Genomic DNA, 112,730 nt, shown 5'->3' on the forward strand with positions numbered 1-112,730 from the left:
CACGGTTTAGAGATCAAATTATTTTTCTTTAATCGCAGCCAGTGAACCGCTCTCTCATCTGCAGATGTGGGAGTGTATGAGGTGTGAAAGTAGATTCTGAGGGGGGAGCAGCGATGTTCAGTTTCTGAGCTGCCATCCATGGTGAAAATCTGGTCATACGTTCTAAACCCTTTCAAATACTAGGCTATTTCATTGGAGATTGAGGTTAGTGCGAGTGAACTCGTCTACAAAGTTGTGTAACGTAATCGGCCCTGGGTTCCAAATTTATGATGAGGTTGCGGTGGTAGAGTTGATACATGTTCAGTTTCAATATAGCATACAGCATACAAAAGCGTTGTTTGCGGTACGCCCTACGCCTATATAGGTTTAGGCTAGGATTATTTATCTTGCGGATAACAGATTTGGGTTATTATTTTATTCAGCAGCAGCTGTGGTAAACCCAAACTGGGTTTATCTTGATAACACAAGGCTACTCGGTGCGAAGGCTGTGTGTGCGAGCCTGGGATGGTACAGGCTTAGCTAAATGCGATGCAGCATCGTCACAGGATTAAGTTGTTTAAACACGTTATGTAAATTCATGCAGTTCTGCTTCTAGTCTCCAGTCCGCTTGTTTTCTTTCTAGTTTAAAAATGTGAGCTCTATGTCTGGATGATGTATCATTGACACTTCGTCTGGTTAAATTAGTAACCTATATTGCCAGGCCTAGTGTAGCCTAGTGTTTTTTCCTCATTTTATTTATTTAGTGTTTATTACAATTAAGTTATTACATCTACCAGTTCTAAGGTGTGTTATGTTTAAATGGAGGTACAGTACCTATAAAAGCCTAACTTCGCCTACCTGTTGTGAATTGCTCTAATCATCAGGCCTGTACGGTTTCTGCCCTGTCCTTCTCTTGTCCCTATGGAAACGCCTCGTGTCTTGATTTATGTTATGATCGTTTACCCGGTATGAGCAGGTAACTGTTGATTAATGGAGACAAATAGAGCACGTGGAGGACCTGAAGAGGAAGACAGAGAAATTGGAGGACAGGTGAAATCCCTTAAACTTAATTTGGCACAACGTTGGCCAAGCCAGGCGCTTCATTTCAGTGTATGCATATCTGGGTGGGATGCATATCTGGGAGGAAGCCTGGAACATAGTTGTGAATATTCTGGGTTGTGCGGACATTTTACAGATTGTTTGTAGGTTTTCAGACCACTGTTGCATGCGTGTTGCTTACAGAAGGTTTGGCTGTTTAGTCCACTGTCTATCAAAGAGACTGCTGCATGGAGCCCTCTAGAGCCATAGCCAGACTGTGAATTTTAATTTGTAATGTGTCATTGTGATCAAAGTTCACATGCATTGCGGGTTTGTGACTATGAGAGTATGGTCTTTGTGAGTCTGCATAAATAGCTTTTGTGATACCAGATATCTTCGGCCTCCTCTGCCGACTGGTCAGGTCTGAGTGGATAGAGTGTGAGAGGAATGTAGACACCAAGGTAATGAGGCGAGTCCTGTTTGTCAGGCTTCACACACACAGAGACACTGACCAATATCAAATCCAAATAAATCATCTACCGATTGAAATAATTTCCTTGTGGGCTATTGTGGGGTAGCCTACATCTGATGAATGTTTATGCATTTCCTTGTTTTGTGGCTCAGTGGTTTAGATGGTTGGCCTGACCAGATGATGAACAACATCCAGTATTACACCAACTGAACCAGGGAGTCTTTTGTGCTGTGGTCAAGTCACTACGGATGTCTGATCTAAAGAAACCTAGACACTTTGAGTTTTAAGAAGAGCTTGATCAGTCTCTGTCCCTCGCTCTAGTTCCCCCTCTCTCTTCAATCTTCCTGTCACAGTCTATTACTGCCAATTAACAATAATTATACCAGCAAAGCTATGAGAGTGAGAGGAGAGGGAAGAGAGATAACAGAGCCATAGCAACAAGACAGACAGATGAACACGCCTCTTCAATGTGCACCCTCTTCCTTCTTCCTCCCATCATCTCTCCTAAACCTCCCTCTCTTCTATAAATAGTTATCTATCTTTTATCCCTCTCTGACTCTCTCGTCTCTTTTCTCTCTGACTCTCTTTACTCTCTGACTCTCTCGTCTCTCTTGCTCTCGCTCTATCTCAATTTCTCTCTGCCAAGACCATGACACGCCCAGTCGTTTTAAACATTAAGAACCAGCTCAGGGTCTTTCCTCTGGGACTGTGACCTTTGCAGTATTTAATGAGTAGCTACATCGAGGGCAGCCCCTTTTGCCAGCAATTGGTTTGGTCAGTCTAGCGCCTTGTCTGTAATTATGTTGTCTCAAGGCACTGTGGAAGGCTGTAGTAGGTATGTCATGCATGTCAATGGGTTTGCCCCCTCTCTGATGGTACCACTACAGAGCATGAGATATACACTAGCAGAGGTAAATGAAGTTTTTCTTAATGTTTGGAGTGCCTATAAACGTTTGCTCCTCTCCATCTCATATTACGTCCTCCCTTCCCAGTGTTGATCAGTTCCCTTTCAGTGCAGATGGCAGGATTTAGATTTTGGTGCCAGCCGCCGATTATGCGCCAGCGTTGGATCGGTGCACCGCAGCAAGCAGACACTGATCATGGACCAGGCCGCATCAGCAGTAATACTTAATCAGGATATCAAGTTTCCTGTCCCAGCTGCAGCTGCCAGTGGGCCCCGTTCTCACCGACAGTGTTAATCACTTCGGATCGTAGGCTACCAAAGAAGCGGTATGCCAGGACACATCCTGCACGGTGATGGTTTCCCGCAAAATGCATCTACACTAACTGCCATAAATGTGGAAAATAAGACTGAAAAGTACAGGGTTAGTACATTTACTCAATTACACGGGTACTGATATTTTCGATATTTAAATAAATTAACCCAAATCTCACAGGTTTTTACGACACATTTCCAATTACGTTTTACTTTTATGAGGATTTAAATTCGGTCTTGGGTGGTCTGTATATCGAATACAATTTGATTTGATTTTAATGATTCAATTTAATAGGCTAGTTGTAAATGGTTGCGCCACAGAATCCTAGACATAGGCTACTTAATTGATTGATAAATCATGTGATGTAAAATAGAACAGCATGTCCACAACGTTTAATAAAATGCACAGTACTCACTTTTGTACATTTTAAGAGATATGAACTACAAGTAGCTAGCCCAGAACGTGTAAGCTTTTATGACCACCAAACCCCAAGGTTAGCGGCCCCATGCTAAATCTTTACATTTGTTTACCAGCACAATCTGCCACCAAAACCTTTTTTTCTGAAGCGCACATAAAAAAGGGGACACCAAATACTGAAAGATGACAGGTCTCAGACGGATCTGGGCCAGTGAGTAGGTTTGTTTTCGACATTCATTGTGTCACGACATGATACTTTAAACACGTCAATCGAAAACTGTCTCATAAACTGTGACAGTAGACAAACTTTGACTCTTAGTCAACCTGTCATCAAGATTGTCGCAATCTTTCGACGCGCGCTTCTCGGTGGCGCGCTTGTTTGATGGAGGGCGGCTGTGGGAGAGGGAGAAATTACGCACGGAGCCCATGGTAGACTGCTGTAACGACAGACTGAACACTGACGACAGTTTCTGTCTGTAGCTCTCCCGGAACCTCTTGGCTGACCGGTACAGGTTTCCCACGAAGCAGTAACACAGTGGGTTGAGAGCAGAGTTGGTCAGACCAAGCCACTGTGCAAAGGGTCTGCTCTGCATGATCCACTCGTGTTCGAAATGATTTCCCTCTTCTCCGCCTATGGTCTCCGGCATGTTGAAATCTATCCAGATGTCCACCACGTATAGGGGTAACCAGGACAATGTGAAAAGCAGTACCAAAGACAACACCATCTTGGCGATCCTTTGACGAACTTTTAGACGAGAGACTGATTGCGCAATACCATATTTGCTTGGTTCTTGGAGTTTGTCGTCCGTTCCCCATAGCTTCCATCCCGTAAGCAGGCAGATGACCAAGTTGAACAGCACGGGGAATCCGTAGAGCGAACAGAAGAGGAGGAAGTTGTAGCCCTGTCGCAGCTTAACTTTGCCCCAGCTCTCCACGCACACGGTGACGGTGTGCGCCCCGTCCAGGAGAGACAGGGTCCGAGTGGTGTTCATGAACACTAGCGGGAGGCAGAGAACTGACGACACAGCCCACACCACCAAGATCATGCAGAGTATCCGCCGCCCTGTAAAGAAGGACCTTGCGTGGAGTGGGTTATGTACACTGTAGTACCGGTTCAGGCTGATCACAGCCAGGCTCAGAACGCTGGCGGACACCGACACCGCCTGAACGAACGGCACCGCGCGGCACATGAAGTCTCCAAACACCCAGGCGTTATAAACCTTGTGTCCCAGGTTCACGGGCATACACACGCACACGACCATCATGTCACATACTGCCAGGTTTACCAGGAGCCGGCGCGTAGCCGATGCCCCCGCCAAACGGTTCCTCTTGCGCGTGAGCACCAGGAGAGCCATGATGTTCCCACCGAGTCCGGTAATAAAAGAAAGCGTGTACATAACCACCAGAACGATGGTGCCTGGCTCGTGTCCCGAAAATAAAACGTCCACCGCGAAGGGATTGGTATTTGCGAAAGTCCAGTTATCCGCTTCATGTTGAGGTCCACCAAGTGACACATTCGCTGACAGCAATTGTCCGAATTTAGTGTAGAGGTTAGTTAGATTCATTTCCTGCAGCTTCTCACATCGTGGCAATGTGAGAAGTGTCCGTGTCTGACGCAGACAGGTGAGAACTCAACCCCAAGGAGTGGGCTGTGGGGACGGCGCGCCCCACCGGCAGACACTGCGAGCATAACAAATAGTACATAGAATTTGTGTAAGATCTTACTATCAGAATTGTATGAGAAAGCATATATCTGTCTAACAGAGACCTCAATACCTATGCCTGTCGCACTCGCAATAGTCTTCCACACTGCCCAATGGAAGGGGCGTGCTGGACCAATCACATCTTCTCTTTAGCCAAAAGGATGGGCTCTCTTTCTGCCCACGTTCGTGCACTAACTTTCTTGTTCTTTTTAAGCCCAGCAAAGCACGCTTGTGAGGCCTGGTGGGAGGTGACACCGTTTTGGAATGGAAGACAGTGAAAGGGCAACATCAGTACCACCCCCCCCCCCCCCCCCCACCCCACATACACACACACACACACACACACACACACACACACATACACACCCACACCAATGGACCTATTAGATAATCTCTGAAATTACCTGGCAATGTCCTCATGCATCAAAAGGTGCTCACTAACCCAAAAGTTGCTTTTGTGATTTTAAAGACAAACAGAATTGTTTTGTGATAAAATATAAATCACTTATGCTGTACAAGTTGTCATTATACCAATTAATCTCTTAGTTGCTATGATGCCAGTCTAGGTGTTTAGCAGTATAGTTGTGTAGGCCTACACAACATAGTCCACCACTTTAAACAATAATATGGATACAGGTGTAGGTACTCATGTCACTGAAATTACTGAGAGATGTGTCTATGATTTTAGAGAGAAACTAGGAAATCTGTTCATTTCTGCTGATATGATTCAGTCCCTTAATTCCCATTCTCCTTGACAATTATAAACCATTAGCCTTTAAATAAAAAGATGGTATCTATATATGTAAGGAGCACCTTTAGTCTAGAAAGGTTTTCTGTTTCCTCAAATTATTTCAGTATTCTTTGAATACAACGAAAGAACCTTAGGGTCAGCTGTAGAGCTAGACCACAATTACACTATTTATAAACCACCCAGACCGTATCAGTGTACGTGTGTGCGAGTGTATAAGCGAGAGAGTGTGCGTGGGAGGGAACCAGAATAGGAGAAGCAGGGGTCACTCCCCTAGATGTTACTGCTCTCAGCACCCCCTCAACCCCGCTCCTTTCTGTTTCACCTGCCGATACCTTTTACATTTACATTCAGTCATTTAGCAGACGCTCTTATCCAGAGCGACTTACAGTAAGTACAGGGACATTCACCCTTTTCTTCCTCCACATATCTTCCTCCACACATAAACATCCTCTTCACATCTCCCCTCCCCCCATACACACACACACACACACACACACACAACTCCAACCTGAGGCAGAAGAGTGCAGATTGCATAACTAGGTGGCCGCTGGTCATTTGAACCGTTGTGACTTTGGTGAAGGAGAGAGGGAGAGACCAGTGGAGACTGCTCTAGGCTGATCACTATTTACAGTAGAGGTGGTCCTTCTTGGAAAACTACAGCTGTGATCATATTTTGCAATAGTGACTCCTGTTGGGTCCATGTAGACCAGGTTAGGAGTAACTATTTACTTTTTGGTGCAAAACAAATCTGGACCATACTCAAATGCATACAGTACAGACATTAATGGGACACACACACGCAATAACATGTACACAACCTCCAACGCCACGCCTTTTCTTTCACCGAACACACGTGATCTCAGATAGCCGGTAGGATAATTACCCCCTCCAACTTTGTGATCTCACCCCCAATTAAAGCCTTTCTACCCTATCAAGCTAATACCCACTGTAGCACAGAGAGGATGGAGAGTGGAGCTGGCAGGCCAGGGAGGACAGGGCTGGGGGGGTTGTACAGGGTGAGCTGAGGGAAAGGGGTGTGTGGAAGGGCTGGGGGCTGGGGCTGGGGCTGAGGAAGCCAGAATGGGGGGCAGGAGTTGAAGGAGGTCTGTACAGGGTGAGCTGAGGAAGGGAGGGTTTGGAAGGGCTGGGGCTGGGGAGGCCAGGATGGAGGGGCAGGGAGGTTTGTTTGGTGGAATGCAGATGGACGCTGGGGAGAGGTCCCAAGGCAGCACCATCTGGTGCAGAAGCACATCAGAGCCAAGGATGACTCTGGAGCAGGAGCCATCTGCAGGGTCCTGCAGGGTACTGCTGCTGTACAACACAGCTCAAACCTCCTCTCCACCTTCTAATTCTATAGCTCCGTTTATGTTGAATTGTGATGTTGTTACAGTCAGAATGCCAACAGCCCCCCCCCATACACACACACACACACACACACACACACACACAATGAGTTGTGTTTCTGGCATAGTCTACATACACATAGGAAGACACTCATTTCCCAGAGTTCATTTTCATCAACAGGTTAATCTGCACCTCAAGGCTTCCTGACATCTTAATTAAATCAATCCTACATTTCATTTCAGATTTGATTAGATTCAACACCACTGGCCATTTCCTGGTCGCCACTGACTTGGTTCACACATCCAGTGACCTGCCCAGGTGGCATTCATCTGCTGCCAACTCCTGGTCAACACCCTCCATGAAATAATAGCCCTTGCAAACAGAGATTTTCAGTTTGGCAAATTCTGTCAGTGTGCCAACATTTATCTAAAGCTAAATGAACACCGTTGTTATGGAGCTGAACACATTTGTCTTCTTGGACTGTTTCCATATCAACAGTGTCACAAAGTGCCACAGTGGCATCACCCAGATTCCTGTCTCTCTGGTGAGGATGCAGAACGGAGTGCAGTGTGTCTGGAGAGGGGAGGTAATGGACACAATGTCAACTAGGATGACTAACACGCCTGGCCTTTCTAAGTCCTCTCATCGCCATGGTGGCGCGCACCTTCAGAAGGCACAGCTTGGCTAATACATCAGGATTGTTTGATGATACAATATTACTCATCCCTACACTTTGTCACCGAGCAAGTGCTGATCCCGAGAGAGAGAGAGACATAGAGGGAGGAAGACAGTGAGAGGGGCAGAGGGGCAGAGGGAGAGCAACGGAGCGCGAGAGAGGAAAAGAGAGATCAGGAGAGGGGAGGGGCTAGACACCCCAGGAAGTCTTGGCCTTGTCCGACCTCTCAGGGGAGGTGTACAGCCTGGCGCTGTGACATCATCCGCTCTGTCTGACGAGGTGTGAGTAACAACACATCACATGACTTAATCCTCTGGTCACCCAAGCCCACCCACATCAGGAACGAGTAGATGACAGGATTTACACACTGATCCACACACACACAAACTTTTCATCAAAAATCTACTATATATTTTTTCAAACCTTTTTTTATTTATTTTGCCAGAGAAAACAGCTGGATACTGTGTGAATGAAATAATTCCCTCCATAACAGCCACTGTACTCTTGGATTCCAAGTGCAAGTTAGGGGTCAGATGGCTGAGCGGTTAGGGAATTGGGCAATTAATCAGAAGTTTGCCGGTTTGATTCCCGGCCATGCAAATCACTGCAAAAGGCACTTTAACCTACTTGCCTCGGGGGAATGTCCCTGTACTTACTGTAAGTCGCTCTGGATAAGAATGTCTGCTAAATGACTCAATGTAGGTGCACACGTTTGTTTTCCATTCAGAGGATCATGACAAAGAGATAAATCAAGTAAATTGTTGAGTAAACTGTAAATTCTGTATTTGGTCAATGCAATTTTGTCTTTGTGCCTTTTGAGAAACCTCTGCGACCCAGTCTCTGACAGGGTTGTGAACTAAGAACCTGGGTCTTTGTGAAAAACTCCTTCGACACTTTGTGAGGAAGAAATAAGTAACTTTCACACAAGAGAGTGAGCCTGGCCTAACTTAACCTTGTCCACAGACGCTCCAACCCCTGACTGTGACAGAAATAAGAAAACCACAAGAAGTCTGCTGGTGAATTGTAAATGAATCTCTGTCCTGGAGAAGGCTGTCTGGGACCATTGCCTCCTTGCACGGCAGCATGGTAGGAAGAGAAGGGGGAGGAAAGGAGGAGAAGGAAAATAAGGAGGAGGAAGAAGATTAACAGGAAGACTAGGAGGAGAGATAGGAGAGTATGGAAATGCTATTTGTAAACAGACAGTTTTTGACAGTTCAATAGGTTTAATAACTGCAATTTAAAAATTATAATAAAATGTTTTCTAAAAATTAAAGCAGCACTTGCAAACATGCAGGAGCACATTAAACATCACAGTAGTCCAGATAGAAAAATTAGAGCGATAGAAAGCTACAGCGAAACAAAAACAGCAGGTGGCTGTGAGAGGGAAGAGAGAGAGATGAGAAAATGAGGTGAGAGATAGGGAGGGAGGGAGGGAGGGAGAGAGGGAGAGAGAGAGAGAGAGAGAGAGAGAGGGGGAGGGTGGGAGGGAGGGAGAGAGAGAGGGAGGGAGAGAGAAAGAGAGAGAGAGGGATGGAGGGAGGGAGGGAGGGAGAGAGGGAGAGAGAGAGGGAGAGAGGGAGAGAGGGAGAGAGGGAGGGAAATAGGGAGGGAGGGAGGGAGAGATTGGGGAAAGCAGAGAGTGGCAACATAATTACTGTGTGGCAGCATCATAAACAGTCCCCCACTATGTTCAATGAATCCCTCACTCTTTCATCCTTCACTTCCTCATCCTGCTCCCTCCTCTGCACCTCCACCACCTCACCCCTCCATTCATCCATCCCTCCCCTCCATCTTCCATCCAGTTGTAGTGAGGTCCACAAGACCACACGGAGCCAACATCTTGCCACACCTGAAGAGTGATTCAATCACATCAGAATCATCCCTTGTGACACCCTCAGTATGCTGATTACCCACCAAACGCCGATGCAAAGGAACCATAGAATGGGGGGGGACCTCCCCAATCTACCAAATCAGCCCTCCTGCTAGCTTGCAAGCTTCAAAGGGCCTGATTTAGACAACACGTCTCCAGCGACCATTTGCTATCCGTTTCGGCGGCGATTTGAACAAAGAACATACCTTGATCAGAACTTTTGAGGAAAGTTCTTGAGACTTTACCACAAGAGTACAAGGTGGAGAATTATGAGAGGGATATTTGTGTTATGTTTGTTACTTTGTTTTAATGTTGTGTTCACTGAAATCTTGATTCTAGTAACAACTCCTTCTTCCTGAAAGATAACCACGTCATTCTTGGTATCTACACGAAGCTATCATAATAAAACAATCATTCAACTATATTTTGTAACTGTACCAAGATGTCCAGAACAATATTTGAACCATCGAATGATCAGCCAGAGATCAGATCACACCTTTGGTAGGTGTGAAGGAAGGAGGGGGGAGTTGAGAACCCAGCTTCCCCCAATCCACATCTGACCCCAGACGGGTCCTCCCTCGAACTGTATAAAGCCCTAAGATGACCATCAATCTCGGACTCCAGCGAAACCGACCATGGCATGAACGCCATCAGGATTGGCGTTCCAAGGACGTCGCCAAGCTTCTCCTGAGATTCAACTTTATAGTGATCGCGACACTATCTGGACGTTTCAACAGAAGAACCAAAAACGCAATTTCAAATGCGACTTCACTGAGATCCCGCAGACTCAGTCACATGACCCAGCGCAGCCGCGCTGTGACTTCAGATTCTTCAAATGGACCTTTGGCGCAAACCGCCCTCAACATCATTGATCAACCCCTGATCAAACGTAACTATGGCTAACGCTCTTTCCTCCTCGACATGGCATTGGCGTGAGCTCTGTTTATGATTTGTAAGGATGTAATCACTGACTGTACAATTTCTGCCTTTCTTTAAGTTAGACCATTTCATTCTGTTCATTGAAACCAATCTCTCATATCAAACCCATAATCCAACTTTTCATAAGATCTGTTTACCTTACTTGAATAAATTCATTGTAAAGATATTTTGACGTGCGTGTTCACTGATGTTACGATTGGCTCTACTCTTAGAACGAATTCATTCATAAAGATGAGACTGATTATTACATATAAAACATAGGAATCCCTAATGTCCTAAACCAATATTAGGGTGGTGCCCCAGACTTTATGATAAATTAAGTATTTCAATCTTAAACGAGCAAACCCCGCTACACAGTTCCACCACAGAAAGAGCTCACAGGGAACCCCTCTCATGAAGACTGTCTCCATACGGTCCATGGTCGTTCACACACTCTGAGATCTTAACATCTTTACACCACGTTCGTTTTTAAAATATTTTGTATATCTGTACCCCTTGATTGGTCTGGGCTCATCTAATAGGGAGCAGATGGAGATGGATGTGTGTGGTGATTGGTTCATTGCAGGGAAGCAGAACATGTTGTGCTAAGGCTGGAGCTATCATCATGGATCATGGGGTAGGGGAGGGAGATTGATCAGATGTGTTCTGACTGTGTAGTCACTGACTGGCACACAGGACTCAGGGATTTTGAAGCCAAAGCAATATCTAGCTCCTTTGTGTAATGTATGGTCTATGGTCTATGGTGTGTGTGTATGTGTGTGTGTGTGTGTGTGAGTGAGTGAGTGTATGTGTGTCTCAGTTTGCTTTCGGAGTTGACAAGATAAATATAATCTTGTACCTGTCAGGAAACAGGTGTTGCATTCAGTCCCTTAATAACAGAATGACGTGTGTGGGCCTGTATGTGTTAGCTGGTATTATTCCCAGTCCTTCCTGCCTGTCCTACTTTTCAGTAGGACACCCCCCCCCCCCCCCCCCGAGTTAAGTGTGACTCATTAGTCTCATTAGTGAGACTCAGACCTGGAGGTGTTCCTCAGGGCTGCATTGGCCCTGCTGCGTGTTCATCTGATTACAGGACCCACTCCTAAAGAAGTGTATGAGTGGATAAAAGCCCCAAGCAACACACGAAAAAGATCAGAGAGGGTTAGGGTTAGGTGTAGGGTTAGGTTAGGGTTAGGTTCCTCTGCTGATGGAAAGCAACCTCTCATGTCCACGTGAACACACACTTACACACCAAGCTCTGTGACACCGATGCACCGTCAACACAACACGTGCACGCCCTCTTCCACAGTTCTTGGGAAACCACTCCAACCTAACACAGCAGATGGTCTAATGTGTGTTCCCATCTCTCTGAGGATGGTTCTCCCCTCCCCTCTCCATTTCTACCCCTTCTCTTTCCCCTCCTCTTTCTTTTCCTCTTTCCATATTGAAGGACATCACGTGTTTACATCCAAGGTAGATAAGCAGGCAGGCGATAAAGCCTAACCCACTGACAAAGGAAAAGAGATAAGGAGAGAGAGAGTGCGGATGAAAGAGACGGAGAGAGGGAGGGAGAACGAAACATCTACAGAGTTGACAGGAACATTGTGTGAAAGAGAGAAAGGGAGTAAATGGAAAGAGAGAAAGGAACAGTTTTCACACATTCCCCCAGACGGCTGTGTGTGGATGCTGGAGTGTGTTTTCTCCGGGTGACTATTTGACACCTCTTAAACAGTGACACAAGGCTGGTGATTAGAGTTGGGATCGTCTGTACACCAGTCACTTAATCACACCTACACAAATACTGTCCGTATTCTGACTTCCACATCCACCTGATCAATTTGAAAGTGGTTGAAAGACTTGAGATGAGTCACATGTGCGCTCCACGCACATCTCTGCTCCCACACCAACACCAACAGAACCACAAAAAGAACAACCATCTCACATCGTGCGTGATGGCAGATGGAAGATCGGTTTACAGGTCAGACATGATAGCTCTGGACGCCGCTGAGACGAAAATTCATCAGACACGGTGGCCTTAATCCCTCTACTGATCACAGAAGCAATCAGCAAGGACCGACACGATGCACCTGGGTCTCAGCACGCCTCAAGTCTTCAGCCCTCCTCCTCAATCTCACCCCATTTAGGAGAGAGGAGAGGAAGGGAGAGAAGCAGGGGAGGGAGCGCAAAATGACCCATTTTCATAAAAAATAGACTCGCCAATATCTACTGAATTGGCAGAGTGTGATTATGCTTGTGTTTGTATGTGCGTGTGTGTGTGTGTGTGTGTGTGTGGAAACGAGAGCAATAGAGAGAGAGAAGTAGGGATTGCAGAAAATAAATGACATTCAGAGGAGCATCTGGAGTGGTCCTTCAGAAAGAAAGTTATGATCAGATCAAGGCTGAAGAACACCATGTTCCAAAATGTTTCCAGAAAACCAATACACCTACTAGGCATAATGTATTCCACCAAATTCAGATCGGAGACAGTTAACTTCTTCATGAGGTTATCTGACACACCAGCGTTTCCTTGAAGCTGGCATGAGATGGCATTGACTTGAGTTTGAAACAGTGCCCAGTATACACTCCCACAAAATCCCGCAGAATCTGATCTCTAATGTATCCATTTTAGGGGATTTGGAGGGGGGAGTGTGCGCGGAACCAGTGTGGAGTGTATTATTAACTGTCTGACAGGGGATTACTATGAAGGGTCCGGCTGCTTCCAAAAACTCTGCTGCTTTCTACATTTCCTACCTCATAAATCTTAACTGCTCCCTTATGAAATATGGACACAGCAGTACAGTGACAAGCTGACACACACACACGCACATGCACACACGCTGTGCAAGTATTTAGTGATACCCCCTCAAACCCCTGAGCAGCAGTGCCACTCTGCTGCTGATGCCAGTCTCTCACCCCATTGGCTGCTGATGCCAGTCTCTCACCCCATTGGCCCATGGCCAGAGACCAGAGAGACTTGTGCTCTGCCCAAGTACCACACACATCCCTGATCCCCCACTATGTCTCTATCTCTGGCCCTCTATTTTCCTCCCCCTCTCTCTCTCTCCCTCTCAAACCCAGAACCCCTCAGTTCTGACAGGGCTCTGAGTTATATCCACTCCCAGGGAGGGGGGCTCTAAGTCATTTTCCACTGGCTCCAAACACACACTTCCAAAGGCAATCTACCTCTCTGACATGACAACCAGTTCCTTTGGGAGGAGAGTAAAGAATGAGAGGACAGGAGGCGAGATTCAAGGAGAGAAGGAGAATGGAGGAGAGAGGGGAGATGAGTAACCAAGAGAGAAAAGTGGAGGGCAGGCAAGGAGAGGGAGAGAGACAGGGGGAAAAAGTTGTGATTGTTGTTTACCCCAGCTAATCAGACTCTGTTGGTATTCCCATGTGGATAATGATGATTGAAAGGTCGCCAGACTGGACACAAGACCCTCTGCACCAATCACTGCACTTGGATTGCTTTGTTGATTTCTCTCCCCCTATCAGAGCCATTCTCTCTACCCGACAGTGAGCTGCTCTAACTACCATCTTAAAGAAGTCAAATTTGAGTATAAGAACTTCAGAACCTTCACCTTCTGAACTTCCGATTTTTAGGAAATACCTGTCTGCATCTGAACTACATTCACATGCAAGTATGTGATGTTGTGACAGTGAGACGGTACATAGACCCGTAGATTAGAAGTTGCATGGTTGTCCTGGAAACAGCTGCCTGTCTGATAGGTAATGGCAACAGACCCTGACCTGCTGTTAGACACTGTCTCTATGGCGACAGTGACAGGCCAGGATGTGCTTAGACTTCTATAGAGACTTCTGTAACAGAAACACACATCTGTATGAAGAACCTGCGCACACACACGCACACACACACACACACACACACACACACACACACACACACACACACACACACACACACACACACACTTACACACACTTCAGCACCTTATAGCACCATTCCCCATTGTAAAATGTGACAAGCATAATTCATAACCATTTTTGTAATATGAAAACAAAGCTTATTGTCTGCTGGAGAAACAATCTCTGAATAAATTAGTTCTCTATAACTGTGTTGGAGAAAGAGAGAGTAAGAGAAGAGTGTAAATGAGAGAGGAGGGCAGTAATTATTCCAACTGCTTCATTATGGCTTGTATTTATGACGCCTGAGGCAAAGTACTTATTGAGAGAGAATGAATGTAAAAATGAATAAAGGAAATAAAGAGAGTGACGCATGGAACCCATGCTAGAAGTCCCAGTAAAAGCATGTCATTCCATTCATATCATGTCAAATAACTGCCATTCTATTCCCTGGCATTCTATTCACTGGCATTCTATTCCATCACAGGAAAGTGGGTGAAAAACCTTCAACTGACAAGTCAAAAATGTTTCTCTCAACCTGTACTTTCCTCCCTTTCAGAATCATTTTGTTTGTCTCTTATAATCTCCACATATTTCACCTCTTCTTTCTCTGTCCTTCTCTGCTCTTCCTCTCGTTCTCCATCGACTTCTTTCATTCAGTTTCCTCAGTTCTCTCTCTTCTGGTCTCTTTAACCCTCGTGCTGCCTTCGGGTCACATGACCCAAAGGTTCATAACGAACCATCGTTGTGTTTACCCAATTTTACCCAATACAAAAACAAATACAAATAATTTTCTTTTAACCATTCCAATGTGGGGGGTCTGACACAGCCCGACAGTTAAAAGAAAATGCTTCACTTTGTTTTTGTATGAGGTAAATTTGTCGCAATACGACGGTGGGTCACAATGACTGATGGGTCAGAATGACCCGAAGATAACACAAGGGTTAACTATCTCCATCCACCCCTTCAACCAGGACTGTAATGGTTTCACGTTTGTATTCCATCCATTCATGTCTTTGGCTGATGAGGCTGTTTTCTCTCATTGTAACCTGTTGATCCATCAGATCGTCTCCATCCACCTGAGTACTGAGCTCTGACCGGAGGAGACCACGGTACCATGACATCCCAGACCTGTCTCTGAGGAGACACCCCCTCCCCAGCCCCCAAACACACTCACACACACACTCACTCACACACACACACACTCACTCACTCACACACACACTCACTCACTCACACACACACACACTCACTCACTCACACACACTTTCATGGCACAATGAGGGATGAAATTGACACCACCGTTGAGTGATCAATACGTTACATTCATCATCACGGATCAGTGTGGGTGCAAACACATTTGCACGCGTGCACAGACGTGCACGTACACACGTGCGTACACACACGTCAACATGCACATGTGAACGCACACACACACAGACAGAAAATATAGATTGTTATGGAGCTGTATCAAGACACCAGAGAGACAGAATAATTAAAGGTTTCAAATGTATAGCCTGCAGAGAGAACAGAAGATTAAAAATCACATCCATACCCCTCAAATGGAGGGATGGTAATGGGCTAGATGGAGGGATGATACAGAAGGATGTGCACGCCATCTCTCATTTCATCTCTTCATCTTGGCTCTCTGACCAGTCCTATCAGTCCTGGAGATAAACTCTGGGCACTGACTTGCATCATGTTTAATGCCCTGAAATATAACTATTATGCCCCATTTTTAGCTTTCAAATGCTTTTTTTGTAACTACAAAGCTTTTAGATTCCCCAAATCCTCTTACATTTATAAACATTTCATATCGGATGACAATAATCTTTTTTCCATAGAATCACGCTCACACACTAAGGGTGTCACAAGCCACAGAGACAAGTTCTTCTTTGATGAATACTCACACATCACATCGAACTCCTCTACTGGACTTGATCACAACAGCCTTCTCCATGTCTGTTATGTGACCTGCAGGAGAGAGAGAGACATTGAGGAAGGACGGAGAGGGAGGAGTGAACGAGAGAACGGGAAGGACAGAGACAGGGAATTGAGGGATTGAGGGAGGTCATGAGAAGAGTGAATGAGGTCCGCAGTAAGTAGTCTGTGCTGTTTCAACCCAGCTACTCATCTCCGTCTGACTGACTGGATGACCCCAGCCCAAACTCACAAATGGGGAGAGTGAGATTCATAGGGTACGGCTGAGATAGGAGAAACAGAGAGAAAGAGATAGATAGAGGAAGGGAAGGAGGGAGGGAGGGAGGAGGGAAAGAGATAGAGGGAAGAAAAATAAGTTACGAAGATGAGGAGGGGGAAGAAGATTGAAATTGAGAGGGAGTTGAGAAGGGAGAAAGAAGAGGGATAGAAGAAAGAGAGAATACAAAGAGATTGAGAGGTGAAGGGAGAGTGGAGATGGGTTTTCAAGGAGGGGTGGATGAGAGTGGCCTGCAGGGGAGGGCTGATGCTGCTGTCTGTTATAATCGCCCACTTTCAGGCCGATAACATCGTAGCGCACAATCCTTACTATTCATCTTGCTTCAGAGAAATCAATAGCAATGCAACCTATGTAATGTAACAGTCTCGCTATTGTGTCCTTTCCTGAACTCAAGTGGTTAACAAACTAATGGACATCAACAAACATGTTTGATTCCACCACCCACCATGTACAGTTGCTTCAGGAATAAGATGAACACGAAATGTGGTTTATTTGATTTCTCTGAACCCCCCTTTTCCTACCTCTAAATCATGCCTGTCAAAGTCAGGATTACAGACTATTCATTGTGCCTGGCTAAGCAGACAGGAGCATGTGCGTTTCGTTGCCTCTCCCGCAGTCAGCCATGCGGCCTTTTATCATCAAAGCTATTGATCTGGGCCATCAGCTGCCTCTGAGGCTTATCTATAAGAAAAACTGTGGCTGCCTCCCTGCTGATTAGGAGTGTGTGCAGGGTCTCACCGCAGGCGCTTGACCGCCCCCTGATGTTTTTAAAGGGTAACTGCATCAGTCAGTCTGGGCACTCCTTATCTCTGACACAGCAGGGAGAGGATAGATGTGGAGAGTAGTTGTTGGTCCAAGCAGACATGAAAGTCATGATCATAAGTGTGTGAGAAGCTCACCATCAAGCTACTAAATCAAATTATTTTATGCTTGTAAACACTGCTGGAGATGTCTGTGTGCGCGCGTATGTACAGGCATGCGTGTGAGTGTATTAACAAAGTTGGCCAAACCTTTCAAAATGGTTGTTTAATTAGTGCTTCTTTTATTTTTTTCTATTACAATTATTGCTCAAACAACAGTGACACTGCAATGTTAGTGATATTTTTTTTTATTTGGACTAGTACAATAAATACATGGACATATTACACTTAGAGAGGAACATGCCATCACCTCCTCCTCACTGTAACCAATCACCACGCACCAGTCGGGTCATCTGACTCGTCATTGACCCAATCAGAGGTCTCAGAGGTCAAGCCCACCTGTTGCGATCTGTGATGGGTACCCTGCCTGTGGAGGACTGGGGTCAGGGGTCAGTAAGGGTCATGGGAGTCAGTAACAGCAGAAGGCAGAGGTCAGTTTGTAACATCTGATCTGTGACCAGGAGATGGAGCTGCTGTTTACCAGCACCCCACGCCTGTTCTAGAAGATTCTACACCTGACAATGCCCTGAGGGACATTACTATCAGCAGAACAGCAGAGATTACCTCTACCCATCTCAATACTCATGAGCTCTATCCATCCTCCATTCCTCCACATCAGTTTGCTCCAAGGAAATGATAAAGGAGGGTTTTTAGAGTATTCAAGCAAGGCCCCTGATATCCAGAGAGAGGAACCTGGCTTGGCAGGACTTCACCTCAGCAAGCACAGACACTCCATCACTGCTCAGTCTCATTGAGAAAGGTGTTTTTAGCATTTAGAAGCATTGCTTGTTGACAGCCTTGATATTATAAACAATAATCAAAACATTACAGTAACAAAATTTCCGGAATGTGGGAATGTTTTTCACATTGAAGATTTACAGAAAAACCAAATACACAACGTGATTAAAATGGTAATATTAGTCATTTATGGTGGTTATACACACACTGACATTGCAACAGCAGCCAGATATTTCCTCCACCAAGGAAGCTGACATCAGACATGTGACCTGCTGCTGACCAATCAGGTCTCCTGAAAGACAGACTCTCACAGAAACACAGTAGGTACCAGACCTGGGGAGGGCTGAAATCTACTCATTTCCCGCATCGAAAGACAGGAGTCTTAACCACCACCATCATCAGCGCGCAGTGTTACACAGACACACACACAGTTGCTCCAGCATGTGTAAGACTGGAGCCATCTAGCCGCTGTTCGCTCCATCACTCCCCAGACGGTGTCTGTATTCCTAAGCGTTTCTGCTGGGCAAGTCCGCCCGTAAAACAACCTACACAGTAACTGTACTGTATATACTACTCTACATATTTGCTTGAAAGGCAACAAAACAACAAATATATAAAAATTAACAAAAATAGGAATCATAACTTAGGACCAAATGGTAAACAAATCCGTTTTTTTTCTTTTGTAAAGCAAAAACACCCTACAATGAGATAATCATGTGATACAGGTGCTCTCCTAGCTACTGAGCTATAGGGTTTAACATAGTTTAGACTGGTGGTCTGGGCAGGTGCACAGCCACTACTGTACGAGTAAGCTGTGTGTTAGCGCGTACACAGACAGACACAGACACCATGTTGTGGGGACAGAGATGCTTCATGCACCTGCTCGGCATCATAAGGGTTCGTGGCCAGGGTTCGGCAAAGGACGGAACACACACACACACACACCTGTACTACTGTAGGTAGGTCTACTGTAGGTACAGATCCACACACACACACACACACACACACACACACACACACACACACACACACGCAGGACACTAAATCAGCCTTCATCAGAAAGACAGGTAGGGTTATATACTGTGGTAGATTGGGGCCTTGTTAGCTAATGGTTCCAGGCACTAGACAGGTTGGCATGGTAACTCAGCTCTCCTACTAGACTATGGGGTGTGAGAGGGTTTTCAGTTCAATTAGGATTAAAGGGAAAGAGAAGTTGCTTTGTGTAACACTACTCTACAAGCCTGGGATAGACGCAATAAGAATTTGAGTAAAAAAAAAAAAAAAGGTAAGAAAGAGAAAGGATTCTCAACAACTTATTGGTAAAGCACAAGCGTATACAAGTAGTTCCCATGAGTACACAGCCTGTTTAGGGCTTTGATAGGATGGTGAGTTGAGGTTTGGGGGGCAGGGAGGGACAGGAAATTGGTTGATTTGGAATGCTGGGGGGCATGGGCTACCCTAGCCCTCCCTGGCTGTGACACGGGGCTCGGCCAATGAGCTGTGGATAATGCTGCTGATCGACTCCACCCCCTCCCCCTCCAGGAAGGATCGGTGGTCGCCCTCGATGACGTGGATAGACACCTTCCCATCACACACCTGAGCAGAGAGAGAGATGGGTCAAGAGAGGAGTGTGTGTGTGCGCGCGCATGTTTATGTACGTGTGTGGATGCGTATGTGCACGTGCATGTGCGTGTCCTCACCTCGCTGAGTTTGTAGTCGGCACCCAGGTTGTCTCCGTAGTCGCTGCTGGCCTTGGCGCGCAGCAGGGTGACGTTGCCATGGTACTTGTCGGCCGGCACGTAACCGTCGGCAGCCTTGAGCTTCTGGTAGAAGGTGGCGGCGGCGAACCTCAGGGAGTCCGTGTCTACGTTCTTGTGGCTGGAGGTGATGAGGTCCACCGTGGTGCTGACCCGAGCCTGCAGGTCTGACAGGGGGAGCAGCGTCTCCAGCAGCTGGAGGGGGAGGAGGAGGAGAGAGGAGGAGACGGCAGGGGAATGAGAGAGAATGAAGAGAAAGAAGGAAATAAAACGCATGACATAAGAAATGGTGCATTTCATGCAATGATGGCATAGTCTCTTATCTAGAGTGTGCGTGTGCGTGCGTGTACCTTGTTGTACTCGATGCCGGTGAACTGCTGGATGAAGGCACACAAAGCCTCTGTCTCCGCCTCAGACTCCTTCCCTGGGGTCAGCTTGGCTCTGTAGCTCTGAAGTAACCACACACACACACACACACACACACACACACACACACACACACACACACACACACACACACACACACACACACACACACAGTTACCACAAGACACACAAAAAGCAGCACCCTGTGTTTAACTGCACACACACAACCGTTCCTCTCACCTGCGTGTATGCCGCCACGTAGGAGTGGGATCCGTCGAACAGGAAGAGGTATTCCACGGGCCGGCCCTGGGCCTGCAGCTGGGAGGCCATCTCGAAGGCCACGCACGCCCCAAACGAGTAGCCAGCGATGCGGTAGGGCCCCTCCGGCTGCTCCTGGGTGATGGACTGCACGTAGTAGGCGGCCAGGGCCTCGATGCTGTCCAGGGGGGCCGCTGGAGGAGGAGGAGGGGGCAGGGTTAAATGGTGAACACATCCAATGCTGCTTATCCTACAGAGTTGCCTTGCTTGGGGGATGGGAGTATTTGTATATTTCCATAAGTATGTCTGCAAATGTGCACGTGTACCTTTGGTGCACTGCAGACCGTAGCATGGTACGCTGAGCTTGGCGGTCAGGGTCTTGAAGGCGGCGATAGAGCCCTCTATGGGATGGACGAGGAACAGCGGCCGCTCGGCGCTCTGCACCTGGTTGAGGGGGGTGACCGTGGGGCCGTCAGGGTTGACCAGCAGCAGGTTGAGGTCGGACTCGAGCAGAGCCCGAACCCCGCCCCTTTTCACTGGAGACTGGCGAGACTCTGGGGAGAGGGGGAGAGATGCGAGTTGTACACTCCCTTTCTCTGACAGACACACACACGCACGCACAAAAAACCCCGTCTCCCTCACCCTCAGTTCCGGCTGGTTTGCTGGACAGCTCCCGGAGCTTGTTGATGGTGAGCAGTCGGATCTCCCTCATCGCCATGACAATGTCGTAGTCCCTCTCCAGCGTCTGACGCACCTCCACGCCCATCAGAGAGTCCAGACCAAGGTCAGCCAATGAGGCGTCAGCGTTCAGGGTGCTGACATCACGCACGCCTGAGAGATGGAGGGAGAGAGCGAGGAGGAACAGCAGATTTATTTGGGGTTGTGAGCTTCTGGTAGAGAGACACTGTACGTGGTTGGTACCCAGGATGTGTTAGTAGTGTATTACTGGTAGGGTTGTGTCGTACCCAGGATGTGTTAGTAGTGTATTACTGGTAGGGTTGTGTCGTACCCAGGATGTGTTAGTAGTGTATTACTGGTAGGGTTGTGTCGTACCCAGGATGTGTTAGTAGTGTATTACTGGTAGGGTTGTGTCGTACCCAGGATGTGTTAGTAGTGTATTACTGGTAGGGTTGTGTCGTACCCAGGATGTGTTAGTAGTGTATTACTGGTAGGGTTGTGTCGTACCCAGGATGTGTTAGTAGTGTATTACTGGTAGGGTTGTGTCGTACCCAGGATGTGTTAGTAGTGTATTACTGGTAGGGTTGTGTCGTACCCAGGATGTGTTAGTAGTGTATTACTGGTAGGGTTGTGTCGTACCCAGGATGTGTTAGTAGTGTATTACTGGTAGGGTTGTGTCGTACCCAGGATGTGTTAGTAGTGTATTACTGGTAGGGTTGTGTCGTACCCAGGATGTGTTAGTAGTGTATTACTGGTAGGGTTGTGTCGTACCCAGGATGTGTTAGTAGTGTATTACTGGTAGGGTTGTGTCGTACCCAGGATGTGAGCAACAGCCTCCACCAGGTCTCTCTGCCCCGCCCCCTCACTCTTCACCACGCTCCGCTCCGCCAGCACGAAGCTCGACATCACTGGGCTCTGCCTACACAGGAAGCGGTCCAGCACCTCCAGGCAGGAAGCGATGCGCTGGGGGAGGGTTCCGCCAATCACGGCGTCGTTACCGCCCATGGTCTCCAGGACCACGCCCACGTCGCCGATGGCGCCCCATTGGACGGCCAATCCCGGCAGGCCGTCGTGGTGGCGCTTCTCGCACACGCGCTCCATGGCGGAGTTGGCGTAGCCGTAGTTACTCTGGCCTGCGTTGCCGCGGCCGCAGCTGACGGAGGAGAAGGCTACGAAGTAGCTGAGGTCTGGACAGAGACGACGGGTCACCCTGGAGGAGGAGAGGGTCAGACATATATCAGGCTGTTCTGTTTCCTTCTTCAGTCCAAGCAGACTATACCACATTATGATCTGCACCATGCTCTGTGTGTGTGTGTGTGTGTGTGTGTCTTACTGGTCCAGGTGCAAGGTGCCGTTGTATTTGGGTTTGTTGACGTCCAGGAACATCTGGGGGTCGAGGTTCTCTAGCATGCCGTCCTTCAGCACCTGACACACACACACGCGTTTTACATCAACCTTTTTCCTTCACTAATGGGAATCTCTGTGTCGGAAAAATACTGTGTCAGGAGTTACCATGGCGAGGTTGAAGACTCCTCCCACCGGCCCCAGCCTGCAGGCCTCGTTGATGAGTCGCTCCGCCCCCTCCAGCGTGCTGACATCACTGGTGGAGACCAGCACCTGCACGCCCTGGCCCTGCCATTCATGCACCCGCTTGGCCTGGTAACCTAGAAACCACAAACCACAACAACAACACTGCCATCAGAAACCAGGCTCACCCGACACGACCAGACCCTGCAGAGAACACCATCTCCATCACACCCAGCCTGACATGAACCCATGTGACCCTGGGGGGCCTGTGCCTCAGTGGGGGGGGGGGAGGGGGGGGTCGAGTCGCTCGCTCACCGTTGCGGATGCCGGAGCGTGAGGTCAGCACCAGCTTGCGGGCGCCTCTCTCCGTCAGCCAATGAGCCAGCTCGAGGCCGAAGCCACCCAATCCGCCGGTGATGATGTAAGAGTGGGAAGCGGGGCAGAAGGTGCGGCAGATGGCGGGGATGGAGAGATGAGCGCTGACCGCATGGGAGCGCTCTGAACCCTGCTCCTCTGATCGCACCTGGGGGAGTAGGAGGAGGGAGCGAGAGAGAAAATAAATACATCATAAACTGCACTCTCCAGAAAGCTGTGATGGGTAATTATGCAACCTGTACTGGAAAGAAAACAAAAAGTACAAAAGGATGGAGGGAAGTAAGGAAAACAGTAAAGCAGTAATGAAGGAAGGAATAGACCTGTCCTGTGACTGACCTGCAGTAGGACCTTGCCTATGTGTTTGCCCTGGGCCATGTATCTGAAGGCCTCCTCAACCTGGCCCCTTTCAAACACCGTTGTCTTCAAAGGCTGGACTACACCACCCATGATGCCTTGCTTCAGCAGCTCAGACACCTCCTCCCACTCCCGGTTGCCCTCCTCAAACAGGGCGTCCAGCAGGATCCCGTGGAACGCCACATTCTTGAGGAAGAGAGCCATGCCTGGAGGGGACGGAAACACGCACGTCATCTCCACTGGCCACCACCTGCTGGGGTGGAGGCGTGTGTGTGTGTGTGTGTACTGACCCAGAGGAGAGTTGTTGGAAAGGTCATATTTGCCTATCTCCAGGAAGCGCCCGTGCCTGGCCAGGCAGCGCAGACTGGCCTGCAGCTTCTCCTCAGCCAGGGAGTTCAGCACCACATCAACACCTGGACACGCCACGCAGGGAGAGGGAGATCAGGGGGGTGGGAGAACTCACACGGAATGGGAATCTGGTTTGAGAGGTGTGTGTGTGCGCGCGCCTGTGTGCGTGCCTAACCTTTGCCTTGAGTGTGCAGCAGGACGTGCTGTTCGAAGGTTGTGTCTCGGGAGTTGGCGAAGGACTCTGGGGTGAGCTGAGGGAAGCGCTCCTGGAGGTAGGCTCTCTTCTCCGCCGACCCTGGAAGACACACACACACACACACACACACACACACACACACAGGTTATCACCGTCCTATATAGTATACACACACAATGGTGCTTGAGTAGTGTTCAGCATGTGACAGTGAGAATCAGTGTCTGAATGTGGCTGTGAGTGTGTGTTTGTGCACGCTCGTACTCACCGACTGTAGTGAAGACTCGACAACGCTGACTGAGCGCTATGGCGATGGCGGCCTGGCCGACGCCCCCGGATCCTGAGTGGATGAGAACGCTCTCTCCGGGGCGGAGCCGGCCCCTGACCACCAGGGAGTAGTAGGCCGTGGCGTAGACCACGGGCACGGAGGCAGCCTGTTCCAGGGTCCTAGAGACAGCCAGATGTGGTTAGTGTCTGTCAGAGCCAGCATTCCTCCAAGACAACCTCAGCTCTGCTGGGGGGGTTGGAGCTTGTGACTCACCAGCCGGTCGGCACATCCCACAGGAAGCGCTTGTCGGCGTCCACGCAGGTGGCCAGGCCCTTGGCGGGCAGCAGGCCCATCACACGACGCCCGCTGGGGTCACGACCCGAGAACTCCATACCCAGCATGCACTGCTGCAGGGCCAGATCTCCTACAGGTGAGAGAGAGGTGTGTGTATGGGAGGGGGGGGGAATCAATCGGCTGATATTTTAGTGGGTGTGTGTAATGATGTAATGATGTGTATGTTTGATAAGGTGTGTGTGTGTGTACCTGGGATAGCGTCTGGTGGTAGTTTTCCCGTAGCCAACATGATGTCCCTGAAGTTGAGGGAGCTGTAGTAGACGCCACACAGCTGCACCTGGGGGCTGCTCTGGACAAAATGGCGGAGCGGGGAGGCGATCCAGCGCAGGGACGACAGGTCACCACGGGTCAACACGTTAACGTACGCCTGCTCCGTCTGCTCCTCACTCAGGTCTGATGACACACACACACAGTTTGTAAGACTGCATGCTTTGTTTCAGGTTTGCACTTGACCATACAAACAGGAGAAGTTCAGGAATGACTAATGACTAGCCTGGTGACTACTGGGTGAAATGGAGTATAATATAACATCCCTTATAACAATATTGTGAACATGTGTATCAAACAGGCATGTTGCCATGGAAGTGCGGCCCCTTACCCTGGGAGATGAGCTGGTGTCTGAACACGCCCCAGCGACCGTCCCGGAACACGTTCATGCACAGGTCCCCCTCCAGCGCACGCCGCATGGAACTGTGGGTAGGCTGCAGTACAGGAGACTTGGAGGTCTTGCTCAGGTTGGAGACAAACGCACACCTGGAGGAGAGGAGCATGGGGACACACACGCTTCAGCAACAGGGTTGAGGGTTAGGGAGGTAAGTAGAGGGGTGAGGTGAGAGGTAAAGGAGGGAGAGGTGGGGGAGTGAGAGGTAAAGGAGGGGGGAGGTGAGAGGTCAGGGAGGGAGAGGTGGGGGAGTGAGAGGTAAAGGAGGGGGGAGGTGAGAGGTCAAGGAGGGAGAGGTGGGGGAGTGAGAGGTCAAGGAGGGGGGAGGTGAGAGGTAAAGGAGGGGGGAGGTGAGAGGTCAAGGAGGGAGAGGTGGGGGAGTGAGAGGTCAAGGAGGGGGGAGGTGAGAGGTAAAGGAGGGGGGAGGTGAGAGGTCAAGGAGGGAGAGGTGGGGGAGTGAGAGGTCAAGGAGGGGGGAGGTGAGAGGTAAAGGAGGGGGGAGGTGAGAGGTAAAGGAGGGGGGAGGTGAGAGGTCAGGGAGGGGGGAGGTGAGAGGTCAGGGAGGGGGGAGGTGAGAGGTAAAGGAGGGGGGAGGTGAGAGGTCAAGGAGGGAGAGGTGGGGGAGTGAGAGGTCAAGGAGGGGGGAGGTGAGAGGTAAAGGAGGGGGGAGGTGAGAGGTCAAGGAGGGGGGAGGTGAGAGGTCAGGGAGGGGGGAGGTGAGAGGTCAAGGAGGGGGGAGGTGAGAGGTCAGGGAGGGGAGAGGTGAGAGGTCAGGGAGGGGGGAGGTGAGAGGTAAAGGAGGGGGGAGGTGAGAGGTCAGGGAGGGGGGAGGTGAGAGGTAAAGGAGGTGGGAGGTGAGAGGTCAGGGAGGGGGGAGGTGAGAGGTCAGGGAGGGGGGAGGTGAGAGGTAAAGGAGGGGGGAGGTGAGAGGTCAGGGAGGGGGGAGGTGAGAGGTCAGGGAGGGGGGAGGTGAGAGGTCAGGGAGGGGGGAGGTGAGAGGTCAGGGAGGGGGGAGGTGAGAGGTCAGGGAGGGGTTAGAGAGTCTCACCGTATGCGGCTGCCCCCTGGTTCCTGGCGTAGACAGTTGACCATGCCCACCACCCCACAATGCCCCTGGGTTGCTGTCAGCCACACGGGGGTGTCAGAAGGCTCAGCCAGGGTTGTCTGGAGGACAACACAGTTCATTAGCCACGCTCTACAGAACCTGTTCGACAGGATTCGAAAACACGGTACCTGTTCTACAGGGTCTAACTGGACTATGACGCTGTAGAAACTGACCTTGAGTGTCTCCACCCACTTGTAGTCCATGCTGTCCACTGGCAGAAAGATGGGCTCTTTGGCGGGCAAATGCCGGCGACACAAGAAGAGGGCAGAGCCAAAGAAGGACTTCCTGACAGCTACCAGGTTCAGTGACGAATCAGAGAACACCTTCTCCCACTCAGCCTATACGAAAACACCAGAGGAGAATGACACAAATGAAACATCTAACAAACAATTCTATGGAACTTTCTACACAATAGACAGCAGAGACCAGAGACTGGCAGCCCAGAAGACTGACCTGGGTAAGCAGCCCTTGGTGGCTGTTGGAGGAGGAGGAGGAGAGGAAGGCCACAGTCTCCCCCAGGGTCTCCCCCTTCAGCAGGGTGTGGAGCAGGACGAACCCCCCCTCCTTGGCCCCAGAGGCCAGGTTGGCCACCAGGGCCCCCGCCTCGCCCGCCAACGCCCCCCAGGCGTGGTTGCAGGCCACCAGATCGGCCCCGCCCAGTGCGCCAGGCACGGGGACACTCTGGGGGTCCCAGGGAGCCGATGACGCCCCCAGCTCCTCCAGCGCCGCCTGGAGGGGGGTCAGGAGGTCAGCGGTGGTTGACGTGGCGGTGTAGTCGAGGCGGAGCATGGGCTGGATGTTGAAGAGGGGGACGGCCCGGGAGAAGAGACGTCCGTCGCTGGAGAGAGCCTGCGGAACGAGGGAGAGAAAGACAGAGATTAAACAGTTAAACGAATAACCCTCAACCAAAAAAAACACTCTTAGGCCAACGCTGAATGAGCTTGGATTACTATACTGTAGTTAACAGGATTTTGTTGTGAGGTGCTCACCTCCAGGACTTTGATCTTCCCAGGGGGGCTGTTCTCCAGGACTGTGTCCAGACAGTGTCTGAGGTGGGGGGCCTCCAGCAGGCCCATGAGGAGGGGGTCCTGGAGCAGGCAGCTCCTCTCCTGCTGCACCGTCTGCTCCACCTCAGAGCGCAGGTTCCCGTTGAGCTCCAGGCTGCACAGCAGGGCCAGCAGCCGTGGCAGGCCCACCTCAGAGGCCTCCGCACCGGTCACCAGGGGAGCTTCCGCTACCCCCTCCAGACCTGGGAGGGCCAGCTTGACGCCCTGGGGGGCCAGTTTATGTTGCAGCCTCTGGATCAGTCCTGGGGGGGAGGGAGAGAAGGATGAGGGGGAAGGACAGGCAGGCGACACAAACAAGCATGTCCCGGTGTTATGAAACCACCTGACCTACAAAAGTAGCTTAGGTTAGTTTGATGATTAATATCGTTTGGCCTGTGTGAGTGATGTGTGTATGTGTGTGTGTGTAGTGTGAGGTCTGGAGCGTCAGCTGTACCTTTGCAGTGCCTGAGCTGCTCTCCCAGCTTCTCATTGGACGCCAGACATTCCGTCTCTGTGTAGGGCACAAACACAAACTCCTCCAGAGTGGGTGGGGCCTGTTGCTGTTGGCGACGGGGTGCCACGGTGGCGTGGAGGCCGCTGATCTGGACCGCTCCTGCCACGATGTTGTCAAGGCAACGGTTGACGCGCACATCCACAGCTGAAAGAGAGGTATGTCGGAAGAGAATGATGATGGAGCAAGGAAATCCGTTTCTGAGGCACAGGCTGCCATATGTGTGTGTGTTTGTTATGCATGTTTGTGTAGGACAGAATCACCAGTACTGCGTGTGTGTACCTTTCTTCCCGTCAGCGTAGTCCAGAACCTTCTCCAGGTGCAGGGCGGGGTCCACACACACAGAGCGGATGCGCGTGGGCAGACGTAGGCTGCGTCCCGATAGGCCGACCACTATCATCTGCAACATGGTGTCCAGGAAGCTCACCCAGTTACCAGACCACTGCAGCTTCCCCACGTCTCCTGCAGCCAATCACAGACAGGGACACAGCATGTTTAGGGAGAATGAGCTAATCACAGTCGGGAATAGAGTAGATCTCCCACTTGATAATACACACACACACACACCTGCGTTGTTCGATTCGAGGATGCCCTGGAAGGTCTTGCCGTAGTCATAACCACGGAGACGGAGCTCCTTGTATATGTCTCCTGCCGTCAGCTTCAGTTTCGGGTCACTATTGTCCTTGGCAATGGGCTGGCCAATCTGTGCGTGGAATGAGTCCAGCGCCGCCTCCTCCAGAAGACTCACCTTCCCTGGGAGACAGAGGAGGAAGGGTTAGGAGACAGAATGTACCACTGACGGTCATGTTAGGGTGAGGGGACAGAATGTACCACTGACGGTCATGTTAGGGTGAGGGGACAGAACGTACCACTGACAGTCATGTTAGGGTGAGGGGACAGAACGTACCACTGACGGTCAGGTTGCCGTTCTCCGACACCTCAAACTTGTTGGTGGCGGGCATGAGACGCACCTCCAGCTGGACTGAGCCTGAGAGAGAGAGACAAATTTCACACTTTTCATTTACACATCAAGCAAGATCCCAGCGTTGTTAGAAAACAGAAACGGATGAACTCCAGCCCTCCTCTTCCTCCTCCCTTTCCTCCTCCCCCCATCTTCTTCCTCACCAGTCTTGGGCAGAATGGTGGCCCGGTGGATGGTCACATCCTCAAAGGTCACGGGGGTCGTTTCCATGACGACGCCCAGGCTTCTCACCAGGGTCCTCCAGGCCAGAAACAAGTACCCCGTTGCCGGGTACAGGACACGCCCATCGATGCAGTGACCAATCATATAGTAGTCTGGTGACTCTGGGTTCATGTCTGGATGTGAGGGAGAGAGAGAACATGTCTGAATCTGAGTTTTAATGAGAGTGTGTGAGTGTGTGTGTGTGTGAGTGTGTGTGCCAGGCCCTTACCTATGTTATACACCGTGGCGGAGGTGGAGCCTCCGGCCCCAGCAGGGAAGTCCTCAGCCTTGGGGACGTCCCAGGTTTGGGCGTGGTCCCACTGCAGCAGGGGGGAGATGAGGGGGGTGCCGGGGGGAACCGGGTACTGCACCCGCGGGTACAGCTTGTTACTGTCCACGTTGATGCTGCAGAGAAGGAGACCACTGTTAGGGCACATGGTGTGCAGTTGAGTGCAGCTAAAATGAGCTGTTGTTTTGGAGTTAGAAGACACATGAATTGCACTTTGAGATGCATTTTATGTATGAATAATGTGCTTTATAAATAAAATTTGTATCATTATTGAATATCGGTGTTGTCTCAGGTCTTATGACGCATAGCATGACTTTACAGAACGCTTTAACAATGCTTTAATCCATCACATGTTCTGAACCGTCTTCTCAAATGGATTCCCTAACACCAGGGTTCGACGGTAGGGGGAAATGAGCCAGGCACTCGATGGTGACATCACTGACCCGTTGACGTAGGCCTTGCCGATGTGTGACAGGAAGTACTCCAGGTTGTTGGCGTGGCCCCTCTTCATCAGGGGCAGGATGCAGCAGGTGGGCTTCAGGCTGCGACGCAGGATGGCCTGCAGGGGGCGACAGAGCACGCCTGCACGTTTGCATACGTCTACACGTGTCTGAACGCATGTTTGTTTGGATATCAGCATATCGACCACAACATTGTGGCGAGTCAGTCAGGGCCAGTGGGGCGCGCGTGTGTGTGTGTACCTGCAGCAGGGCGTGAGGGGCTATCTCCAGGACCACGGCGTTGTCTGGCACCAGGTTGAGGCCCTCCTGGAAGAGCACAGGGCTCACCAGGTTGTTGACGTGGTAGTCTGCTGAGGAGTAGAGGGCCAAGGGGGAGTCCCAGTCCCCCTGGGGGATACTGGTGCTCACCCAGCGGGGGGAACGCAGTTTCGGCTCCTTAATCACCTGGAGGGGACAGCGGCAGAAATATGTACCATTGCGCGGAAGAGGCTACTGGGAAATTGCTGTCGGTGTCACTGTGGTATGCTGAGTATATATTTCCCTGAGTTGGGGCTTGCCTTTTGATGGCACAGAGTGTATGAGCTTGTGTGTGAGACGTTTTTGGTTGTGTGAGATGTCCTGTGTGTGTGCGTGTGTACCTTCTTCAGGGCAGCTAGCAGGGCTGGGGCGATGGAGGCCATGTAGTAAGAGTGGAAGGCTACTCCAGCACTGCGCACCTCCTTTGCAAACACACCAGCCTCCTTCAGCTCTGCAACAAACTTTCTCACCGATTCCTGCAAACACATCAACACAAATTGATCAGTCACATGTATATAGTAAAAAAGAAAAAAAAAGAAGCGTCAACCAGTGCTGTACTGCATGACACACAAGAGACAAAGTACACACAACCTGCCTATACAACTTCCTATCTAAAAAATTGTATTAATGCTAACTAATTGACTCTAGTATCATGTAAACAAGCAGCCAATTATTCTATAGAGATGAGGGATATCATTTTGGTCTTGATTAACAGTTGGGAAAGTCCTTCTGAGTTACCTGAGGTCCTGAGATGGTGACGGTGTCCTCTGCGTTGTGACAGGCAGGCACCACCCCCTGGGGACACTGAGCCTTACACTCTGCCCACGTCAGGCCTGGGGAGGGAGAGAGAGAGGGGCGTCACACTACTGTTATCACTCACTCCATCTTTCTCTCTGTCATACTCCACTCCACCTCCAACCTTCTCCCTTCCCCCTACGCCTCCCCCCCCCCCCCCAGGTCCTTACCCACGGCGGCCATGCCCCCGGCAGGCAGGTTGGCCTCCTTGATGGAGCGACCACGCCAGTAGGCGGCCAGGACGGCCTCTGAGTGGCTGAGGGAGCCGTCGGCGTACCCGCACGCCAGCTCGCCCACCGAGTGGCCCACGATGCCGTCGGGCTGCAGGCCAAGCTGCTGGAGCAGGTCGATCTGGGCTATCTGATGGTGTGGGGGCAGAAAGAGGGGGTGGGGCTTGCTTAATATGCCGAAAAATGAGGAGTGGTAACGTGGTAGTCTGCCCCTAGTCAAGATGGCGTCCCCTGCTCTACCTGTATGGCAGCGAGGGCCACAAAGGCGTGGACCGTGTCCTCGAAGGTGCTCTCGTCGGCTTCCATGAGCAGACGGGACACGACCAGGCCTGTGTCCTTCAGCGCCGTGTCTGATCGCAGGATGGACTCCCGGAACGCAGGAAGCTGCATCATGCTCCGCCCCATGCCGCCCCACTGAGTTCCCATACCTGAGGAGCACACACATACACACCACTTGTTACTCTATGCAAAATATGATTGCTAAAAATTGATGAAAAGAATTGTAGGGGTCATATCCAAAATGTGCTTCAGTGAACAATCCAAAGAGCTAAACTCTCAGTGGGTCTTCAACCACCCTGAAAAAAGCCCTCACCTGAACAGATGTACCACAGAGGCCTGGGCGTGGCCTGTCCCTGCTGTACCTCCATGACATCAGTGGGAGAGCCAATCAGAGAGTAGCCCCTGCAGGGCATGGCGGCCGTTGGCAGCCCCGACACCTCGTTGAGAAGGGACAGGAAGTTGGCATCGCCTGCGTGTTCCTTCCCCTTGCTTAGGAGGGCGTTCACAGCCTCCTCGGTGCGCCCACATGCCTGCAACAGCCTGGGCACAGGGCTGGGGGTCAAGTTGCCAGGTTTCTCAGCCTGGTTGCCAGGTTTGGGGGTGCCGGCAGGGGGGCGGAGGATAACGTGGACGTTTGAGCCCCCGAAGCCGAAGGAGTTGATCCCCACGATGCCGCCCCGGACCGGGATTGGCTGGTCCACCACCCGCAGTCGGCCGTCAGTCAGGGCAGGGATGTCAGTGTTGGGACTGTGGAAGTGCAGGTTGGGAGCCCAAACACCGTGCTCCAGAGACAGCACCACCTGGAGACAGGAGGAGGAGAAGATGAGGAGAGAGGAGTTCCGGGAGGGAGACGATGGAGGGAGAAGTGAGAAGAGAAGCAGCAGAGAGAACGAGGGAGAAGACCACAGTGAACATGTGCACCAGCCTGTCTCACCTTAGCGAGGGCAGCCAGGCCAGAGGCGGGCTCTGGGTGGCCCATGTTGGACTTGGTGGAACCAATGAGCAGAGGCTCCCTCTTGGATTGACAGAACACACCGACAATGCCGTTCACTTCCTGTGGGTCGCCCACCTGGAGGTAAAACAGGAAGTAGCAGGTGAGACACCAGGGGGATGGAATGGGACAGAACACTGCTTGTGAAGTCTATGCACGCTAAAGCATGGACTGCACTGACTTGTGAGATCATGCCGGCTAAGTCTAATATCAGTGTGCGGGTATACGTGTAAGTGTGTGTGTGCACACACCTCTGTGTGAATGTGTGTGTCTGCTCACCTTGGTGCCGGTGCCGTGGGCCTCGATGTACTCCACCTGGTCAGGTGTGATGTTGACCTCTCTGTAGAGAGAGCTGACCAGGCGCTGCTGCATATCACCTGACGGGAAGGTCACACCTGGGCGCGCACACACACACACACAGGGAAGGTTACACACAGCTCCCCACAGACGTAGCTTCCAGTGTGTGTGTTTGTAGCCTGGTGTCCCACCCCCTGCAGCAGCACTGTGGCTTCACACCTGGGAGCCTCCGGATATGCTGTATAGGTCACCTGCTTGCACCACTGTGACTCAGTGTGTGTGCAGGGTGTGTGTGTGTGTGTGTGTGTGTGTTGGTAGTGTGTGCATTGGGGAGTGTGATATGCCTTTAGAAACAGGAGCTCAAACGGTATGCTGGGTCTAGATTACCAGCCACGTGTGTGTGTGTGTGTATGTATATGGGGGAAGAGGTCAGATTTGTGAGGGCTTTGGCATACAGGGAGGATGGGCTACATCCCAACAACAGATGACCCACAGCTGGTATTACCTTTGGCCCACTTGGACTACATAACCTTACGAGCACCTGACTGGCATGTGTGTGTGTGTGTGTGTGTGTGTGTGTGTGACAATCCAAAAATGGCATCCATCTCCAAGTCTGATTATAAATGTATTAAGTTTGATAGAAGCGACTGGAGGAAAGGTCAGTGTGTGTGTGAGAGAGGGTGTTGAAACTCCAATATACCCTCTTTAATCTGCATTTCAAAGGAGTGAGGAATGAGGCCAGATTAGGCTATACAACGTTTAGAGTGATATTAAAGAGAGGTGTCATAGAAATGGGGACATAGTTCTTCACAGCTGGGTTACAAGGAGTCAATTCGTGTATAAGGGTTAGGGTTAAAGCAACACAACCGTGTCATATCAACAACAGTAAATGTCTTAGCAGTAGATATGTCTAACGCTGCAAGAGCATGCATCGTGTGTGTTTATGTGTGTGTGTGTGTGTGTGTGTGTGTGTGTGTGAGTGAGGCGCTCCCTCACCCTGATCCTTGTATCCGTCTGTGTTGTTGCCTGCGTTGAGCACGGTGGCGTACACCCTCCTGGCCGCAGAGCGCCGAGTCAGCAGCACGGCCACCGCCGCCTCAGAGCGACAGTACCCGTTACCTGTTGGGGACAGGATGTGATGTCAGCGACCTCTGCTACAGAGCTCACTAGCTTGCATCTCTATGGGACTGCCGCTAACTTCATACCACCGCTGACCTGAGGAGTCAAAGGACTTGCAGGTCCCCTCTGGACTGAGCATGCCCAGTTTCATGAACTGCACCGAGGTGTTTGGTTTGAGCAGGAGATTGACCCCGCCCACCAGGGCAGAGTCACAGTGGCCATGGCGAATGGCGTTGAAGGCGTTCTCCAGAGCCAACAGGCTGGAGGAGCAGGCGGTGTCGATGGCTGTGCTCGGGCCTGGAGGCGGAGACAAACAGCGAGAGGGGATTGGTCAAAACCAACTTCTAGGAAGTATGACAGACTACTGTGTGATTCATCAAGGGATACTAGCAAGTTTCTCAAACTAGCAAGTTCTTGATAAGAGAGAGAGCGAGTAAATCCTTCGAGGAATTGGAAGTGATTGTAAACCGGTTCATAAATAAAGCTGATGTGTGTGGTGGGGTTGTACCATTGAAATCGAAGAAATAGGACAGCCGGTTGGCAAACATGGCGCGCTGGCAGCCTGTCATGCTGTATCCTAGCAACTCCTCTGGGTCTCGGCTGAAGGCCTCGCCAGCCTCCGAGCCACTCACACCGATGTACACACCCGTCCTGCTGCCGCGCATGTCCGTGGGGTTCAGGCCTGACACACACACACACACACACACACACACACACACACACACACACACACACACACACACACACACACACACACACACACACACACACACACACACACACACACACACACACACACACACACACACACACACACACACACACACACACACACACACACACACACACACACACACACACACACACACACACACACACACAATCAACATCTCTTCCATCTTTCCTTTTTGCATCAATTCATCCCCCCTTGCCCCTTCCCCTTTTCTCCAGCCCCATCATCATCATTCTCTCCTCCACTCCATCCCCCTCTCCTTACCCCCGTCCAGGATGGCTTCGTAGGAGATCTCCAGCAGCAGTCTCAGCTGGGGGTCCATGGTGTGGGCCTGCTTGGGATGGACTCCAAAGAAGGCAGCGTCGAAGCGGCTGATGTCCTTCAGCTTGCCGTTCCTCCGGGGAAGACCGTACAGGCCTGGGAACCACAGACACCCAGAGTTACTGACCCCAGTTACCCAGAGTTACTGACCCCAGTTACCCAGAGTTACTGACCCCCAGTTACCCAGAGTTACTGACCCCCAGTTACCCAGAGTTACTGACCCCCAGTCGCACACGCCCAGATACAGACGGTCACAGACTCATAGTTATGGGGACTTCCAAACAGGGAACAACAGAATGACCGTGACAGACTTCCTCCCTCCCTCTCATGAACAGCACAGCACTGATTGCATGTGACTCAAAACCAATAAAGTTGGGTCGATACTGTTTGAACAGCAGGTGTCTATGTTTTCCTGAAAGCTTTGTAACTTGTAACCCTGGGTCAGAACTGAACATGGGCCCTCACAGTGGACCTATACCCTCTACTCTCCACTCACCATGCAGAGGGGGGTCCCAGGAACTTCTCCCCTCCTTCCTTCCCCTCCTTCATTCCCCTCCTTCCTTCCTTCCCCTCCTGTGGTGTGTGTGTGTGTGTGTGTGTGAGATCTGAGGGTGTGGGCTAGACTAAGCTGGGCTGCCCAGGCCCATTCAGTCCAACATGAATGTGAGCTTTAGCTGGTTGCCAGGCAATGAGGGATGAGAGGTGCTATTCACACCCAGAAGAGAGAGGGAGAGAGGAATGGGAGGGACAGGAGGGAGAGGGACGAGGAGAGGGAGTTAGAAAGAAAGAAAGAAAGGGAGGGTTGCCAGAGAACGGAGGAGAGAAACGGATGAGAATGCGAAAGCAGGAGCCTAGAGAGTTAGCTCTAGGAGAGTCCAAGAGAGACCAAAGACACAAAACAAGAAAGAGATTGAAAAAGAAAGCAAGGGTAGAAAGAGAGACCAAAAGATACCGAAACAAGACACCCACAGAGAGGGAGTGATGGGAGGAGGGAAGAGAGCGAGCGAGCGAGAGAGCGAGCGAGCGAGAGATAGAAGCAGCGGCAACCTTCCACAGCCAGGTGGTCAAAAAGAAGAAAAAAGAAGCAGACTAGAGACGCCAGTCTACAAATTAGCCAGGCCTCCACTCACACCAGCTCGCTGAGGCCTGGGTTCATGTTGGGTCTCTTCACGAGGGCCCAGGCTGTCTGGACCTTTTGTCTTCACAGGTGAAATTCTACACTGGGGCTTCAATCACTAGACCTACTGCATTACCCACCACTTGCATGGGCCGTTTCAAATTCAAATATTCAGTTACAATCAGCCTGCTACAGCAAACAGTAGACTCAATCATCCCTGCCAGGTAACCCTCAAAGAACAGACCTTCACACAAAGCCCTCTCTGAATTAACTAGGTATAAGAAAGACAGTGCTAAGAGGACGAGATCTGATTAGATCATATTTAGTAGTAGACCACATCCGGGTCACAGAGAGGTCAGCTCACCTGGCTTCCACCGACGGTCATCCTCTGTTACCATGTCGACCCCATTGAAGAGGTTATCCCAGAATTCCTGCAGGTTGTCGGACTCAGGCAGCCGGCCGGATATCCCGGCTATGACAATCTCGTCCATTCTGGGGAGAGGGGAAGGGGAGAGAGGTGGAGAAAGAAATTACAATACAGCACGATACTCAATAATGACAGTCTGGTTCCATTACTTCCCAGTGGAGAATTTCTATTGAGGAGGCTTTTTGTCTGAGACGAATCGGAGGTCTGAGAAAGTGGCCCTGAGTGGGCCGGGAGAGAGGGAAGAATAGAGGGGAGAAGAAAGAGAAGGGGAGGGAGGACCAGACGATCCCCAGGGGCAGATTCCCACCAAGATGTCTCAGACCAGGTCTGGCCTTTGACAGCCTCATGTTGAACACAAAGGAGATGCACTCCTTGTATGTTTGTAAAGACAAGATATGGGTGTTTAGTCGATTCAATAAAGACTAGGGTGCGATGAAGACAAGCCTGGATGTCGAGCTCTGCATCTGCAAAGTGTGTGTGTGCACATGCATGCATGCATGAGAGAGCCTTTAAGAGACAATGTGATACTGTATTTCACATGCGTGAATGGACCCATACTTGTTTTTCCGTTCAGTCTTTGTTCCTGGTTTCTGGGCCAGGCTATCCCTGCTGCCAGCTAGTTTCACCGACCAATCACATCACCAGGGAGGGGCCAATGGCTATGCCCTCAGACTCAGTGAAGCCGAATGTATGCGCGTGTGTGTGTGTGTGTGTGTGTGTGTGTGTGTGTAGTATGTGGTACTAGCTCAACACAGTGGCCCTCTGTTAGGACCTCTCCAACAAAGAGAGGCTGAACCTAGCCCTCTGCTCTGGTGCCCCTCTTATGGAACTAGGTGCTCCTCTGACCAGACCGTCATGGCTGCCCTCCCCTCCTCTCATAATGTCATCAGGGAAATGGACTAAGTAGAAACAGCCTTGGTCCAGCAGGCCTATTTGGCCTGTTGGCTGAATCTCAGGTCACAGGGAGAAAGAAGCTACATTGACCTTGTGGACCAATTAGGGATAAATAGCCAGGCTGACCAGTCAAACAGCTGGGGCTGTAATAATAATAATAAACAGATAATACAATCTATTCTACTCCCAATAATGGCACATGACTGACTATTCTGTGTCAGCATCTCATTGGGGAATGTGCGTGTCTGTCTAAGCAGGTTCCATTCTAAGAGACAAGAGAAGCACAGAATGGGATAATAAGGAGAACGTAAAGCACGATCTGCGCGCACACACACACACACACACACACGACACGTTCTAAAACAACATCTGTGCCACGCACGGCCTCTCGCTGCTCTCAAACAAAAAAGGATGAGTCAACGCAGTCTTCACTGCCAAGATCCCACAATGTAATGCACTGGGACATTTGTCTTGCATGGCTGTAAGCTACCGGCCGCCTGTCTGGGCATGCTCAGTAGGCACTAGAAGCGTCACTGCTGTGGTATTGTTACCACGGTGATAAGGTAATTCGGCCTTCGTAATTCATTAGCCTAAGAGCATCCAATCCAACCGATCAACACAAACACCCTAGCACACGGCACCAAGGTAGAACCTGAGAAACCAGATGGCCAATGAGAAGCACCCACGTGTCTGCAGGCATTGTGACAACAATCGCAGCTATGTCTCTGGTAGCATTTCTGGGCAAGAGCAGCTATGGAAGGAAATACAAGTGATTATTTTATTATTTTCTATCTCACCCTGATCAACACAGGCATTTTACACACTCTGGTCATGCCCTGGTTTGGTAGACTAGCCGACTGTTGCAACAACGTGGACATGGCCTTGTCTGACAGACAGGCTGGTTGTTGCAACGCCATGATCAAGGCCTAGTGTGATTGACGCAATGCAAGTGTAACAACTAAACACGATGACTACGACGTTGACCGATACAGTAGTAGGACAAAGACCGAGGATGACAACATGGCCTGTCTGTCTCCCTGTTTCTCTCCTGTCCTCCAGGGCTGCTGGAGACGTGAGAGCTGGAACAGCCCAAACAGACCCGGGCGGAGAACAGGAAAGACGGGGTTGCGGCTGTGTGGGTCACATGGTCTCACCTGGCAGGTTTCAGCTCGTCACGTAGCCAAAGCAGCACCTGCAGCTCTACAGAACCCGCAAATTATAACATCATGATGCAACCATAAATTCCTGCGTTAAGCTAACGGACATTCTCGGGTCATTCGTGCAACCTAGAGAACTGTTTCGAACATTTCGTGATGTTACAGTAGCAGGATTTGTTCAGATCGCTCTGGCCTGGCTAGGGTTAGTGTAGCTCCCGAGAGCTCCCGCTCCAGGAACCTTTTGAAATTGGTACCGGAGGCCTTCAATGGACCAGTAGTGTCTGGAGGCCTGTGATAGGATGCACATTTGTTTACCTTTATAAAGACAATGTAAAGAAGACCTAGTTCCTAACTCCCAGGGGCAGTAGCTACACCCCTGGACTGTCCCAGGGCGTGTCCATGAGAACCTGCATGCTGGCTGAGAGCATGCTGGCTATTGGTCATGCAGGACATGCGGCTACTGTTTCCTCAAACCTTACCACGCTATGTTACATTCCACATGTGGGCTCTAAAGTGGGTCTTCTAGACTCCTTTCCCCTCCTAGCCCTCCTCGTTAAACCAAGTCCTGAAAGCCAACTCTGGAGCGCCTGGTAGTGAATGTCCTGAATGACAGGACCTGTTTCAATGGACCGCAGGGTCTGCAGAGAGCAGGACTAAGACAGGGCAAGTTACACCGTCATGCAAGGCCGACTGTTCCACTTCATCATTGTTAAAAATACTCCTAATCAAGCACAGCTAACGTCACGTACCATCCATGTCCCAGAAATGAATACTGAGGCCGCTTTATCAGAAGAATGACTCCTCAGACAGGTCATTCGTCATCTTCAACATTTTTAAATAACCGTTGGAGTCCTCTTGAAATACCTACACCATGGATTTGATTATGTAAAGGCAACATAAGAAATTTAAATGTGTTTTGACTGAAAACGTCTGTCATCAGACATGCCTTGTCATTTACAGCTAGTAGCCTCTATATTTTATCTAATCCTTTAACACGGTTTAGTGTAATCTAACTATTAGAGCACACGGGGCCTTCCAGCCGCAACGCTGCCCATAGTGCGCGTTAGGAGCTGTGAACTACGCAGTCTGCTATCTCGTTCTGCTGCTCTTAATTTAGTACAGGAGAGACGGCACGCCAGACGCATCTCACTGTTTCCTGTTGCAAAACATAAACAACTCAAAATATATCAAACTAGATAATAGAATACTTACCCAACAATATTACCACTATGATGCCGGTACAGAACAGCTAACCCGTGATGTTATCTAGCCGCATCACCATCTTGAGTCATACTGACAGTGACAATGAACCCAGCCACCCCAATAAAGCAAACGATTAACTTATAACTACATTTACATTTAAAGGATTAACTATCTTGTCTGTTTATCCTCATATGTGACCGTACGGTTCTGATAAGGCCATGTGCTGCACATTCATGTTCCGTCCCAACATGAGCTGGACTGATGGGATGGTCTCTAAGAAACCGCGGTTATCATTACGGAGCGTTTCTTTCAGAGGCTGGATATCAAGACCGAACGAGAAACTAGCTGACAAACAAGCGTTGCAAATGTACACTTTTATCTTACCTGTTAAAAGGTGTTTTAAGTGTTCTTCAAAAGCAGTTAGTGGACCAAAATGTTAGTAAACAGTTAGCATGTATTCCCTTTGATAATCCCGTATCTTCTTTATCTTCAGCGCGTGCTTGTGAGTGTGTGCCTGTTACAGTAGCTCGGGGGGAATCCAAATCTCTTCCAGTTCCCTGCCTAGCCCTTTCAATTTATCTCGCTTCTTTGATTCCCTTTCTCTGAAGAATTTAAATGTCTGACATTCTCCCCGGCCACGCCACATGGGCTGACAGCTTGGTTAGCTGCTCAGGCCAATGAGAAAAGAGGCAGGGACTCAGTCCTCAGCCAGTGGTGGGGTGATTCGCTGAACGCTCTGTAATTTCAGAGAAAAAAACGGAAATCGCAGGGCGAGGTTACTCGAGTTCATTAGGAACGACTCGGATGAAACCATCCTTGCGTCGCCTACCGCCACAGTTCAAGTTGATCAAACAAAACGTATACCTGAAATAGTCAGGTCTGATTGCATTTCGAAATGTTGCAAAGACTTGTCTATGTGCAACAGCCCTTCAAAATTGGGAAACTCGTTTCAAAATTGATGACAATTTTTATTAATGTAATAATTTACGAATGATTTACGAATTTACGAAATAATTAACGAATGATCGGCATTTTTTCGCCTTACAATATGGTATGTGGATATCTATAATTAAGGGTAAGCCCAAGTGTTTAACTGTTTGATTTCGACTTTCATCACTAATAAAGTAATTTAGTTTTATATCAAGCCTTTCGTATTTGTAGTATGTGCATGTTTTATACATTGCATGTGAAACTACATAATTATATTTAGCCAAACAGAATAGTATTTTAAAAAAGCTGCATTTGGTTGTTTTGCATTAGGCTATAAAAGGCTATAGGCTATGTCTGTTTTAGAGTTCAATCGAATCAGTTTTTTGTAAATATAAAGAATGGATTTTGTTGCAAACGAGTTATATCGTGAATATTAAAAAACTTAATGTGAAACAGTCAGTCTCGCGTGTTATGTGATTTAGCCAGTCGCAACACCGGCAACCATGATAAGAAGCAGCTCACTTGGGGTTCTCAGCCACAGTCAGCTTTAAAACACGTGGTACACAACGGAATGGCATTCGCCATATTCTAAATAGGCATATTTATGCACCAATCATAGAGCGGGGGTGTGTGAACCCCTCCAATCATCGTGAATGCGAGGGAGTTGCTATGAAATCGGTTGAAGAGATGACAGAAACGGGCGGGACTTGTTAGCAGTACATTGCAGTGATGTAATGGGGAAGATTGGTTTGACGACGGTAGTGGTTACTTGTTTAGAAAGCGGCTGTCGGCGCCGCCGGCGCTGCATGAAGTCGAATACACCTAATGTCACAATGTGTATTCATTCACTGACCACATAAATGGCCTTATTGAAAAATAAGTAATATATTTCAAGTAATAAAATAACATATTTGCCACGCAGTAAGTGATGGACATTTGTTTATTGAAATTCACAGTAATTCATAATTATTTCTAAAACATTTGATAAAGGAGACAGGTGAGGAAACAGTCAGCCACACACAGGATTTTCATGATTTGGTGACAGAAATGAAAAGTTATCACTAGTGTGCATCCATCCATCCGTCCATGTCTACGCCCATCCGTCAGTCTTTAATATTGTAGTTCCTGATCTTTCCACCCCTGCTGGCAGTCTTGGTATTCCTGATTTTGGCGGAGGGTTGGCTGGGCCTGATGGTGGTTCTCCTCTCCTGGACAGGGGCTCTGGTCCCTTGTAGCCCTCTCATCTGCCTCTCTGGACTGGCCTCTTTCAGCTCACACCTGGTCATCTCCACCTGATCCCCTGTGTGAATAGATCCTGTAATCACACCACCATAGACCAAGCACTGTCTCAGTTCACACAACAGATGGCCAGTGCAACAGAGCATTTCTTTTCATTCAAACTTCTAATATGTTAATCAGAGTAATGTGTTTTGTTTTTGTATTAAACCTGCATGTATCTATGAATCATTGTCAGTGCACTATGTTCTGTAGCACTGTTCACGTGAATGTCTAGTGTGTCTGCAGCATGATGTTTAAACCTTGGCAGGCAGTCTGCAGCTGAAGTAATACCTGTTCCCAGACCTCAGACAGCTGGAGTGCTGGCTGTCCTTGAGGCCAGCCACTTAGGCATCACACACACACAGAAAAACACACACGTACACATGCAAAAATGCACCCCCCCACACAGAAAGACACAAAGAGAGATACACACGTACACACATTCGGCGCGCACACACACTGTGTGTGCCAAGGGAAATGCATGTGCTAGGCTAGGATAACCAGATGACTAGTCAGCAACACTTCCTCCAGCAGGCTGGGGCACTGTGTGCCAAGCCACCATGCCTGCCTGGGGCTAACAAGGCCAGGGGACTCAAGGGAGGGCACCATAGGGCAAACGACCAGGAGTAACGCAAGGTGACAGTATCGTAAAGCTACGTTGGGGGGGGGGGGGGGGGGGGGGGGGACTCTGGCCCTGATCCCCCAGAAGTGGAACAGGAACAAGGACAGCACATTGGCTTATCACACGTTCAGCTATGCGATCCTGTCTATACTGCAGTCCACGGTTTGTGAAACCTTTTTTTTATTGTTTCACAAGGGGCGTTTGATATGTGGCCTAAATATACAGTGCTGCAATGTGGCAAGACACTTAGCAAATAGGTTTAGACCTAACCTTGTGTGTGAGAGATTATATGATGTGTTGTGACAGAGTGATACTGGGCTGGTTGAGGCTCTCTAGAATGCTGAAACACCAGTCTGTATGAGATGAGGTGACTCAGATAGAACACACCCCTGGCAGGATAGCTGTCCATGGCGGAGACAACAATGACCAATTATACAATTGGCTACCCCATACTGTAACAGGATTAAAACTAAGTACTGGTGAGTTTGCTTATAAGTATGTGAGGCAGTGAGAAGAGAGACATTGTGATTTGAAACCATCATTTATATAGTACATTCGAAATCATTATAGACACATTTCAAAGTGTTCATTTAATACCAGGAGTGAACTTATACACAGCAGATCCACCTCATGAGAGTGGACCTTTTTAAACACTCACTGAGTAAAATGATGACTGCTGGTGTTAAATTGTGTGTGTTGAGTGTGTGTGGGAGTGTGTTTGGACAGAAAGTGTTAAGAGCGACCCTAACCTGTGTCGGAGCTGAGTCTGGGTGTGGTCAGGACAGAGGGGCTCGGGCCTCTGTCCAGCACCTGCCACACCTCCCTCAGCGATCCCTCCGTTGCCAGGGACGACACCAGCGCACCAGACGGGCTGGAGGAGGAACGCAACGCCATGTCCCGCTTCAACAAGGTGGGCGATTGGCTGAGAGGAGGAGGCGTGTTCTCTTTGCTCCGAGAACGCTGTCAAGGACAGGCAGGATAGGGTGAGGGGGTGCATCGCTATTGTGTTACGACCACACGCACAAGGTAGTATTGAGAGTCAAGTTCATGTGTAATGTCAGCATTGTTGAGCGAGTGGAGTGGTATCACGCTGAAGGCTACACCACTGTAAAGTGATATTGGTTTCAAATCACCAATGCCAGTTGGGTGAAGAGAGCTGCTCCAGCTAGTCAGGGTTGGGGTCAGATCACAGCAGTGCCAGGCTGTTACCTCATGTCTGTGTGTGTCCCTGCTCCCCTGGACCCAGGGGTTGGCAGCCCTGTCCCGGCCTGGGCCCCGCCCCCCACCTTCGCTGTCGGAGAGGGGCTGTACCCTGATGCGGGCCCCCGTCCTTGGTTCCCTCTGAGCGTACTGCAGTTCCTGGGGGAGGCACAGAGACGGGTCAGACTAGAGCGCCCTCTACAGGATTCCTGGGGAATAGCACCAGACTACAGATTCTGTTATGTTGAGGAGTTTAAATTGTACGATCTCCTCAGAGAACACATTTAGGTTTGGTTGAACTGAAATGGATCTTGTGAGATTCTAGACCAGGGTTCTCATATCCTGGTCCTCGAGGGCCGCTGCATGTTTTAGATGTTTCCCTGCTCCAGCACACCTGTTTCAAATGAATGGGTTGTTATCAAGCTCTGTGGTAGCCGGGTAATGACCATTAATTTGAATCAAGTGCGCTGGAGCAGGGAAACATCTAAAACATGCAGGACAACGGCCCTCGAGGACCAGGATATGAGAACCCTGTTCTAGACAATAAAACATCAATTTCCCTATGGGATTTGTAAAGTCTTATCTTATCTTTATCTTATCAGGTATTGATATGAGTTTAGTTTGACCTAATGTATTTCCTCAGTCACGTGAAACAAGCTCCTCCTCTCTTTCATCAAACAAGGAGTGACGGAACAGAGTGGAGAGGCTGACAATCCTGAGTGGAGTGTGGCGCCACCTGTGTGGTGAGTTGGTACTGCAGCTGCTCCAGAACAGACAGCCGCCCCTGCTGATGCTCCGGTCCGGGGCCAGACCGGTCTCTCTCTGGCCCCGCTGCCTCTGGTGCTGGAGAGAACACAGGCGCTGTCTGGGGAACTGAGGGGAAGAGGGGGGGGGGGGGGGGGGGGGGTAGAGAGAGAAAAGATGAACACAAAAGAATGTTTGTGGGGTGTGTTTGTTCACCATGCGGTATGTGCAAGCTCTGTTGAGTCTCCCATAATCCCGCAGTTCAGCCGTGATCAGGGTGGTGAGGCGGAAGAGCAACACGGAAGCTTCCTGTCCTGTCAACACTGCCCTCCACTCCATCTCATCACAACAGAGATGGACTTCCTGGCTTTGATGCTAACTGTTTAAACCAACAGTTGCCATGCCCCCCGCTCATATAACTCAGGACAGTATTGCATAACAGAACAGTGTTTCTAAGGAGTTCTGTGCCAGCTGTAATGTTACCAAACCCTGGTGACTACTAGGGTCCAGTTCTAGCAGGTGTTTTTCAATGATGGGCTGAAATTGTTCACCCTATATTGAGAATACGGTGTTGCCCGTTGATAATATGCACAAAGCAGAAGTCACAAACAAGCTGCCTGGTGTTGGAATCAGGCGTACCCTCCAGTCCTGCATGGATGAGCTGGGAGCGGAGCCGATTCCCCATCTCAATCAGCTGCTGCTTGTCCCTGCTCAGACGGGCGATACAGCGGGCAGCCTGCTTCAGCCTGGTCTCTGGCAGCGGGTCACTGGGTTTATACCCCTGGGCGGCCCCCAGGCACACCCCAGACCCCAGGGATAGGAGCTGCTGCTGTCTCAAACGGAGGTTCTCCTCCTGCAGCTCATGTACCATCTCACTCTGAATGGAGGGATGGACGGAGAGAGAGAACGAGCGAGAGGGAGAAAAAAGAGAAGGGAAGACAAACTTCTTTCACAACAAAGTAAAAAGGATTAATGACTGGCACACAAGGTGGTTTCCACGTTACCTGTTCACAGACAATGGGCTCTCTCCTGCTGGCGATGTCCATCTTCAGAGCCGATACCTGGTTGCCCAGGGCAACTGTCTCCAGGTTGGTGAGGATGCTTCCCTTTTGGTACTCCTCTTTCTCCCTCCTCACTTCTGCCAGCTCCATTTCTACGGCAACCAGCTTCTGGTGCAGCCCCGCCTCCTCTGCCTTCCAACTCCGTTTCTGATTGGCCAGCTCCAAGCGCAGCTCCTCCCCCTCTACCTGCTTGGAATGACACTGGATGAAAATATGCAGAGATGAGATAACAGGCTAGACAGTTTAGATGACAAGAGAGACAGCAGTTTTTGTAAATGTTGGGGAATATTTGTGTGCTACCTGCTGTGTGAGGGAGGCCATGGCAGACTCCAGGTGTGCCACCCTAACCTCATGCTTTCTCAGTGCTGCAGTTAAAGCAACCTTCACAACACGCAGACCACCTGACCAGGAAACACAGACAATGGCCAATCAGAATGTTGCATGTCATGTGACAGCTGTCTGTCTCAACATTCCTAAGAATATCCACCCCTTTCAACAGTGTCAATCTAACAATGGTCTTACCTGTTTACGTCCTCTCCAATCATCACTTTTTCTTAGAACTGGTTTAGTAACAGTTCAGTTTCTCCTACTGTGTATCTGACCGGTGAGTCTCTCCTAACCCTAGTCTCTCCCACCAGTAATCCCTCACTGATGCTTCCAGCTGTGGTCTTCTTAACCAGCGGCTGCCTTATCCTCTCTTACCTATGGTCTCGTTGAGCGAGCGGATGTGGTTTTGCAGGTAGGCGTTGTCTGCTGAGACGGGGGCCAGCGAGGGGGCCAGCGGGGGGGCCAGGAAGTCTGAGGGGGGGTTCAGGGCTCTGGTGGCACCATCTAGCTGCTCCTCCAGCTGTCTGCAGCGTGCCTTCACCTCTGACAGCTGCTCCTCCATGGCCTCAGTGTACCCTGGTGAACACACACAGAGCCCCATCATAAACACACACACACACGCACACACACACAGAGCCCATCATAAACACACACACACACGCACACACACACAGAGCCCCATCATAAACACACACACACACGCACACACACACAAAGCCCCATCATAAACACACACACACACGCACACAGAGCCCCATCATAAACACACACACACACGCACACACACACACACACAGCCCATCATAAACACACACACACACACAGAGCCCATCATAAACACACACACACACACGCACACACACACAGAGCCCATCATAAACACACACACACAGAGCCCATCATAAACACACACACACACAGAGCCCATCTTAAACACACACACACAGAGCCCATCATGAACACCTATATATACAAACACACACTAGGGAACGGTTATCGGCGCCGATATTAAGCATTGTTATGGTTATCGGTAATTTTCAAAACCGATTTGCCAATAAATAAATAAATAATTCCTGCACCACAACCTGGTGCTGCTGGATTGGGACTACTAATTGTTACCCATTTTATGGGTTATAAAACTTCAGGGAACTATTAAATTTATTTTCCATCATTTGTTCATTTGTTGCTTGTTGTGGTTTAAATTTACTTCTTTAAGTTTTACAAAATGTTTACAGAATGCTGCTGGATGCTCCCTGCACATTTTATGTTGTTGTTATTATTATTAATATTAATGTTGTTATTATTAACAGTTCTCAGAATTAAAGATATGGTTAAAATAATTTAAAGAGAGTCTTTGTCAGAGGCCTTTTTATTCTTTATTTAGACATTAACTTTCATTTTTACACTAGACATGTATGGCGGTTCAAAATATCGGTTATCTGTCTACTTGATCTGTAATAATCGGTATCGGCATCGGTCCTGAAAAAAGGATATCGGTCAACCCCTAATGCGTACCCCCTCTCCTGCATGCAACAGGTCTGTGCTGCCATAATGTATGTTATGTGTTCTTTTGGTCACAATGAACAACCTGAGATAATATGGAGATGTCTGCTCTTTTCTAGCAAAAGTTACAGAGGGGATACACATTATATCAGGCCGTTTTTTCACCTGATATAATGTGTAAGTGCCACACTGTGTGCGTGTACAGTGTGTGTGTACATTGTGTGTGTGTGTGTGTCATCTGCACCTGCTGGACTGGTCTTGACAGAGCTGTCAGTGGTCTTGGCTGGAGGTCCAGTGGGCTGCAGGGTGGAGGTGAAATCCCCTGGGATTCCGGGAGGAGCAGGGGCAGGAGCAGGGGAGGTCCTCTGATGGCTGAGGACCTCCATGTCCCTCCTCATCTGGGCCACCACAGCCCTCAGACTGCTGTTCTGCTGCTGCAGCAGACGCAGCTCTTCAGAGGGGAGGGAGGCCACTCCCTCACCTGGTCTGGAGCCCTGCACACACACACACACACACACACACACACACATACAGTTCATCTCCATGACCACTAGATGGAGTAGTAAGTCTGGCTGTAGTTCCTTATCATCTCTACCTTCAGTATTGCCAGGGTCTGTCAGACATAACTTATCCACCACCTCACACAGCTGATCTAGTAATGAGAATACCCTTAAAAGCGACCCCCTTTCAAGTGCACCACAGATGACACAAGTCAAGGTTGACTGAAAACCTACACCCATGTGTCTTCCAGAACGCAACAGGAAACGTTCAGAGGCATGGTGACCTTTTCCTCCGCAAACTCCTGACCTTTGGTGTTCTGACAGACAGCGAGTGCAGTTTCCCAAACCAAGCAGATGTCTTTAACAGCAGACCTGGGGTCAGATCACCAACACCCCACCCAGCTAATACATGACACACTAGTTGACTTAGCATCTGATCTAGAGTCAGATCATGGCAGAGGCGTTTGGGTGTTGTTACAGGGTAAACAGGCCACAGGAACAACTTCTGCTGATGCAATTATGAAGACTGGATTCTCTAATTGAGCAAAACAGTTTCTCAACAGTCCAAACAGACCAGGGGTGCGTTTCCCGAAAGCATCGTAAGCCTAAGTTGATCGTAGAGTCCATCGTACGATGGATCTAAGTTGTACGGGCCGTTTCCCGAAATCATCGTAGCTAAAGAGGCACTTGAAAATCCTCGTAGATTAACTAGAGCTCCAGACCAGGTTGAACTTACTAGATCACGTAATAATGTAACGCTTTCTAAGTGACGTACAGGCGGGAATTTACAACCTCTGGATTTGCCGTCATCCTCCACCACCGAGCTATCCCCCAATCTCTCTGAGGTGAGTTTATGGTTCCTAAACATTTCACTGTCCGACTGGGTCGGACGTTAAGTCGCGGGCCAGGTGGAGGGAGATGATGTCACAGGGAGACCACAGGGAGGTCAGGTTTACACAGTGTGCTACAGCTGGAATGGCGGGGTGGTCAGGCTGGCGCTCGGTCAGACGAGAAGGAGGATGGGGAGAAGGAAACACAACTGTAAAATTCCTCAGCTGGCTGCTTGTGTCCATAGCCACCAGAAGAACTGTAGCAGCCAGAGTCAGCCAGCAGCTAGCCAGCCTGCCAGCCAGAGGAAAAGGTCATCAGATCACTCTGGAGGCACAGGGAAAGGCCAGCTCCAAAAAAAGACATCTGGATGAACCGGCGTACGAGATAGACAGAGAGAGAGATAAAGAGAGGGGGAGGGTGTAGAGAGAACATGCCACCATGTCAGGGTACAGCGGCTCGTCTCAGACGCTATTTAAAGACCCTTCAATCCAGCACAACTAACGGCGGCCAAAGACGATCCAGTTTCTGTCACGCCTCCGGTAGCTGTCCCCTCAATCTAGCCCCCCAGAATAACTGTGGTAACAACAACACTTGTCTCTGAGTCTGGGTTCATCCAGACCTGAGCTCCTCCACCACACACACACACACACACACACACACACACACACACAGCAGGGAGCCTTGGCCTCGACATTTCCATTTCTCCTGGAGTGTGTCTACTGTACCTGCAGGGCCTGGTCTCTCTCTGCTGTGACGGTGCGCAGTAAGACCCCCACATCCTGTAGCTCTCTCTCCCTCTCCCTCAGCTCTGCCGCTGCCTGGGGACCACAGCACAATCCTCCACGTCACTGTCACAGCCCACAGTCTCTGTGTGTGCGTGTTTGTGTGTGTGTGTACCTGGTCCCTGGCCTGGGTGAGGCCCTGTATTAAGCCCTCGCTGGCCAGGTAGTGCTCAGCCTTGAGGTCCTCACAGCGTCTCTGCCACTCCAGCTCCAGCTGCACCCTCCTCTGCTCCAGGGCCTTCTCCCTCTCCACACCCAGGCCCAGCTGCTGCTTGTACCTGACACACACACACACATCAATCCATCTATCGATCCCCATATCCTCTCCTCTCTGTCGCCCCCCCTGCTCCTCTCCTCCACCTCCCCTCCCCCCAACCTCTCTGTCTCCTCCTCACCTCTCGGCCTCCCCCCTGCTCCTCTCCAGTTCACTCCTGAGCTTGGCTTCTCTCTCCTGCAGGGCCAGCAGCTCTGTGTCCTTGACGACAGTCTCCTTGGAAACCTGAGTGATGTATGTGTCCCAGCCAGTTCGAGTAGTCTCCAGCTCAGTATGAAGCCTACAGACGGACACACACACACACACACACAAAGGTAAGGCATTCTATATTTAAAAGATATGTGACTCTTACCGTATTAGTACAAGAAGTATATGAATGGGTATTGTACTTAAAGGAATATATTAACACTGAACACAATGTTGTCTATGGATCCTATTGGGAGGCTGCCTTTTCTTCACTGCGCTCCCTCCTTTCACACCAGGTTACGTAATCACAGCTCTCTTGACAGCACCAGTGATCAACACCCACACACTTAATCACTGGCTATGCATGCACACACACACACTGACACACACCCACACACCTCTCTATCTGCTGGTCTCTGAGTACGAGTGCCTCCGCCTGCTCTCTCTGGGCCCTGCGTGTGTGTGCAGCCATGGCGTCAAGCTGGCTCTGCAGCTGGGAGGACTGAGTCTCCACCATGCCCAGCTGGGAGCAGTGAGCCCCCCTCAGAGCCTCCAGCTGGGCCTCCCTCTCCCTCACGGCCCGGTCCAGATCCTCATGCCTACACAAGACACACATCGATGAGTGACCTGTATTGATCCTCATGATGATGATGACATCGATGGTGACATCAGCAGCCGGACTCACTTCCTGTTGCAGGCCTCCTCCTCTCTCCTCCTCCTGGCCTCCATCTTCCTCAGCTCCTCCTCCAGCTGCCTGGTCCTGACAGCACGGCGAGAGTCTCACAGCGCGTACACAAAAACACACACAAGTACAGGCCAGACTCAAAAGACACCAGCACGCTACATCAGTACACCCACACACACACACACGGGTGTACCTGCTGTCCTTGACCGCCGTGATGTCCTGTATCTCCAGCTGCCTGCGCTGCAGCAGGGTGTGTGTGTTCTGACAGAGCTCCTCAGAAGCTGTCAGCCTCTCCTGGGTCTGGAGCTGGGTCTGGGCCAGGACCTCAGCCTCCTTAGACAGCAGCTTGACCTGGGGGCGCACACACACACACACACACCAGGGATAAACACAACTTTTACCAGACCAGCTTTAGCTTGGAATCTTTACACACAATAACACACAGACACACACTCTTCACCTTGAGCTTGTGAGCCAGAACCACAGCGCGCATCTCGTCCATCCTCAGGTTGAACTCGTGCTCTCTCAGCCTCAGCTCATTATCAAAGTCAGCCATCAGCTCCTGATAACACAACACCCTATCAATAACATTGATCAATATCACGCTCTCCACCACCGCTGCACCTCGTCCACCAGACTATATTGGTATCGTTTATATTTGGACATATGCATACATGTGGTACTGGAGCAAAGCTGAACTGAGGGTCAGTAGCGTTGCTATGGGGAGTGTAGCTATGGGGAGCTTCCCTAATGTTTATGAGGCCTGTGCACTCAGGAGTCAGGGTAACTGGGCTGTTCTGGTTTAACTATCTGGGTTATGGATAATGGAAAGACGGAGGGGGTTAGGGTCAGGAGGGGGGTAGGGTAACCTGAGTATGACTACTGTGTCATGCCAAAATTGTTCTTCCCTCTGACCTGAGCAGTCAAGCCCAGCAGCCCCCTAGCTGAAGCTTCTCATTCACCAGAGCAGGGGTCACCATCTCCTGTTACCTTCTTGAGAATGTTCAGTACAAACACATAGCTTGGTGGAGGGGGTCTTAAAGTCACTGAGCTCATCATCAGAGTTTGCCACCTGCACACACTAAACACCCCGCCACACACGTGACAGCAGGTTGGGCTAATGTTCAGGGGAGACTATGTTTATTGTAGAGGTACTGATGCTATGTAAGGGCTCCTCTTCAGTCTGTGTGTATGGGTGTAAGTGTGTGTATGTGTGTGTGTGTAATTTGTGTTCACCTGTTTCTGCAGGGCCAGCTCCCCCTCCACTTCCTGTAGGCGGTGCTGGAGATCTCGTTTCATCCCTTCATACGCCTCCCTCTGCTTCTGGATGTCTCCGTCCTTACAGCTGACACACACGAACACATACAGCCAACCATGCTATGAGCTAGGCATCACAGAGAGGATTTACTCAAAACACCCTCTGGCAAATCTCACCCCTGCAGTCTTTCCAGCTGCAGCCTGTGTTCAGCAGCTCTCTGATGGCTGCGCCGCCTCTCCTCCTCTCTCTCTCTCTCCTCCTTTTCTCTCTGCTCTTGCAGTTTGGCCACCTGGATACGAAGCTGGCTCACCTCCTCTTGTCTATGGCAGAAAACAGCCGTTTGGAATGGTACACGTCCCAAAGCAACCCCTCAGCACATGGCAGCAAGTGTGGTTAAAAAGGCAGAGCAACTTGTTGAGAATGGAAAGTCAACACTCCTCACCTGGCGGTCTCTGTGGCCTGAACTCTTGTTGCCTTTGCGTCATATTTCTCCAGTTCGCGGTCCCTTTCCTCCAGCACGGTCAGGTTGTAACGGAAGTCCTCTCGGAGCTGTTGGAAGCGCTGTCTGAGGACGGAAAGCTCGTCCTGAGTTCCGCGGAGTGATGACTCCAGCTGCAGTACGCGCAGGCTCTGGAGCTCCTTCCACTCCCGTTCCTTTCTGGCCAACTGGGCCTCCAGGTCGCCTGCGGCTCCATACGACTGCATAGCAGCTGCGTTTTATGAACAGAGATCTTCCTGCTGTACTTAGCGACAGCTAGCAGAAGTTGAAGTTAGCTATCTTAGTTAGCATGGTCTTGAAAAATAGGAAGTTTACAGTACTCTTCGTTTGAACATTTCATTTATTTATTTGGCATATATTATGTAGCATAACCCCAACATAATTTAATTTGTATATAAACGGTGAATGTCTTGTGGATGACTAAACTGAGGATATCTAGCCAGTTAGCTTAACAAACTTCCTTCTCCCGCTGATGTGAGCTGTTTCTATGGAAACTGAAACGCTGTCCGTCGTCGAAATATTCCGTGTAATACATGTGAGCCGAGACTAGAGTAGCCTACCGTTCACTGTGCAATACATTATTTAAAACAATTATTCTTGTTTTTCTTTATTCATATTAGGTTATTATTTATAGTACTACAAATGTCTTATTTTATTACTACATTGATACTACGCCGTCTAGGAATTCCGACCGTGAATTTTATCGAATACTGTAGGCCCCACAATTTAAAGTGGTGGATAGGCCTAATCCTCTCGCAAAAGGGCGACCTGGACTATAAAACAATAAAGAAATGTAATTTGAGTTTATGTAAGATAAAAGTAAGTGTATGCATCAACGTAACTTGTTTATGATTCGCCATGCCTTATCACCAGTAGCTAAAGGATGACAAGTAAAAAATAGTTTAAGAACCATTAGGTATTACTCAAGCAGCCCATGCTACGGCCCGAAATAGGCCATTGTTTCGAAATGTGAGGAATTGGGAATGAGTGAATGAGGGGTCAGATTCGAGTCAAATTAGGTGTAATTAGGGTGGCCATACGTCATCTTTTACCCGGACATGTCCTCTCTTTGAGACCCAAAAAATGCGTCGGGCAGGGATTCCAAAATTGTCCGGGATTTTGCCTCGTCGGATATTTGTGTTTCTCTGGGTCTTTCACAAACTATTAGGCCCTTACAAGTTTTGGAAATGGTAACTCCCTTATGTTCCACCTTCTTGCGCGAGCTCTGACTGTAGAGAGAACTGTCAATTTGATCAGATAGTGCGGCATGCAATACACGACCACCAGAAGTGTCCTCTTTTTCACAAACTCAAATCTGGTCACCCTAGTGTACTACAAGGTCCTATGTGTACGTGCAGCGTGGCACAGGTAAGCTCGAGGTAGAAGAACAGGAAACAATACACCTGTCAGTAGGCTACCTGACTGAGGCTCCCACATGGCACCAGGCCAGTACCACCGGTCTAAACTAGTCATAAAGGTTTACATCATGCTACACCTCTTACCAAAGCAGTGACTGATCTATGTGTGTGTGTGTGTGTGTTTATTTGAGAAACAGAGAGAGAGAGAGAGAGAGAGAGACAGAGAGAGAAAGGAAGAGAGAGAAAGAGAGTTAGAGAGAGAGAGAGAGAGAGAGAGAGGGAGAGAGAGAGAGAGAGGGAGAGAGAGAGAGAGAAAGAGAGAGAGAGAGAGAGAGAGAGAGAGAGAGAGGGAGCAGCGAGCGCATGTCAGAAACGTGCGGTAACGGATACCGTGCCAGGGGGGGACCACTCTTAAACGCCACACCCGTCACACACCCCGAAGGTGAATCAACGGTAACAGAGGGGGCTGGATAGAGCCTTGTGACAGTGACAGTCTACCGGGAGTTTCCCCCCTACGCAGATAGGCGAATAAAAGACGGAAAGAGGACGTATCGCGCATGGTCCGAGAGAGGAAGCGCATCTGGAGACGGACTACAGCATCAGCAACAGGTATGGGGGTTGTATAGGATTAAGGATTATCTCACAGCTGTCAGTGTAGAGTGGATGCAAAATCAGTCGCTTAAGGTTTATATTTAATTCTATATTTGCTTGTGCTGGTGCGAATCATAGCACTCACAGCCGTTTACATTCTAAATATCACAACCATTCCCCCGATGCTTTACTTTCAACAGGTTGGCCGGGGTAATGCCGTTATATTCTGTGCCACAGAAGATAATCTTAGAGCCGAGTTGAATAAGCATTATTTTTGCAGTATTGCTGTATTCATGTTTCGCGCAAAGGCAACTAGGATGAGTGACGCGCGCATGACGTTTTATTTACATATTTTGGACCGAATCCAGCACATCCATTAGAGAGTAGTATGATGAAGAATAATCGCACGGGAGGTGCAACTGTCGCGCATTGGCTACGTGCGCATGGCTGCATCCTCAGATGCTGATGGACTACACAAGCTCACGTGAGTGGAAAAGGAAATACAGGCCAACCCACTCAAGCAGCAGAACACCGGGCTCTTGTGGAAAGGAATGCTGACCAAAAACCTGCCATGAAATGTGTCATAATCTAGATTACATTTCTGGAATTGCCTATAGTTGGAACCTTGGTCAGGTTCTGTAGATTCTAATCCTCTATGGATTATAGCAGACAACATCTGAGCGATTTTCTTCCCAGAGAATAACTATAGAATTATATGTATTGTTACATGTAGTGGATATGGAGAAAAAGGAGGGAATTCTTTATCTCTAGAAGTGGATCCACACACACTGACACACACATCTCATCGGTACATTCCCGGATGCAACATAACTGGAGGATTGACATGGTCCAGAGAAAGTGATCCGAGCCTTGGTCGTAATGTATGTGTGTTTGCATCAGTGTTGTGGATAAATGTCAAGGTTTTATTTTGTGGAGCTGAAAGTAGGGCCTTCGTTGAGCCAGGAAGGAACTTGTGGTGAAGTGGGTTTGGCAGAAAGGAAGGTGTCTGTGTGACATATTAGTGAGCCTGTTTGTTTGTGGGGTGCTTTGAAAGCTTGAAACTGGAGAAGATCATGGACACATACACTCACTCCTGTACACACAAGTATGAGGCTGTATGCACATGGACCCACACCAACTGCGCTTCAGACACACCAGCAGGTGTTTCCTGTAGAGTGTGCTGTGTGGTGTAACATGCAGTAAAAAATCAGGAATTATTTACTCTTTATGCCTGCATTGTTCAATATTAAAAGACATTCTATTGATTGGAATTGGCGTACGTAATACGTATTTGTTAGAATAGGGCAGACTGAGGATGTTGGAATATAGATCTTTTTAAGAATTGACCTATGGTACATCTTCTTTAGTAACTGCTAACACTAACTTGTTATTATGTATCACTGTGTTGTGTTGAGTCAGTTTAGATATTAGAATTTTGTTTTGCTAGCCAATCAGACGTAAAGGTGACTAGCAGGTCACTGGCAGGCTCAGACAGAAAGGATGGAGGCAGCAATGTTTTCCCCAGGGGGCATGCCTGTAGGGTCACTGATAAGTCGTGTCAACTCTGACATATGATGTAGAATGTGTAGAGGATGTTTGAATGTGTGTAACAGAAGACAGGCTGAGTATTTACCATTCTATAGTTGCTCAAACATGTGGGACATTCAATAATGTCAATAGTGCCCCAAGGACCATGTGAACTCAGTGAGCCAAAGTCACAGACAGTACCCTGGTCTCAGGTACACTCTCTGCGGTGTGTGTAGTCACCAAGCCAGGGTTCCAGGACGCCGCAGTACTTCCCCAGCCAGGGCAGATTGCTGTGTCACATCCTCTGTGGATGATGAGACGGATGATTAGAGGGTGACCAAGACCAGGCTTGCTCTGGTCTGTGAAGCAGTGTAAACCGCAGCAAGAATGTCACAAATTACAACACAGATGAAGAGAGAAATGGGATGGCAGCTTGCCAATCCCTCAGATAAGGTGCCCATTTTGTTTTCAAAGAAAATCCTTAGGGGCTAGTAGTTGTCTTTTGTCTTGGGGTGTGTGTGTAGAGTCTTCAACCAGCCAGAACTACCACAATTATGTTTAATACCGTACATGAACAATTCCAAGATGGCCTAATACATCCCATATCATTCAGCGATCTGTGAGCAAGCATGCTTTTTGGCCATTCTGACACACAAACCTTTGTGTGGTGGAAGAGGTGTCAACTGTGGAGACATCCGTCAATTCAGTTATCGATTTAGTGCCCTCTGTTCACAAATAGCCAGATGGCCTCCTGACCTGTTGGGAAGAAATTGCACAAACTCCCCTGTGTGCTCGGTGCACAGGAATATTTGCCTAAGGACGCAGATACCACACAGAGAGCCCATAGAAAGCCAGACCTACAAAACGGAATTAAAAGCTTCATGTTCCCCAAAACCTTATCAGAGAAGATGTAAAAACGTATTGTGTGATGTATTATGAATTGTAGATCTCCTCTACTGTGTACCAGAGTCCTTTTACTAGGACCACATGGAACCACACACAATACGAAGAGGTGTCTCACCTAAATATACATTATTTATATGCAGAGCTGTCGCAGGGGGGGTGCAAGGCCCTGTGCAAACATAACATGCGAGGCCCTGCTTATTGACATACACAGTGATGCACACGCAAGAATCAATTTTAACCCGCACGGGGTCTGTCCATAATTCCGACAGCTATGTAGTCATATCCTGTGCGCGTGTGTGTGCGTGTTCTTGAGTGCCTTGCTGTGTGTGCATGTGTTAAATGTGGACGTACACCCTCTGTCCGTGGAGTTGAAATACATGCCAAAATAGATAGGATGAAAGGCATTGTCACAGATATATGTGGTCTCATTTTAGAGCACATTGAGTCAAGAACAGGAATTAAAAAAAATTGAAAGTAGAAAAAAAAGAAAGAAAAAAAATCGGGATTGTAAACCAGGCAGGCCCCCAGTGGCGCAAGGCCCTGTGCGGTCACACAGTTGGCACCACCCATGCAACGGTTCTTCTTATATGGAACAGCCAAACCATCAAGTTCACAGCCCTGCCATTCTGTCAGAGAGTGAACTGTGTCTTCTTCTCCAGTTTAATGAAGTAATTAATAACTAACTGAGAGTCAGATGGCTGAGCAGTGAGGGAGTCGGGCTAGTAATCTGAAGGTTGCCAGTTCGATTCCCAGCCGTGCAAAATTACGTTGTGTCCTTGGGAAAGGCACTTCACCCTACTTGCTTCGGGGGGTATGTCCCTGTACTTACTGTAAGTCACTCTGGATAAGAACGTCTGCTAAATGACTAAATGTAAATGTAATAACTATGTGTGAATGAATATAATAATATTTTATGCCTGTACTTCTTTTTCTCTCCCTCAGAACAAGCTTCCTCTGGTTGACTGACGACCACAAAGGATCATGGGAGGTGTTGTTCTAGATGAGGGTCCTGGGGGGGTGAAGGCTCCAGACGGGGGCTGGGGATGGGCGGTGCTGGTCGGATGTTTCGTCATCACTGGTTTCTCCTACGCCTTCCCTAAAGCGGTCAGTGTGTTCTTCAAGGAGCTGATAAGGGAGTTTGGAGTGGGCTACAGCGACACGGCCTGGATCTCCTCGATACTCCTTGCCATGCTGTATGGCACAGGTAGGGGGCGCACTTCCTCACTTAAAGAACTCAGAGCCCATTCTTTTCACATTTGAAAATACAAAACAAAAAAAGTTTTGAGATACATGAAACATTCTCAATGTATGTGTGTCTGTGTGTGTGTGTGTGTGTCCAGGCCCTTTGTGCAGCGTGTTGGTGAACAGGTTCGGCTGCCGTCCAGTAATGATGGTGGGAGGGTTGTTTGCGTCGCTGGGTATGATCCTGGCTTCCTTTGCTACCAGCATCTTACACATCTACCTCTGCACTGGAGTCATCACAGGTAGGTTCACACACAGACACACACAGACACACACCACCATCTACCATATCCATCATGTCCCTGTCTCCCTTCTGGACTCCTCCAGGTCTGGGCTTGGCGTTGAACTTCCAGCCCTCCCTGATCATGCTGAACCGCTACTTCAGCGAGAAGCGTCCGCTGGCTAACGGGCTGGCGGCGGCGGGCAGCCCCGTGGCGCTCTGCTGCCTCTCCCCCCTGGGCCAGGTGCTGCAGTACCAGTTTGGCTGGAGGGGGGGCTTCCTCATCCTGGGGGGCCTGCTGCTCAACTGCTGTGCCTGCGGGGCTCTCATGAGGCCCCTCCTGGGGCCCCCCAAGCCCCAAGACCCAGAGAAGAACCCTGGAGGGGAACAGAGGGAGGAGAAGCCTAAACCGAAGAAGAAGCCCCTGCTGGACTTCAGTGTGTTCAAGGACCGTGGGTTCCTCATCTACACCATCGCGGCCTCCATCATGGTGCTGGGGCTGTTCGTGCCCCCCGTGTTTGTGGTGAGCTACGCCAAGGAGATGGGGAACGAGGACACCAAGTCAGCCCTGCTCCTCACCATCCTGGGGTTCATAGACATCTTCGCGAGGCCTACCTCGGGCCTGATCGCTGGGACGAAGTGGGTGCGGCCCAGGTGCGTGTACCTGTTCAGTTTCGCCATGCTCTTCAACGGGTGCACCGACCTTGTTGGATCCCAGGTGAGACCCAGCATGGCTTATCAGGAACATGAGGGAATACCTGGTGCGAGGGGGGGGGGATTTGAAACACATATTTGATGAAACAACCAGAGAATACAGACTTCCCTCTCCACTATCTTGTTGTATAGACCAGCTACCCTGGCCTTCTAAATCTTCCTACCCTCCCACCCCACTTGCCTGAGACCTAACTACACCCTTCACCCCTCCCCTAGGCGACCACCTACACAGGCCTGGTGGTTTATTGTATCTTCTTTGGGATCTCCTACGGAATGGTGGGGGCGCTCCAGTTTGAGGTTCTCATGGCGATCGTGGGCACGGAGAAGTTCCCCAGCGCTATAGGCCTGGTGCTCCTGATGGAGGCTATCGCTGTGCTAGTGGGACCCCCTGGAGCAGGTCAGCAACAACACACTAACACACACTACTTCTACACAGATTCCGTAAGGCACTTCCGTTCACAATGATGGGAGAAGGGGTTAAGATTAAATAGAAAAAAATAATAATTCTGTTTTCCATTCTTTCCTTTCCTCCCTCGCTCCCCCAGGCCGCCTACTGGATGCCACCCAGAACTACATGTTTGTGTTCCTGCTGGCAGGGATTGAGGTCACGCTATCAGCCCTGGTGCTGGCATCAGGGAACTTCCTGTGCATCAAGAGGAAGCAGGAAGAGCCAGAGGCCAAGCTGGAGATGGCCGTGACCACCGCAGAGAAGCAGGGGCTGAACGGAGGGGACCAGGAGGAGGAGGAGCAGGAGGAGACAGGCAGAGAGAACGGGGCAGCAGGAGTGGAAGGAGGGAGGGACGGTGTCACGACAGACTCAGGGGAGAAGAACGGAGGACTAGTGAACTCTGAGACATCTCTTTGAAGAGAGAATTATATATATATATGAATGGAGAGATTTGAAGCGATATGGTGGTTTGCTGTGATCGTGAGTCAAGAACATCACTATCAGGAAAGAAAGAGAAAGGCACACTCAGAAGGGTGGCACAGAGAGAAGGGGAGAGACAGAAGGTCAGACATGGTAGACACTCCTAATGTCTAACACCATGAGATGAAAAGGGGAAATTCACACATAAAAGCATTTAACCATCGCAATATCTGCTTGGGACTCTTGGGAATATTTGAACCAATTCAGTTTTCAGTATTATTTTTAAACTATTTCTATGTGTTATGAAGAAATCGCAATTTATCTTGTCTGTATTTATTTTCATGCCATGACGAACTAAACATGACTATATGTTTGTTTGAACTTTTTTCAGAATTGTGACATTCTGTTCTCTCAATGACTTCAGCACCATCGGGGTCAGTATTTTGTTGTAGATATCGTCTACCTGTTACATTGTGTACAGGTATCCTGTCTGGATGTTTGTGTGTGAGGTCAGTGTCAGAGCATTATTCTACTATAAGGAAGTATATTCCAGTGGACGTATATTGAATGTAAACCTGCACAGGGATCAAAGGATTACTGCCCCACACACACACACAAAAACCCTGTAAGCGCTTGTGTTGACCTTCACATAAATATATTTGCTGTTTGTGGTTCTGATGAGTGAGTTAATGACTGAAGGAGTACCTGGGAAACACCTCTGGAGAGAGCAAAGTGCAGCACTGGAGCTGAGACAAGCACCTGCCAAAGTGTGAGGGCACGTGGACCTACAGCACCCTCTACTGGCTCCTTACAACACAGCACCTTAAATGTCAAACTTAACATGGGTCCAACTATTCTAAGCTCTTTAAATTCACTCGATTCACAAATCACAACTGATTTTCTTAGATGGCAATATATTATATATTATAAAACGCTTGGTCAATAACAACACAATGGCTACAAGTACTTATTTATTTACATGTTGTTTTTAAAGTACACAAATACAGTGGCAAATACAAATAAGAGAGAGAAAGAGAAAGTAAGTTAGACAGCTGGTAGCTTAGATAATTACACAGGAATCTGTGACTGGCCAAACTGGCCACGGGTCATTAACACAGGGAGAGGACTGGTACTGAGAGCAGGTCTAGAACACTCAACCAGGCTCAGCTGATTGGCTGAAGATTAGAACAAGGGTTTAGTTGAATAGTCCTCAACATGTTGTCCTCACTCCAAAATATGGAGTTAAATATCCCAGACCACTGCTGACCTCAGCGTGTATTTTATAGGGTATAAGTGATAGAGGTTATACCGCTTTACAAAGCCTGTATGCAGCCTTCATGGTTAGTTGGAAGCCACATCCGTGCAGGACCTCTCCGGCATCACGAGAGAGCAGTCTGGGGAGATAAGGACGTTGTTTCACACAGTTCTTTATGTGTATAAAAAAAGTATTTCACATTCAATAGGACAGCTTGTAGTTTCAAATGGCAGCTGTGTAAAATCATCTGGTGGAAGTTTGACAGAGTTTGTGTGTTCGCTCCAGAATCTCAGCAGCTCCTGCTGCGGTCCTGCACTTCATTTCAAGGGCTCTGACCAGGCTCAGGCCCTGGACAAGACCAGGCAAGCTAGCCTGACCCTAACCGCTACCTGGACCCAGAACCAGATCAAACCAGTTACCTGGCATTCCTCGGCTTTTGGATGCCAGTCATATATGTTTTTGTTAGGACCCGAATACACCCCAAAATAGAAACCAAGATGAAGGGAGAGTGAAGAGATGTACACGTCTATATTACAGGTTATTTCACAGCTTAGAAATCATATGAAGACCAGGAGGCTGAGGGTCTGTACACGGGAGGGAGGACATCTGATGGAGGCCTGTGCCCTCGGACACGCACTAGCACACCAAGAAGTGCACTAGTGAGCTAGTACACTGAATGGGGGGCAGGGGACTTCTGGAGTAGTTAGCCAGAAACATGCAGTCTCTGGTACATAGTTAGTCCGACAACGTAAGTGAAAAGGACTGGAGAATGGGGGAACAACAGAACGGAACTTGTGGTCTGAGAAACATGATCTGGAAATACAACTGAAAAACCTTACATACCTTAAATCTACCCCAGCCTACCCCAAAACCACCCCTACTCACAGAGAAGCACAGCCTGTCTGTTCCCATTAAACTGGCCAGACTGCACAACAATAACATAACGTAAATGTTTCGATCAGGGCGAAGCAGCAGTGTACTTGGGGAGTAAAAAAAGTTTGCTTTCATCATACAGGTGTAGGAGGAGCAATGACCAAATGTGTTTTGTTTTTTTTGTAAAGTCTGTGGGGTTGCCATGGCAGAAGACAAACCCTCTGACAGTCCCATCAGATGACCAGACGCATTTACACACAGTCCTGCAAATGTCTTCCAGCTTAGAGACAAGCTGGCAGAGTGGGGAGTCAGAGAGAGAGGGAGACAGACAGTCCGAAAGAGAGAGACAGGCGAGGGAGATCTTCTTGGAGAGGTTGATTGTGGTAGTTGTAGCAGTAGTGATGGGGGGATGGCATTGAGGGGTAGCTGATTGACTGGGTTAGGTGGTGGTGAGCCAGGATTGGTCCGTCCCTCTGGTAAGGAGGTGCTGGAGAGAGGGTCTCATCGAGGAGCAGCAGAGTGCAGACCGGCGCCAGCCGCCATCTAGAGCAGAGGAACAACCCACATGAGCTTCTCCCCCACATCGTCACCTGATAACTGGCAGCCTGCACACGCTCGCACGGGGGGGGGGGGAGGCAAAAGGACTGGGGGTGGGGGTAACAGCCAGGAGTCATTGTCACCATATGACAGTAGGAGGGCAGAGAGGCAGGACAGCATAGTCACTGGGGTGGGGGGGTGTGAGTTGCCAAATCTGAGTCATGCGTTTTTTTTGCTGCAGCCATTCAAGCGAAACAAGTGAACGTCCATTGGAACACCATGCAATGCTGAGTGTGCTGGGGGGGGGGGGGGGGGGGCATGAGGGATCAATTCTGGAAGGAACAGCAAATGCCATGCCAGGTGTTGAACCTGCAACTGTCAAGCAGCGAGGGCCAGGCGTGTGAAGGGGGTTGGGGGGTGATCTCCTCTGGAGCTGGGGGACTTGGATACACTCCTCCAGGTGACTGTGGTAGCTGACTGGATATCCTGCTAACCCGACCTGCTGACTCACCGTGACAATGATGTCATACAGGACCAGGAAGTAGGGTGTCTGAGCGCAATAACTGGTTTTCCCTATGACTTCCAAGTGAGTCATCCTGTATGACATCAATGTCGGCTCTTATCTCCATTAGGCAAATTAAGAAAACAGGCTGGCCAGCTAATGACCCAGCCAGTCAGTCATCTACCAGCAGACCTGGAGCAGTGTATCCCTGGGACTCCAGGACCCAGCGGTGCTATCTGGGGTGGGACTCACCGGCGTGGCGGTCAGACCAGCACGTGGCGTTCGTCTACTTGGCATGATGATCGAAGGGAATGCTATTCTGAGGTCGGGGGGAGGGAGAGAGAGGGCCCGTCGTCAGGTCAGGGGGACAACCAGACAGGCACACCTACACGCTGTGTCTGTACTTCTGTGTGCTGTGCCTGTGTTTATACCTGTGTCTGTGCCACATATCTGTGTCTGTACGTGCTTAGAGCTGACCCTATACCAAAATGGTGTGTGCGTTGTCGTCTTCTACCAATCTGCAGTCGAGTGAGTAAACATGGGGGCCTACATAAGGTCTGCGCTACAGAGATCCACAGAGGCGCTGGGTTGGGCAAAACTGTTTATTGGTGGAGGGCTGTGTCCCTGTGGGCGGAGGCGGGGTCAGGAGCTGCCGGGGGCGTGTACCTGGGAGGTGGACATGCGGGAGGTGTCCTGGCGGCCGGTCAGGTCGGAGGATGACACGTTGACGGGGGCGCCCCGGTGAAGGCGCATGCTGACCTTCCTCTCCCGCTCCATCCCAGACACGGGCCGAGGGGATGTGTTGGCTGGAGGGGGTGGGGATGGGACACGTGAACATCCAGACACCAGAACTGCTCACTTATTTTCCTGGCAGATCAAATAGAAACTTGTGACAACGGAGAGATGTCTGAATCCGTATGTTAGTCAATGTGTGTAGGGAAGTAGCTATGGCTTACTTGTGTATGCGGATGATGTATGTGTGCATGTGCTCTGTGCGTGTTTGCGTGCCAGGACGTGTGAGGGCGTACCTGCGTGTGAGGTGGGTGTGAGGGGGGTGGGCGGGGCTCCGTCCTGGGTTCCTCTGGGTCGCCCCGAGGAGGCGGGGATTCCCCGGGCAACGGGGTTCCTGCCGTGCCTCAGCCTGTCCTCCCTGTCCCTACGCTCACGCTCCGCCTCCTCTGCCGCACGATTGGCTCCCTGGGAACATAACGGGGTGTCGTCAGTGATGTCAAAACTAAAAACAAAACACTACGTGGTTGTAGCCACTGTAACCATGGTGAAAATCACGTATCCTGACTAGCCTCTTCCCAGTCTGGGAGACAAACAGCGTTTACAATCAAACTGAATCCACGTACAAACTTGAGCATGTTCCAGTCAAAGACGTAGTCGTAGGAGAAGCCCTGCCTGTGGAACAGGTTCCTGAAGAGCTGCCGCAGGTACGAGTAGTCGGGCTTGTCGTCGAACCGTAGAGAGCGACAGAAGTTCAGGTAGGTGGAGAACTCAGCTGAGAGAGATAGAGGGAAGAGGAGAAGAGACCAGAAGCGTCAAAATGATAACATTTGGGAAAAGGATCATATAAATGTGAGGTGACACACACAAACACTCACACACAGGCACACACACAATACTCACAGGGGTAGCCCTTGCAGAGCACCTCAATGGGCGTGGACATCTTCTTCTCGCTGATGCGTTCGTACTTCTGCCTCTTGGTGGCGGCCTTGAGGCCCTGCCAGGGCAGAGAGCCCAGGTTGAAGTACATGAGGACGTAGCCCAGAGACTCCAGGTCGTCACGCCGTGACTGCTCTGGAGGGCGGAGGGGAGGGGGAGGAAAACAGGGAAACTGTCAAATGAAACCCACCGTTCTGATAGTAGAGCGAACCACCTTGTAACTTGTTTGAAGTCAACATTGGCTTCCATGTTTGTGTGTGTTCCCGTCCTTACCGATGCCCAGGTGTGTGTTGATGGAGGCGTAGCGGGCGGTGCCGGTCAGGTTCTTGTTCTCCCGGTAGGGGATGTGCTGGTGTGTGCGGGCGTCGCGGTACTTCTTGGCCAGGCCAAAGTCGATGATGTAGACCAGGTTGCCCTTCTTGCCCAGCCCCATCAGGAAGTTGTCCGGCTTCACGTCACGGTGGATGAAGTTCTTGGAGTGAATGTACTCGATCCTGCTGATCTGGTGGGGTGGGGGAGGGGGGAGTGGAGGAAGAGAGCTTCAGAGATGATGTCACAGTTATCAACAGTGATGTCAAAGCTCAACAGAAGCGTGTGCACACACACACACACACAGGTGAGTCTGCGTACCATCTGGTCAGCCAGCAGCAGGACGGTCTTGAGGCTGAACTTGCGGGAGCAGAAGTTGAAGAGGTCCTCCAGACTGGGCCCCAGCAGCTCCATCACCATCACGTTGTAGTCCCCCTCCGCTCCACACCACTTGATGGTAGGGATGCCCACTGCTCACACACACACACACACACAGGAGGAGAGGGAGACGTGTTATAGTGTCTGCAGTCCCCGCTCCTGTGCTCAGACCTGGCTCAGAGCTGGAGCGGTGCCTCCCAGGCTGTGTGACTCATGTACAAGCACACCCTAGCATGGAGCTACGCAGAGAAGAAGAGAACAGGGGGGGGAGAAGACTGGAGGGTGGTGAAGAGAGGACTACAGATAAGGGAGGGGGAGAGCGAGAGAAGGAACAGAGAGAGGAGAATTCTGTACAAAAAGAACTAGGCCAGAAGCAGCAGAATGGGTCAGATAAGACGGACAAACTGAAAGGAGGAGAGGAAAGCAGACAGACAGACGAGATGGCGGAGCGACAGATAGACAGAGAGGCCAGCTGGCCCGTGGGCAGGCGGGCTGAATAGAGGAGACAGAGAGATAATGGACAGACTGACAAGAGACAGAAGAGATGAATAGACAGGGGCCGCTGACATGCACAGGGAGAATGACATGCTGGAGAACCCACCACTCCAGAGGCTGTTACCCAGGTGGTTTCTCACCTCCATCCTCCCCCTCATCCCCTTCTCTCCTCACCTCCTCCCTGCATCATCTTGTAAATCTTGCTCTCGATGTGCAGCTGCGGGTGCTTGGTCTTCACACACTCCAGCTTGATGGCCACTTCCTCCCCCACAGAGATATCCGTACCTGTAGGGGGAAAGAGGAAAGGAGAGGAGGGGAGAGAGGGGTGGAGGGAGGGAGGGACGGAGACAAGGAAAACAAGGAGGATCAGTCTGACGCCGATAATGTGCTGATGTTTTTTTCTTCCAATGAGAGTGTGGTCAACATTAGGGACATGATGCAGGACTTTGAGGTGAATGTTAGTAGTATCACATTAAACCATCAAGTATGTCAGGTGGGCTTTGCGTGCTGTTGCAGAGTGGAGCCATTATCAGAGAGGGGAGGGGGAGAGAGATGAGGGGAACGAACAGTACACGGCTCAAGCCCAGACCTGTCCCAGCTACTGAAGTGAACACACAATCTCTCCTTCTCTCACACACACACACACACACACCCTCTATGTGGCCAAACCTGCAGCACTATGCTGTGATCTAAAAGGAACACTAAAGCTACATCCTGTATCAACAGGACCTGGTATTCCTTTCCAGTGTATTCCAGCACAACTCAAAGAGACAGACAGAGAACAAATAGAGACTCGTTCAGTGTCCTGAAAAGCCACTTAACACCTCCCAGTACGCAATCACACACCCGATTATGAATCACACGTGTTACATAAAGAGGAACGTGCGCACTAGTGCAGCGCACAGGGAATAACAGCTAAGTGGAGCTTGCCTTCCTTGTAGTGGAAAGGTGTGTGTGTGTGGGTTCAGTATGAGTCAACACACCTGCGGACCCTCCCCCCAGGAACAATACACAGCTGACCTAGCAAAACACAAGAGTGTACGTCACACACAAAGACATTAGGAACTGGCAGTGGGCCTTTCTTGGTGCAATTCCTGGTTGTTTGGACATGCTTGACATGTTAGCCGTCATCTCAGAAGAGTATAATTGGCGATTTAGGCACAGTCCAACGCCTACTTTGAGCGGCATTTCCACCCTCTATATGTTATAGCATGATGTAGCTTCAGTTATGAATACAAGCTTTGAACAATGAAAAATATGTTAAAAGCATGTTTCAGGAATCCTTACGCAACACATGAATTCAAAAAGTTTCAAATGAAAAACAACATTTACATTTATTCATTTAGCAGACGCTTTTATCCAAAGCGACTTCCAAGAGAGAGCTTTACAAAGTGCATAGGTCACTGATCATAACAACGAGATAGCCACAAAACATTGCGAGTAGCCAAAACATGAAGCACACATTGTGAACAACCAAAGTAAGTGCCCAAAGGGAAGAACCATAAGAGCATGTAGTTAAACAGACTTGCCATGTTTGTGTGTGAACGTCCGAGTGGCCTTATCAAAAACAGATGTCTGCTATAGGAAGCAGGGCTAGTAGTGAGGTGGGTCAATCCCACTCCGCTTCATTACATTGATCACGACATCACCTTGGTCAAGTATGTCTGAGTTGTCCCATTCACTCCACTACAGGCCCATAGACATACAGTCTCTCGACCAACAGTTATGTTCTATGCTCCATGACTATCAACTATCCATATGTCAGTGCCCGCAGCTGATCTGAATTGGGAAAATGTGCCAATTCAGTAGTCAGCGGTATGATCTGTAATAGGTTCCTGAGATACATATCTGAGTTTCAGCATACAGTATCAGGTTACACAGAGCTTGTATAGCAACAATGTGACAGTTGGTAGGGAGGATGAGGTCATCCTGCCAGACAATCAACTCTTTCTGTTTTCATAGACTAGTAACTGACACAAGACCAGCAGCAGGGCCAAGCCAGAATAAGAGATTAGTGTCAGTGCTGGAGCCAGACCATGTTCTAGCATTCACAGCACAACCACCTCCATTCCACAACAGTTACCTAGGTCCCAAACAGGTGACGACAAGATAGAACAACATTTGTGGTTTCACGTTGTAGGTGAAAACTATTAAAAGATAACAAAAAAGATATTTGGTTTGGCAGCTGACTGATGGCAACTTATGAGGCTGGGAAAACAAGAAAAGCCAGTCTTGGAACATACTCAACGTCACACAAGGCACTTAGCCTACAAAACCGTTGAGTAACCGCCAGGCCAACATTCAAATGCAGTAAGGCCCAAAGCCAGTTAATTAGTGTCTGATACTGAGACAATAGCTTGTTATGGACAGCAGGCAGAGGCCAGGCTAGAAGACTATGCCTATAAATGGGAAACTGGTTCACTACAGCCCCTCATCCTTAAACATGGGCGAGTGCCACTGCTAGAGGACAGAGCAAAGTATCTTGACTTAGCGTCTGCTGGCTATGTAGCTACTTTGCTTTAGCCCTAGATTAGTAGACAGATGGTAGCTAGCTATTGGCAAACAACACATTTGGGGTGACCTGGTCTGGCGGAACTCTGCTTAGTTTTATAAGCTTCCATCCAGACTGTGCTGCCAAGCTAGCTAGCAATAAGTGATGGGGTAACTTGAAGTGACGCTGAAAAATAACAGCTAAAACCAATGGCTGATTATTGTAAACATGAAGTATTCTCTCCCAGTATGAATTTAAAAATAAGACCGATTCTAATAGCTAGCTAGCTTTCACTAAGCCAGTGATGACATGTTAGGTAGACATTCAAAGTCAAGTGACACCACCAGACACACAGGTTTACTCTAGCTAGCAACTGAATAGTGGTTTAGACAAAAATGGTTTTATAACAACATTACTAGTGCTACTACTGTAGCTGTTGGAGAATGGTTTTAGGAAGTACTATAGCTAGCAAGCCATAAATTTGGTTTTGACCACAGTACTAGTATATGATAGTAAGTCACTAACCAGGAGGTTTGACATTAACGTCGTCATTGATAGCTATGTAACAAGCTATACAGCATTATAACGCCGAATGTGTTATCAGTACTGTACAATAAGTGTCACATTTTACTCACCCAAATAGATGTCTCCAAAAGAACCACTTCCAATCTTCCTCCCCAGTCTGTATCGGTTTCCCACTCTCAACTCCATTTTGCAGTGTTATTTTTCTACCTGTAACTCCTATGCAGCAACCTTCAGATTTACTCTAAAATAAGCCTTGACGTTTCTTTCTTTTTTTTTGTCGACTGATATCACCTGATATCTGATCTTACTTACTAGTTTACAAACCCTTTAATCACGGTCCCCCTCCCCCCGAATCCCGACAGAAGATTCAGTTCCTTCTTTACAAATCCGACTTTCACCATCCCTTTTCTATATTTCGAATCACCGGAATATCACAATACCGATATATTCAGATAGCTAGTAGCGTGTAGATTATGATCTTGTCGTTGTTGATATCATCTTTACTTAAATTAAGGAGGATGGAGATGGATTTATAAGAGTGATCTCCTCTAAAAAATATTGCCTGCTACTCCACTGAAGGACTTTCTTTCACTGTACAAAACTGTCAGACGCCTGTGACATCACTTCCCCTAGCAACCGTGAGCAGGTCTCATTAAAGGGGAGGGGTTGGTTTATCCATGCATTGCTGAGTAGATTGATCGATTTTTGCTGTGTAGGCGATCAAATAAATGTTATTTAGTCATTTTAGTTTAAATTAATATTTTTTTTTATATCTGTTTCAATATGTTTTAGAAGCAGTTTTCTGTAGTTTCAACAATATCTCAAAATTGTATCTGAGATGATGCAAAATGAATGATATATCATTTGAAAGTTCAAAAAAACTAACACAAGCCTAAATCAAATATAATCTTGGTATTGTGAGTTTTACATCATGCTTTGTGTCACCCTAGAAAAGGAAACAAAACTGAGTTTGGAATGTGTGGAATGGTGGACATATTTTCTGTGTGACAAGCAGTATCATAAAACATGTTGGTGAGCTGTAATTTTATGACTCCACCTAAGTATGAGGGCGTTGTTAAGTGTTCCAGTGTGTTGTAATCTTCCAATTTGTGATCCTGCCAGTTAAAGTGACTGAGTTTAATATGAAGCCAGGAGGGACAGTGGACATTAATCATGAGTATCTCTCTCTCTCTGTCACACACACACAGGCATCAGGGCATAGTGCGATTGTCATTCTCCCTCTCTAATCCCCCGACACTGCTTTCGGACAGCTGTCTGGGGCAGAAATACTAAATTTCCCGAAAACTAAAACTGTACAGGATTATGAATACAGAAAAAAGAAATACTAAAATGATCGACAACATGTATGTTGGTCTTACATTTTTAGTGTTGGCCTTGAATTTAGTCTGCAGGTCAGTATATGTTCTGTTTCAACTGAAATATGTCCCAAATTGTAAAACATGTCACTAAATGTCAGTTGAATTTGAAGTAGGCTTGCACGCTGTTGTACATCAGTCATCATCTCCCACTCTCTCTCCCAGCCCCATCTCTCTGTTGCAGTCCTTGCTAAGTAGGGAACTGGGTCACCATCCTCCAACTTTTCCTTGTATCTGAAGGGACATATCTAGGCTAGGGAAACAAATATGAAAACTTCAAGAATTGTAACCTGCTAAAATCAAAATGTTAACATGCTCTCAAGCTCCTCATCCTTAGTAAGCTACTGTAGGCATATTGCCCTGCTATTTGACATAACTTTTTTACTTGCTGAAATGGCGAGTACTTTTTAATTCTGTAAAACACTGGTAGAGACACGATATAAAAAGCTATATCTATTTATGCATCAGTCAAGAAGGCTGCAAGCCTTCTGCTGACAACTTAGTAACCACGCCTATTTAGCTCAAGAGCAACTGCGATTTTTCTCATTGGTCGCATACAGGCCAATCGCTGCAGCTGTTCCGAGCTCACATGGCAGCGCTGTTGTTGTTTAGGTTGCGTAATACGCGAAACACGTGTTTCACAATGCGCCGCCCTGAAGTGTTGTAAAAAAGGAACATGGCACGGAAACGGTTACTTCATGTTGTTTTCGCCTTAGAATCGGCCAATAACGGTTTTCTATGTCTACCATGTTGACTGGTGTCTGATCCATTTTCAACCCCTATCACTGTTAAACAAATAAATCACATTCGGATGATTAGAATCAACAACTTCTACCACTTCAGCAATCCATGTCTCTGTTCTGCTCTAAACCAGATTGTACATTCAGGATAAAGAGACTGGCAGAGCAAATCCCCAAGGGATTTCAAACTCTTGTTGATGTGGCTACATCCTTGCACATGTCAGTAGGCTACTGGCGACCACAGCTGGCTCGGGGCTGCCACTGTAAATATAGCTTAATCCAATGAATAGTGAAGGTTACTAGGATTAGGCCTACAGCGCAGAGCTGGGTTTATTCAAACAATATTTCTCATAGCTGCCCAGACATATTTGTGAATGCCCAACCACTATTGTACAACTTCAGAATATGCATTACTTATGTATTACTACTGAAGAGCTTTTTTAATGTAGCCTAGATATTGCAAGCTAGCTGTAGATCTGATCTAGTTCGTCCAGGTTCTGATATATCGGCTCTGGTTCTATAGGTCCAGGGTTCTGTAATGTGATCTGCTCCATCCAGGTTCAAATGTATTTATCTGGTCTGGTTCTATATGTTCATGTTCTGGTGTTAGCACAGGGCCGGCCCAAGCCTTTATGGGGCCTTAAGCAGAATTGATTTGGGGGCCCCTCGCTGACGGCAATACATTTGTATAATTACCATTAACATAATGTATATAATTTTTTTATTAAGCTGTAATTTCATTTGCTCTTGGGGGCCCTCTGGTGGCCACGGGGGCCCTGGGAAGCCTCTTAGTTCGCTTATGCCTTGGGCCATCTCTGTGTTAGCACTACACCTGGCCTGGCTCTAGCTCCAGGTTCCAATGTTGTGTAATGTGGTCAGGTTTTATAGGTTCAGGTTCCAGTGTTGTTTTTGAGGTCCGCGGTTCTATATGTTCATGTTCCAGAGTGGTTGCTACACCTGGCACCTGGCCTGGATCTAGCTTCGGGCTCCTGCAGTGTTGTGTTTGTGGTCTGGTTCTGTATGTTCATGTTCCTGTGTGGTGGATACATCAGAGCTCTCATCTGAGGGCTGTAAGCTCTTGTGCCTGACCGCCCTGAGCCCAGCTGAGATCATCTTCAATAGCCAAAGAATTAGAACCCTTTAGAACTCCTTCTGGTTCCATGATCAGGAGCCAATTCCGATAATCTGATCTGCTTCTCTCAAGCAGTAAGGTCCAGCTGTCTGCCAACACAGATGTATGTTTACAATTCCAGGCGTGCTTTTGGTCATCATATCATATTCACAAGATGGAAAGCCAAGTAGTATTGTGCAGTCTGTCTAACTTCACAATGTCCTGCTTGCCAGTACAAGGGGGACATCTAGTGGATATGTGCTGGTGCTACTGTTGAAAACATGAAAAAGTTGACCAATCATTTTACTGTCCTGTCTGCCTGCTTGCCACATCATCTACTCAGCCTATGGTCTGGGCCTCTCTGTATCACCAATCATCTCTGGAGGAGGGGATCCCTCACAATGTTTTTTCCATTTTACCAGAGTTTTCCTGGGAGTTTTCCCTGGTCTTCCTGGAGGGGTTAGTCTGCCTGCTTGTCTCCTGGAGGGGTTAGTCTGCCTGCTTGTCTCCTGGAGGGGTTAGTCTGCCTGCCTGTCTCCTGGAGGGGTTAGTCTGCCTGCTTGTCTCCTGGAGGGGTTAGTCTGCCTGCTGTCACCTGGAGGGGTTAGTCTGCCTGCTTGTCTCCTGGAGCTGGTGGACAGTCAGAAGAAGGACGTGCTTGTTGACGCTGCAAAGCAGCATCAGAACGACAGAGCAGGCTGGGAAAATCCTTCAAACGGAAGCTGGGACCCTGCTTGCCCTTTGTCTCAGCTGCATATAGGAATACTTCAGACACACACACACACACACACACACACACACACACACACACACACACACACAGACAGACACACACACACACACACACACATTAAAATAAGCATACATGGCTCTCAGGCTCTAGCTAGCCTCAAGGTGACCACAGAAATAGGATCAAAAATGAAACGCTCTTGAGAGAGAGAGAGAGAGAGAGAGAGAGAGAGAGAGTAGGAGGGTGAGAATGATATTACAGCTAAACATACAAACTGGCCTGGGACCCACTAGCCGACCTCCCTGCGGCTCGGCTCAGTGTTGTGATTCTGAAGCACATGCTGCTCATTAATAACAGTAAGCACACTGATCCTGGGTGACTGGGTGTTGCCATGGGATAAAGCTCTTAGCATGAGAGCAGCTTCGCTGGGGGTCTGATAACTTAATACAAGCCACAAAAAGCTCAATAAGTTAAGAAATGGCTGTGTGTGTAGCGAGAGAGAAAGCCAATGCATCGTTCACCCCCAAAATAATGGCCTCAAAACCAATCACCAGTTCAGTTCCCTCATACCAAATTCCTCTTTTAAATTAATGTAACTAAACAGGTTCTGTAAATGCCAGATATTTTGGTGTTTTCATTTTCTTTATGAGCCTAATTGTGAACAGGAAACCTATCATCTCCTCTCCAACTATGGGAGGCACGTTCTAATTAATTGACGTGTAGCTGCAGGAAAGGTTTTGTGACAGCCTGACAGGATCATAATCATAGCATCCCGCCCTTTTGAAACGTCACTCCCGTGGAAAAGTAGCAACCATCATCGTGCTGGTCTCAATCACACACTCAGAGCCCTCTGGGCACACATTCTGATTACCTCATCTTGGAATAATTATTTATGTTATATCTGGGCAGATGAGTTTCAACACATGGCAGTGAACACTTTGTTCTGATAAACCGTTGAATCATTCTTGAACTATGAGGTCTCCCTCCCTCCCTCCCTCCCTCCCTCCCTTCCTCCCTCCCTCCCTCCCTCCCTCCCTCCCTCCCTCCCTCCCTCCCTCCCTCCCTCCCTCCCTCCCTCCCTCCCTCCCTCCCTCCCTCCCTCCCTCCCTCCCTCCCTCCCTCCCTCCCTCCCTCCCTCCCTCCCTCTCTCCCTCCCTCCCCCATCCTTTGTTTCTTTTCTCAGTTCTGTCCTTTAGTAGCTCCTTCTCTCTTTTTGTTATTTTGTCTTTCATCCCTTTAGGTTGCTCCCTGCGCTCCTCCTTCTACTCCCTCCAGAACTCTCTCTCCCCCCTCCCCGCACCCTTTCCTGCCCTCCTCCTCCCTCTCTCAACTCCTTGGGATGTTTGAAGGACTGGGTATCCCTGCAGGCAGTACTCAGTGTGTTTGGTGTGTTCAGTGTGTGGATAGCCGAAGGAGCAGAATGGCACACAGGGGCTGACAGCAGGGGAAAACAACCGAGGTTAAATCAGGTCTGAACAGGGATCAATCTGGACTCTGACTAGCCAAATTAAGTTATATTTTATACCGTAGGAAAGCCTGTAATACTGTAGGTAAGCCTGAAGACAGATTGGAAACCTTGAAGTGCAGAGGTAAGTGTCTTCCTATGTTGAGCTCCAGGTGTTTTGATTCTGCTACAGTAGTGTTTGTGTGGATTTGTTTATTTCTGCTCCTGTTAATTTCATACCCTGTTGAATCAGTTGGGGTTGCCGGCTTCTGTAACTGTTCAGTTGTCAGTCAGCACAACTTCTCCATTAAGCCAGCTAGTATATACGCACGAACACACACACACACACACACACACACGCACGCACACACACACACACACACACACACATAGCTTCCGCAGCACCACTATAAACCATTCCCAGATGTTACAAGCGGAATGCCCTGTGTTTGGATCTGTGTCTGGTGTCCACAGATGCACACTCAGCACAGAGACAGGGGCTGTGATCAGGACAGTGTACAGAGACAGGGGCTGTGATCAGGACAGTGTACAGAGACAGGGGCTGTGATCAGGACAGTGTACAGAGACAGGGGCTGTGATCAAGACAGTGCACAGAGACAGGGGCTGTGATCAGGACAGTGTACAGAGACAGGGGCTGTGATCAGGACAGTGTACAGAGACAGGGGCTGTGATCAGGACAGTGTACAGAGACAGGGGCTGTGATCAGGACAGTGCACAGAGACAGGGGCTGTGATCAGGACAGTGTGCAGAGACAGGGGCTGTGATCAGGACGGTGTACAGAGACAGGGAATTTGTAAAACTGTGAAGGGAAGGATGTTATCATGGACTAATTGTTCTCTTCAGTAAACAGTTTCTCCAGTGACCTTGAGCGTGTGACACATCATCAATTCCTATTGTCTGTTGTCTTTCTATGAGCTGCAGATAAACACTGTTTTTCAGAGATGACAGATATACCTAACCCAGTTCCTGAAAGACTCAATTGGATGTGTGGGTGTTTGTGTGTGTGTACGAGAAAGCGAGAAACTGAAAAATATGACATTTTGATAGCAAGAACCTTTGTGGAAACAGTAGTTGTGAATGATTTGTGATGTTCTGAGGAGCACTAGAGGGTTCTGGGAGGAGAATTATTTAAGGATGCCATCACAAAACCCAGCTGAAACTGAACAGGCTCATATCCTGAAGAGAGAAAGAGAGAGAGAGAAACTGAGACAGAGAGAAAGAGAGAGATAAACTGAGACAGAGAGAAAGAGAGAGAGAGAAACTGAGACAGAGAGAAAGAGAGAGAGAGAGAAACTGAGACAGAGAGAAAGAGAGCAACCTTACATAACACACTGTTGTGTTCCTACATCTTTCTCTGTTAGTGTGAACAAACATTATCTTGTGCTGCATTCTGTTGTGTGAGTCTGTCATGTAAGTAGATATCACTCTAATTGTTCGGCCTCACACCAGTGATGGAGTGTGTGTGTGTGTGTGTGTGTTTGTCTACACCCCAAAGTCAACACATTTTGTACTCTCACAGACAGATTGATTGACTTGTTATTGGACCAATGTAATTAAAGCATGTCTGCTCAAGTCAGACAGCCGTGGCAGCCTATAGGCCCTGAAGGGGGCAGGGGAGGGGACGTTGTTCTGTCACCTTACAGCTCCGCACACACCAACCATGGCCCGCAAACACTGCTGACATATTTGTAAAAACACTTTTTTTTACAGGCAATGACCCATCTCATTGGGTTTGGCCAAGCTGTGGAGGTTTGTGTCCTGGTCATTATCAGTTGGTTTCACATAAACAAACTTGTTGCTACTGGTGCATGTCATAGAGCACACACACACACACACACACATACACACACCTGCAGGATTGTTGTTCTCCTAACCTCTATACCTTAAGGCTGCCTTTTGTATCGCTGGTCTATATTTGCGTTAGAGGAGGGCCAGTTTTGTGTGAGTGTGTGCATGTGTGTTTTTGCTTTTCATACATTGATGTAACAAAGCATCAGCAAAGTCTGTCCAGACTTCTTGACAGCGACCATGACAGATGACTGGTCCAGAGCAGATCCTAGTGACCCACAGACCCAGTAACCACACACACACACAAATGCACACACACACATCCCAGTAAGGGGACTGTGGAGCGTGAACTGGGCCATCTGAATGGGGGCAGGACACCGAGGTGTGCAGGGAATTGGACATTGCTGCACCTGGCACTGTTTTACTGAGGGGCTTAGTGCAGTTTAGGAGCCACAATGGTCACGCACACACAGGCAGACACACACACACACATACACACACAGATGCACACACGTTTGCACTTACACTTATACAGTATACATGTACATACACACATCTGTGTACGTTCAGTACACACAAGTCTGCATTCTCACTACAGCTATATGGGCAAGATCTGACATGCTGGCTGAATGACATCAGATTTAACAGTCCTGTGATTCTGTGACTAGGATACAGGCAGACAGGCAGACAGGCAGGCAGGCGCAGAAAGACAGGCAGACAGGCAGACAGACAGGCAGACAGACAGACAGGCAGACAGGCAGGCAGGCAGGCAGGCAGGCAGGCAGGGTCAAGCTCTCAGTATGGACCGTGATCCCTGTAAGTCTGACCAGGCATCTGATACCCCTACTCAGGAGCCTGACCGGACGTGAAAAACCCATGGATCATGGGCTCTTTGCAAACACACACATACTCACGCACGCACACATCGTGTTCTCTAGAGAACAGGAAGCCATACTACACTCTCAGAGTTGCGCAACAAGTTTACTGTCAGATCAGCTTCACAAGCGGACAGTAGTCTCCTCTCATAAACTCAATGTTTCGAGGAATGACGTGCTTCTGTGCTGTTAACCAACCTATATGTATGTTGTTTTTGTGTGTGTGCGCGTTTCCATCAGCTTGCGTGTGTGAAAGACAAAACGAGAGGGATGAAGCCAGAGTTCATGTGTATGAATGTGTGCATGTGTGTTCTACTGTAGCGTAAACAAACCTTTGGTTGGGCAGGAAGAGGAGAGGGTCGTTAGGCAGATATCAGATGTGGGATTGTAAACATGAGGAAGACTGGGGAAGAGGAGATTGACTTCAGTGTGTCTGTATGTGTGTGTGTGTAATGCTGTTTTCACTGTAAATGATGTGCTATGTTATCAAGTGAGGCAGGGCAAATCTATAAATAAACATACGGAAGACACAACACACCCTGTATAAACATCCTACAGTGTCCGTAATTTCAGAAGCACACACACACACCTTGCACAGCTAATGAGCCTTTGCATAATCACCAACAAACGGATGGGGTAATGGATGGGGTAAGCTGATCACTGGCTGCGATCAAACAAGTCTTTGATCATTCCAGAGATTAGGCTAGATAGTTCCTAGTATGGAGAACGGTCTAGGTCTTTGTTGTTTGAACAGGGGGCATTTTTGAAGTTATGTATTCACCGACCTCCCCTCTTTCTGCTTCCATATCTGGATTACAGAGTGAGAGAGCGATATCGAGAGATAGAGAGATAGAGAGAGTGAGAGAGTGAGAGAGTGAGAGGGTGAGAGAGTGAGAGAGTGAGAGAGTGAGAGAGTGAGAGAGTGAGAGAGTGAGAGAGTGAGAGAGTGAGAGAGTGAGAGAGTGAGAGAGTGAGAGAGTGAGTGAGAGAGTGAGAGAGTGAGAGAGATAGAGAAAGGTCGGAGGGGACCATAACAAACACACCAGATTAGCCACATCAGAGATCACAGTGTAGGGCCACAAGCCTTTGAACTTAACCAGATACTACATGGTCTGAAGGAGAATAGTTTCACACACACACATATACAGACATGTACAAATACCCCTTTCGCCTGGTTTCACTGGTTTGTTCCACTGCTTGCTTGGCCTAACCTGACTCCAGAGTTTCTCCTTCTCTGTATCAATAATATTTCAGATTGGTTAACCTGAAACGCCCTTGATTCATAAATCCTCTTTCTCTGCTTCAGCTCTGCTGTTCCACAAACCCCCCTCCTCTCTGCTCTGCTGTTCCACCCCCCCCCCCCCACCCCCACACACCCTCCTCTCTCCGGTCTGTCCTGTGAGGTCCTCTGGTCATAACAGTTCATCACAACACAGACCCTCTGCTCTACGCTACATTAGGCTCTTTTTTAGCCAGCCAGCCAGCTGTTGTTGAACTTCAAAAGCATGTAATCTGCTGACAATGGTCTGTGTCTCCTCCTTAAGTGGGGGCCTAAAAGTAGCGGAAAGCAGCCAGCTTTGTTTTGGAAAATGGTTTTGTGGAGCAGAACGTCACTGAGAAGAAAAAGTGAACCAATCAAAGGACCCCAGGTTAATGACCAGTAAGATGCTACCTATTACTCCGGTACAAGGAGGGAGGGAGGGAGGGAGAGTGGGGATAAGGGCAGAGAGAGAGGGAGAGGGGGAGAGAGACATAAAGACAACAGGACCAGCAAAGTCACTTAAGTACAGAGGAATGTTATTGTTTCATTAGAGCTGAAAAGGCAATTAGGTCAATACTTTATATGTGGGTTAATAATGATATACTGGTCTTTGATTGGACAGGTCAGGATATACATTTTCTTTGATTGGATTTGTTAAACAGACAGACCTATAGGACAGCTCTTTGATAAACGCAAAATACTTCCTGTATGGCTGATTTGAAAGGAAGTTTTTAAGCTAATTGGAGGGGTGCAGTGACTGAAGCAATCATGGTTGAGTTTATCTGAAACCAGGGATCTATTTTTGGCATTTGGGCGTTGGAAAACATTTTGAGACAGGTTTACACACACACACACACACACACACACACACACACACACACACACACACACACACACACACACACACTATCATTCCTCTGGTGCCTGACCAGGCAGGTGATGGCCCTAAGCTAAGCCCTCCACCGCAGGTCATCTTGAGACATGTGACCAACATGTGACATGACATGTGAATAGAACAGGGGGAGTATGGTTGAGTTTAGTAGAATAGAGTAGAGAAGACGAGAGAAGTGTTTTACAGTTGAATATAATTTTTTCATTCAGTTTTGAATTAAAAGTTCAGATCCCCCCCTAGCCAGAAAACAAAAAGAAGAATCAAATGTAGATGTTTGATGTTTCACTCACAGACACCGTTCAACAAACACACTGTTTTGGGGAGCCTACATTTTAGACTTTAACGTTGTAATCATTGTAGGGAAAGAGGTAATTTTCGCGCAAGGCAGAGGAGTCAAAGGGTCTACACTGATCTGATTATGGTCATTTGATGTGTTTACAGAGGGCCTAATCTCATTTGATGTATTGTTCCCAGTGACTGGCTTGAATGTTGGCTTATCTTTCTGTGGCTGTGTCTTGATCAAGTCAGGATGGGTTCCTCGCTTAGGGTACATCTCAAAACTCAATACTTTGCCTACTCAGTTACTAGTTTAGAGGGAAATAATTTTCAAACAGATTCCACTCACCCACTTCCTTCAGAGCTAACTGGAAGAAGACAGGAAGTGGAGTGGGTTTCTGTCTTGTGAGTGCTGTCTTGTCTTGCAGATGCGCTGGGTGTGCCGTCAGTCTTGCCCAGCTATGTGTCTGTGGGCTCTACTGCTCCTGGAGGTGGTTCCAGCACAATCTTACCGGACCCCCCACGACAAGGACAAAGACCAGGACCGGCAACGGGACAGGGGACAAGATCTTGGGGACCAGTATCATGCAGACCCCAGGGAGCACCACCGGGATGCTGGGTATCATATATCCTACATCCCTAAACCTAAACACATGGAAGCTCCACATGGAGTCAATCAATTCAAACAGTCACTAAGTTGGCTTGAGTTTTAATCAAATGAAACACGTGTGTTCCCTCCACAGGGAGGTGAGGAGGGGGGAGTGTCGTCGGTGTTGTGACACGGGAGAGGAGCCCCCACCTCAGTATGCCAACACTCATGTCCCGCCACACTACCCTCAGTACCAGGTGGTGCCTCAGATCAACATCACCATCCTCAAAGGTAGGCACACTCACGCACTCACGCACACACACACACACACACACACACACACACACACACACACACACACATGTATGCATGCAGGCACACACATACTTGCAAGCACACACACACCACACACAGGCACACTCACACACACACACACACACACACTCACACAGGGATAAACCTCAGGCAGGGATTGTGGTAAGGGTTGGGGACTCTCCCAGCCTATCAGTGCTCCTCGGGGAGAGAGGAGGGGAAAGAGTGCTGGCTTTGTGGCACCGGAGACAACCACAGAGGAAGAACAGCTGCTGCAGCAGGAGAGGGACTGGGTCAGTGTTGAGGAGGGAACATCTGTCATGGATTGTGGGTTTAACTTGTGTTGAGGAGAGGACTGCTCTTAGTGTAGAGCTGTAACACCTCCAGGACACACATACCAGTCATGGCTGAGTGGGGGAGTCCAAACCACTCTATCTCTCTCTCTCTTTTGTCTGTCTCTGTGTCTCTATCTCTCTGTGTCTCTTTCTCTCTTTCTGTCTGTCTGTCTCTCTCTCTATTTTTCACTTTCTGTCTCTCTCCCTGTCCCTCTCCCTTTTAGGGAAATAAGACATCCACTGGTGACTGCAGTCAGATCAGAAACACGATAACTGTCTAGTCATTGTCTAGCTATTCATCTAAAACGTTTTTCCTAAACATTATGAAGCTCACTCAAAAGTTTACTCAAAGAGTCAGAACCCATTTGAATAATTTGATAATGTTTTTCTATGTCTGTTTTCTGTTCCAGGTGAGAAAGGGGACTCAGGGGAACGTGGCCCCTATGGTAAATCAGGGAAGATCGGCCAGATGGGAGTGCGAGGCCCCAATGGCCTCAAGGGGACCAAGGGGTCCATAGGGGCCTCCGGGGAGTCCTGCAAGGTCTACTACGCTGCCTTCTCTGTGGGCCGCATGAAGGCCGTCCACTCCAACGACTACTACCAGACTCTGGTGTTCGACACGGAGCTGGTCAACCTGTACGGACACTTCAACATGTTCACAGGTCAGCTGGCCGTGGGGTCTGGGGACCGCTGTTACTTCTTTGTGTTATTGTATCAGGGAATTGAAGGGAATCATTTATAATTCTATGTATTGAATTGAATCGATGGGAATTGATTGTTGATTTGAATGTTTTTGAAACATTCCAATCGGATCCAAAACCATCTTCTATAAGATGATGGTGTTATAAAACTTGCATTAGATGACCCATACCCCCCTAGAGTCAGGTCACCAAGACCTCCGACAGAGGAGTTCACCCCGGACCTTCTCCCCTGCTTTGCTCCCTTCCAGGCAAGTTCTACTGCTACATCCCTGGCATCTACTACTTCAGCCTGAACGTGCACACCTGGAACCAGAAGGAGACCTACCTGCACGTGATGCACAATGAGCGGGAGGTGGTGATCCTGTACGCCCAGCCCAGCGACAGGTCCATCATGCAGAGCCAGAGCCTCATGCTGCAGCTGGAGCCTCAGGACCAGGTGTGGATCCGACTCTACAAAGGAGAGAGGGAGAACGCCATCTTCAGCGATGATTTTGATACCTACATCACTTTCAACGGACATCTAATCAAGCCCAAGAGCGAGGTGTAGGGGGTTTGTGTGTGTGTGTGTGACATGTAGAGGATGCGACAAGTGACAAGTATGAGATCAAATCTAATGTCAAGGATATTTCAATCAAATGAGCATTTGTAAAACATGGTGCTTTAATTAAAATCTTGAACTTTTCTTGGTGCTCTACAGACACTAGGGGAAGAATAAAAAGTTGAAGAGGTATATACAGTTATATCATGCCTTTGTCAGTTTTGTGAAAACAAATTAGTTAGGCTTGGTGCAATTACTATACCACAGTGCACTTCATTCCGTCACAGTAAGAAACATTCTGAAGATCAAATAAAAAATATAAAAGACTTGTAAAGTACGAGTAACAAGCTATTTTAGTGAGTAAACAGATAGTCGATTGCGATGCAGCTCTGCCATGGAAAATCCATCTTAGCTTCCTGTGGCTGTGTGAGTTGATGACAGACAATCAAACCATTTGTTTCCTAGAACCTTTTGACAACAGCCAATCAGATTAGCCAGTTCCAGAACGCTAGTTGGTCTCCAAGGCCAAGGATCGGTCTGGGCCCGGGCCCTTTTCCAAACCAAATATTTAACCCCGGACTCAGTTCCAATCAAAATATCCCTGCCTATCCCCAGACTACTGGCTGGATCCTGCCTTGCAAAGTGTGACAGAGAAGGGCCAAACTCTCAACCTTGCCTCTAAGCCTCACCTCCAAACTCCTTATATCCTGCCCTCTAAGCCTCACCTCCAAACTCCTTATATCCTGCCCTCTAAGCCTCACCTCCAAACTCCTTATATCCTGTCCTCTCAGGCTGAGCCAGGGGGGACAGAAGAGGACTAGAGAGGGTGGAGGAGCTGGGTTGGGATTGGGCTCCAACAGGAAACACTTTCTCAAGTCCAGAAACAGTCTGACCAGATGACAGGACATGCCTTCTCCAGCCCCCAGTCGGACACATTCTGCCAGCAGCCCTGTCTGAGAGAGCTGCTCAGACAACATGTAAGCACTGAGATACGTGAACGTGATGTTGACTCTTTAAATGGAGCATTCATTAAAGGAATACAAGAAGCTATGGGTGTGTGTGCATGTGTTGGTGAGTGTATCTGCTGTGTGTGTGTATGTGTGTGCGTGCGTGTGTCTACATGCGCTGGTGTGAGGGGTGGGTCTCTGTTTCCTCTGGCTGTGTTCTCAAAGTGAGCACCTGCCAAATACACACAAAGGAATGTGCACAGCTATTTCATGTTGCTTTAGGAGCGTCCTTGACCAGAATTCAAACTCAAGCCCAGTTACTCGCAGACAGAGACAGCAAATGTTATGCCTGTCTTGGTAAAACACACAGACAAATCCACACAGGATAACACCACCACACACTGCCGTTCTGTTCAGTGCGGTGCCTCCCCCTGTCCTCTGCTGCCCTCAGGTGGCAGAATGTGGTAGTTCTCTCTCCAGCATGAGTCCAGCAGGGTACTGGGTGACCTGCTTCAGGGGTGGTTGGATGGGGGGGATGAGAGGTGGAGGAATGTGGGGGGGGGGGGGTTGGAGAGATTCTAGGATGGAGGGGGGAGAAGAGATGAAAGGATAAAGACACTGAGTGCATGGACAGCGGGATGGAAGGGGGGAGGGATGGGGTAGGATGGAAGAGGAAGCTGGAGGCCTGCTTGTGCTCCTTTCAACCCTGACAGATGAAAAGGCAGATTCATCAGTGACTGTTTTAGCTGTTCAGCGCAAACTGCTAAATGTATCTCTTAGTGCTGGCTCTAACACCAGATTCACCGCCCCACCACCCCAGCCCCCCGCCTCGGACTGTCAGCACAACCCCCCTCCCAGGCCTCTCTGCCCCCCAACCCCCTCCCCCCCACACCCCTTTTGGCCGCCTGCCAATACCCCACTAGCAAATATGAGAGTCAAATACAACTTAGATGGGAGGAGAGGGGGGAGGGGGGGGGGTAAAAAGTGACACTGATAGTCTCTTCTCTCCTTCCCTCCTCCCTCTTTTTCTCTCTCTTTCCTTGATGAAGATATGTAATGTGATTTAGAAAGCTTTTACCCCTGGGGTGGAGGGGTTGTGGGGGGAAGGGGGGGGGGTATAAATAAGCCATGAGGATAGATTAGTGTGTTGGTGTAATCAGCGGAAGCAGCCTGGAAACTCCCCAGCACAGCAGAAACACAGAGAAGAGAGGAAGACAGTTGTGATAGGAGGGGAGGGAGAGAGAGAGAGAGAGAGAGAGAGAGAGAGAGAGAGAGAGAGAGAGAGAGAGAGAGAGAGAGAGAGAGAGAGAGAGACAGACAGACGCAGACAGAGACCGAAAGAGAGAGAAAAGGGAGAGATGAGGAAAGCGAGGGAGGGATGGAGTAAGGGAGAGAAGGAGGGTAAAATGTCTGAAAACAGCATCAGCACTCTCCAGTCCTGCTGCTGTATTGACCACATCACTCAGCGGGGCTCTCTGCCCCCTCCTCACTGGCCACTCACACCATTACCTTCCACCCTCCTCTACTGCTTCTCTGTCTGAGGAGGCGCTGTGTGTGTGTGTGTGTGTGTGCGTGTGTGTGCGAGTGCTTCTCATCATGTGGAGTGGTATCCTCTCCATCTCTTGATCCCTTCATCCCCTCATCCCACCTCTGGCCGAGGAGACCCAGCTGTCAGTGGCTGCAGTAACAGACCGTCCCCACAGGGGGGCAGCATTGACTGCTGTTTCTCAGGTTCGTCAGACAAAATAGTATGTTGTTTCACGGCTACTTACTGTAACAATGGTCAAACGATTCTACGATTCGAACAAAGTATCTTTACATGCACATGCACAGGCATACACACACGCACTCAAGTTGTTTCTCTGGTGAAAACATGAATTCAATACATCTACATAATTAAAACCCTGCTTAAGGGGGACTGGTGTGTGTGTGAGCCCGGTGAGAGAGTGCGGGGATGCTGGTGTAGAGAGGAGGAGAACCGAGACTACACACCCCTGCTAGTCGAAGTCGTCAACTGACCAGATCTGTTTGGTGACTCCTCAGAAGCAACGCGTCAGCCCCGGTCTGATCAGGCACCTGTCATCCAGTCGGTGGCGCGTGACCGGGTCGTCCCCGCGCCTGCGCACCTGCAGCTCGTCGCGTCCGCTCGCCGCTCCGGACCCAGGGGAGCTCGGAGGAGCCCGGCAGCCTCGTCTGTCGCCGGCTGGCGGAGGCGAGCGTCTACATGTGAGGGCCACAAGCAACATACATTTTTAATTCCCCCATCGCGCTTCGAGTAGTCAGCGAGCACGCTGGCGGCAGCCTTGCGCTATTTATTAGCATAGGAGGCCTACTAAATAACCAGTCTGAGGGCGAAGAGAAGTATTAATATTTCATGGGAAATGTACCTCGTCCTAGCTCCGCGTCTTCAAACATATATCCTTCTGGTTGTAATTCTCATCAGGGTTTATTATATATTTAATATCGAACCTTGCTTGGACCCCTGGATTGTCCCAAGGGGAGTGGAGAGATGGGCAGGGAGTCTCACCGTGTAGCCTGCAGGCTGGGCGGGGGGGGGGGGGGGGGTTGGGGTGTGGGTGTGGGCTTACATGGCCCATGGATGGACACTGTACACACTAACTGCATGAGAAGGGCGAGAGTGATGGAGAAAGAGCCGGTAGAGGTGGAGAGAGCGAGATGAAGACAGATGGGAGGAAAGCGTGTAAAAGTTCTGTTAGAACACGACGCATTTTGAACTGTGCATGCGTGTGTTTCTGTGTGCGTGTGGTGTGTGTGTGTGTGGGTGTGTTTGTGGGTGTGTGCTGTAGCAGGTGTGTGTTGCACGTCTCCAGTGCTCTGCAGACCACGCCCAGTGGCAGACTCAAGTCCTGTCCAGGGCGGAGTCTGCGTGGCGCTCTGCTACAGTGATTGATGGTGAACCACAGAAAGTCCAGCCTGGCTGTTTTAGTCATATTAATGTAGAATCGATGTGTCTCTGGCAGGCCCCGCCCACTCCACACGCCCCGCGGTCTAGCAGATTAAAACAGTGGGAGAGCTCCGGATCTTCTCTCCTTCCTCTCTCACTCTTTCTAGCCCGGCAGCTTCTTTTTTTCTTTCCATCCGTCTCTCGGCCTTTCTCTGTACTTCTCCAGCTGTCCCTCTTCCTTCCTTTATTTTCCTTCACGCACACACTCTCTCTCTCTCTCTCTCTCTCTCTCTCTCTCTCTCTCTCTCTTATTTGCTCAGCTGTTTCTCTCTTACACCCTTTTCCTCCTGCTGTGTTGCCGTCTCTCTCCCTTTCTCGCTCTTCTCTCCGGCCAATCGATGAAGGGTCAGTGGTGGCTGTGTCAGCAAGCAGGGAGCGCTTCTGTCCGCAGCCTGACCACATCAATGCTGCTTGTCAGTCCAGTGTGTGCGTGTGCGTGTGCGTATGCGTGTGTTCACTGGCAGAGAGAGGATGTCACGAGTGGTTAACCTCTTTTATTCTACATCATACCATTTCTTTCTCTTGCTTTCTTTACTCTCTCTCTCTCCTTGTTTGTCTACCGCTGTAGCTCCCTCTCTAATTTTCTCTGTCCACACGCCTCACCCATTCCCTCGTTGACTCCTCTCCTCTCCTCCCTCCTTCTTCTTCTCCTCCCTCCCTCTTCCCTCCTCCCTCCCTCTCTCTCTGTGACAGCAGTGAGGACATGAAAGGCAGAGGTAGCAGGTCTCTTACCTGGTTGATTGCTGTTGCATAATTAAAGCTGATGCTCAAAGCTTCGCTCACGGCCTCAGGTGACAGACAAACAGAGAGGAGAGTTGTGCTTTCTCTCTCCTCTCCTTCTTTCGCTCTATTCCTCTACTGTCTCTTTCCGCTCTCCTCTTCCACTCCTTCTCTTTTCTTCTTGACTCGTTTTCCATCGAGTCTTTTTGTCTCTCGTTCCCTCCCGCAATCTCTCTCTCTCTTTCATCGTCTTGTTCTCTCTCACTATCTCTCTCTCTCTCTCTCTCTCTTTCTCTCTCTAACTCTCTCTCTCTCTCTCTCTCTCTCTCTCTCTCTCTAACTCTCTCTCTCTCTCTCTCTTTCTCTTCCTCTCATCTTTCTTTCCCTCCGGTGTAGTTTTGCAGGGAGGCTCTTCAGCCTTATCTGTTTAACCACTAACACCGAGAGAGAAGCTTGCAGCCTCAAACAAAGACCTGCATCTGTGTGTGTCCACGTGCGGATGCCGTCAATACACACCTACAGCCTAGCACTTGATGCAGTCACGATTAATAAGTAAATAAGTGATTCTTGTGTGTGTTTGTGTGTACTATATATGGGTAGAGAAATCGGGAGACAAATGAGTAGCTACAGAAAAGTATATGTGTGTGTGAGATACTGTATGAGCCACGGTGTAAAACTTGCCTGATCAATGTCCTCTCAGAAGGTGTGAGGGTTTTCCTGCATGTGCGTGAGTGTGTGTGTGTTTCCCATCTGTATATATGTGTGTGTGTGTACTGCATGTGTATGTCAGCCCGCCCGTGTGCCATCAATTCATTTTCCTAGGACCAACCTTGACGGGGGATGGCGATGACAAGAACGTTGGCCAATTACCTCCCACCTCACGGCGCAGAGACGACGACAACATGAAATAATCATTATCTCTCCCCCCTCCACGAGCCAGGGATATGAAACATTAATACACACAACCCCAGCACACTCCGTCTCTGTCTCTTACTCACATCTCTGGGGAGAAAAACTAATAAAGAGGAACAAAAATGCAGGAATGATTAAAAGTTGCTCGGTGCAAGAAAAACATTCAAATGAAAGAGGGGGGGGGGGGGGGGGGTAGACAGAGAGAGAGAGAGAGAACCAGACAGACAGAGTCAAATAATTGAAGAGAGGAAGAAAAAGGAAGATTGGTAAGAAAAGGCAGAATATGGGCCATAAGAAAGAGAGAGAGAGAGCAAGAGAGCAGGTACAGAGTTGTGAAATGAAAGGACAATGATAAGAGACTTTATCAATAGTTAATATTCCATGGGTCTTTATGGCTGGGGCACATCGCTTCACTTTGCTAATATTTACACAGAGAAGCTATCGTCAGGCAACCCAGTGAGGATAACTGTAACCTTAGAGGTGCACTTTGGCTGACACACACACACACCCACCCATCCAGACACACAATCATGCACACACACACTCACATTCATACACACACATACACACACACACTCACACAAGCAGACAAACACACTCACACAAAGAACACAGAAACACACACAAACCATACACTTACTGGGCAGATTCAGATTTAATTGTGGGTGATTAAAGCTGTGGGGTTTGAGACAATTTGGAATATGTCTGAGTTTATGTATTAGAGGCTGTGTGTGTGTGTGTTTGTGTATGCGTGTGTGTAAAATACAGGGTCAGGTTGAGGTGGAGCTCTCCAGTGACCTCAACATAATAAAGTGTTTATTATCTGTTATGTTGCATTCACGAGCACACACAAACACACACAAACACACATGCACACACACCCCACAAAACATTCTCAGAGGAGGGACCGGGAGTACACAGTGGGGAGGTGTAAAGGGGGGTGTAGACGCTTGCCTCCCATTTTCACGCCTCTTTAATGGGTGTTGAAACAGCGGAATAGGCCTTTAATGTGGGCGAGGCCAGCTGCCTCTGCCACTCTGGGCATGCTCCCATGCCTCACGGGACTCCTGGAGACTTCATTACCCAGAACGCACCAAGATTTATACATCCTGTGTTCTGTCTCTATCTCTGTCTCCCAAAATGACTGGTGTCTGCCATGGTGATTAAACACTATAAGATGCTGAGAGAGAGAGGGAGAGAGAGAGAGCGAGAGAGAGAGAGAGAGAGAGTGATAGACAGGGAGAGAGATAGAGAAAGAGAGAAAGAAAGAGAGGATGAATGTGTGCGTGTGCCTGCTTGTCTGTCTATGTGTGATGCATATGCCTGCATGTCTGTCGGACGAAGCGTACTTGTCTGTGTGATGTGTGTGGGTGATGTGTGTGTGTGTGTGTGTGTGTGTATCGGGAGATAGACGGACGTTCCCCTCCCCCTGCAGCAGATGCTTCTGTTCTGGCTTAACGGCCAAGGATTCCAACTTAATTAACACGAAATAATTAACTAAATAAACACTCTAGTACAGCATGGCGCACACACAGTATCCGCAGCATCTTCAGGGAGCTGGTCAGTTGGGGTTCGGAGGCAGTTAGGAACAGTGGTTGTAACAGAAGAATGAGAGCAGCTCATTTTCTAATCAAGGCAGTAATGAATGTGTTTAATGTTGTCATTAATCATGCTGTAGAGTGCAGGTATGTGTGTCTGTCTCCATGGCCTCAAGCTGTATTAAATCATGTTACTTGACTGGACGGAGGACAACACCAGGTAATTAAATACTTGTAAATACACCAGTACTGTGACTGGGCTACGTGGCGTCCGCATGATAGCTCTGGGTCTGGAGGTTTCTGTGTGAGTGGCACCACAAGCATTTGTGGCCCACACACAAAAATGAGACAGTGTTTGCATTGGTGTGTGTGTGTGATGTATATATCTGTCTGTAGAAGGCTTTATGTAGGTGTGTGTCTGTACGCTTGTCTGCAAATGTTAACGCGTATACAGACGCGTACACACATAGACAGATACTAACCCACCTACGTGCAGACACATTCACACACACACACACACACACACACACACACACACACACACACACACACACACACACACACACACACACACACACACACACATACACAAGCATACACGCACAGCGCTCTGTGTCAGGATGGCCCAGAACAATAAGGGCTAATTTGGTTAAATGAATCCGTCTGCCACCAAGCCTGTCTTCAAGGACTAAATCACTCTTGAAGAGATGACTGAAGGCTCACTGGGAGTGTGTCTGTGCAAGGCTTCGTGAGGGTGCGTGAGTGCGTGTGAATGTGTGTGAATGTGTGTGCGTATGGGTTGTGATGGACTGACAGAAAGGATCGCAAACATTCTAAACAAACACAAACAAAATCATACCAGTCCTCATAACAGTAGGACCGATATCCATCAGAAAGGCAACAGTTCTGTATGGTGTCATTAAGGTTCTAAAGGGTGTAAATGCTGCGCTAGAAACCACAAGGTCCACTATTCCATCCCAACAATACAGTATCCTGTGTAACACTCCGTTTTCAGTTCTAAATGCAACATCCCGTTGGTCTGTGCACCTAAAAGGAAAACCTTCTGTCTGGGTTTTCCCTATAAAACAGGCAATGATTAAACCTGATTGAATGTTTGCTGATCAGTTACAGTAAATAGGAAATGTTGCAACAGAAACACACTGGTGAGAGGTGCACATTGCATTTACATTACATTTAGTCATTTATCAGACGCTCTTATCCTGAGCGACTTACAGTAAGTACAGGGACATTCCCCCCGAGGCATGTAGGGTGAAGTGCCTCGCCCAAGGACACAACGTCATTTGACACGGCCGGGAATCGAACTGGCAACCTTCTGATTACTAGCCCGATTCCCTAACCGCTCAGCCACCTGAGTGTGATCATTGCGTGTGATCTCAGTCTGGAAGGTTGTGTGGGAATGCAGCTCATTTGAGGTTGGGTTGCTTTGGAGGTATAAGGTTGAGGACTCCATGGTCCTGCAGCTGGGGTCCTAGAGGAGTCGGGATCTGTTGTGGTAATTAATGGGTTTACATGTCAAAACCATGCCAAGGGCAGAAAGATATCCCAGTTCACCACAGCTATTATTCCACACTCTCTGACTGACACACACATATCTACGCACACACACCTACACGCTCGCACCTACACACACACACTTACACAAACACACCTACACACACACACACACTACACAAAACACACTAACACACACATACTTTCACACACACACACACACACACCACACACACACACACACACACAACACACACACACAACACACACACACACACACACACACACACACACACACACACACCTACATACGACTCCAAACTAGGTCCCCTCCCAGTCTGTTTGAATATCTCAGCTTCTCTTCTTTCAGACAGATAAAAGAGAGAGAAAAAGGGAGGGAGGAAGAGAGAGAGGAGAGGGGGGGGGAGGGAGGAAAAGAGAAAGGATGGATGAAAATGAGAGAAGATGGAAGTGCAGAAGTAGAGGTTGAGGAGTGAAAAATGACAGACAGGAGCAATGTTGTAAGCAACACAAACATCCTCTCAATCACACTGCACCTTTCACAATACCTGTTTGGCCAGTGCTGTTTCTGAGAATAGGGGTGTGTTTTGAGAGAGGAGCGGGGCAAAGACAAAGATACAGAGAGAGAGAGAGAGAGAGAGAGAGAGAGAGGAGAGCGAGAGAGAGAGAGAGAGAGAGAGAGAGAGAGAGAGAGAGAGATGAGAGAGAGAGAGAGAAGAGAGAGAGAGAGAGAGAAAGAAAGAGACAGAGTGAGAAAGATATAAAAAAAGAATGTGAGTGTGTATACGTGTATGTGTGTGTGCATGTGTGTGTGTGCGTGAGTTGTAGTGACTGAGATAGATGGCCAGTGGTAAATGGAGCCATTCCTCACAGCCACCAGTGAGCAAGGCCATCGGCCACACAGCTCTGCTCCCGTAGGACCTACATGTCAACACACTGGCTGTCTCTGTGTGGGAGTGCAAACGTGTGTGGTGAATGTCCACTTATTGTTGTGTTGGGACTAGGTTTCCCCTCTGAGTGAATGGGATATGTACAGTGTGTGTGTGTGTGTTTGGTTGCTTGCCAGTGAATGCACTCTTGCTCCCTCAAGTCTCCTGAGTTCAGGGTCAATATTTACAGTTATCAGACAAAAGAATCCAGCCTGTGTTTCTTGTCTCCTGACGCGCACGCACGCGCTCACTGTGAGTAACCCTTATTTCTGCATCGCGTTCTCACCCTTCTCTGTTTCTCTTACCCCATCTGCACTCCACCACTCGCTCCGCTCCTCCTGTTTCCCTTCTCTGAAAAGGAGCCTCGCTCTCTTCTTTAATCTACCTTACATCAGTTGGTAGAAACCTCCGCTTTCCTTCGCCCACCCTTCCTCACTCAATCTTCTATTTAGAACCATTCTTCAGAATTCCATTCCAAACCAGATTGTCATTGATTCAGGTAGCTGGTTTGTTTGGCTGAGGCTGGGGGAGTTTTTTTTTTTAACCTGAGCCAGCTGGAACGCCCCCACTTCCTGCAGAACCACCCCCGACAAGAAATCGTAGGATGTCAGAGAGTCAGCGGTAATTGTCAGTAATTCTCCTCTAATAGTTCAAAAACTCACTCAGGAACATATTCAGCAGTTATCACACTGGCCAATTAGATCACATTATGAATAAATTATTGAGCAAACAGCACTGATATAATTTGCCGAGCTTCTTTCCATTCATCGTGACAGGTTAAATTGCAGTTGCTTGCTTCCAGTGTGGAATAGCTTATACGATGTTGAATAGTACTGGATCAACACATACACATCTTTATAAATTACTTTTACAAAATAGATTAAATACATGTTTGTCACTAAGCTAGATGACAACCAACACATTATAAAATCAGTACTTTGTCGCTGTTTGAAAACATATCGATCTTTGTAATAACAGAAACAACATATAAAACATACTATTAAAAAGTAGTTCAAAATGAGTAACACTATAACCATCCTTCACATGCAACATACAAACATCTAGACAGTCAACTGTTGGTATTAACAAACAGTTCATTCCATCCGTATGAGGGCTTAATAGGTGCTTTACAAAAGCTTTAAAAGTCACATCTTGAAGTACTGTGAGTGTCTTTAACGGCCTCAGCACGACTGCAGAGCATTAGGAGAGAGGAGCTCCCAGACTCGGTGGTACGGAGGGGCATGGCGCGGAGCAGGGCATTACTCTGCGGTAACCACGGCAGCATCAGCAGGCTGGCGCCTCCCTGATCTATGTGGTGTTCTCTCAAACAGGAAGTACAATTAGGTGCTGATGTGCAGCACAGAGGAAGTGGCCGCGGTGCTTTAAACATGACTGATGGGTGTGCGAGTGTGTGTGGATAGTGTGTGTGTGTGTGTGTGTTGCATCTCTTAATAAAGCCACAGAGAGATGGCTGACACATCTTCTCCCCAGAAGAGACCATTTTACTGAGGATTTATTTTGTGGAATGAATTACCAAGTATAATTAAAACCTTAATCTCCTTTTTCCCCTCAACAAAACAATTTTGTTCGAACCCATAGAACCAATCCAAAATTAATTTACCGCACCACTGAGTAGTATTAATGCTCTGCCAGCTTCTCTCCCCTTACTCTCTTTTGCTCCACGTCTTATATACTGCGTGTGTGTGTGTTGTGTGTGATTGTGTTTGATGAGACGATAGGCCTGTTGTAACATGCAGTGTTCCTGTGTAATCAGGTAGAGAAGAACAAAACACAGGGGATGGTGTGTATTAGCCCTAATAGCTTGGCCTATGGGGACCTCTTCAACTGCTTCTGTCTCCTGCAGCTTGGGAGTGTGTGTGTGGTGTGTGTCTGTGACGAATGTGCTTTGCTGAGTGCGAAATCAACTTTCCATCTCTCTTGTATCTCCACAGAGGGTTTTTAACGGTGTGAAATTTAGAACTGTATCTATTATGTGACCGTTAAAAGTGTGTCAGGCAGGAGTAATACTTTGATCACTAATATAGTTATGCTACGCCAAGTAATGCAAAGCAGCTAGCTAATATAGTGAAGCCAACTAATGTAGAGAGCCTAACTAATGTAGTGCAGCTAGCTGATAGTGGGCTAGCTAATATGCTTTATTACTGGTGAATTAAATGATGCAGCTGTTGGCTCAGCCGTCTGGCTAGCAGGTTATCCTAGCGAGGAGGATGACGGTAGCCGACTGAGACCACACTAATCTGCTGTGGCTAATGACATTAGCTGGAGTGTGTGCGTGAGTGTATGCGTGCGTGCATGTGTGCATGAGTGTGTGTACAGTAAAACTACAACACTGCAAGAAGGACTACATTCTGCCTATTACAGTGCTGAGTAATATCCTCAATGGAAAACCATGTAATCCCTGTTTAGCTACGCTCCTGTCATCTCTACATTTAGGGGAGACGGACTCTCTTTCTCTTTCTCTCTCTCTCTCTCTCTCTCTCTCTCTCTCTCTCTCTCTCTCTCTCTCTCTCTCTCTCTGTCTTTCTCTCTCTCTCTCTCTCTCTCTCTCTCTCTCTCTCTCTCTCTCTCTCTCTCTCTCTCTCTCTCTCTCTCTCTCTCTCTCTCTCTCTCTCTCTCTCTCTCTCTCTCATACACACACACTCATACACACACACACATACAAGTGTAGAGAGTTGCTAGAAATGCCAGGCTATTGTCCCGAACAGCGTTGAGCTCTCAGTCTCTGGTCTCTGGGATTGTTTTGTACACAATAGAGGATGACAAAGTGGTGCAGAAGGGGATCAATGCTGTGAGGCCTAGTAGACTGTGTATTTGAATGTGTGTGTGTGCGCGTGTATTCAGTGTGTGTGTTCCCTTGTTGCGGTGTAGAGTCAGCGAGGGGATCGATGAAGCATTTGTTTTGTTTAGGTAAATGATCGTCGTGGAGACAGACAGCAACACTCCGTCTTGCGTCCCTCAGGGGAGAGAAGACAAATTGGTATCAACCTCCCATCATCCTTCTCTCTCTGCCACCGTGGCTCTGGGACTGGCATTGACTGCGCACCGGGCATGGAGACTGGGGCTCACCGTGTGCATGTGTGAGGGTGTGTGTGGGGCATCATCTGTGCACTGGGTGAGGGTGTGTGTGGGGCATCATCTGTGCACTGGGTGAGGGTGTGTGTGGGGCATCATCTGGGCACTGGGTGAGGGTGTGTGTGGGGCATCATCTGGGCACTGGGTGAGTGTGTGTGTGGGGCATCATCGGTGCACTGGGTGTGGAGCTGGGCTGGCAGGGAGGCTTTGTACACGTGTGAGATCATCAGGCTTTCTGGTAGCTGTATCACTAGGTGATACATGGCACATGGAGATGAGACGCACTTCAAAATACATTTCCATGTCATCTTCTTCCTCTTTCTGAACAACAGTTTGAATGTTTTAAAGCTGTCTAGATTCCAGGAACAACTTGTCCGTCTTTCTGTGCAGGTTAGTTGAATCTTCAGCTCCCTGTTTTCACTCCACTAGAAGGTGCTGTTTGTCAACACACACACACACATGCACGCACAAACTTCATTTTATTACCGACATCAGTATGTTGTTCAGGAAAGAATGTTTATTAATAACCATAATAATCATGATAGTAGTAACTGTAATAATAATTGTGATAATAATAGAACAATATCATAGTAAATAGTACTGTATCTCTGGAGCACACTGGAAGCATACAGAAATCAAAACCAAGAGAAAACAGGAAACAGAAACCCCAGTCAAGTACAGGTTCTGAACTGTTGAAATGTTGTCTTTTTAAAAGCTTCATTATAATACTGTATTTACCTTATTATTTATCTCTTCACCTTTTTAATATATTATTCCAATGGAACATTTGCAGAAAAGAGGAATGGAAAGACAGCTTGTGAAGGAAGCAGAGTTGCCTATTTCCACACTCCAGTTGACTGGTGGGCTGAGGGCTGTACAGGCCATTTACAAAAGCACATAGAAGCTGTAAACAGAGACAGACACAAACTAACAGAATGGAAGGATTCTTTTTCTCTTCAACCATAGTAACTACACCACTCAAACCTTTGTGCTTTGGGGAACTGCATAGGGCTATGGTGACTTGGGATAGGTTTGGGGTAGGGAAGGTTGGTTGGGGTTGGGGTAGGATGGGGTAAGTTGTGGTAAGTGTGGGGAGGATGGAGTTGGAGGTAGGCCTATAGTTTAGCCAATGGTAGACCAAGGCTAAGGAAGGGAAAGTTAAAGTACAAAAAGAACTACAGGACTACTCAAGGTTTGACTAAGGGAACGAGGCGGGGAAGTGCTGATAGTCCGAGATGAGAGCTGGGATTGAGAGTTAGGGTACAAGGACAAAGTTAGAGTCAGGAGTGACCACATGGTCTGAGGTTTGACACCTGATACGAGGTTGGGTTAGCTGTGTAAGGGGTTTGCATCAGTCAACAACAATGAGGGAAGTCATAAAACTTGACCCTTCTGTTCAGGTAGGAAGCTCAAGGATTTGAAGTCTGCCTGTACAGCTTAACTGCAACTAGCCTGTACAGCTAACTTACTACTAGCCTGTAAAGCTAACTTACTACTAACCTGTACAGCTAACTTACTACTAGCCTGTACAGCTATAACCTTCAAGCCTGTTCAGATAACGTACTACAAGCCTCTACAACTAACCTGTATCTAGTCTGCAGTAGGTCAATGGGGTTGTTGTGGCAGGGATATACAAATGAGGGTGAATAGATGGAGCTAGTTGTAGCGGCTGGGGGGTTTACAGTATATAGGCATAAGCCATAGCGAGTGTCTGAATAGCTCAAATGAAGGCTGCTCCACGCGCACACACACACACATACACACACACTGAGATGAATCCTCTCCAACCTGTGAGGAGAGCAACCAGTGCTACATGTAAACAGAACACCAGTCTCCAACACAGAATATAACAGAATCAGAAATCAGAATAGTATGACTCTGTCTCTGTGAAATATACACATCAGAGATCTCGGCTCCCAGACCTCCGTTAGATTGACATCGTTGTTTGTTTGAGTTTTTTTTCTTCTTAGTCTAGTCTTTAATCAGATGTTGGTTCCAGTCTGTCGCTCAGTTGTGACCACATCCTTGGAGGTACAGCACACACACACACACACTCATACACACACACAAACAAAACACACGCACGCACACGCATACCCTCCCTGTCCAGCCATCTGCTCAGGTACAATACAGCAGCCCCCCCCCAGCCCCCCCCCCAGAACATTCTGCATCCCAGGAGTCACAGTATCGCCTCATCTGCTCAGGAGAGTGAGCACAGTGGAGATAAGAATGTTCCCTCGTTTCTCTCTGATCCCTCCTGAATATAGGTCACAACACCTCCGACACCGCTGGGTTTAACACTGTCAAAGTAAGATGCTAGGAGAACCCCTAATTCTCCTTTCCTCCTCCACCAACCCTACCCTTTCACCCCCGCCACCCCTCCCCCCACACAGTGTAAGCTCCTCTTACTCAAAGAGAGCTTGGGGAGAAGAATCAATATTTCTAAATATCAGTGGCTGACACACTGTCAGGCTGACAGACTGTTCGTCTTGCTCCCATCATCTGTAAGTAATCTGCCCATCCAATAATGGGTAAAGCACTTCCTCCCTGAGGCCGGCATGACACTGGTGCTCCTCTGAAATGCTTCCCCTTCCACCATTAGGATACTGGTGCTCCTTCTTAAATGCTTCCCCCTCCATCGTTTGGACATCGTTTGGTACTCTTCTGAAATACTTCCCCCCTCCATCCGTGTTGCCCGTCTGGCCTGAAGTCCAGCATTGTTTTCATGTCGGAAAAAAGGTTTTGCTATATAATGTACATATACATCTTACAGAGTACTGAGTTTTATAAAAGAACAACATCTACGTAAAAAGTCCAAGAGTTTTTGAAGTTACATTCAATAGCTGAACCAAAGGAAACACAAACCAACGTAATAAACGCCACACCAGTAGTAAACCGCTCTCCACATGTGGACAGTGCATTGAGTCCTGCAGAAAAGAAAAGTCTTTCAAACCAAAGGCAAACTTATGTCCAAGGGTTGCAGATCACAAATAGATATATCTATATTCATATATAAATGTTTTTTTCTTCTTACTTGTAATACAATAAATACAACATTAGTAAATGGCTACAGTATACTCTTGGACCATGCTTGACAGCATGTTAGTAGTACAACGTCTAAATATAGAAGGATGTCACTAAAGTAGAGTTCCATAGAAATAGAAAGGTTTAGCAAGAGACTTTTCAGAAAATGTTTTTCGCGACGCCACCCCCCTTTTTCTTACTTAACCGTCACCTGTCTTTCCACCCCCATTACCCCTCCTCCCCTCCCTCCTCCCCTCCCTCCTCCCCTCCCTCCTCCCCTCCATCCCCCCTTCTGACTCCTCCCCTCAGAAAGGGCTCTTGCAGGGGTAAGCGTAGGAGGACCCGGTGACCACCCATGATAGATATCTTATAAGTCTCATTTTTACCCCCCTCGCCCTCTCATCCCCTCCCCCTGCCCCCCCCCCCTTCCCCCGACACATGATGTACAAAAGCGAATAACGACACAGCACAGCCACCTCAACCACGACACCACAACAACATGTTTTGGTAGCGACACACCGCTGGGGTCTGGGGGCTACCTGGCCCGGTCCAGACATGACCTTTCTGATTCCTGCCGTCTCCGGCCTGCCAATTGGCTAGTCCTAGACGTTCCTGGAAGCACTGTGAATAGAGATGGTACTTTGATAGTGGAGAGGAAATATTGAACAGGGAGCAAATGATCTAATATGTTAGATGAGCTGGAAAACGCACAGTTTGTGTGTCATACACACATGACGACCGACACTGTCCAACAGTGGAAGACTGAGCTGTCTCCAAACCGACCAGATAGAAAGCGGGTGAAGTCGTTACCATGGCGTTACCACGACGACGTCGAGTCATGTCTGTCAGGTGGGCAGCCCCTCCCCCTCAGCGTCCGGGCACCTCCCCTCTCCCCCTCTCCGCCCCCCACAGGGAGTGGTGAGGAGGTGATCTGTGGCGAGGAGGGGGGGCAGGGGTGTCACCCCTTGCCTCCCCTCGCCTCAACCTGCCCAAAGACACACTTATAATAACTTATTTTCTGTTTTAAAACATACTTATACACACATATAATATATATACATACATTAGTCTTTGCTCTTTTTGGAAATCATAAACTTAAAAAAGTTTAGAAAAATAAAACGTTTTATGGTGACCTCTCTGGTAGTTTATCCACCCAGCAAAGCTTGTCTCCAAGGTCAAGCTAACTCTTCCCTCCCCCAGCCCTCCCCCCTCCCTCCCTCCCGTCGTCCCCCCGCCCTCCCCCGCTACTCAGGCTACTGTTCAGGCCGTTGCTATGGTACTGGCCTGAACATCCTTCATCCTCCGGGCCTATAGAGAAGGGTTCTTCATTTTCTCTTCTCTCTTTCTCTTTTTTTTGTTGGTTTAGTTGATCTTTTGAAGTGTCCTTCCTTTGTTCGTGTTGCTCTGGTTCGTCGAAGTAGATGTTCTTCTGAACCCCTCCTCCTGGTCATCCTATTTACTACAACAGAGAGAGGACACAGGTCACTTTCAATATCTATAGCTATATTATCTAGAATTAATGAATGTATCTGTAACTGTAAAAAGCCAGAATATCTGTCTGTGTGTGTGTGTTCGTGTGTCACCATGTTGAGCTGCACTAAGCAATTGAGCCATAGATCTTGCAAGAACTGGCACAGCACTATCACTCGTGGTGATATTCTGGTGATTATTCAGCCATGTTGGCATGACTTAAGAACACAAAAAAAAACATAAAAGGCAAAAATCTAAAAAGGATACTTTGTTTTTTTCCTTCAATGCGTTCAAACGTCTCCAGATAAAGATTCACAGCTGGTCTGCAGCACTGCCCCATAAACCGGCTGATATTACTAGTAAGTGATTCAGGAAACCCCAGCAAATTACAACATTTACATGTATTTACATACTCCTCCCTCCCTGGTCTTGTCCAGGGTAATGGGGAACAGAGTCGTGTCATATGGTTACATGTGCCCAGGCAGGGTGGGTGTGATCATTACATGGTAATTACACAGTGTGTCCCCTGAGGGCCCACACCTCTCAGGTTAGCAGCTTAGGACTACACTTGGTACGGTGCACCCATGTACAGTTCTGGCTCAGAGGGGGGGGACGGAGGGACGAGAGAGAGAGAGAGGGTAGAGAGACTGAGAAAAAAGTAGAGGGAAGAGAGAGAGACTGAGAGAGGGAAGAGAGTGAGTTAGGGAGAGAGGGAGACAGAGAGAGAAAAGGAGAGGGGATCAACGTAGCAACACTTCCAGCCACACGCAAGGCCTCACGAAGGGCACACTTCACTGCATATGTGTGGAGAAGAGGGGGGAGCGATGGAAGGAGCGGTGTGGAGGGGAGGGTTGAGGGAGAGGAGCTGGGTAGGGATGGAGAGAGGGGTGTGGAGGAGAGGGGGAGCAATGGAGAGAGGGGGGTGGAGGGAGGAAGGGGGGAGGGAGAGCGATAGAAGGAGCAGGCTGAGTCCTGAGGGCTCTCTCGTCTTGACAGAAGCTCTTTAATTCTCGCAGACGAGCGTGGAGCAACGAAAGCTTCAGAGGGGAACACTGAGGCCCAATCTCTCTCTCTCTCTCTCTCTCTCTCTCTCTCTCTCTCTCTCTCTCTCTCTCTCTCTCTCTCTCTCTCTCTCTCTCTCTCTCTCTCTCTCTCTCTCACACACACTCTCTCACACACTCTCTCACACACACACTCTCATATTCCAGCAGTACTTTGTAGTGCCTGGCCCCGCCCCTCCAGAGACAGTGTGCCGCACAGCTGCTCTGCGGGCCGCCAATCACAGCCAATAACGGCGTTCTCTCGTCTCCTCGCCAGGACGCCTACGCGGGAGGGCTTGTACAGGGCTGACACAGACACACACACACACACACACAAACACACACACACACACTACACACACACACACACACACATAGGAGCACATGGGGGAGATAGAGAGAAAGGATTGCGGAGATAGAGGTATGGAGGGAGAGAGAACAATGGAGGAGGGTGAGAGAACAGCGGCGTGGTGATTCCCCCTGATGGCTGGAAGGCCCTGCTCTTTCCCTCTACCTCCGTCTCTCTCTCACGCTCTCTCTCCCTCTCTGAGAGTAGAGGTGACAAACATATTAATCACCTCGGGCAAATAACTCCCTGAGCAGTTAATGGGTTGAGAAGCCTGTACCGCAGGCCTCCTACACCTCCTCGAACCCTCCCCTGCCTCCCCTCCCCCTCCTCCCTTCCCCTCCTCCTCCCCCAGCATGGCTCCATCAACCCTCCTTCCCTCCCCTCCCCTCCCTCTCCCGCAAACCCCCCCCCACCTCTGCCCCCCGTCTCCTCTATACATTCCCCTTCTCTCTCTCTCTCTCTCTCTCTCTCTCTCTCTCTCTCTCTCTCTCTCTCTCTCTCTCTCTCTCTCTCTCTCTCTCTCGTTCGACCAGTGGCCCTCTTGTGTTTTGACCTGGGCACTACAGTCTTTCTCCTCTCAAAGACAGAGCGAGAGAGAGAGCGAAAGAGAGAGAGAGAGGGATTTAGAGGTTGAGGTTTAGGAGGAATCATCTGTCATGTTTCCAACACCACAGCAGAATCCTACCCCTGCCTCGACTAGCTCCATGTGATGTCATACGGCCTCCTCAGAAGAACAGAGAAGCATAGAGAACACGGAAAACTCTTTAAAGACAAAGTATATTGAGTTGGAGGATAAACAGGTAAATATGATAAATACTTTTGCTGGATATTGACATTGAAAATGAGTCAGTTGACACTTGGTCTACATGAATGTGGACCTTTCTTTTGGTCCAGAGGCAAAGTAAGCAGTAGAATATAACTGTACATTGATATTTATCACATAATGATCTGGAACTGGTAAGCTTCTTAATATATCTTAAAAGTAAAAACACATAAACACCTACAACATATTGATCATGTTCAGGAATGTAGCCACTACGGTATATAGAGCACTGGACAGATGGATAGGATATATACAGCCACACATGAAAAAAGAGTGTGCGATACATGTTTACATAAGTACAGCATTTTGAGGTCTTCACTTGTTTTTTTCTCATATAAAAACATATTTTTAGAAATCTCATGACATGTCAAACTGCAACAAAGGTTGTTTTTTTGAGAGGAGCACAAGTTGAAACCACTGTGGTCTTTCGTGGCACACTGCCTGAACAAAAATAGGGTGTGCAAGAGACTGGGAGAGACAGATGAAGGGGAGAGAGATGAAGTGGTAGAGAGACAGAGTAAAAAAGAAAGAAAAGTGAGAAAGAACAAACGAGTGGGAGAGAAGCCGGCAGCCATCTTGTGTGTGGCCGGTGGCCCGGGGTGCCATCTTATAAATGACTGCATTACCAGAGCCAATTAAACTGGCAATCATTTAATGGCTGCCGCTGCAGCCATGCGAGACGGGAGCTTTCATCACGCCAGTCGGCCGCGGCTGAGATCCTGTTAGAGGCCCCAGATCCCGACTGTTTGGCTCACTCTAAATCCTGCTCGCCGCTCACGCACTCACAAACTCTCTCTCTCTCTCTTTCTCTCTCTCTCTGTGGAGCCATATAGGGTTAGTATAAACATGTTTCAGAGTGGACACGAGATGGACTTTGCATATAAGGCCGATTCCTCTGCTATTGCCTTTTTATTTCCTCAACAAGTGATTCAGAAATGGGGGATTTTCCATTGCTTTTAGCATCAAATAGAGATGGAGGTGCAGATGAAGTGATGGTAAAAAAAGGCATGAAGAAATACTTTTTTTTATAGAAGCCTCTCCCTCTCCTATCTCCACTCTGCAGTCCCCCTACCCAGCATGCCTTGCATTAACGCCCCCCCCCCCCCCACCCCCAGAGTGATGTTCCTGGTTTAGGACTGTCGTAAAGCGGGAAGAAACAAACAGTCGTTTAAACTTGTGCTTGCCTCTCTTCCAACAGAAAACAACAAACGGAAACCAAACAACGAGAAATAAAAAGCCATTGTTGAAGGTAGGGCCGAGGAAGCTTTGTTATCTTGGACACATTTTATAGGTCACACAGTTGCTTCACATCATAACAGACACACTCTAATGGCCACAAGCACATCATGGCCAACCCTCCCAGCAGAATACGTAGTATGAGTAAGGAGCTTAAAGCCATGGGCTGTCTTATAAAAAAGTTGCCACCTCATAATATAATGATATAAAATAAATATTTTTTAAATTATTTTTTCCCTTAATTTATTCTTCTATGTTATCAGAGACAGATGATCATAATACTATCTGTTACACGAATAAATACTATGGTATAACACATTTTTATATAATACACAATTTACTGGTTAACAAATTTCAAACTAATATCTGTAAAGTTTCATGGAGGAGAGATGATAAATGAATCTATTCACAACACTAGAAGGATATTTACAGTGAAGAGGAAGACGAGCAGATGTCCCTCCACTACAGACGGATCTCTGCACATGATGCTTGCTCAAAGTCTGAAGTGGATTGTATGTAACTGGACTTAGCATATTGTATTTTAACGTTGGATATTTGTACGTAAATGCAAAAGAGGTGCACACTACATATATTTATGTGTAGATGGGTGTATATTTTAAAGCTGTTCAAAAGGTTTTTTCTGTACGTCAAGAAAATTACAGCAAAAACACACACAAGAAACGTTGAACATAACATTTCAGATGAACCGCAACAACAGGTGCTGAACTCTTAAGCACCCTGGCTCTGTTAAAGACAAACTGTCCTTTCTTTAATAATGCATGTATACAGATGTCGTTCCAAGTATAGGCTTGAACAATCCTCTGTAGTGTCTAGAGCATTTAACTGCAGGCTTAGCACTTGTGATGGCTGCCAACACCAATCACAGGAAGTGGAAAGAGGAACAGGAAGTGAGTAGGTGGTTCAGGGAGGCTCAGCTCCAGTAAACCCAGTTGTGTACTCTTAAGCAGGGGACAACAGGGGATGTGAGTGAGGTGGCTGAGGGACCTGAGGACATCAGGCTGGAGTTGGGTTTCCTTCCTCTCTCTTTACAAAACAGAAGGATGAAGCGGAGGAGAAGAACAGAGGGGAGTTTATCCCATCCATACTTTACAATGGCCTTCCCCTCTCTGGGAATACAGAGAAAGAGAGAGAGAGAGAGGGAGACTGGAGAGGCAGACACAACAGCCACGGCAATGAAATAAAATGCGTGTGCACAATCTACCGTGTGTGTGAACTTGTGTGTATGTGTGTGTAGTCTGTCGGCTGTATCTTCAAATGAGATCAGTGCTTATTGACTGAACTCTCTTATCTCTCATCTTGGGGCTAAATTGCCTGGGTTGCAGCTTCTCTGCCTGCACTCCTTTCTTCCCCTGCTCACCATCCCATCACACAGCAGGCACACACACACACTATTACTGAGGACGCCAGTGTGTGTGTGTGTGTTTATGTGAGAGAGTCAGCGTAACTGAATTTGTCTGGTGTGTGTTCCGTCTCGCTTTTAGCAAGTTTGTGATAAACTGTGTGTGTGTGTGTGTGCGTGTCCTATCCCCACTGCCCCCCCACAATAGGAACATGATCAGAGCACTAGAAGCCAGTGTGCTGGAAGGCTAAAAGGGAGCAGGGTTATTGGCTCTGGAACCCTCTTCTCTGTTCCCATAGTGACCCTCCTAGGTCTTATCTACACCCCCAACCCTGACACCACCCTCCTTCACTAGAGGTCTTTAAACCCCAGCCTCACCTGAGGAGAGAGGGGGGTAGGTGAGGAGGGGGCGGGGTCACCTTCAAATCTCATCTCAGAGAGCTGACAGTGGAAGAGAGAATTGTCAAGGTAAATAAAACTCTCTTAAAAGTCTTTAGGTGGAGAGAAAGTGGCTGAGTTACTGTTTGGACATTTCAGCATGATTACCTGTGGTGCTTCTACCACCCCGCTCCTCCCCTCCCCTGGGGGGGTGGGGTTCCAGGATTCTGGGTGACACCACTGCCAGACAGACTGATACGCCTGGACACAAAGAGTGATCTACAGAGTGCATAGGTCTCCTATTTGTCCCTCCAGCCTGACATATAATTATCCACAGGTGGTGGGTCCTGGTGAGGAAGGGGGTGTGTACACCCGTACAAGTGAAGGAGGGGGGCTTTTTCTTAGTTACGCTGCGGAAGCCAAGATGGATATTATGGGTAAGGATCAATCGATACTCTCTACTCTCCGCTTCTCTCCTCTCAGCCGGAACCACCGTTACTCCTTGTCCAAGAAGAGCATCAGATTATCTACAAGATCACCAGGACACACCCTCACTACCACAAAGCCCTGTGTAGGGGAACACTGACCTAATCAATACTGACCCAATATATACTGCATCAACTAACCTACAATGCTCCAAACTTGCTGTTTGCTGACTGTTTTCTGGATATTAACAGTGACTGTTGGCTGGCTGGTAGCTGACTGGTAGATTGCTGTCAGCGGAATGTTAGTTGGCTGTTAACTGACGGAATGTTAGCTGGCTGGTAGTTGGCTGGTAGCTGGAGTGCAGATGGCTGTTTGCTGACTATTAGCTGACTGTTTAGCTATTGACTGTTACATTTACATTTAGTCATTTAGCAGACGCTCTTATCCAGAGCGACTTACAGTAAGTACAGGGACATTCCCCCGAGGCAAGTAGGGTGAAGTGCCTTGCCTAAGGACACAACGTCAGTTGGCACGGCCGGGAATCGAACTGGCAACCTTCGGATTACTAGCCTGATTCCCTCACCGCTCAGCCACCTGACTCCCCGACTGTTAGCTGGCTTGTATATAGCTGGTAGCTGACTGGTAGCTGACTTAGCTGGCTGTTAGACTGTTAGGAACAAGGCTGAGCCTCAAAAGAGGGCATAGTCCAATGGCTTCAGGTTGAGAAACTGATCGTTAGCCAGCTGAAGTGGAATTGGCTTTAAATGGCCTCTCACCCTGCAGAAGAGTACAGGGAACACTCTCTGCAAACATAAAGCTACATCATTCCATTCCATTAGATAGTGGCTGGTTGGCTGGTCCATGTTTAATAGATCTCAATGTTCCTGGGTGTGTTCTGTAGGGCTAATGTGACTGATAGGATTTATTTTTAGATTGTCAAGAACATTGAACCACTGCTACATGTAGCCTGTTCCATAAGCATCTACACAGTATGCAATCTGCTGGTTAACACAGTCATGTCATATTATTGCTCATTGGCGAAGTGTGTCAGAAGACAGAGTTTGTGTGTAGAAAATGTGTTTCTGTTGTGGAAAAACTCTCTCTCAATAGGGATACCAGATCCTAACACTAGTATACTATTATTCTCCTTAAGCCTCCAGCCACCGACCTCTTCTAGTTCCCAGCCTCTACTCCCAGTCTCTGCTTCCAGCCTTCTACGTGGCTTCTGGCCTTTGTCTCCGCTTCTACCTTTTGCCTCAGCCTCAGCCTCAGTCTTTGGCTGGGTGCCAGTGATCAATGCCTGCTCTAACATATGGCTGCCCATTCTGCTGCTGCTGCCATAGCTCTGACACACTTCCCAACACATCCCCCCTCCCCTACCTGCACCTACCCAGCCCTGAATACCACCATACATCACTTCCTCCCGCCCTGCCTTCAGTAATGCATCACTTCCATTTCCACTTCCTCATTCAGTAATGCATCACTTCCTGGCAGCCATTTTGAGTTAGTTCCTCCTCATTCAGCAGAATGATTTCAAAGCGGCATTTAAAATCGCTCTCAAACTCTGAAACTCCCGTTAAGGGACTAAGCGGGCTAACATTGGGTCCAGCCAATTCTATAAGAGCAGAGAATAGCACTATCATTTACTTAATAAAATCCAATTTGAAATTTGTTGCTCAAACTGCAATTGCTGAACATTACTGGCCTTAATGTATATGGGGGAAATGACTAATTGTAACAATAAGGAAAAAGGAAATTGGATGGAATTAAAACCAGAACTCACACAACCATTCCCCGAGAGCAGAGTTTGAGAACACTACACTTAAAGAGAGAGAGAAAGAAAAATGGAAGAGTGGGTGAAACAAAACAAAAAAAATCCTTCTCCTCTGTTCCAGCTCTCTCTCTCTCTCTTCTTCAGAACAACCATCTCCCATTTCTCCAACGGCAAACCATTCATTTCAACAGAAGAAACATGACATTGAAATACAGACAGTAGTTAGAACATCACTGTAGTACAGTATAGTACATGGATGAGAATGCATAAACTTCAGTCAATATTTAAAACTGGACATCAACTGCAGAAAGTCCTGGGGTCACCAGGTGTCAGTTTTGACCCGGAAGTACAGTATATTGAACTCCTACTTTAGTTTATTTTTTCCCATTGAGAGCAGGGAGGCATTTATTTAGAGTTTGTTTGTTTGTTTGTTTTGCTGGGGAAGGGAAGGGGGTGTGTCCGCTAGTAGGGCGAGAACCGACTGCACCCTCCTCGGTATAGGCTAGCCTGCAACATCAAAGATGAAAAAAGAACTCCAATCAGAACTCAGTAGAGCAACCTTGGGTCATATTGATATTACTGGCTTCTCTTTTCCCAAAGAAATGTTCCTCCATTTTTCCATGTATTTTTTTGTTTGTTCCTTGTTTGTTTAGCTGAAATAAAAGTGTAAAGACCTAAAAAAGTAAAGTGTTACAAAAATGTTTTATAGATGTTCTGCATAGTTTTTACGAAGTGTATGTGTGTGATTGTGTGTGTAACGACGTGTGTGTGGTGTCTGGTATCTGGGATACGAGATGTTAAGATTTCCACCAATTAGTGACTAAAGCACAGCTTTGATCGTGCAGTCAAGCTACAGTACTTTACAGAGACCAATCCTCCCTGTGTTAAATAGGTCAGTCAGATATATAGCAGCACATTCATTCTCTTTCATATTCTAATGAAGATGGTCAGAAGGCATGCCAGGGTGGATTCATACTTCCTGCGCCCCCTCACCTCCCCTGCCCCCTGCATACCTCTCCTACTGTACCCCCCCCCCCTCCCCACCCCCATCCTCTAATCTGAGCTCTGTGATCTGTGCATGGTCCTGTGTCTCCCACTGGCCAGGCTATCTACAGAGCCTTAGCTAGCTCAGCCTTCAAAGGCTGCTGCTCTTCCTGGGGTTCTCTCTTCTCTTCTATGGCGTAGTCACAGCTACCATGGCCACATAATGATATCAAATTATTATAATATTACTTCACATAAAATTAAAGCCAGACCTCAGCACAGACAGCATAATGTTCACCTTCAGACATCAGCCTTGGGAGGCTAACACTAGGTTGGCCTGATGCTAACCTCATGCCTTGGTGCAGAGCTAACGCTAATGCTAGACTAGCCCAGCTCTAACCTCCTAGGGCCTCATTAAGACCAGGCCTTAATCTCAAGGATGGTAATTGAACATGATTCATTCTCTGGGTCCCCAGTGGGAAATTTTTTTACTGGGGCTCGAACAGAAGTAATCTGCCTTTCAAGCACTGTCACTGTTTGGCTTACTGAGGGGTCAGACTCACTGTTTCATCCCATTCGAATATCCCTACATCCCTGCAGTGTATAAGTTTGTGTATGTGTGTGTGAGTGTGTGGAAGATCTAAGTGAAGTTTCGTCAGAGTTTGTTAGCAAATGGCAAAAAATTATCAGTGCATGGTGGAAAAGGGAGGAGAATTTCAGATGAAAAAGAAGAGAAGTAAAGAGAGTAATAAAGGACAGAAACACAGGCCACAGTATTAATTAAGCAAATGAAGAGGAAAAGAATGGTCGTAATTAATGAAGGCTTTTAGCTAGCAGCTGCATGGAGGAGGCTGTTGGGGAGGAGGGGGGGCAGGGGGGGGGCTGTGCTCTCGGCATCACACGCATGTCGGCACACAACACCCCTCTCATCTGTCTACGGAGCTACCTCAACACTAATCAGTACGGCCGGACTGGCTCGGGCGAGCTGGATGCCGTGATGTTACTCCTCTGACTCTTTCTCTCCTTTGGTTTTGTCCGTTTTTCTTTCTTTCTTTTCTATCTTTCTCTCTTTTTCCCTTCTCTTTCCTGTGTGATATCCATGAGCACACTGAAGTGCGCCGCTCAAGACGGTCGTTAATCTTTGGAGGAAGTCCCTGCCCGCACCCGCGGAAGAAAACAAATTGCTCGTTCTGTTTTTCTTTTCCCTTCGTTTTGGGCTGTTCTTTTTTCATCTTTGATGTTAGCTGCAAAAGCTAGCTAAAAACAAACATTAACCGGTCCACTGTTTCCCCCTGCTAGAATTTAGGAGACTCTTCCTCTCCGTGAGGGAAACGAAAGTCAGTCTCAGTTGGGTTTCAAACAAGGAGCTCCAGGCCAGTGAAATTGAATGGGGAGTTTGAGAATAAGGCAACAACCCATTTTCATTTACCGAAGTGGCAGAACTCACATTAAACATTCAGCAGGCCTGTCTTAGAAAAACACATACAGGAACTGATAATGCAACTCCCCTTAAAAACACATCAGTTCAACTCCCCCATCTGGGATACCCATTCTAAACACTATAGATCTACACATTACACCTCACATTAATGTAAACTGGTCCAGACAGGGAGGGAGAAGGAGAAGAGCTGCAATCTGGTAAAACAAGCATCGACCTGAGGTCAATACCAAACTTGCAAGACTGAGCCTGCGTCAGCAATGAATTTATTGAAGGGAATCAAGTTGTCGCCCATTTTTTTCAAAACGTTAAACCAATTTTTTTTGTAGCTATTCTCCTTTTCCCCCCCCCAGAGATATTCAATACTGTGAAATGATGACACGGCTCTGTGAAGGATGACATTATGACTACAAAACTACAAGTGAGAAGCCATTTTGATGGTGTGTGGCAGAGTGGGGTCAGTACTCACCATAGTGCCAACGCTGTATGTGGCTGCAGGACCGAGCGTGTGGTGGTAGGGGTCTGCAGTTGCATAGACTCTTCCGTAACTGGAGAGGAGACACACACACACATCAAGATGTCAATACATGAACATGTCTGAAACAAACAGAATCTAATTGAGGACATATTGGTGGTCCCACCTCTAGGAAATACGAACAGGCCACGTGTTCCCTTGAAACGTTTAGCCTGCTTTTAGCTTATGTTTAGCTTATGTTTAGCTTACGTTTAGCTTGCTTTTAGCTTACGTTTAGCTTACGTTTAGCTTATGTTTAGCTTACATTTAGCTTGCGTTTGGTGGGATGTCTGGTCCCATGTCTGTGCTACATCTGTTCTACGTCTGGTCCCTGAAGAAAGCCAGCCTCAGAGAGTAATCCTCTACTGGTCAATCCATTCATTTTCAAACATTGGTAATTGTTTTTCCTGCCATTGGCTTTGATTGAAAACGGTCCTTAAGGTTTGCTAGCGGACAGACACCGTGCGCTGTCCACAATGAGTATGCATGAGACACCAACGCATCGGGTCGTCGATTTTAACGGGGATCTGGAGACAGGATCTATAATCATTTCCTCCTCTGCTTCACGTTAAGGAGCCCTGCACGGCAGGACCAGCGGGTTACCCATGCCTCCCTGTAAATGTACGTCGTAAAGGTGAGAGGCTGTGATTGCAATGATTTGTTTTAGCCGTTTCGGGTTTATGAGAAAAAGGAGTGAGTGTTTTATCTTCCAGAGGGTGGGAGAGGGATGAGATCAGAGTGAAAACCTACCAGAGAGAAGAGGTGGAAGAGGAGGAGGGAGAGAGAGAGGGAAGAAAGAGAGAGAAAGACCAAAGAAAAAGAGAATGGAATGAAGAGAGAGAGAAGGGATAGGGATACAGATGGAGAGAGTGGAGGAAGAAAAGAACAGAAGGAATGAACTAGAGAGGCCAAGAGACAGAGCAGAGAGGGAGGGCATGGAATATGGATGGGGACAAATTCAGAGAGAGTTAGAACAAGAAACAGAATGAAGGAGAGACGAAGATAAAGAACCGAAATGGAGCGATGGGGGTGAGCAGGGCGAAAGGGAGAGAGGAGAAAGAGAGAGCCCTCCGTCTGCACTCCTCCATTCCTAGTCCTCCTGCCCCTCCGTCCCTCCACCTGTCTCTGTGGGGTCGTTCCTTCTACCTTCGCCATCACTGATTCTGAACTAATCCCGCCATCGCTCCTTTCATCCCTCCGTTTCTCCCTCCTGAAGAAGGGGAACAGAGGGGCCAACACAGACCGCTTCATCAAGCCCCTCTCCTCATCCTCTCTACTCTTCTTCATTGGTTTACTCTCCTCTGGAAGTGAGAGATGCCGGCGAAGGTCTGGAGGGCAAAGATAAGGCAATGCAAGGGGTTCCACCCTGGCGCTTGTGTGTCGCGGAGGAAGGGGTGGCAGGGTATGAGTGTTAAGGGTGGAGGAGGGGTGAGGCCAAAGACCAAACTCAGGGGGTGTAGGGAATGAGGTGGGGGAGGAGTTTGGATGAAAGGGGGATGATGAAATAGTGTGACGCATTCTGAAAGGTAAAGTTAGCAGTGTAACTATTCCAGGACAGTTCAGGGATATGATAAAGACAGTAGTGTGTGTGTGTGTGGGGGTGTAAATCCTCCACAGTGGAGAGAGGACAGACAGCAGTGATCCACTCTCGCTCAGTTCTCGCAGGGCTCGGTTCACCCACAGTAAAAAAGCTGAAGAAAGCCCTGTTCTCCTCTCCTCTTTCTCTCTCCACCTACTCCACTTATTCACTGTAAATCATCAGAGCTAAAAAAAAATGAGAGAGAGACAAATACCAAAAGCAAGGGAGAAATAGAAAGCTCTTATGATTTTCAGTGGAGCCACTGGAGCGAGTGAGGGAACAGGAGGCAGACACGGAGCGCAGAACAAGGGACGGAAAAAAGAGCAAAAGATAAAGAGAGATAAGGAGAGAGGGAGATGAGGGAGGAGGAATGCAACAAAAAAAACAACAGAATGGAATAACTGGTGGAGAGACAGCCCTTCACCTTCCTGCCTCTCGCCCCCTCAGAACTCCCCCAGAGTCTCCTCCCTCCCCCCCCCCCCCCCCCCTCCTCCTCTCCACTCCTCTGATAAATCTTACATTATCTGTGGCCTACAGGCTCCCTCCGCGCTCGTCTCTTATCTGTTCTGACACGCTCAATCTCCCCCAGATTAGCTCCTTCAACACCCTCACAGCCCCACACACAACCACCGCCAGACCCCCAAGCTGCTGGGGCGATCTACCCAGGGAAGAGAGCTCCAATCTTGGCCTGACCCTGTCTGGATACTGGGCCCCTGGAGGCTAAGTGGCAGGAGATCAGTGAAGGACATGGGTGAGGGTCGAGGGGTGGGTGGTTGTTGAGGTGCTGAGGGGTGGGGAGGTGTTCCCTCAGGTGCTTCTATCTAACCTTCTTCCTCCAGGCTGCATGTTGGACAGCCAGTGAGTTCAGTATGGCTCATGTTAGACTCCTGACAGTGTTAAGATGTACTGTAGGAACCATACAGGTGAAGATCCTCCATGTTCATGTTAACACACTCTTCCTGCCTCCTGCTCAACTTCATTATTAAGGTGTGGTGTCTGGGAGGGAGGGAGTGTATAGGAGGGAGGAGGTGTGTAGGAGGGAGGAGGTGTGTAGGAGGGAGGGAGGAGGTGTGTAGGAGGGAGGGAGGAGGTGTGTAGGAGGGAGGGAGGAGGTGTGTAGGAGGGAGGGAGCAGGTGTGTACGGGGGAGGGGGGGAGGAGGTGTGTAGGGGGGAGGGAGGAGGTGTGCAGGGGGGAGGAAGTGTGTAGGGGGGAGGGAGGAGGTGTGTAGGGGGGAGGGGGGGAGGAGGTGTGTAGGGGGGAGGGAGGAGGTGTGTAGGGGGGAGGGGGGGAGGAGGTGTGTAGGGGGGAAGGAGGAGGTGTGTAGGGGGGAGGGAGGAGGTGTGTAGTGGGGAGGGGGGGAGGAGGTGTGTAGGGGGGAGGGAGGAGGTGTGTAGGTAAGTCTTAAGAGACTTACCTGTCGCTGTAGGCAGCTGCTGCAGTGGCAGCTGGCTGGGCATATCTGTAGGCTGCATAACCCCCCTGAGATAAGATCGAGGAGAGGAGAGAGGGAGGAGAAGAGAGAGAGGGAGGAGAGGAGGGGGGAGGAAGGAAGGAAAGTAGGAGAAGAAAGATGTGGTTACAATTCAATTACAACAATATTGAACTTTGAAGATAGTAGTCTGTAAGGTAATTATTGTGAAGGAGAAAAAGTGTGTGTGTTTTAGAGAGTAGTGTGTGCAAAGGTATGTGTAAAGGTTATCACAGTAGCGATTAACGAGGTGATAATTAATAGAAAATAATTGAGCGCCTGATTGAAGATCTCTGAAACAAGTAGAACCTATTCTACTATAAATACGACTCAGGGTTTGTGTGTGTGTGAATGCTTACGTATATTTCTGCTCCGTAGAAG

The 112,730-nt window shown here is 48.5% G+C and overlaps 7 protein-coding genes across 13 annotated transcripts in view; 2 read left to right on the forward strand and 5 right to left on the reverse strand.

Moving 5' to 3' along the window:
* Positions 1 to 3,070: 3,070 nt before the first annotated feature.
* LOC134031449 (gastrin/cholecystokinin type B receptor) lies at positions 3,071 to 4,885 on the reverse strand. The gene has a single exon (XM_062475071.1). It carries the CDS (start codon positions 4,686 to 4,688, stop codon positions 3,390 to 3,392), a length of 1,299 nt encoding a protein of 432 aa, XP_062331055.1. The 5' UTR covers positions 4,689 to 4,885; the 3' UTR covers positions 3,071 to 3,389.
* A 12,672-nt stretch (positions 4,886 to 17,557) lies between these two features.
* fasn (fatty acid synthase) lies at positions 17,558 to 40,388 on the reverse strand. The gene is made up of 42 exons (XM_062475495.1): positions 40,104 to 40,388; positions 36,403 to 36,530; positions 34,865 to 35,017; positions 34,376 to 34,549; positions 33,964 to 34,164; positions 33,745 to 33,867; positions 32,731 to 32,846; positions 32,395 to 32,529; positions 31,774 to 32,260; positions 31,422 to 31,609; positions 31,122 to 31,311; positions 30,895 to 30,989; positions 30,498 to 30,632; positions 30,100 to 30,303; positions 29,842 to 29,957; positions 29,339 to 29,514; positions 29,052 to 29,243; positions 28,834 to 28,914; positions 28,494 to 28,679; positions 28,209 to 28,388; positions 27,870 to 28,073; positions 27,359 to 27,678; positions 26,823 to 27,218; positions 26,543 to 26,707; positions 26,313 to 26,428; positions 25,202 to 25,356; positions 24,793 to 24,996; positions 24,523 to 24,673; positions 24,250 to 24,428; positions 23,964 to 24,083; positions 23,731 to 23,853; positions 23,423 to 23,646; positions 23,027 to 23,234; positions 22,697 to 22,848; positions 22,518 to 22,609; positions 22,000 to 22,394; positions 21,149 to 21,337; positions 20,833 to 21,060; positions 20,489 to 20,700; positions 20,233 to 20,331; positions 19,826 to 20,077; positions 17,558 to 19,721 (listed from the first exon to the last, which is right to left on the reverse strand). Exons 2-42 carry the CDS (start codon positions 36,527 to 36,529, stop codon positions 19,584 to 19,586), a joined length of 7,581 nt encoding a protein of 2,526 aa, XP_062331479.1. The 5' UTR covers position 36,530; positions 40,104 to 40,388; the 3' UTR covers positions 17,558 to 19,583.
* Positions 40,389 to 41,581: 1,193 nt separating this feature from the next.
* On the reverse strand, positions 41,582 to 52,874 carry ccdc57 (coiled-coil domain containing 57). Of its 3 annotated transcripts, none has more exons than XM_062475366.1 (19): positions 52,343 to 52,874; positions 52,077 to 52,220; positions 51,879 to 51,987; positions 51,103 to 51,204; positions 50,836 to 50,993; positions 50,643 to 50,717; positions 50,356 to 50,556; positions 49,893 to 50,051; positions 49,613 to 49,775; positions 49,441 to 49,533; positions 47,629 to 47,878; positions 46,257 to 46,457; positions 45,855 to 45,955; positions 45,498 to 45,755; positions 45,133 to 45,370; positions 44,486 to 44,622; positions 43,759 to 43,908; positions 43,299 to 43,509; positions 41,582 to 41,949 (listed from the first exon to the last, which is right to left on the reverse strand). In XM_062475366.1, exons 1-19 carry the CDS (start codon positions 52,603 to 52,605, stop codon positions 41,753 to 41,755), a joined length of 3,210 nt encoding a protein of 1,069 aa, XP_062331350.1. In that variant the 5' UTR covers positions 52,606 to 52,874; the 3' UTR covers positions 41,582 to 41,752. The 3 variants fall into 3 exon arrangements, 2 of the variants coding, with proteins under 2 accessions (XP_062331350.1, XP_062331349.1); XM_062475365.1 differs by having other exon boundaries at positions 41,582 to 41,964; XR_009931934.1 differs by having other exon boundaries at positions 41,820 to 41,949; positions 42,820 to 43,509.
* A 1,249-nt stretch (positions 52,875 to 54,123) lies between these two features.
* slc16a3b (solute carrier family 16 member 3b) lies at positions 54,124 to 60,492 on the forward strand. Its single transcript, XM_062475674.1, has 6 exons — positions 54,124 to 54,366; positions 57,724 to 57,985; positions 58,122 to 58,265; positions 58,351 to 58,961; positions 59,174 to 59,354; positions 59,503 to 60,492. The coding sequence occupies exons 2-6, from the start codon at positions 57,763 to 57,765 to the stop codon at positions 59,820 to 59,822; spliced, it is 1,479 nt and encodes a 492-aa protein (XP_062331658.1). The 5' UTR covers positions 54,124 to 54,366; positions 57,724 to 57,762; the 3' UTR covers positions 59,823 to 60,492.
* A 291-nt stretch (positions 60,493 to 60,783) lies between these two features.
* Positions 60,784 to 69,479, reverse strand: csnk1db (casein kinase 1, delta b). 4 transcript variants are annotated; one of them, XM_062475676.1, is made up of 10 exons: positions 68,969 to 69,479; positions 66,017 to 66,127; positions 65,291 to 65,439; positions 64,934 to 65,162; positions 64,625 to 64,795; positions 64,348 to 64,496; positions 64,021 to 64,189; positions 63,659 to 63,798; positions 63,245 to 63,306; positions 60,784 to 62,496 (listed from the first exon to the last, which is right to left on the reverse strand). In XM_062475676.1, exons 1-9 carry the CDS (start codon positions 69,042 to 69,044, stop codon positions 63,256 to 63,258), a joined length of 1,245 nt encoding a protein of 414 aa, XP_062331660.1. In that variant the 5' UTR covers positions 69,045 to 69,479; the 3' UTR covers positions 60,784 to 62,496; positions 63,245 to 63,255. The 4 variants fall into 4 exon arrangements, with proteins under 4 accessions (XP_062331660.1, XP_062331662.1, XP_062331661.1 ...); XM_062475678.1 differs by having other exon boundaries at positions 63,245 to 63,311; XM_062475677.1 differs by lacking the exon at positions 63,245 to 63,306 and having other exon boundaries at positions 68,969 to 69,478.
* A 4,567-nt stretch (positions 69,480 to 74,046) lies between these two features.
* c1qtnf1 (C1q and TNF related 1) lies at positions 74,047 to 82,866 on the forward strand. Its single transcript, XM_062475439.1, has 5 exons — positions 74,047 to 74,404; positions 79,801 to 79,991; positions 80,116 to 80,252; positions 81,019 to 81,270; positions 81,558 to 82,866. The coding sequence occupies exons 2-5, from the start codon at positions 79,801 to 79,803 to the stop codon at positions 81,854 to 81,856; spliced, it is 879 nt and encodes a 292-aa protein (XP_062331423.1). The 5' UTR covers positions 74,047 to 74,404; the 3' UTR covers positions 81,857 to 82,866.
* Positions 82,867 to 98,751: 15,885 nt separating this feature from the next.
* The window catches only part of rbfox3a (RNA binding fox-1 homolog 3a), a 31,989-nt gene continuing 18,010 nt past the window's right edge, over positions 98,752 to 112,730 (reverse strand). For both annotated transcript variants that reach the window (XM_062475272.1, XM_062475271.1), the window contains exons 7-10: positions 112,709 to 112,730; positions 112,296 to 112,360; positions 109,256 to 109,334; positions 98,752 to 98,967 (exon numbers count right to left, since the gene is read on the reverse strand). The exon at positions 112,709 to 112,730 is cut by the window's right edge and continues 18 nt beyond it. In XM_062475272.1, the coding sequence (XP_062331256.1) occupies positions 98,965 to 98,967; positions 109,256 to 109,334; positions 112,296 to 112,360; positions 112,709 to 112,730 (169 nt within the window). In that variant the 3' untranslated portion in view covers positions 98,752 to 98,964. The remainder of the gene's footprint in view (positions 98,968 to 109,255; positions 109,335 to 112,295; positions 112,361 to 112,708) is intronic.

This window comes from Osmerus eperlanus, chromosome 12 (genome assembly GCF_963692335.1).
Source record: "Osmerus eperlanus chromosome 12, fOsmEpe2.1, whole genome shotgun sequence".
Taxonomy (NCBI): Eukaryota; Metazoa; Chordata; class Actinopteri; order Osmeriformes; family Osmeridae; genus Osmerus; species Osmerus eperlanus.

Coding starts and splice junctions, on each gene's coding strand:
- ccdc57 (XM_062475365.1), bottom strand. CDS start 52,605: ATGCAGTCGTATGGAGCCGCAGGCGACCTGGAGGCCCAGTTGGCCAGA. Junction 52,221..52,342: donor CAGGCCACAGAGACCGCCAG/GTGAGGAGTGTT, acceptor TTTCTGCCATAG/ACAAGAGGAGGTGAGCCAGC. Junction 43,909..44,485: donor AGTACCAACTCACCACACAG/GTGGCGCCACAC, acceptor TGCCTCCCCCAG/GAACTGCAGTACGCTCAGAG.
- csnk1db (XM_062475676.1), bottom strand. CDS start 69,044: ATGGAGTTGAGAGTGGGAAACCGATACAGACTGGGGAGGAAGATTGGA. Junction 65,163..65,290: donor TGCTGCTGGCTGACCAGATG/GTACGCAGACTC, acceptor CCACCCCACCAG/ATCAGCAGGATCGAGTACAT. Junction 64,190..64,347: donor ACTGGAACATGCTCAAGTTT/GTACGTGGATTC, acceptor TTATGTTCCCAG/GGAGCCAATCGTGCGGCAGA.
- slc16a3b (XM_062475674.1), top strand. CDS start 57,763: ATGGGAGGTGTTGTTCTAGATGAGGGTCCTGGGGGGGTGAAGGCTCCA. Junction 58,266..58,350: donor CTGCACTGGAGTCATCACAG/GTAGGTTCACAC, acceptor GGACTCCTCCAG/GTCTGGGCTTGGCGTTGAAC. Junction 58,962..59,173: donor CCGACCTTGTTGGATCCCAG/GTGAGACCCAGC, acceptor CCCCTCCCCTAG/GCGACCACCTACACAGGCCT.
- fasn (XM_062475495.1), bottom strand. CDS start 36,529: ATGGACGAGATTGTCATAGCCGGGATATCCGGCCGGCTGCCTGAGTCC. Junction 33,868..33,963: donor CAAGTCCTTTGACTCCTCAG/GTCAGCGGTGGT, acceptor TGTCCCCAACAG/GTAACGGGTACTGTCGCTCT. Junction 28,389..28,493: donor CCTCGAATCGAACAACGCAG/GTGTGTGTGTGT, acceptor GATTGGCTGCAG/GAGACGTGGGGAAGCTGCAG.
- c1qtnf1 (XM_062475439.1), top strand. CDS start 79,801: ATGCGCTGGGTGTGCCGTCAGTCTTGCCCAGCTATGTGTCTGTGGGCT. Junction 80,253..81,018: donor CAACATCACCATCCTCAAAG/GTAGGCACACTC, acceptor TTTCTGTTCCAG/GTGAGAAAGGGGACTCAGGG. Junction 81,271..81,557: donor ACACTTCAACATGTTCACAG/GTCAGCTGGCCG, acceptor GCTCCCTTCCAG/GCAAGTTCTACTGCTACATC.
- LOC134031449 (XM_062475071.1), bottom strand. CDS start 4,688: ATGAATCTAACTAACCTCTACACTAAATTCGGACAATTGCTGTCAGCG.